General features: G+C 41.7%; 1 protein-coding gene across 1 annotated transcript; it reads left to right on the top strand.

Annotated features, from left to right (window-relative positions):
• The first annotated feature begins 41,525 nt into the window (after positions 1-41,525).
• On the top strand, positions 41,526-132,119 carry SPC24 (SPC24 component of NDC80 kinetochore complex). The gene is made up of 6 exons (XM_053718010.1): positions 41,526-41,639; positions 44,996-45,166; positions 60,356-60,502; positions 65,097-65,199; positions 84,178-84,254; positions 131,067-132,119. The coding sequence occupies exons 2-6, from the start codon at positions 45,001-45,003 to the stop codon at positions 131,183-131,185; spliced, it is 612 nt and encodes a 203-aa protein (XP_053573985.1). The 5' UTR covers positions 41,526-41,639; positions 44,996-45,000; the 3' UTR covers positions 131,186-132,119.
• Positions 132,120-144,179: the final 12,060 nt, after the last annotated feature.

Below are 144,179 nucleotides of genomic sequence, written 5' to 3'. Positions count from 1 at the left end.
ATAATAAGCTGAACCTTATTCATTTATTTGTCAATAGGGAGTAAGAATTAAGTTATCTAGGAAAAACCGAAATAAATTATCAATACGGACAGCCTATTAGGATGACTGTCAATACGCAAATAGTGGGATGCAGATAAAGTGAGTAAATTATGTCAAGTCATGTTATGCTATGTTACCAATGCGAGCAGCAACAACAAGGTGCCATAAAACAGAAAAGAGCATCAGCCAGATAGATTGGGTAATGTAACCAATTGTAAGCAGTAGCATCATGTTTTTAGTAAGCAATGGTGTGTTACTAATTGCCTTTTAAAACACGGAGGTGTGTGAGGGGGTCAAACAGCTTTGACTACGGCTATTGGCCGAAACGCGTCAGATGACCCCTTGACGCTACTTCAGTGGACCAAAATATGTGTGTCTAACATACGGGTGCACGGAGGATCCTTTTAACCAGTATTGCTGCATAAGAAAGTGTTTTTACGCATTGTGAATGAAAAAAGGAATACAGTTTTAAACAGAGTTCCCCGGGTGAGTTATTTCTACTTTGGATTACTTGTTGTACCTTTAATCCGGGTTGAGCTCTGCAACGTGGAGGCGTGAACAAAGTCCCAAAAGTACACAGAAGACAGGACTCGGGCCAGTGCCTCTGAGGAGGAGAGAAGCAGCGGTGAGTAACAACCGAAATTTGATTTATGCACAATTGCTAATAAGATCATTATAGCTACACCGCAACTAAAAAAGCTCTCTCTATGGACCGGAGCCGGTCTGCCACACTACTAGAAAAGCGAAATAAGTGCTAAGTGTGTGTATATAGTATGACCGTTACTGACCCGTTGTCTTGATAACATAAACATATACTTATAAAAGAAAGGAATGCAAAGTGTACTCACAGTGAATGAAGGGACTTTATTTCAATTATATATACCACTTTGATGGGGCATATTTTCTGATATCTGGAACGCAGAAACTGATCATAGTGGGGGAAGGTTAGACTTAGTGCTGTTCAAAGATGGTGATGCCCAGTGCATCATGGGGCTTCTGGGGGTGTCCCTAGCCTGCCTCATCATAGGGGCAGGCTGGGGTCATCCAATCTGAGCTTGCTCTATAATTTAATTTATAATAATAAAATATCCCATTTGTGTGATCATCACTGATCAGTGTGGATCTCCCTTCCTCTCCTCACTTGCGTTTTTGTTTGAGAGAGAGAGAGATCTGTGTTGAAAGAGAGAGAGCTTTAGTTAGTTATATTAGTTTAAAAATTGTGAGATCCAAAGGTTCTTTTCAGAGCCATTAACCCCTAGCTTCCCAGTGATCACTATAAATCACTGGCTCTTGCACAAAAGCACTTTTTTGCTCTGTGCATTTTTTTAGGGGTTCATTTTTTCTTTTAGTAATTTTTTGTGAGACCCAAAGGCTCTTTTCAGAGCCATTGGGGGGTAGTTATCAAGCCGTCAACCTCAAATACGCTGGAATTCCGCAGCGTATTTGTGGCGAGGCTGATTCGCCTTAGTTTTCAAAGGCTAGACACCGGCAAAAGTCACTCCAGATGTTCCGCACACAAGTGCAGCACAATTTGATTACTTTTGCTAGTTATCAAAAAACTAGCAGGTACGCTCGTCACTTTTCCGGCCCAGTGTACCTGGTTTTCAATCCGCCACCCTGGAGGCGGCGGATCCCATAGGAATCAATGGGAGTCTGACCATAGCGAAAGTACAAGTTCGCTGCTGCCAGACATCCCATTGATTTCTATGGGAGATGTCTGCACCTAACACCCTAACATGTACCCCGAGTCTAAACACCCCTAATCTGTCCCCCCTACATCGCCGCAACTAAATAAAGTTATTACCCCCTAAACCGCCACTCCCGGAGCCCACCGCAAGCTACTCTATACATATTAACCCCTAAACCGCCGCTCTCTGACCCAGCTGCAACTATAATATATGTATTAACCCCTAAACCACCGCTCCTAGACCCCGCCGCCACCTACATGATACCTATTAACCCCTATCCTGCCCCCCCTATACGGCCGCCCTCTATAATAAAGTTATTAACCCCTATCCTGCTGATCCCGCACCTAGCCGCAACTAAATAAATAGTTTAAACCCTAAACCGCCGCTCCAGGACCCCGCCGCAACCTATATTAAACTTATTAACCCCTAGTCTGCCCCCCTACACCGTCGCCACCTATAATACATTTATTAACCCCTATCCTGCCCCCCACTACACCGCCGCCACTGTAATAAATTTATTAACCCCTAAACCTAAGTCTAACACTAACCCTAAAACCCCCCCTAACTTAAATATTAAATAAATCTAAATAATATTTCTCTTATTAACTAAATTAATCCTATTTAAAACTAAATACTTACCTTTAAAATAAACCCTAATATAGCTACAATATAAATAATAATTATATTGTAGCTATCTTAGGATTTATATTTATTTTACAGGCAACTTTCAATTTATTTTAACTAGGTACAATAGCTATTAAATAGTTATTAACTATTTAATAGCTACCTAGCTAAAATAAAGAGAAATTTACCTGTAAAATAAAAACTAACCTAAGTTACAATTACACCTAACACTACACTATACTTTAATAAATTATTCCTATTTAAAACTAAATACTTACCTGTGAAATAAACCCTAAGATAGCTACAATGTAATTAATAATTACATTGTAGCTATCTTAGGATTTATATTTATTTTACAGGTAACTTTGTATTTATTTTAGCTAGTTAGAATAGTTATTAAATAGTTATTAACTATTTAATAACTACCTAGCTAAAAGAAATACAAAATTACCTGTAAAATAAATCCTAACCTAAGTTACAATTAAACCTAACACTACACTATCATTAAATTAATTAAACAAATTAACTACAAATAACTACAATTAAATACAATTACATAAACTAACTAAAGTACAAAAAATAAAAAAAGCTAAGTTACAAAAAATAAAAAAAATAAGTTACAAACATTAAAAAAATATTACAACAATTTTAAGCTAATTACACCTAATCTAAGCCCCCTAATAAAATAACAAAGACCCCCAAAATAAAAATTTTCCCTGCCCTATTCTAAATTTAAAAAGTTCAAAGCTCTTTTACCTTACCAGCCCTTAAAAGGGCTTTTTGCGGGGCATGCCCCAAAGAAAACTGCTCTTTTGCTTGTAAAAGAAAAATACAACCCCCCCAACATTAAAACCCACCACCCACATACCCCTAATCTAACCCAAACCCCCCTTAAATAAACCTAACACTACCCCCCTGAAGATCATCCTACCTTGAGTTGTCTTCAGCCAGCCGACCCACCGATGGAACCGAAGAGGAGATCCGGAGCGGCAGATTTGATCCTCCAAGGGGCGCTGAAGAAGTCTTCCATCCGATGAAGTAAACCTCCAGGCGGCGCTGAAGAAGTCTTCCATCCGGGCGATGTCATCTTCCAAGTGGCGCTGAAGAGGTCTTCCATCCGGGCGATGTCAAGCGGGGTCTTCAATCTTCTTCTTCAGGATCCATCTTCATCCCGCCGAAGCGGAACATCCTTCTTTCCCGACGGACTACCGACGAATGAAGGCTCCTTTAAGGGACGTCATCCAAGATGGCGTCCCTTCAATTCCGATTGGCTGATAGGATTCTATCAGCCAATCGGCATTAAGGTAGGAAAAATCTAATTGGCTGATTGAATCAGCCAATCAGATTGAGCTTATTTTACAGGTAATTTTGTATTTATTTTAACTAGGTAGCTATTAAATAGTTATTAACTATTTAATAGCTATTGTACCTGGTTAAAATAAATACAAAGTTGCCTGTAAAATAAATATTAATCCTAAAATAGCTACAATATAATTATTATTTATATTGTAGCTATATTAGGGTTTATTTTACAGGTAAGTAATTTAGCTTTAAATAGGAATAATTTATTTAATAAGATTTAATTTATTTCGTTAGAATAAAATTATATTTAACTTAGGGGGGTGTTAGTGTTAGGGTTAGACTTAGCTTTAGGGGTTAATACATTTATTATAGTAGCGGTGAGGTCCGGTCGGCAGATTAGGGGTTAATACTTGAAGTTAGGTGTCGGCGATGTTAGGAAGGGCAGATTAGGGGTTAATACTATTTATTATAGGGTTTTTGAGGCAGGAGTGAGGCGGATTAGGGGTTAATAACTTTATTATAGTAGCGGTGAGGTCCGGTCGGCAGATTAGGGGGTAATACATATAATATAGGGGTCGGTGATGTTAGGGGCAGCAGATTAGGGATACATAGGGATAATGTAGGTTGCAGGGGTGTACAGAGCAGCAGATTAGGTGTTAAAAATAATATGCAGATGTCAGCGATAGCGGGGGCGGCAGATTAGGGGTTAATAAGTGTAAGGTTAGGGGTGTTTAGACTCAGGGGTACATGTTAGGGTGTTAGGTGTAGACTTAGGAAGTGTTTCCCCATAGGAAACAATGGGGCTGCGTTAGGAGCTGAACGCTGCTTTTTTGCAGGTGTTAGGTTTTTTTTTCAGCTCAAACTGCCCCATTGCTTCCTATGGGGGAATCGTGCACGAGCACGTTTTTGAAGCTGGCCTCGTCCGTAAGCACCGCTGGTATTTAGAGTTGCAGTGGCGGTAAATTATGCTCTACGCTCCCTTTTTGGAGCTTAACGCAGCCCTTCTGTGAACTCTAAATACCAGCGGTATTTAAAAGGTGCGGGGGAAAAAATACACGCGTAGCTAACGCACCCCTTTGGCCGCAGAACTCTAAATCTAGCCGTATGTGTGCCACTTTGGAATAGCTTAATTTTACCTGCCAATGATCCAATTGACCAATCATCACCATATCTTATCTGCAGTTCCCTGCAGTAATGTCTAGTTTGTAGGTATGCAAAAAAACTAAATTTATGCTTACCTGATACATTTATTTATTTCCAGATATGGAGAGTCCACAACGTCATCAATTACTAGTGGGAATATCACTCCTGACCAGCAGGAGGAGGCAAAGAGCACCATAGCAAAGCTGTGAAGTATCACTCCCCTTCCCACAATCCCGTCATTCGACCGAAGGGAAATGGAAAAGGAATAACACAAATGTGTAGAGGTGCCTGATGTTTAGTCAAAAATAACTGTCTTAAAAATACAGTTGGGGTCGTGGACTCCATATCCGGAAATAAATAAATTTATCAGGTAAGCATAAATTTTGTTTTCTTTCCTAAGATATGGAGAGTCCACAACGTCATCAATTACTAGTGGGAACCAATACCCAAGCTAGAGGACACAGATTAACTAGGGAGGGAGAACAAGACAGGCAGACCTAAACAGAAGGCACCACCGCTTGAAGACCCTTTCTCCCAAAAGAAACCTCAGCCGAAGCAAAAGAATCAAATTCAGAAAATTTTGAAAAGGATGCATAGAGGACCAAGTTGCAGCCTTGCAATCTGTTCTACAGAAGCTTCATCTTTGAAATCTCAAGAAAAAGTAGACAGACCTCGTGGAATCAGCCGTAATTCTCTCAAGAGGCTGCTGACTAGCAGTCTCAAAAAACAAAATGAAGATACTTCTTAACCAGAGAGAAAGAGATATAGCACTGGCCTTCTTACGTTTTCCAGAGCAGAAGACTAGCGAAAATCCTTAGTCGCCTGTACATAAAACTTTTAAAACATGCACAACATCCAAGTTGTGCAACCAACTTTCTTTATGAAAAGAAGGATTAGGTCATAGAGAAGGAACAACAATTTCCTGATTAATATTTCTTAGGAAGAAAAACCCAACCAATTATGAATAACCGCCTTATCAACATGAAAAGAATAAAAGGTGAATCACACTGCCAAGCCGAGAGTTTCAAAACTCTTGGAGCAGAGGAGATAGCAAAAAGAAACAAAACTTTCAAAGATAATACTTAATATCTATGGAATGCAATGGCTCAAACGGAGCCTGCTTCAAAACTTTAAGAACCAGGTTAAGACTCCTAGCAGGAGCAACAAACTAAAACACAGGGCTGAATCTGACCAGGGCCTGACAAAAAAAATAGAACATCTGGCACATCCGCCAGACGCTTGAGTAATAAAAAGATAATGCAGAAATCTGACCCTTCAGAATACTGACTGACAATCCCTTCTCCAGACCTTCCTGGAGAAAAGACAAAATCCTAGGAATATTGACCCTACTCAAATGGTAGCCCTTGGATTCACACCAATAAAGGAATATACGCTATACCTTATGGTAAATCTTTCTAGTAACAGGCTTGCGAGCTTGAATCATGGTCTCGGTGACGACACATAAAAATCACACTTAGACAGAACTAAGCGTTCAATCTCCAAGCAATCAGCTTCAGAGAAACGAGGTTTGGATGAAGGAATGGACCCCGAATTAGAAAGGACCTTCCTCAAAGGCAACCTCCAAGGTGGAAGAGATGACATCTTCACTAGGTCTGCATACCAGATCCTGCGAGGCCATGCAGGAGCTATTAGAATTACCTATGCTCTCTCCTGTTTGATACGAGCATGGAGAGCAAACAGAGAAAACAGATATGCCAGACTGAAATCCCAGGGATCTGCCAGATCTATCAGGGTGGCTTAAGGATCTCTTAACACTGTACCGTACCTTGGAAGCTTGGCGTTCTGCTGAGACACCATCAGATTCAACTCCAGCACCCCCCATTTGAGGGTTAACCTGGAGAACACCTCCGGGTAGAGAAACTACTCGCTGGGATGAATTGCCTGTCTGCTCAGGAAATCCGCTTCCCAGAGTTCACTCCTGGAATGTGGATGGCAGATAGGCAACAATAGTGAGCTTTCACCCACTGAATAAACCGAGCCACCTCCCTCATGGCTAAGGAACTCTGAGATCCTCCCTAGTGGATGATGTAAGCCACTGAGAAGAGGAAGTCCGACTGAAACCGGATAAACCAGGCTAAGGACAACTGAGGCCAATCCCTCAGAGTATTATAAATCACTTTCAACTCCAAGGTTCATGGGGAGAGCAGACTCCTCTTGACGACTGAGCTAAATCTATCTTCTGAGACTGATCTGAATGGTCCCCGTTCCACTGTCTGAGCATGCATAACTGCAGAGCTCCCAAATGGAATCGAACCAAGGGAAAGATGTTCAACAATTTAAGATTTTCTGACCTCTGTCAGAAATATTTACATAGCTAGGGAATCTGTTATGGTCCCTAAAAAAACTACCCTTGTGGTTGGAACAAAGGAACTCTTGTCTAGATTTGCTTCCATCTGAGAAAACGAAGAAAAGACAACAAGGTCTCTGAATAAGAGATTGCTTTAAAAAAAAAAAGGATGGCGTCTGAACCAAAATGTCGTTCAGGAAGGGTGACCCTGCAATACACCTAGACCTGCAAGAGTCTTCTAGAAAGGCAAAACTCAGGAACTTGAGACAATCCCTAAGGATGGGAACATGAAAACACACATCCTTCAGGTCTATGTTCATCATGAACTGACCCTCTTGAGCCAAAGGAAGAATGGAACGAATAGTTTCCATCTTGAAGGACGGTACTCTGAGAAACTTGTATAATAGATCCTAGGCCCCTGTTCCATTACTATCGCTCCCAGGGAAGAGGTCCAGAACAGAGTTCAAGAATGCCTCTCTACTTACCTGGACTGCAGATAATCCTGAGGGGAGAAAACTATTTGAAACCTTAGGATACTATGTCCACAGCCCAAGGATCTGGGACAACTCATATCCATATCCAACCCCAGATCGGGGCAAACCCAACATGCTGACTTAGATTCAACTGCAGTTATCTTTGATTACTTTCCCTAGTTTCAAGACTGATTGGGTTTCAAAGAAGACTTGGACTGTTCCTGCTTGATAGAGGGAGAGGAAGACTTTCCTTAGAAGTTACTGAAAGGAACGAAAATTAATTTGACGTCCTTAATCTCTATTCTTCTTGGCTTGATGAAGAAAGGACCTTTCCACCCGAAGAATCAAGAATTTTTTCTGCCACTAGGTCCAAACAAATCTTACCCTTGTAAGGAAGCGCTAGAGCTCCCTGCGGCTAGGACAGAGAAGCCAGATATCTTGGTTCCCAGTCAAATAACTAGCACGGTAGCATCAGAAATAAAGGAATAGGCTAGTTTAAGAGCCTTAATCCTGACTAGGATCTCCAAAAAAGTCTCTACCAAAATTGATACCGACAAGGCGTTGCACCAATAAAATGCCGCACTTGAAACAGAAGCAATACAAACTGCAGGTTGCCATTGAAGACCTTGATGAACATACATAATCTTCAAATATCCAGCTTTTTGTCCATAGGATCCTTAAAAGAGCAAGTATCCTCTACAGCAGTGGTCCACAAGAAGATGTTGGTGGTGCTTAACACCATCAAGCAGGAATTAATCTCCTCTGATGGTGTAACCCCCGTCGCACCGCAACTCCCTACTGTGCCTGGCTGGACATCAGTGAAAAAAGGAGTTAAATTACAATCTCCCTAGGCACGTTGCGTAGTACTGCGCAACTTGCATAGCTAGATTGTATTTTTAACTCCTCCCGTCCGGCGCACTGCTCAGAGAAAGATGCTTCCATTATAAAGCCAGCAGAGGTGGGTATAGTCTTGACTTGAAATAGTGGAATTAAAGTATATTAAAAAAGAAAATCTTAAAAAAATAAGTCTATCTTATATTTCATTTATTTTCTTCCCTTTACCTGTCTCTTTGTAGTAGTTTTCCTAATTGTTCTTTTTGTTTTAAAATTAAATATTAATTATTTTCCCGCGCACAAAGCCATTCCACCTGAATTCCAGCAATTGCCATCCAACAGATCAGCCATATCCCACCAGTATTATTGTAATTGCCAGTAACATCAGTCGTAGTAAGCTGACATCCATATTGAGAGCTTTATAACTCCAATGTCTGTCCATGATCATAAGTAGTTTTGAATAATTCCTAACTGGGGAGGTAACTTGGAAGTCTTGTGGTCCTTTTAAACATAATTATTTTTTCCCCACTTTCTGCCTCTCTGTTTCAAGATCAAAAGTTGGCACTCACCCTTCATCTGTCATTTAGAAGTACTCTCTCTGTCATTTAGTTAGTAATTCCAAAATATAATTCTTAAAATGTGTAAATATATACATAATGTAAACTTAGCAATGGTTATACTAGTTATGTACAGCATGTGTGTGTATATATTTATATATATATACATATATATATATATATATATATATATATATATATATATATATATATATATACACACACACACATTATAGAGGTTTGTCCAAGTAGCCAAAACCTCCTTTAACAATACACAAAGGTGTTCAAGCTTAAATCTGAAGGATACTACTTCAGCATCAGATGAAGGAATCATACTGTCCAAATCTGAGATTTCACCCTCAGAGGCAACCGACATATCCTCCTCAGACTTATGAGGAAGGGCAACCTGTGTAGCAGCAGGTAGGACAGAAACCTTACTATCTGAATGAAGCTGTGAATCAGAAAAAGGGGACAGGCCCCCAGCGACTCACCGTATCAATTTATTTGGGTTACACACATATATGCACAATGTATTGCACTTACTAGAAGTAAATTTAAAAGCCTCAATAGGAATCCTTTTGGAAAATTCCTTTAAGCGCTCTCAAAGTCACCGGTTCTCAGGGCGTGTCTGTGATAACAGATAGGGCTTAAAGTGAAAGTAAATCCTAGCATTTTACAAACGCTAGGATTGACTTTTGAAACAAATAAAGGGGACTTTCATTCATGAAGTATAAGATATTTCATGTAGAAAGCTCCTTTATTTGTTTAGCCGTTTTTAGCTGCTAAATGTGACATCACCTCCTAGCAAAAAAATTTTTTAGCCGTGTGCTGCTTTAGCAGCTAAGAACGGCGATCAGTTAAAACAAATAAAGGAACTTTCTACACAAAGTATCTTATACTTCATGAATGAAAGTCCCCTTTATTTGTTTCAAAAGTCAATCCTAGCGTTTGTAAAACGCTAGGATTTACTTTCACTTTAATAGATGTAATCCCGAGCTCAGGTTAAAGCCCTCCTTTCTCCCCATTGTTCCGGATCTCTTCGCATTACAGCACTACTCTCCTATTGCTCTAGTCAGTGGAGCGCAGCTGAAGGTAAAAAGGTTCTTACTATCTGAATCTCTTATTTTCCTCTTGGGTTTTCTCTTTAACATAGGAAAAGCAGAAAAAAGCCCCAGATACCACTGATGATACCTGTGCAGCAATTTCTGCAGGCAAATACACTCCTCCAGGAGGCTGAGAGGAACTGCAGGGCACTGTATGAGATGCCATAGAGGCTTGGGACATTTAACGATAAAGCTGTGGCATTGCCTGAACAGCATCATCCTGAGAGACATGAGGCTCACAAAGTATCCTAAACACACTCCCGCCATTTAAGATTAGACTATAAGCCAAAGTAGAACAAGCCCCTCCTACTTTAGGCACCATGTGCCATGAATCATTAATGGAGTCAGCGACAGGAAACATCTTTTAGTTGAAATAATCTTTATTGAACAACATATATAGAATGCAACACATCTCTTACAATTTCCAATAAGACCCTCCCTTCCCTCTCTCTTACGGTAAGAGTCCTTTAGTTCAGAGTTCATCACATCAGTTCTGATTTAATAAACCAAGTCCAATGGACAAGCAGTCTCTTCCGTTGAACCGTGAACTTTGGCTAATTGGGTTCAGAAAGTAATCACCATCAGTGTGTGTAGCAACCCGTCTTTGAGATTGACTGAGAATAGAGGATATGCCTTTAAAGCTGTAGAAAAGGTTCAAAATTCCTTGAGTTCCTCTTTTCCTCTATTTTATGTAGCTGTGTTTTTATAAAGCAAATACTTCGGTTTCCCTCTCCATCTCACCACTCCTTCCTCTAAACCTTAATATTAAACCTTGCATAATCAACAATAACCAATAAAACTCCCCCGCCTCAAACTTTATCTCAAACAGAAACTTGCCTGTCTTCGTTCTGCTCCTGCCGCTGATCCAGGGAGAGAGCCCCGTCCAGTTTAGACTTACAAATGTCTTTTGATGTCGCCCCTCGTCTCTCGTCTCCCTATGTATTTCCTAGGTCTTAATTGTTTGTGAGGATATACTCTTTTTCTGTGTAAGATTTAGTGGCCACTCAATATCCAATAATTCCAGATCTTAAGAAACTGTTCGTGGTTAGCCTGAATAAATGATGCCGACTCAGATAACCTATATGTGATCTTAATTTTTTCCATTACCTCCCCCCATGAGGGTATCCCCGTTTTCCAATAACGAGCTACACTTATCCTGGTGGCTGTGCAAAGAGTGCGTATGAATGTGTTTGTTGCTGAGTTGAAGGGTTTAATTCGCTCATTCAACAGAGCCTGAGTCATTGTTAAAGTAATGTCTTCAGAGAGCACCTCACTCAGTAGTCTAGATAAATTAGTCCATATTTGCTGTATCTGTGGGCAACCCCACCACATATGAATAAATGTGCCTATTTCCCTGCACCCCCTATAACAATCCCTACTCCTGTTTTGAGTGTAGTGCGAAGTGATAACCGGGGTTAAATACCACCTAAAAACTGTTTTTATGCAGTTTTCCTTAAAGTCAGCACTGATCATACCCCATCCTGAGTTATGAAATGTCTCTTCCCATTCTTCTTTTGAGCATATAATGTTAGTATCCCGTTCCCATTTGTCCATCAAAGGAGACTTTAAGATAGATTTAGCTGTTTGTAGTGTGAGATAAACGGTGGAAATTAGATTTTTGTGTCTAGATTCAGTGCTACAAAGTTTTTCAATTGTAGTCAGGCTTTTCCTCCAAGTTTGAGGTAACACCTTAGTGACCGCCGATGCCATTTGCAAGTACAGAAACCATTGCAATTTATCTGGTAATATTTTTTCCTGTATCTGTTGGTATGTAGCTATTTTACCCTTGTGGAGAAAGTCCGCCACTCTATAAAGCCCTTTATTTGCCCATTTCCCTATTTGTCTATGAAAGTCTTGACACATCAGTGTCCTTAACGGTCGTATTAGTGAATCCGATGGCATCAGCCTCAGATTAGTGTTTAGAGAATACCACAGTGACATCATTTCTTCTATAGTTTTTGGGGTGTTTGACAGTTTCTGCTTATGTTTCGCTCGGTCCCATAATATATCGTCTGAATGATTGTAACCCACCATCAGAGTCTCCATTTTAACCCGTACCAGTGTGTTATTTTTTTATCCCAGCAGTGCTGAGTAATAATAATTAGTCAAATTTGGAACTCCAACCCCCCCTAATTGTCTATGTTGCATTAATATCTGTGAAGGTATCCTAGCTTTCTTGTTCCCTCTCAGAAATCCGACTAAATCTGTCTGGAGTTTGGCAAGTTCTGGTAAGGGAATCTTAATTGGTAAAGCTCTGAAGAGGTATAGTAATCTTGGGAGAATATTCATTTTAATCGCTGTCAGTCGGCCATACCACGAAAAGCCACCTCCCCTCCAATTTTTAATCTCCTTTCTAATTGCCTTCTATAGAGGGACATAATTCAGTTTATATAGTTGTGTATAATCGTTAGAGATCCGAAATCCTAGGTATTTAATTGCCTCTTTGGCCCATACAAGTGAAAAATTAGTTTCAATGAGTTTTTTAGTGTGGGCTGGAAGGGCTATAGATAATGCTTCACATTTGTCTTGGTTGACCTTGTACCCTGAGATGCTTGAGTAGTCTTGTATAATTTGATATAGGTGAGGTAGGGACATTAGCGGCTTTGTCAGTGTGATGAGAATGTCGTCTGCAAACAGAGAGATTTTGAATTCCTCCCCCCCTATTGAGACCCCATGTACTCCTGGAGCAAGGCGAATCCTTGCAGCTAAAGGTTCTATGCAGATTGCAAACAGGAGTGGCGATAGAGGGCAACCCTGTCTTGTGCCGTTTCTAATGTCTATCCTTTTGGATTGATAGCCTGCTGCTCTTATGTGTGCTGTGGGGAATGAGTATATACTTTTTTTTTGCTTTGACAAAGGGTCCCTCAAATCCCATCTTAGCCATGACCTCTAGCATGAAGTCCCAGTCTATTCTATCGAACGCCTTCTCCGCGTCCAAAGAGAGGAGCAGAAAAGGCGTCCGCGAGGAAACATCTTTGAAAGGACAGGAATCACAGGTGGATTATTTCAAATAATAATAATAAAATAATTATATTATTATTTTAAATAAAGTAAGTACTTTTTTATACTTACCTTTTGCTGCCGGACTACTCATTATTATTTATTCCAATCATCCTGCCTACCATTCTCCAAATCTCCAACTGTGATTCCTGGGGCGTTCCAGACCACTGGTTCTAAGTCTGCTGGTTGACTGTATTGAACCCAGCCTGCCTAGACTGCACCAGGGAAGGTGCCCTACTAAATGTGAGTGCATTATATATCATCTCATTCTCACTTTGCTTGTACAAACAATACTAGGCCATATAGGCACTCTTGTGTTCTATATCATTATCTGCAGATTATCGAATATCCACCGGAGGTCAGTCTTCTGGGTGACTGCTAACTGATCCCAGAATGCTCCATCTGCACCACTAGGGGTGCCACACTACATGTGAGTGTATCTATCTGAGACCATATTATATTTGTTATCAAACAATATTGGGCCATGTGGCGCTTCTGTGTTCTTATATCACCTACAGAGTGATAATGGACATCCCTGTTTAGTCCCTCTCTGTATTGTAAAATGTCCAGAGATTGTGCCATTGATAATAAGGTTATTAAGGTTTACTATGAATTGTCTGCACAAAATACTTAAATTGTCCATAAAAGCCAAATATATCTAATGTATAAAAGAGATGGTCCCAGCTTATATAATCAAACGCCTTTTCTGCATCTACTGTGAGTAAGGCTAAATCTATCTGATTCTTATTTCTTTTTTGTTTCAATTTGATCCAATAAAAATCAAGTAATACCATAACCTTACGCATGTTTTTGATAGGATTTATTCCAGGCATAAAGCCAACCTGATTTTCATTAGACATGTGCGGTTCGTTTCGGATTAATTCGGAAATTCGGTAAATTCGGTAAATTCGGAGATTCGGATCGATTCGGATTTCCGAATTAAAATACTTCCGAATCTACCGAATGAATCCGAAATAGCTGCCGTATCTCCGAATAAATCCGAATTAGCTCGTTAAAATTCGGCATTTCCCCATAGGAAACAATGGGAGTTTCGGCTGAAAAAAAACTAACACCGCAGCCCCATTGTTTCCTATGGGGAAACACTAAGTCTGCACCTAACACCCTAACATGTACCCCGAGTCTCTAAACACCCCTAATCTAACACTTATTAACCCCTAATCTGCCGCCCCCGCTATCGCTGACACCTGCATTATTTTATTAACCCCTAATCTGCCGACCGAATATCGCCGCCACCTACATTATAACTATTAACCCCTAATCTGCTGTCCCTAACACCGCCGACCCCTACATTATAGTTATTAACCCCTAATCTGCCCCCCCCAACGTCGCCGCAATCTAACTACAAGTATTAACCCCTAATCTGCCGACCCGATATCGCCGCCACCTACATTATAACTATTAACCCCTAATCTGCTGTCCCTAACACCGCCGACCCCTACATTATAGTTATTAACCCCTAATCTGCCTCCCCCAACGTCGCCGCAATCTAACTACAAGTATTAACCCCTAATCTGCCGACCGAATATCGCCGCCGCCTACATTATAGCTATTAACCCCTAATCTGCTGTCCCTAACACCGCCGACCCCTACATTATAGTTATTAACCCCTAATCTGCCCCCCCCAACGTCGCCGCAATCTAACTACAAGTATTAACCCCTAATCTGCCGACCCGATATCGCCGCCGCCTACATTATAGCTATTAACCCCTAATCTGCTGTCCCTAACACCGCCGACCCCTACATTATAGTTATTAACCCCTAATCTGCCCCCCCCAACGTCGCCACAATCTAACTACAAGTATTAACCCCTAATCTGCCGACCGCAAATCGCCGCAACTATAATAAATGTATTAACCCCTAAACCACCGCACTCCCTCCTCGCAAACACTATAATACATTTTATTAACCCCTAATCTGCCCTCCCTAACATCTCCGCCACCTACCTACAATTATTAACCCCTAATCTCCCGCCCCCAACGTCGCCGCTACTATAATAAGGTTATTAACCCCTAAACCTAAGTCTAACCCTAACACTAACACCCCCTAACTTAAATATAATTTAAATAAAACGAAATAAATTTACAATAGTTAAATAAATGAATCCTATTTAAAACTAAAGACTTACCTGTAAAATAAACCCTAAGATAGCTGCAATATAACTAATAGTTACATTGTAGCTATTTTAGGATTTATTTTTATTTTACAGGCAACTTTGTATTTATTTTAACTAGGTACAATAGTTATTAAATAGTTAATAACTATTTAATAACTACCTAGCTAAAATAAATACAAATTTACCTGTAAAATAAATCCTAACCTAAGTTACAATTACACCTAACACTACACTATCATTTAATTAATTAAATAAATGACTCATATTTAAAACTAAATACTTACCTGTAAAATAAACCCTAATATAGCTGCAATATAACTAATAGTTACATTGTAGCTATTTTAGCATTTATATTTATTTTACAGGCAACTTTGTATTTATTTTAACTAGGTACAATAGCTATTAAATAGTTATTGACTAATTAATAGCTACCTAGTTAAAATAATTACAAAATTACCTGTAAAATAAATCCTAACCTAAGTTACAATAAAACCTAACACTACACTATCATTAAATAAATTAACTACAAGTACCTACAATTATCTACAATTAAATAAACTAAAGTACAAAACCCCCCCACTAAATTACAAAAAATAAAAAACCACTAAATTACAAAAAATAAAAAAATATTACAAGAATTTTAAACTAATTACACCTAATCTAAGCCCCCTAATAAAATAACAAAGCCCCCCAAAATAAAAAAAAATGCCCTACCCTATACTAAATTACAAAAGTTAACAGCTCTATTACCTTACCAGCCCTGAACAGGGCCCTTTGCGGGGCATGCCCCAAAGAAAACAGCTCTTTTGCCTGTAAAAAAAAAAACACAATCCCCCCCCACATTACAACCCACCACCCACATACCCCTACTCTAACCCAAACCCCCCTTAAATAAACCTAACACTACCCCCCTGAAGATCTCCCTACCTTGAGTCGTGTTCACCCAGCCGGGCCGAAGTCTTCATCCGATGGGGCAGAAGAGGACATCCAGACCGGCAGAAGTCTTCATCCAAGCGATGCAAGAAGAGGTCTTCCATCCATCATACAAGTACCAAAATACAAACAAACACTAAATTACCAAAAATAATAAAATATTACAATAATTTTAAACTAATTACACCTAATCTAAGCCCCCTACTAGCTATTAATATAGCTTCAATATAACTAATAGTTACATTGTAGCTATTTTAGGATTTATATGTATTTTACAGGCAACTTTGTATTTATTTTAACTAGGTACAATAGTTATTAAATAGTTAATAACTATTTAATAACTACCTAGCTAATTATAAATACAAATTTACCTGTAAAATAAATCATAACCTAAGTTACAATTACACCTAACACTACACTATCATTAAATGAACTAAATAAATGAATCCTATATAAAACTAAAGACTTACCTGTAAAATAAACCCTAATATAGCTGCAATATAACTAATAGTTACATTGTAGCTATTTTAGCATTTATATTTATTGTACAGGCAACTTTGTATTCATTTTAACTAGGTTCAATAGCTATTAAATAGCTATTGACTATTTAATAGCTACCTAGTTAAAATAATTACAAAATTACCTGTAAAATAAATCCTAACCTAAGTTACAATTAAACCTAACACTACACTATCATTAAATAAATTAACTACAAGTACCTACAATTAAATACAATTAAAAAAACTAAACTAAAGTACAAACCCCCCCCCCACTAAATTACAAAAAATAAAAAAATATTACAAGAATTTTAAACTAATTACACCTAATCTAAGCCCCCTAATAAAATAACAAAGCCCCCCAAAATAAAAAAAATGCCCTAACCTATACTAAATTACAAAAGTTAACAGCTCTATTACCTTACCAGCCCTGAACAGGGCCCTTTGCGGGGCATGCCCCAAAGAAAACAGCTCTTTTGCCTGTAAAAAAAAAACACAATCCCCCCCCCCACATTACAACCCACCACCCACATACCCCTACTCTAACCCAAACCCCCCTTAAATAAACCTAACACTACCCCCCTGAAGATCTCCCTACCTTGAGTCGTGTTCACCCAGCCGGGCCGAAGTCTTCATCCGATGGGGCAGAAGAGGACATCCAGACCGGCAGAAGTCTTCATCCAAGCGGGGCAAGAAGAGGTCTTCCATCCATCAGAAAAGTACAAAAAAACAAACAAACACTAAATTAGCAAAAATAATAAAATATTACAATAATTTTAAACTAATTACACCTAATCTAAGCCCCCTACTAGCTATTAATATAGCTACAATATAACTAATAGTTACATTGTAGCTATTTTAGGATTTATATTTATTTTACAGGCAACTTTGTATTTATTTTAACTAGGTACAATAGCTATTAAATAGTTAATAACTATTTAATAACTACCTAGCTAAAATAAATACAAATTTACCTGTAAAATAAACCCTAACCTAAGTTACAATTACACCTAACACTACACTGTCATTAAATTAACTAAATAAATTAATCCTATATAAAACTAAATACTTACCTGTAAAATAAACCCTAATATAGCTACAATATAACTAATAGTTACATTGTAGCTATTTTAGCATTTATATTTATTTTACAGGCAACTTTGTATTTATTTTAACTAGGTACAATAGCTATTAAATAGATATTTACTGTTTAATAGCTACCTAGTTAAAATAATTACAAAATTACCTGTAAAATAAATCCTAACCTAAGTTACTATTAAACCTAACACTACACTATCATTAAATAAATTAACTACAAGTACCTACAATTAAATACAATGAAATAAACTAAACTAAAGTACAAAAAAAACAAACACTAAATTACAAAAAATAAAAAAAATTACAAGAATTTTAAACTAATTACACCTAATCTAAGCCCCCTAATAAAATAACAAAGCCCCCCAAAATAAAAAAATGCCCTACCCTATACTAAATTACAAAAGTAATCAGCTCTATTACCTTACCAGCCCTTAAAAGGGCCTTTTGCGGGGGCATGCCCCAAAGAAAACAGCTCTTTTGCCTGTAAAAAAAAACACAATACCCCCCCCCACATTACAACCCACCACCCACATACCCCTACTCTAACCCAAACCCCCCTTAAATAAACCTAACACTACCCCCCTGAAGATCTCTCTACCGTGTCTTCACCCAGCGGGCCGAAGTCTTCATCCGATGGGGCAGAAGAGGACATCCAGACCGGCAGAAGTCTTCATCCAAGCGGGGCAAGAAGAGGTCTTCCATCCATCAGAAGTCTTGATCCAGGCGGCATCTTCTCTGTTCATCCATCGGGAGCGGAGCGGCAGCATCCTGAAGACATCCCACGCAGAGCATCCTCTCAATCGGATTGAACTTGAATCTGATTGGCTGATTGAATCAGCCAATCAGATTTTTCCTACCTTAATTCCGATTGGCTGATAGAATCCTATCAGCCAATCAGAATTCAAGGGACGCCATCTTGGATGACGTCACTTAAAGGTACAGTCACCTAGTCGTCGGATCAAGAAAGAAGAGGATGCTCTGCGTGGGATGTCTTCAGGATGCTGCCGCTCCGCTCCCGATGGATGAACAGAGAAGATGCCGCCTGGATCAAGACTTCTGATGGATGGAAGACCTCTTCTTGCCCCGCTTGGATGAAGACTTCTGCCGGTCTGGATGTCCTCTTCTGCCCCATCGGATGAAGACTTCGGCCCGGCTGGGTGAACACGACTCAAGGTAGGGAGATCTTCAGGGGGGTAGTGTTAGGTTTATTTAAGGGGGGTTTGGGTTAGAGTAGGGGTATGTGGGTGGTGGGTTGTAATGTGGGGGGGGTATTGTGTTTTTTTTTACAGGCAAAAGAGCTGTTTTCTTTGGGGCATGCCCCGCAAAAGGCCCTGTTCAGGGCTGGTAAGTTAATAGAGCTGTTAACTTTTGTAATTTAGTATAGGGTAGAGCATTTTTTTTATTTTGGGGGGCTTTGTTATTTTATTAGGGGGCTTAGATTAGGTGTAATTAGTTTAAAATTCTTGTAATATTTTTTTATTTTTTGTAATTTAGTGGGGGGGGGGTTTGTACTTTAGTTTAGTTTTTTTAATTGTATTTAATTGTAGGTACTTGTAGTTAATTTATTTAATGATAGTGTAGTGTTAGGTTTAATTGTAACTTAGGTTAGGATTTATTTTACAGGTAATTTTGTAATTATTTTAACTAGGTAGCTATTAAATAGTCAATATCTATTTAATAGCTATTGAACCTAGTTAAAATAAATACAAAGTTGCCTGTACAATAAATATAAATGCTAAAATAGCTACAATGTAACTATTAGTTATATTGCAGCTATATTAGGGTTTATTTTACAGGTAAGTCTTTAGTTTTATATAGGATTCATTTATTTAGTTAATTTAATGATAGTGTAGTGTTAGGTGTAATTGTAACTTAGGTTATGATTTATTTTACAGGTAAATTTGTATTTATTTTAGCTAGGTAGTTATTAAATAGTTATTAACTATTTAATAGCTATTGTACCTAGTTAAAATAAATACAAAGTTGCCTGTAAAATAAATATAAATCCTAAAATAGCTACAATGTAACTATTAGTTATATTGAAGCTATATTAATAGCTAGTCGGGGGCTTAGATTAGGTGTAATTAGTTTAAAATTATTGTAATATTTTATTATTTTTGGTAATTTAGTGTTTGTTTGTATTTTGGTACTTGTATGATGGATGGAAGACCTCTTCTTGCCCCGCTTGGATGAAGACTTCTGCCGGTCTGGATGTCCTCTTCTGCCCCATCGGATGAAGACTTCGGCCCGGCTGGGTGAACACGACTCAAGGTAGGGAGATCTTCAGGGGGGTAGTGTTAGGTTTATTTAAGGGGGGTTTGGGTTAGAGTAGGGGTATGTGGGTGGTGGGTTGTAATGTGGGGGGGGGGGATTGTGTTTTTTTTTTACAGGCAAAAGAGCTGTTTTCTTTGGGGCATGCCCCGCAAAGGGCCCTGTTCAGGGCTGGTAAGGTAATAGAGCTGTTAACTTTTGTAATTTAGTATAGGGTAGGGCATTTTTTTTATTTTGGGGGGCTTTGTTATTTTATTAGGGGGCTTAGATTAGGTGTAATTAGTTTAAAATTCTTGTAATATTTTTTTATTTTTTGTAATTTAGTGTTTGGTTTTTTTTGTAATTTAGTGGGGGGTTTTTGTACTTTAGTTTATTTAATTGTAGATAATTGTAGGTACTTGTAGTTAATTTATTTAATGACAGTGTAGTGTTAGGTTTAATTGTAACTTAGGTTAGGATTTATTTTACAGGTAATTTTGTAATTATTTTAACTAGGTAGCTATTAATTAGTCAATAACTATTTAATAGCTTTTGTACCTAGTTAAAATAAATACAAAGTTGCCTGTAAAATAAATATAAATGCTAAAATAGCTACAATGTAACTATTAGTTATATTGCAGCTATCTTAGGGTTTATTTTACAGGTAAGTATTTTGTTTTAAATATGATTCATTTATTTAGTTAATTTAATGATAGTGTAGTGTTAGGTGTAATTGTAACTTAGGTTAGGATTTATTTTACAGGTAAATTTGTATTTATTTTAGCTAGGTAGTTATTAAATAGTTATTAACTATTTAATAACTATTGTACCTAGTTAAAATAAATACAAAGTTGCCTGTAAAATAAAAATAAATCCTAAAATAGCTACAATGTAACTATTAGTTATATTGTAGCTATATTAGGGTTTATTTTACAGGTAAGTCTTTAGTTTTAAATAGGATTCATTTATTTAACTATAGTAAACTTATTTCGATTTATTTAAATTATATTTAAGTTAGGGGGTGTTAGTGGTAGGTTTAGGGGTTAATAACCTTATTATAGTAGCGGCGACGTTGGGGGCGGGAGATTAGGGGTTAATAATTGTAGGTAGGTGGCGGCGATGTTAGGGAGGGCAGATTAGGGGTTAATAAAATGTATTATAGTGTTTGCGAGGCGGGAGTGCGGCGGTTTAGGGGTTAATACATTTATTATAGTGGTGGCGATTTGCGGTCGGCAGATTAGGGGTTAATACTTGTAGTTAGATTGTGGCGACGTTGGGGGGAGGCAGATTAGGGGTTAATAACTATAATGTAGGGGTCGGCGGTGTTAGGGACACCAGATTAGGGGTTAATAGCTATAATGTAGGCGGCGGCAATATCGGGTCGGCAGATTAGGGGTTAATACTTGTAGTTAGATTGCGGCGACGTTGGGGGGGGCAGATTAGGGGTTAATAACTATAATGTAGGGGTCGGCGGTGTTAGGGACAGCAGATTAGGGTTTAATAGCTATAATGTAGGCGGCGGCGATATCGGGTCGGCAGATTAGGGGTTAATACTTGTAGTTAGATTGCGGCGACGTTGGGGGGGGCAGATTAGGGGTTAATAACTATAATGTAGGGGTCGGCGGTGTTAGGGACAGCAGATTAGGGGTTAATAGCTATAATGTAGGCGGCGGCGATATCGGGTCGGCAGATTAGGGGTTAATACTTGTAGTTAGATTGCGGCGACGTTGGGGGAGGCAGATTAGGGGTTAATAACTATAATGTAGGGGTCGGCGGTGTTAGGGACAGCAGATTAGGGGTTAATAGTTATAATGTAGGTGGCGGCGATATCGGGTCGGCAGATTAGGGGTTAATACTTGTAGTTAGATTGCGGCGACGTTGGGGGGGGCAGATTAGGGGTTAATAACTATAATGTAGGGGTCGGCGGTGTTAGGGACAGCAGATTAGGGTTTAATAGCTATAATGTAGGCGGCGGCGATATCGGGTCGGCAGATTAGGGGTTAATACTTGTAGTTAGATTGCGGCGACGTTGGGGGGGGCAGATTAGGGGTTAATAACTATAATGTAGGGGTCGGCGGTGTTAGGGACAGCAGATTAGGGTTTAATAGCTATAATGTAGGCGGCGGCGATATCGGGTCGGCAGATTAGGGGTTAATACTTGTAGTTAGATTGCGGCGACGTTGGGGGGGCAGATTAGGGGTTAATAACTATAATGTAGGGGTCGGCGGTGTTAGGGACAGCAGATTAGGGGTTAATAGCTATAATGTAGGCGGCGGCGATATCGGGTCGGCAGATTAGGGGTTAATACTTGTAGTTAGATTGCGGCGACGTTGGGGGAGGCAGATTAGGGGTTAATAACTATAATGTAGGGGTCGGCGGTGTTAGGGACAGCAGATTAGGGGTTAATAGTTATAATGTAGGTGGCGGCGATATCGGGTCGGCAGATTAGGGGTTAATACTTGTAGTTAGATTGCGGCGACGTTGGGGGGGGCAGATTAGGGGTTAATAACTATAATGTAGGGGTCGGCGGTGTTAGGGACAGCAGATTAGGGGTTAATAGCTATAATGTAGGTTGCGGCGATATCCGATCGGCAGATTAGGGGTTAAATAATGTTATTATAGGGTTTGCGATGTGGGGGGGCCTCGGTTTAGTGGTTCATAGGTAGTTTATGGGTGTTAGTGACTTAGTGTACTAAATGGGTGTTAGTGTACTAAAAACATACCGAATTTCGGAACGGAATAGAACCGAATTCAGCCGAATCTGAATAAATCCGAAACGAATTTATTCAAATTTTGCCGAATCCGATTCGATCCGGCGGCGATATCGGGTCGGCAGATTAGGGGTTAATACTTGTAGTTAGATTGCGGCGACGTTGGGGGGGCAGATTAGGGGTTAATAACTATAATGTAGGGGTCGGCGGTGTTAGGGACAGCAGATTAGGGGTTAATAGCTATAATGTAGGCGGCGGCGATATCGGGTCGGCAGATTAGGGGTTAATACTTGTAGTTAGATTGCGGCGACGTTGGGGGAGGCAGATTAGGGGTTAATAACTATAATGTAGGGGTCGGCGGTGTTAGGGACAGCAGATTAGGGGTTAATAGTTATAATGTAGGTGGCGGCGATATCGGGTCGGCAGATTAGGGGTTAATACTTGTAGTTAGATTGCGGCGACGTTGGGGGGGGCAGATTAGGGGTTAATAACTATAATGTAGGGGTCGGCGGTGTTAGGGACAGCAGATTAGGGGTTAATAGCTATAATGTAGGTTGCGGCGATATCCGATCGGCAGATTAGGGGTTAAATAATGTTATTATAGGGTTTGCGATGTGGGGGGGCCTCGGTTTAGTGGTTCATAGGTAGTTTATGGGTGTTAGTGACTTAGTGTACTAAATGGGTGTTAGTGTACTAAAAACATACCGAATTTCGGAACGGAATAGAACCGAATTCAGCCGAATCTGAATAAATCCGAAACGAATTTATTCAAATTTTGCCGAATCCGATTCGATCCGAAATTCGAAAAGTCCGAATCGATCCGAACCGAAAACGAACCGAATTTTTTAGCCGTGCACATGTCTAATTTTCATGTATTATCTTACCCATCTGGGATTTTAAGCAACTAGCAATGATTGCAGCTAATAATTTATAGTCTGCGTTTAGGAGTGAAATGGGACGATATGAAGAGGGCAATTCAGGATCCTTATTTTTCTTAAGGAATAATGTAATATTTGATGCAGCAAAATATCTAGGATTTAATACATTTGGGAAAAAATATGTATTAAATAGCCTATCAAGTATAGGGGTAACGTGTTCTAGTAAAATGATATCAAATGTAATGGGTAGGCAATCAGGTCCTGGAGCTTTGTTTAATTTAGATGCTTTAATACCCTTTAGAATTTCCTTAGCAGAAATTGGAACCTTTAATTGTTCTACTATTCCTTGCTGGACCCTAGGGAGCTTCACACTTTACCAGAATATATTTTTTTTTTTTTGTCTTGATAAACTATTCCTTCTTTATAAAGATTCTTAAAGAAATCTAGAAAAACTTTTTCAATATTTATATTGTCTGTAACTCTTCCATCTGTACACTTAATAGCCGTAATGGTGTTTCTTGCCCTTTGTTTGCTTGTTCTAGATAAATATTTGGCTGATCTACCCATATATAGCTGTTTGTCTTACATCCTCTCGTGCTGTCTGTTGTTTTAAAAACGTATCTCTTTGAATTTTTGCATTCACATATCTGTCCTAATCAACTCTAGTTGTATTGGCGACATAAGCATTATATCTATTCCTAACACTACTTGCAAGTTGCATTTCTATTTGTTTACTTTTCCTTTTATAACAACAGAGATATGCCTTGATCTCACCCCGCATAACAGCTTTAGCTGTTTCCCAGAATATTTCAATTCTGTCTAAATAAATAGCATTAAAATTATAAAATTCTTCTCATCTCCCCTTTAACCAGTTTTGAAATTTAATATTATGGATAGCCATAAATTTAGCTCTTTTGCCCCTGTTACAGAGGATGAAGTTCCTGCCCTTATACTATCCTCTCACCTCACTACCTGTCCCCTCGACCCCATCCCCTCAGCATTGGTATAGTTCCCACATCTCTTAAATATGCATTAGTTACACCTATCCGCAAAAAAACTTCTCTCGATCCAACCTACCCATCCAACTACCGCCCTATTTCCCTACTACCTCTTGCCTCAAAGCTTCTTGAAAAACTAGTATATGCACGTCTATCCCATTTCCTTACATTAAACCTTCTCCTTGACCCACTGCAATCTGGATTTCGTCCCCTTCACTCAACAGAGACAGCAATTGTTAAGGTTACCAACAACCTACTTACAGCAAAATCAAAAGGCCACGTCTCTCTACTTATCCTCCTTGATCTGTCTGCAGCCTTTGATACTGTTTTGCTCCATACCCTCCAATCCTTCGGCATCCTTCGGCATCTGTGACACAGCTCTCTCTTGGTTCTCTTCCTATCTGTCTAACCGTACCATAAGTGCAGCCTTCTCTGGGGTATCCTCTGCCCGTTACCTCTTTCTGTTGGGGTACTGCAAGGCTCTGTCCTCGGTCCCCTTCTCTTCTCAATCTACACGGTCTCACTAGGTTCCTTAAAGGGACAGTTGACTCAAATTTTTTCTCCCCTTTAATTTGTTCCCAATGATCCACTTTACCTGATGGAGTGTATTACATTGTTTACAAGTAGCTCCTTTACCTTTATATTGGCATTTGAAATAGTTGATTTAGCATGTGGTATCCCCACCTATTCTTAAAGTCTGTGGCCGCGCGTACCAGCTATAGATAAGCTTTGTAAACACAGCCAGCAGAAGAAATTACACTCCTAGTGGGTTATAGCAGAGATAAGGTAATACAATGTTGATTTTCCATTGTTCTCTCCAAGTACTGGTGATTGGTTTATGGACAGATATAAGATAAAGAAGTGTGTATATGTACACAGTGTGATACAGTAATGATATCTGATTATACCTACAAGCTCAACCCATTTTATTAGGTTGTAGCTTCAAAACACAAAATCAGAGCTTTAAAATACACAAATAAACCTTAAAAAGTTAATTTTCATACATTTTTTTACTCTGCAGTTGGTAAAAAAGCAATTGTAAACACATTTAGGGAAAAACTATTTTACAGTATACTGTCCCTTTAATAAAGTCACAAGGGTTTCATTATCATTTGTATGCCGATGATACCCAAATCTACCTCTCTGACCAGAACTATCTCCTTCCTTGCTAACCCGTGTCACTTACTGTCTCTCCCATATCTCATCTTGGATGTCCTCGCACTACCTCAAGCTAAATTCCCCCCTTCTTCCAAAATCTCCACCCCTCATGTCTCTATAACTTTTGACAACTCCATCATTACCCCAACCTCACATGCCCGATGTCTTGGGGTCACACTTGACTCAGATCTTTCTTTCATTCTTCCCATCCTTGGCTAAAGCCTGCCACTTCCACCTTAAAACCATTGCAAAAATTAGACATTTCCTCACACAAGACAAAACTCCACTCTTTCATCCTTTCCCACCTCGACTACTGCAACTCTATCCTCTCTGGTCTCCCTAGCTACCGCCTAGCTCCTTTACAATCCATAATGAATGCCTCTGCCAGACTCATCTTCCTTGCACGTTGCTCTTCATCTGCCGCACCTCTCTGCCAATACCTTCACTGGCTTCCTCTTGCCTCCAGGATTAAACACAAAATTCTCACTCTGACACACAAAGCCCTCAATTGCACTGCTCCGCCATACATCTCAGACCTTGTCTCCAGATACTCTCCCTCCCTCCCGTCCCCTTCGCTCCGCTCATGATCTCCTACTCTCCTCCTCTCTTGTTACCTCCTCACATTCCCGTCTACAAGATTTCTCAAGACTGGCTCCCATCTTATGGAACTCTCTGCCCGCTCAACAAGAATCTCCCCTAGTTTTAAAAGCTTCAAGTGCTCCCTGAAGACTCTACTATTCAGGGACGCTTGCAACCTACACTAACCTTCCTATCTCCACAGCTATCCCCTAAAACCCCATAGCATGTAAGCCTATGAGCCCAGCTGTTTGTAGTTCACCTTCATAAGAGCCGACTACAACAGTGGCAACTCTCGACACCCTCTCTCCCCATTTGATCCCTGTAATTGTTTTTTATATACCACCCATGTTCATAGCGCTGCAGAACCTGTTGGCGCTCTACAAATACCTGATAATAATAATAGTTAAGTGCTTTGGAAAAAAACAATTATTATTAGGCAGCTGTAATATTTTAGTTTTAAATTCAAGAGATATGATGGCATGATCTGAGATAATAATATTGTGTATATCAGTCTTCATCTCGCATCTCTGAGACCAAAAACATGTCTATTCTAGATAGTACTTGATGACTTTTGGAAGCACACGTAAAGGCTTTCACGTCTGGCTTCTGAATTCCCCACAGATCCTGTAATCCTAATTTGCTACAAAACTTTTGGATAATCCGTGGTTTCCTATCTCTCTGAGGTCTGGAATATTTACCCCGTCTGTCTAGATTTGGCATAGAGATCAGATTTAAATCTCCTGCTATTATTATTTTCCTCCCTATGTACAGTATTTCATAAGTTTGAGAGCCAATTGATCCCAAAACTTCCTATTGACTATATTAGGACAGTAAATATTACATAAAACAAAAAACATATTGTCCACTTATATCTCGATTATTTAGAATCGACCATCTGGATCAGTTGATTTAGCTATTATACTATATGTTACATTTTTATTAAAAAAGGATTGCTACACCCTTCTTCTTCCCATCGACAGGGGCCGCAATGATCTCACCTACCCATTTTGACTTTAATTTGCATATTTCACTTTCTTTTAAATGGGTCTCTTGTAGCATGACTATGTCTAGTTTATGGGTCCCAAGATGTTTAATAATGGTTTTCCTTTTAATTGGAGAATTTATGCCTCCGACATTCCATGATAGTAATTTAAGTGTTGTTGTTTCCATAAAGCTAAGCACTCAAAAGATAAACCAACACCAACCTATTATGGAGGAACTGTAGAGGCAAATAAAAAGAAATATACACAAAATAACCGCGGGTATGGGTGAAGGCAGGAGCGAGTGGGAAGGCGAGAGGAGAAAGAGAGAGAGAAAAAAAGGGAGACGGGACCTCCGCGTGGTTGTCGTGAACAATTTAGATTAAAATCATACTTAACATTTTGCAAATAATATCTGAGCTTAAAGTAAATATATAAAATCAGCATATTTTCCTACTGGGACCTGATATACTTAAAAAATTCATTATAGTTTATCAATTCCAGAACTCTTGTAGAAACTTTGGGCCTCTTCCACATTATTTAGTATTCTTGTTTCTCCATCCAATTTTAACACTAGCTTTGCAGGATAAATCATTCTTACATTCATATTAGGTTTAATTTCGAACAAAAAGGGGAAATCTCTTTTCTTTTATTTAATGTTTCCATATGGGCCCTATTCTATGCAGTCGTTCTACCATAAATTGTTGCTGCCCCAGTTGTATCCCAAGTAATAATGGCAACTTAGATGTCACAAATTGCATGAGATCCTGAAACTCTGGGCTTTTTGGTAAACCAATTATTCTAATATTATTCCGCCTAAAGCGTTCCTCTAGGTCTTCTACCCTAGCCTGCAATGTAGCCAATATACTATGGTGGGATGTACATGTCTGGTCATGGGCATTAATTCTATCTTCTATCTCAGAGACTCTTGTTTCAACTTCCTGGATTCTAGTGGCAAATTGTCTAACTTCATTCGTTAAAGGCCTATCTATCAAGCTCCGGATAGAGCTTGAGGCCCCGTGTTTCTGGCGAGCCTGCGGCCTCGCCAGAAACAGCAGGGGGCGGCGTTGCACCAGAAGCTCTTGTGAGCTGCTGGTGCAATGTTAAATACGGTATTGCTCTCCACATTTAGCGAGGTCTTGTGGACCTGATCTGCACTGTCGGATCAGGTACGCAAGACCTTTGATAAATAGGGGCCTTAATGTCTTGTTTTATTTCCAATATATTTAATATCCTCAAATTGTGGGGCTATACTTTTGGAAATTTGAGCGACTAATTCCTGCATGTCCAGATTGGACATATTTATTTCAATACATTCATGGGATACTTCTAAACTATGAGCACTTTGCTTTATATTTTTTTGTCTCGCTGTTTAGGAGGCATACTGGGTGAATTACTTTTACCTGGCATATATATCTTACCACTGGCGGGCTGTATCCACACCACACACCGCGCAAATCACGTGGATACTAATTAATACAATATTTAGTTTAATAACTCATACTTGCCCCCAAAGGGAACTCAGTTTAAGGGTGATTGTTCTCACCTCAAAGCAAACTCTCTTGTGCTCCAAGTGTACATAAATTCAGACACCTGAAATCCTATTATATGTTATACTAAGGGGTCAATTTATTGTTGGCCGAATTGGGCCAATTCACCCTGTTTCCGCGCAATCCTTTATGCTCACCAGAAACAGGAGGAAGAGGCAGCGGTCTATACACCGCTGCTCCTTAACTCATACGCCACCTCTGAGCCTGAGTACAGCAATTCGCCCCGATTACATACGATCGGGCTGATCAATACCCCCTGCAAGCGGCCGATTGGCCGCAAATCTGCAGGGGGTGGTATTCACTAGAACTGCTTGTGCAATGCTGAATACGAACAGCGTATGCTGTCCGCATTCAGCGATGTCTGGCGAACATGATACGGTACAGCGTATCATGTCCGCCAGACTTTAATAAATTGACCCCTTAATCTCAACACCAACAAGCTCTTAGGTAATCTAGTAGTGCTACAAAAACATCTTGAGAGAAAAACAAAAACAAAAAAATCACCGCAAACAATATAATTACAGCTCGCACCTATGTTCTTATCATAAATAAACTTTGTTACTCTTCCCTATATGGTACTCGAAGGCTAGCTTATTAGCTTATACACTTCTAATTATTATATACAGCAAGGTTATATATCTCATGTAGTTATCTTCGTATCTGGCTTATTAAATCCAGCAAGCTTATATCATCAAAAGGCTTTACTTGTATTGTACTTTCAATTATATTTGACACTAAATTATGTTATAAAAAGTTATGAGCACCTGCATTTTACAAATAAGGTACATAAGCAAGATCTAAAGTAGCATTTTTTGAGCTCTTAAAGAGACATTAAACACTTTGAGAGGGCAATATAAAATGATAAATGTATATATATATATATATATATATATATATATATATATATATATATATATATATATATATATATATATAAAAGTCTACAATATAATTTCAGAATTTATTTTTGCCCCTTTTCCTGTAATTATATTTGAAAATTGTGAGCTTTTCAGTTCCTGTTAGTAATGGAAGTGCAGAACACTGTTATATTCCACACCAGGGTCGGCTTTAAGGGGGGGCATTGGGGGCAATGCCCCCCCCAAATGGAATGCTGTGCCCCCCAGGGCAAAAGAAGTGATTTAATATTTTTTATTTTTTTTAACATTTTAAAAGTGACGGAACGTCCAGGGTCCCAAATGTCGCATCAACCATTTGCAGCCACTGGACCCTGGAGATCTGCCACTGGAGGGCCCAGCTAATCTCTTTACTCTCCTCTATTTACAACCAGATAAATAAAGTTGCATTTCCCTGCTGGTGCTCTCACAGTTAACCTAAGGCTTGCAATGCCCCTCCTCCTGCTAGCCCACTTACTACAGAGCTGAAGTGAGATGATGACATCATCAGACCTCTGCAGGAAGTGCTGCGAGAAGCTAACAGTCAGTGAGAGGGAAGGCAGAAGTCATTTTGTGAAAACACAGCCGTATAACTAATGTGTGTGTGAGAGTAGTATCCCTTCCCTATTGTGCTTTATATCCTGGCAGCCACAGATAAAGAAGCAAATTGGGAATTCCTTGGTTTCCCCAATGCAGGTCACACAAAACAAGTGTGCATTGTGCCTGCTTTATCTGCAGTGATCAGTGTAAATGTGTGTCAGATTATAGGTGCTCAAATACACACACTTCAAATGTAGCTGTGGGACAATGAGTGAAATAGCCTTATGTTTATTATCTACATGTTTCAAAACATCTATTTGTCCCCAAGGTTGTTTTATTATATATATATATATACACACACACACACAATACACACACTGTGTGTATATATATATATATTGTTTGTGTGTATATATATATATATATATATATATATATGTGTATATACATATATACCGTGCGTATGTGTGTGTGTGTGTGTGTGTGTATATATATATATATATATATATATATATATATTTATATATATTTATATATATATATATATATACACACAGTGTGTGTGTGTATATATATATATATATATATATATATACTGTGTGTGTATGTGTGTATATATGTGTATATATATATATATATAATTTGTGTGTATATACATACTGTATATACTGTGTGTGTGCTGGTAAATATCATTAATAATATCTGTACAAGTAATGTACTGCTTGGCACTCAAACTTATTGTCACGTAAAAGCTTATTTGATCATTAGTAGGGTAATTGGTAGAGCTACACATGCAAACAGTGTCCACTGGCTGTGTCATATGTTGGAGACATTCCTGAGATATGACAAATGTAACCCCTGCACTGCCATAAATCTGGTAAATTTAACTGCTGCGGCACTGCCAGACATCTTATAAATGTAACCCCTGTACTCCTTGAGATATGACACATGTAACCGCTGCACTTCCAGAAATATAAACAAATCTAACTCCTGCACAGCCAGAGATCTGATAAATGTAACCCCTGGACTGCCACAGTAGGTCTGCTCTTATTTTGACTCTCATACATACTTTTTAAATGCGTGCCCCCTCGTGAAAAAAAAATGCCCCCCATTTCATTCGTTCTGGAGCCGACCCTGTTCCACACAGACAATCCAAATTTTCCAGCACCTAGGGGCAATGATAGTGTGCCAGCTCAGAGGGAAATGCACAATCCCCCCCAGCAATAAAACACCAACAAAGATGAGCAGCACCACAAATCTCTTCAACAGATTTATTAAAGCTAGTACAGCTTTAAACATCCAGACCACAAAAACATACAACGTTTCGGAGCTAGTCCTTAGTCATGTATGGTTACACCTGGGGTTAACAAGCCTTAAAAACCCTATAAACCACACCCCTAGCAACACCTAATTTACCTGTAGAGCTGCCCCCTAGTGGCCATGCACCTAACATATAGCAGCATCAAAATATAGCAGCATAAAAATATATAACAACACACAGTCATATTACAAAGGCTGAACAGAGAGGTAGGATTCTTTAATCCCACCTCTCTGTTCAGCCTTTGTAATATGACAACCCCATGAAAGAAAAGATCATACAATGTATACAATATATAATGTATTTATATTACAGACATAAAGATAAATCTAGTTCTCTATTCATCCCTTTGGGATACATAGTCTCAAATTTACTAATCCAAAAAATCTCCCTTCTTTTCAAAATTTTAATCGTATCACCCCTCTCCTAAGGTATTTGACATGTTCTAAAATTTGAAACCTAAGCTGACTTAGATTATGACCAGCAGTCAAAAAATGGTTAGCTACCAGTACATCAATTTTGTTTGTCCTAATATTGCTTTTATGTTGATTGATACGTTCGCAGACAGTATGGGTGGTCTTGCCAACATACCCTAGCCCACATGGGCATTTGATATACTATACCGCAAAATCTGTGTTGCAAACTTTATCCCTGTACTTAAATGGCAGAAAGTGGGGCCTTTAATAATACTATTGCAATTAGAGCAACTCAGGCAAGGAAAACTACCCAGATTCTTTTTACCAATGTACCCCTGGACTATGGCCTTGGAGGGACCAATATCTGCATGCACCAGCTCATCTTTCAAATCCCTACCCCTCCTGTAGGCAGGCATCAGAGGTTCCCTAAACCCAATGACCTCAGGATTACATGTCTGCATTATGTGCCAATGTTTAAAAATAATTTTATGAATCTTATTACTCAATTGGGAATATTGGCTAACAAATACCAATCTACAGGGAGTGCAGAATTATTAGGCAAGTTGTATTTTTGAGGATTCATTTTATTATTGAACAACAACCATGTTCTCAATGAACCCAAAAAACTCATTAATATCAAAGCTGAATAGTTTTGGAAGTAGTTTTTAGTTTGTTTTTAGTTATAGCTATTTTAGGGGGGATATCTGTGTGTGCAGGTGACTATTACTGTGAATAATTATTAGGCAACTTAACAAAAAACAAATATATACCCATTTCAATTATTTATTTTTACCAGTGAAACCAATATAACATCTCAACATTCACAAATATACATTTCTGACATTCAAAAACAAAACAAAAACAAATCAGTGACCAATATAGCCACCTTTCTTTGCAAGGACACTCAAAAGCCTGCCATCCATGGATTCTGTCAGTGTTTTGATCTGTTCACCATCAACATTGCGTGCAGCAGCAACCACAGCCTCCCAGACACTGTTCAGAGAGGTGTACTGTTTTCCCTCCTTTTAAATCTCACATTTGATGATGGACCACAGGTTCTCAATGGGGTTCAGATCAGATGAACAAGGAGGCCATGTCATTAGATTTTCTTCTTTTATACCCTTTCTTGCCAGCCACGCTGTGGAGTACTTGGACGCGTGTGATGGAGCATTGTCCTGCATGAAAATCATGTTTTTCTTGAAGGATGCAGACTTCTTCCTGTACCACTGCGTGAAGAAGGTGTCTTCCAGAAACTGGCAGTAGGACTGGGAGTTGAGCTTGACTCCATCCTCAACCCGAAAAGGCCCCACAAGCTCATCTTTGATGATACCAGCCCAAACCAGTACTCCACCTCCACCTTGCTGGCGTCTGAGTCGGACTGGAGCTCTCTGCCCTTTACCAATCCAGCCACGGGCCCATCCATCTGGCCCATCAAGACTCACTCTCATTTCATCAGTCCATAAAACCTTAGAAAAATCAGTCTTGAGATATTTCTTGGCCCAGTCTTGACGTTTCAGCTTGTGTGTCTTGTTCAGTGGTGGTCGTCTTTCAGCCTTTCTTACCTTGGCCATGTCTCTGAGTATTGCACACCTTGTGCTTTTGGGCACTCCAGTGATGTTGCAGCTCTGAAATATGGCCAAACTGGTGGCAAGTGGCATCTTGACAGCTGCACGCTTGACTTTTCTCAGTTCGTGGGCAGTTATTTTGCGCCTTGGTTTTTCCACACGCTTCTTGCGACCCTGTTGACTATTTTGAATGAAACGCTTGATTGTTCGATGATCACGCTTCAGAAGCTTTGCAATTTTAAGAGTGCTGCATCCCTCTGCAAGATATCTCACTATTTTTGACTTTTCTGAGCCTGTCAAGTCCTTCTTTTGACCCATTTTGCCAAAGGAAAGGAAGTTGCCTAATAATTATGCACACCTGATATAGGGTGTTGATGTCATAAGACCACACCCTTTCTCATTACAGAGATGCACATCACCTAATATGCTTAATTGGTAGTAGGCTTTCGAGCCTATACAGCTTGGAGTAAGACAACATGCATAAAGAGGATGATGTGGTCAAAATACTCATTTGCCTAATAATTCTGCACTCCCTGTATTAGATTTCCTCTTACTCCCAACCTCTTTTTGTTCCAACAGGGATTGTCTAGGGAACATTCTCAATCTCTTTTTGTATTAATTCAGATGGATACCCCCTTTGCCTGAAACGATCTCCCATCTTCACCAGTCTCTGTTTAACTGGGCCAGTTTCAGACACAATCCGCCTTACCCTCAAGAGTTGGCTCTTGGGAAGAGATCTAATCAGAGAAGGGAGGGTGAGCACTGTTATAGTGAAGGAGAGTGTTGCAATATGTTACTTTCTTCTGTAAATCAACTACAAGACCATGGGTACTCTTCAAAATCCTAGTATCTAGAAAGACCACACTCTCCTCACTAAACACCAATTTAAACCTCATATGGCGGGTTGCGGAATTCAAATCATTCGCAAACTCCTCCAGGGTTCCAATGTCGCCCAGCCACATGCCAAAGATGTCATCTATATATCATATGACAAAAGCAATATACAATATACAAAATATTCTTCATAGACATTCATATATGGGGGTGTGGTTTATAGGGTTTTTAAAGCTTGTTAACTCCAGGTGTAACCATACATGACTAAGGACTACCTCTGAAACGTTGTATGTTTTTGTGGTCTGGCTGTTTAAAGCTGTACTAGCTTTAATAAATCTGTTGAAGAGATTTGTGGTGCTGCTCATCTTTGTTGATGACTTATATTCCACACAGCTATTGGCTGTACACTCTAGTGACCTATTTATAACTGTCCCTGATTGGCCAAAGCAGAGAAGGTAACCTAAGTTACAACGTGGCAGCTCCCAATGTTTTATAGCCACTAAAACTTTACACTTATCTTGTCAATATTTAAACAGCTAATGAAATTTTTAAAAAATACATCTACATGTTATTCTAAGAGTAATCTTTTCTTTGAATGCATCCTCCTATCTAGCATTTGTTTAGTATTTAATGTCCCTTTAATTCTTGTGTACAATTTAAGCAGTATATGTCCAGAATGAACCAAACTAGGAATTTCTTCCTGTGTTTTAAGTCCTTTAGTTCATTAGACACTGTACACTAGAGGAAGCAATTGTCCTTAGATCAAGGGGTCAATTTATTATTGGCTGAATTGGGCCAATTCACCCTGTTTCCGCATGAGCATTTAGGCTCGCCAGAAACAGGAGTTAAAGTGATGGTAAAATTTGGTGAATGAAGCAGGATTAGTCATTGCTGACGTGTGAATAGAGGATATCTATGTGGGGGAAGCTGCTGTAGCAGTGAAAAGAAAAAAAGGTAATTTTTTTTTAACAAAATGGCTGCTTTGTAAACTTTGATGACTGAAAGTGCCCCTGTTTTTAATAGTATTTTTAAAAAAATGGACTTTCATTCACCAAAGTTTACCTTCACTTTATGCTCCTAAACTCATACGCCACCTCTGAGGCTACGTACAGCAATCCGCCCGATCCTATACGATTGGGCCGATTGACACACCCTGCTAGTGGCCGATTGGTCGTGAATCTGCAGGGGCGGTATTGCACAAGCAGTTCACTAGAACTGCTTTGCAATGCTGAATACGGACAGTGTTTGCTGTCCGCATTCAGCGATGTCTGGGGGACATGATACGCTACAGAGTATCATGTCTGCCAAACTTTAATAAATTGACCCCCAAGACTTAAAACTTTGCCATGTAGTAAACCAATTTGTCTGAACTCTTAAAAAAAAACAAAAAAAAAACAGGGTTCCTTCTGATTTTATGTAATGTTTCATATATCATACATCTTTTACATGAGTCCCAGTAAATGTTTGGGCCTTATAGAATTGCACACAAATGTCCAGTCTTAATATGCCTTGACTTTAGCAGTGATTCCTTATATCACAGAAAAACTATTAATGTAAAATTCTCTTCACAGGGCGCATGGAAAGAGCCCCAATATTATCCTCCTACCACGAGTGGATCTTAGGAGTAGTATGCATTTATTAGTAGATACCTTTATATACGGTTTTTATGTATTCCTTATATCACAGCAGGACTATTCATGCAAAATCCTCCTTACAGGGCACATAGAAAAAAAGCCCCTATATTACCTTCCTACCACGAATTGATCTTGGGAGTAGTGTGAGTTATTAATAGAGACCTTTATATACAGGGAGTGCAGAATTATTAGGCAAGTTGTATTTTTGAGGATTAATTTTATTATTGAACAACAACCATGTTCTCAATGAACCCAAAAAACTCATTAATATCAAAGCTGAATATTTTTGGAAGTAGTTTTTAGTTTGTTTTTAGTTTTAGCTATTTTAGGGGGATATCTGTGTGTGCAGGTGACTATTACTGTGCATAATTATTAGGCAACTTAACAAAAAACAAATATATACCCATTTCAATTATTTATTTTTACCAGTGAAACCAATATAACATCTCAACATTCACAAATATACATTTCTGACATTCAAAAACAAAACAAAAACAAATCAGTGACCAATATAGCCACCTTTCTTTGCAAGGACACTCTAAAGCCTGCCATCCATGGATTCTGTCAGTGTTTTGATCTGTTCACCATCAACATTGCGTGCAGCAGCAACCACAGCCTCCCAGACACTGTTCAGAGAGGTGTACTGTTTTCCCTCCTTGTAAATCTCACATTTGATGATGGACCACAGGTTCTCAATGGGGTTCAGATCAGGTGAACAAGGAGGCCATGTCATTAGATTTTCTTCTTTTATACCCTTTCTTGCCAGCCACGCTGTGGAGTACTTGGACGCGTGTGATGGAGCATTGTCCTGCATGAAAATCATGTTTTTCTTGAAGGATGCAGACTTCTTCCTGTACCACTGCTTGAAGAAGGTGTCTTCCAGAAACTGGCAGTAGGACTGGGAGTTGAGCTTGACTCCATCCTCAACCCGAAAAGGCCCCACAAGCTCATCTTTGATGATACCAGCCCAAACCAGTACTCCACCTCCACCTTGCTGGCGTCTGAGTCGGACTGGAGCTCTCTGCCGTTTATCAATCCAGCCACGGGCCCATCCATCTGGCCCATAAAGACTCACTCTCATTTCATCAGTCCATAAAACCTTAGAAAAATCAGTCTTGAGATATTTCTTGGCCCAGTCTTGACGTTTCAGCTTGTGTGTCTTGTTCAGTGGTGGTCGTCTTTCAGCCTTTCTTACCTTGGCCATGTCTCTGAGTATTGCACACCTTGTGCTTTTGGGCACTCCAGTGATGTTGCAGCTCTGAAATATGGCCAAACTGGTGGCAAGTGGCATCTTGGTAGCTGCACGCTTGACTTTTCTCAGTTCATGGGCAGTTATTTTGCGCCTTGGTTTTTCCACACGCTTCTTGCGACCCTGTTGACTATTTTGAATGAAACGCTTGATTGTTCGATGATCACGCTTCAGAAGCTTTGCAATTTTAAGAGTGCTGCATCCCTCTGCAAGATATCTCACTATTTTTGACTTTTCTGAGCCTGTCAAGTCCTTCTTTTGACCCATTTTGCCAAAGGAAAGGAAGTTGCCTAATAATTATGCACACCTGATATAGGGTGTTGATGTCATTAGACCACACCCCTTCTCATTACAGAGATGCACATCACCTAATATGCTTAATTGGTAGTAGGCTTTCGAGCCTATACAGCTTGGAGTAAGACAACATGCATAAAGAGGATGATGTGGTCAAAATACTCATTTGCCTAATAATTCTGCACTCCCTGTATGGCTTTTGCACCTCACTAAATATGGGTTACGGTCTCTTTTAAATTGTCGTGATAGCCCAGTGACTTTTATTCTGTACTTGCCTGCTTAGTCGTGGTGTGTAATGGGTCATACAATCCAACATACCTGGGAAGGCACTATTAATTCCTTGTACTCACGGTCATACCACTTAAGGTATGCAGATAGTGGAGCCGTGGGATTTGCCTGTCTCCTTTGCTGAACTCTGGCCCACACTGTCTCTGCTGACATATATCTTGTGGTCTCCGTCCCACGCCTTAACCAGCAGGTCTCCAGTAGTAAAATGAGGCCGCACTGGCCACTTGTGCGATCCGCTATCTTGGACTTCCGTGGCATTGGTCCGCCTGACCAATTTCTCAGGCCGCTCACCTCTCCTCTCTAACAGCCAATAAGAATTACGCCAACCGGTTGATAGAATCCGCTCTCTCTCAGCTTTGAGCTTGAAGCAGCAGTTCTGCTTGCTCCGCCTTTTCTAGAAGTCTGTGCACCACACTTCTATTATTCTCGGCAGTGAAGGGGTTCATCAGGTAGCATGTAAGGTTAATTTTAGCTTTAGTGTGGAGATTACCCTCCCACCTGACAATTCCCACCCTCTGATCCCTACCTGATCCCTCCTAAATGGCTCTCTTCCCTCCCTCACCCCCCACTGGTCACCCCCATCTAAAAGGGATATGAAACCCAATTTTTTATTTCATGATTCAGATAGAGCATGCATTTTTAAGAAACTTTCTAATGTACTCCTATAATCATTTGTTCTTCCTTCTCTTGGTATCTTTATTTGAAAAAGCCGGAATGTAATCTTAGGAGCCAGCCCATTTTTGGTTCATTTAAATTTTTATTTAATTTTTTTTTTTTTTCCCAGCAGGGTAGGATACCCCCTTACCCTCCAACCTCCCTGATCCCTCCCAAACAGCTCACTTACCCTCCCCCTCTAACTCTAATGGTGCCATCTTAGGTACTAGCAGCTGTCTGCTAGTAACTATAAAACCCCTTTTTTATGTATTTTTTATAATTATTTTTTATTTTTCTGTAGTGTAGTGGTCCCACCACCTCCCCATCTCCCACTATCGCAAGTTAGGGACCCCCCTTTTTCTGTAGTTTAGCTGCCCCATCCCTCCCTGCCCATTTATTTTTAATTTCTGTAGTGTAGGGCCCTCCCTCTGCTGCTGGGCCGCCCACCCGCCGGCACCAGCACGGATCGTTACAGACAATGACACACACATTGTCACCGTCTGTAACGATCAGGCTTCTGCCCTCATATGAAACCGGAGCACCGATTGCGTTCCGGTTCCATATGCGGGCAGATGCCTAGAGCTCAGGAACTCCAGCTCTAACAGTCGAGACTGCTGGAGATTCCTGAAGCTCAGATGTACGTTGTGCGGTACGATAAGCAAAGTACTGCACAATGTATATATACATCTTTTTGGGTGAAAGGGATAAAAAATATATATAGTTTTGACAAGTAAATAATAAAAAAAGAACATGGCTCTATTTCTGTTTAAATCGAGTGATACCAAAAATGCTAAACATTCTCCAGTATTTTGAGCACATTGTTCTCTGAAAGTCCCGGTAGTGAAGGGGTTAATGGTTCTTGCTTAAAACTGTTTAACCCCTGCAAACACATTGTTAAAGTCAGCTGAACATCAGTAATACATTACTGGGACCTAGTTGAACACATCTGGTGAGCCAGTAACAAAAGGCATATGTGTGTGGCCACCAATAACAAGCTAGCTGCCAGTAGTGCATTGTTGTTGCTGGTGCTTACCTAGGTATAATTTTCAACAAAGGATAATAAGAGAAGAAAGTAAATTTGAGAACAAAAGTACATTGCATGCTTTATTGGGACTGTGTTAACCTTCATGTGCATTTAATATTTTGTACAAATTCTCATCAATTTATATGTGGTGTTAGGAGCAGGGCTACCATTATCATTTGGGGGGCCCTGGGCAAGACAAATTTGTGGGGGGCCTTATTCCCTTAATTCCCTTACCCTTGTATGGGCTGTCCCCTGTATAAATCAAATACTATGGGGTTGATTTATCAAAGGCTTCCCCAGCCTTCACCCGCTATGACTGCAGGTTCTCACAAGAGAACCTGCAGTCTGTATTTATGAAGCAGCGGTCGTCAGACCTTTTTTCCACCTCTTATGTGGAGAATTTCAATCTCCCCGGACTCGCCCGACCGGGGAGATTGATAGCTCCTGTCCGCTCGTGATTTGCTGTGCCCCGGCAGGGAGCAACGTGGCACAAGAGCGCCAAATAGCGATCTTGTGCAATGCTGAATTCTGGCAGCGGAATTCAGCGCGTCAGAGGACGAGCTGTGGCGAACAGGGGAGGGGTGCATATGTACATCCCTGTCCGCTGTAGCATGCTAAATCGAACTCTATATATTACACCTCCTGATGCCATAAACACTTCTTCATAACTAAACACAGGATATACATTGCACCTTCTCATACCCTCATCACTCACACGGAGGAGCTGAGGCAGTGTGCCTAAAAAAAGAGAAGGGTCTGATCCTATAACCTGATTACTTGATCTGTCAACTGCAAAGTGTCTGTAGTACTGTTTTTCAGATGTTGGCAACTAAGTACATTGTACTAGCCTATACGGAATCACATTTTATTATAAGCATTTTGCTATATGTTTGCAAATGCAAGCCTTTCAAGAAAACTATCACAAAACATGTGACCCTAAGCATTTTTACACATGCGGAAATACTTCTAAGAATATATGCATAAGAACTGCAGGTAGGTAAAGGTGGAGTTTAGCATCCCAAATTCCAGCGCACAGTTGGAGGATATCACATCCCGCTGGGGGGGGGGGCGCATGGATAGGTTCCCATCGGCGGTTGCGGCGCCTGGGAATGAAATTGGAAAAGAACAATCTGTTCCAATACCTGCCCCAGGGTTTCCGCAACCGCCGCTGGGAACCTATTCATGCCCCCCTCCTCACGTTACTTTTCTGAATTAATTCCCACGGTCAGAGGCGTAACTAGAAACCACAGGACCCAGGTGCAAGAATCTAAGAAGCTGTGCCCCCACCCTCAGGGGGCCAGTTTCGACCTCTGCACCCCCTGAAGTTGCGGCCACGCCCACAATAAAGTGTACGTTTCTACTTTCTGAAGTAATTTGCACGGTAAAGTGTTTGTTTCTGAAGTAATTCCCACTGTAAAAAATATAACATGTTTAGGTAACTGTGGGGTTGATCGCTCTGTTCCAATATCGTTCCGGGTGCCGCAACCGCCGCTGGGAACCTATCCATGGTCCCCTCACAGCTGGATGTGATACCTTCCAACCGTGTACTGGAATTTGGGACGCTAAAAGTTCACCTTTACAGAGCTGCATTCTTTTAAATAAACATTTGAATTCGTTTTCAGCATTTGCCTTGCTAGTATAACATTTCTAGTATTTGGCATGGTCAGTGTTGAATTAACATATAATACAGAACAAGACCCTGTTTTATTTTCCTTCTATAATAATAATTTTAAAAATAAAAAAAATAGAGGACTTCGTATGTGGGACAATAATGAGACTATGCGAAACATTGGGATTCCCTTTAGTAAACACATTGACGCTCCAAGTCAGTACAGTAATTACTTTAGGAAATATAACTCGCCTCACAAAATTAACATATAATTAACACTGTATATATTACGACGTAGTTGTGCTGCAGCAGCTCTTATTTATGTCATTGGCTTAGAGAAACCTGTGACTACCACCCAAAGGAGGAGCAGCAGCCTAAATCCTCCCCCACTCATAAGGCGGTAACTTTAAGGTTTGTCGTCTTAATGACACCAGTGAGACCTGAGATATCTAAGACCACTACATAGTTTGAAAACAAAATTGAGGTAACGATAACGCGAACCTAGATTGCTAAATACCTAATGCAGAGAGGGAGGGCGGGAAATTTTAAATACGTAACGGTTGCGGCGCGCGCAGCTATACACTTTACTGGGTAATGTGGACAATTATGGTTCTCTATTGTATAAAGTAAATATCCGTTTGAAATTCATACAAAACGTTTTGGTTTTCTGATTCATATTCTATAATATATGTGTCACAATGAGAACGGCTTACGGAGTCTGAGGTAGTATATCTCTACTTGTTTGTGGTTTGTCCACTAGGGGGCGCTGTTTGAGTGATTAAAGTAATAACATATAGTGACAGTTGTGGACTCTTGGAAGGAAGGTAATAGATGTGAGAGAAAACTTATTCACGGCAGTTCCTAATGCTTTACTTTTAGGTGTTCACGAAGATGTTTTAAAAAAATGTTTCTTAAATTAGAAGAAAAAAACGTATTGTCTAAGATGATTTTTTTGTTTTTGTTTTTTTTTCACATTTAAACAGATTTATTGATGACCTTACTTGCAGTGAAACTTCTCGCTGGGCAGGAATTTGTCCTCTCATGGTCGGTTTCGGCCTCCCTGCCTGCATTTGTCACTTACACTACAATAGAGTGTCATTTTATGTCTAAACTTTTACAGCACCACAAGCTACTATGGAGAGCGTTAAAGGGACATTAAACCCAATTTTTTTTCTTTCATGATTTAGAAAGAGCATGCCATTCTAAAAAACTTTCTAATTTACTTCTATTACCTAATTTGCTTCATTCTCTTGATAGCCTTTGCTGAAAAGCATATCTAGATAGACTCAGAAGATGCTGATTGGTGGCTGCACATAAAGTAGACGCCTCGTGTGATTGGCTCACCCTTGTGCATTGCTATTTCGTAAACAAAGGATATCTAAAGAATGAAGCAAATTAGATAATAGAAGTAAATTGGAATGTTGTTTAAAATGGTATTGTCAATCTGAATAATGAAAGAAAAATGTTGGGTTTAATGTCCCTTTCAGCCATTATGAGTGATGTACTTAAAGGAATGACAAAATAGAATGCCAATAGACTTTAATGGGATGTAAAGTAAAAAGTGCTATAGCAACAAAACAATGAGATATATTAAATACAGTAGATATTTATGAGCTATGTTACCCAAGTATAGTAGCATAATATAAAAGCAAAATTACTAGGGATTATAGCTGCTTTCTATGGAATGAAAAAAATGGAATGCCAATAGACTTTAATAGGATGTAAATTTGAAAGAGCAATAGAAACAAAACTGAGACATCACACAGATATTTACAATATATTATGTTCCCCCCCAAGTACAGTAGCATATTCTGAAAGTGAGATTATTGCTGCTTTCTGTGACAAAATGAGTGCTAACAACGGCTCTAAGCCGTCGTAAAGTGTCCCTGTCAGGTGCTGACAACGGCTCAGAGCCGCTGTTAGCACTCACCCACCTTGAGGGCAATCTGGGGGCTCCCACTGGGGCTTCACAATTTGTGCAGTGATGTCATGTGCGATGACGTCACTGCGTAACTTTATTTAAAATTAACAATGGACAATATAGGGAAATGGGGGCATGCTGCTTAGAAGCCTGTATCTCAGGCATCTAAGCCGCTACAGACTCCCAAGACCCACCGTTGGAAAGGTAATAGCCTAACCTTTCCAACGGTATACGTCTTAGGGGAAAATTATTTTTAAAACATATTTAAAAAAGTAGAAGGAAAAAAAAGCTCAAATACAGTTTAGCACCCAGGTTCCTGTACACCCTTTCCCTTGTTCCCAGTTTGTTTGGATTTGAAAGCTTGCATTGTGTGGCTGTTTTAGGGTCTCAGGTATTGGAAAGGACCTTGACGTGGTATCTGAGCTTGTCCCATTTGGCCAGATGCGGTAACTAACCTTTCCATTTTTGCTTTTAAATCTTAGCTGAGAGCTTGTAAGTGAGTGCTGGGGTGTGTGTGTGTGTGTATATATATATATATATATATATATATATATATATATATATATATATATATATATATATATATATATATATATATATACACACACACACATACACTATGTGTGTAGAGAGAGAGAGAGCTAGATATATATATCCCACTGACACCAATGAATTAGCACATAATTAACCCACTGTAATATATATATATATATATATATATATATATATATATATATATATATATATATATATATATATATATATATATATATATTATAATTATATGATAATTCAGTGGTGTCAGTGGGATCCATATGGATGGAGATGGAGAGAGAGAGACATTCATCCCGCCGTCACCATCAACGATCATTACAGATGGTGACACACATTGTCACCATCTGTAATGATCTGGCATCTGCCCTCATATGGAACCGGCGCACCAATTGTGGTCCAGTTCCATATGCGGGCAGATGCCTGAAACTCTGGAACTCCAGTTCTCGGCTGTAATTTAACAACCAAGACTGCTGGAGCTTTGTGCAGCTCAGACGTATATATAAATCATGTGGTAAGATAAGCAAAGTACTGCACAACGTGTGTGTGTGTATATATGTCTTTTTGGGTGAAGGGGTTAATGTAAAGTGCTATAGCAACAAAACTGAGACATATTACATAGATATTTACTATATATATATATATATATATATATATATATATATATATATATATATATATATATATATATATATTCCCCAAGTACAGTAGTCAACTCTAAAAGTGAGATTACATGGGGTTATAGCTGCTTTCTGTCAAGACACTATGAATTTAAAAAAATGGAATGCCTATAGACTTTAAAGTGATTTTAAATTATGTATCTCATAGCAACAATCCTTGAAAACATATCACATAAATATTTGGCAAGTATAGCCCCAAAGTACTATAACAGATTTTGAAAGTGAGATTACATAAAATTATATCTGTTTTCTATGGAAGTACCTTTTTTTTTTTTTTTTTTGTGTCTATTCCTTTAATTTTCTCTCAAGTCTATGGGCATTCCATTTTGTCATCAAGGGCTGGTTAATTGCACTCCCGCAAATGGGCCCATTTTCGGGAGTGCAATTATTTAGCGTTCCACTTGTAATCTAGCCCTTCAAAGGGTGTATTGAGAAAATGTTATGGGGCCCGGCTTTCATTTCTACTTACTATTGCAACGTGGCACCCAGCATTTGTCTACCTTGGCCTAAACATTGTTCCAATTATGTCAAATTTTAGCATAAAAATGGCAAATTAAATGACTTCCTCATGTTAGTTTTTAGCTGTATTGCGTTTTTTTTGTTTGTTTGTTTGTTTTTTTTTTTTTTTTTTTATACTACCATTCTGTTGTAATACCCTTTTTTTGGTGTCCTATTCCTGCTTTTTAGGTACCATGTTGCAGGGACAAATGCAGGAGTATATAGAGCTGAGTAAGGATATCATCAAGGTTCTTGTTTCAGATGCTGCACCAACAGAGCTAAAAAAGAGTCTGGACAAAGAGGAATCTGTAATTGAATCTCTGGTTGATGTGGAGAAAGAGGCCTCACAAATCATTAGAGGTACAGCATATATCAGTGCTGAAACAATACCAAGCTTCAGTTGCATTTATAGTAACCCCTAATGACCTCTATGCTTTTCCTATAACAAGATAGAAGGTGTGTGTGTGTGTGTGTGTTGTAATGTAAGAAAACAGTCCAATCCCAAAAAATTCAAAAGGGTGTTCTTGAAAGTGCTACTTTAGTGTGTCCTGGTGCAATTGGTCTCATGCTACAATCCTCTGTATTGGGAACAGTCTAGCCTCTATCTTAAATGAGACAGAGCTGTGTTGCTCCCCCCCCCCACATTTGAAACCATTAGTCAACAAGTATGTATGTACAAAGCAGCACTTTATGCTGCAACAAGTGTTTCTCGGTCCCTGATGGCAGTGGTGTATAGCAATGGGTATACAGTCAGCTATAATAAACGTGTGAGTGGCGTACATCCGTGTCTCGCACCAGTGTGTCTGATTCAGCAGATCTCTTCAAGTGCTGCAGGTCATTAAGATCCTGTGGGGAAGGGGTATGGAACCTCCTTGTCTGCAGGAAACATCTGCCCGTGTGAAATTGCTGGTCTCTGCAGTCAGATGTAGTTCCGGCTTTCCACTATGCGGTGCTGATAATGCAGGTCAGGAAGGCCGGCTACTCCTTGACGGAGCTAGTACGGATAGGTGTTGGGGACACGCAGAACAGCAGCTCTCATAGATACAAGGCAGCCCAATGGTAAACCGCTTATAGCAGGAAGTGATAGGACTGGTGTGTAAAGCAACTTGTCGGTCCTGATGATGGCTCGGCATAGCCATATAATGCAGGAACCGAAGTGCTGTTTGTGAGTTTTCACAGCAAGTTTGATTAAAAACTTGCTGGTTTAGAAAGGCAGTGAGGTATGTTCTGACACGTTGCGCACATGCGCTTCATCAGAGAACCTAAATCTGTACTCTAAGGGTCTATTTAAAAGAACTCTCAACCAATCAGATTACACTTAATCAATTAAAGGGACAGTCTACAATAGAATTGTTGTTGTTTTTAAAGATAGATAATCCCTTTATTACCCATTCCTTAGTTTTCTATAAACATAGTAACATAGTAGATAAGGTTGACAAAAGACTGAAGTCCATCGAGTTCAACCTAGACAAATCTAAAATACTTACAAAAAGCTCCAGTTAAGCTTAAATAACCCCACTAAAAGGTGACCCATTTAATACTAGCAATCATAGCCATGAATTTTGTTTATATACAGAAATGTATCCAGACAGTTGCATGAGATTAAATCTCCTTTCCTCCAACCTTAAAGTGAAGGTCAATTTTCATCAATGAGTGCCCGGTTTTTAAAATTACTTTTAAAAGCAGGGACACTTTAATTGATGAAAATTAACATTGCACTGGATTTGAAGAAATACTTACCTTTTACTCCTGCAAAACCTGATCTCAGCCTCAGTTCCTCTGTACTGACGTCAGAAATTACGAAAACCGGCTTCCTCCAATCATGGCTTGTACCCCAGAGCGTCCAGCTTGTGATGCCTGGCTGTGATTGGAGGAAGCCAGTTTCGTTATTGCTGTGGTCTACAGCAGGAAGGAGGAGGGGATCATCGATCCGGCTTTGCAGGAGTAAAAGGGAAGTATTTCTTCAAATCCAGTGCAATGTTAATTTTCATCAATGAAAGTGCCCCTGTTTTTTAAAGTATTTTTAAAAAACGGGCACTCATTGATGAAAATTGACCTTCACTTTAAGTTATGACCTCTTGTCAGAAACAATTTTCTTGGAATAAACAGAGTTTCTGCCATCTCTGTATATGGGCCTTGAATATATTTTATATAAAGTAATCATGTCACCTCTCAAGCGCCTTTTTTCTAAAGAAAACAGACCCAGTTTGGCTAGCCTCTCCTCATAAGTTAATTTCTCCAATCCCCTTATTTGCTTTGTGGCCCTTCTCTGAACTTTTTCTAGTTCTGCAATATATTTTTTAGCGATCGGTCCCCAGAACTACACTCCAAACTCAAGGTGAGGTCTTACCAGGGCTTTATATAGTGACAGAATTATGCTTTCCTCCCTTGAATCAATGCCTCTTAATACATGTTAGTATCTTATTAGCCTTTGAAGCCGCTGCCCTGCATTGTGCACCCATCTTTGGCTTGTTGTCTATTACTACTCCCAAATCCCTTTCCTCCTGTGTTTGGCTAAGTCTTGTCCCATTTAAAAAAATACGTTGCCTGCTTATTTTTACTTCCAAAATGTAGAACCTCATTTTCCATTTACTTGCCCATAGTTCTAATTTTTGCAAATCCCTTTGTAATGAGAGTTCGTTCTGCTCTGACCTAATGACCTTACTTAACTTGGTATCCTCTGCAAAAATAGAGATGTCGCTATTTAATCCTTGCTCCAAGTCATTTATAAAAATATTAAAAAGAACAGGGCCCAGTACTGATCCCTGGGGGACGCCACTGATTTCCTTTGTCCAATCTGAGTATGATCCATTTACTACTACTCGTTGCTCCCTATCTTTTATCCAGTTATTTATCGATGAGCTAACATTTTCAGTTATTCCCAGTCCCTTAATTTTGTGCATTAATCTCTCATGTGGCACTGTATCAAATGCCTTTGCAAAATCTAAGTATATCACATCAACTGATTCCCCTTTATCTATATTTTTACTTACTACTTCGTAGAATCTAATTAGTTTGACATGATCTATTTCTCCTAAAGCCATGCTGATTAGAACTCATAATCTTGTTTACACGAATATGCTCATCAATATAATCCCTTCAAATATCTTCCCCACTATTGATATCAGACTAACTGGTCTATAGCTTCCTGGATCATCCCTGCTTCCCTTTTTGAAGAGTGGCACCACATCAGCTTTACGCCAATCCTGGGGCACCATGCCTGAGGATAATGAGTCTTGAAAAATTAAGAGTAGAGGTTTGTCTATAACAATGCTAAATTCCCTTTAACACCCTTGGGTGTATTCCATCTAGGCCTGGAGTTTTATTTACCTTAATATTATCCAGTTTTTTCCTGATATCCTCTAAACATAACCCAGTTAATGATATGGACTGGTATGTTCTATTTTGTTCCAAAGTATCATCCAATGGTTCCTCTCTTGTGTATACTGAAGAAAAAAACTGGTTTAGTACCTCAGCCTTCTCCCTGTCCTAATTTATCATGCTACCCTCCACGCATTTTAATGTACCTATATTATCCTTAGATTTTTTGCTATTTGTGTACTTAAAGAACCTTTTAGGGTTAGACTTAGAGTCCTTGGCAATTCATTTTTCAATTTTGGCTAATTTGATTGCTTTTTTGCATGTTTTGTTACATTCCTTATAAATATTGTAAGTTGAGTCTGTACTATTTACTTTCAATTATTTAAATGCCCTACGTTTTTTCCTAATTTCTCTTAACACATTTTTATTTAGCCATAACGGATTTGATTTTTTATTTTTATAACCATATGGTATTTGTTGATATGTATATTTATTTAACAAATTTTTAAATATTATCCATTTATCCTCTGTATTTTTATTAGAGAATACATTGTCCCTATTTATATTATTTAATGATTTCCTTAAATCGTTGAATTTTGCTTTCTTGAAATTAAAAGTCTTAGTTAAACCTTTAAAGGGACAGTCAACACCAGAATTTTTGTTGTTTAAAAAGAAAGATAATCCCTTTATTACCCATTCCCCAGTTTTGCATATCCAACACAGTTATAATATACGTTTTACCTCTGTAATTATCTTGTATCTAAGCCTCTGCTGCTGCCCCCTTATTTCAGTTCTTTTGACAGACATGCAGTTTAGCCAATCAGTGCTCACTCCTAGGTCACTTTACGTGCATGAGCTCAATATTATCTATATGAAACATGTGAACTAATGACCTCTAGTGGTCAAAATGTATTCAGATTAGAGGCAGTCTTCAAGGTCTAAGAAATTATCATATGAACCTCCTAGGTTTAGCTTTCAACTAAGAATACCAAGAGAACAAAGCAAAATTGGTGATAAAAGTAAATTGGGAAGTTGTTTAAAAATGCATGCCCTGTTTAAATCATGAACGTGTTTTTTGGACTTGACTGTCCCTTTAAGACACTGCATATGAAAAGAGATTTCAAATGTGACCATGTTATGATCACTGTTACCCAAATGTTCTTTGACTTCTATGTTTGATATTATATCTGTATTGTTTGATAGCACTAAATCCAATATAGCTTTACTCCTTGTCGGCTCCTCTATTAATTGTGACAAGAAGTTATCCCTGAGAACATTTAAAAATCTATCCCCCTTAGCTGAATTACTAGTTTCATTGGCCCAGTTTATATCAGGGTAGTTAAAATCTCCCATAATTACAGCACTGTTATTAGCAGCCTTACCTATTTGGATAAGTAGTTGAGTTTCCTCCGGGTCACTAATGTTGGGGGGCTTGTAGCATGTTCCTAGTAATATTTTTTTTTTTTTTAGGATTTTTTTTCCCCCCACTCTTTATTTCAACCCACAGGGTCTCTACATTGTCACTTGTATCATAAATATCTTCCCTTATTGTAGGTTTAAGGTTAGGTTTAATATACATGCAGATTCCTCCACCCCTTTTATTATTCATGTCCCTCCTAAATAAAGTATACCCCTCTAAGTTAACTGCCCAGTCATGTGAATCATCCCACCAAGTTTCAGTTATACTGATAACATCATAGTCCTCTTCTGCAACTAAGAGCGTCAGCTCCCCCATTTTACCTGTCATGCTTCTTGCATTTGTTGTCATACATTTAATTTTCATGTGCTTTCTGCTGCTACTTGGTGTGCTTTCCTCTATACTTTCTAATGTGACATTTCTTAAGTCATCCCTTCCTTGAGATATTAAGGGAGTGACATATTCAGACACTGATCTCTCTGTTCTATTGTGTTCTAAATGACCCTCCCCCAGTTATATTAATATACTTTTTACCTCTGTGATTATCTTGTATCTAAGCATCTTCTGACAACCCCCTGATCATATGACTTTTTTTTTATTAGTTTTTTTAACATTAACTAGACTTATAAGACATGGTACATAGATTATAATGTTGTACAATATATCAATGTCCTATGGCAGGGATGTGCAATTCCTATCACCCGACGCCCGGGACGTGCAGTTTCTGGTGCCAGGCATGTGTTTGTCTTTTGTTGTTTTACATTTAGCCCTGTTGCGGGCAAGCAGACTGCAGCAGTGCTAAAAAAAATGTATTTATTTATTTTTTTTGTAATTTTAATAGTGGCCAGCGGGGGTGCGGCGGTAATGTGAGAAATGAACTTGAGGGCAGAAACAGCAAATGTTTACAGCCTGTGTGCAGGCTTCTGTAGAGAGAAGTGTGCGGTAGATGGCTAATCTGAGCGGCCATTTTAATTTCAAGATTCTGTTTTAAGCACGCCTGCCCTAAAAACATGCATCTGATATAGTCTGCCGGTGTTTTCCGAGAGAGCTTGAAATTAAAGGGATATGAAACCCCAAATTTTTCTTTCATGATTCTGATGGAGAATACAATTTTAAACAACTTTCCGATTTACTTCTATTATTTAATTTGCTTTCTTCTCTTGTTATCCTTTGCTGAAAGGTTTATATATGAAAGATCAGGAGCAGCAAAGAACCTAGGTTCTAGTTGCTGATTGGTGGATGCATATATATACCGATTGTCGTTGGCTCATGCATGTGTTCAGTCAGCAACCAGAAGTGCATTGCTGCTCATTCAACATAGCATACCAAGAGAACGTAGAAAAATTGTTGTTAGGGGTAAATTAGAAAGTTGCTTAACATTTCTTGCTCTATCTGAATCATGAAAGAAAAATTTTGGATTTCATATCCCTTTAAAGTTGCTGCTCAGATTTGCCAACTACCAGCCACCCCTCTACTGAAGTCCACATGAAGGCTGTAAACATTTGCTGTGTTTAGACACACAGAGCAGGACAGGTTTGACTGGGCCCTGGACATGAGGATAGTATGCCGGTGGAGATGCTATCTTAATGGAAACCAAATGCTACAGGCTGCGGTTATGCTAATAATTGATTGCTTGCTAAAGTGAGGGAAACGGGAACCGATTCAGAAGCCTCTGCTGTCCTATTTCTGACGTCATCAGCGTGCCAATGGTAACTGAACTATACAGCATTCTAGGTTTCTTGTTGGCATTGACTGCTTAGTTCCCAACATGGAAGGAAAGAACAGTTCATAAGTAGGGGGACCAAGTTTAGCCAGGGACATTCTACAGGACGGTGAGTTTACATAGTGAAACGCTGATGAGGCTTATATGTGTCACAAACCAGCTCAGTTGTTGCTGAAAAATATAGAGCTGGATATTAAATTTATATTGGAAAACTTGCTCAAAAAGCTGCTCTCTGTATGTATACAAGGGTCAGGTTAAAACCTAAACATAATACTGCAACATGATTTAGATCTCAGCAATATAATGTTATTTGTTTATATTAAAACCAAACATCACAATAAAGTAATAAGTGCAACTGACAGTATCTACTGTATGTGTGTGTGTGTGTATGTGTGTGTATATATATATATATATATATATATATATACATACATACATACATACATACATACATACATACATACATACATACATACAGTGTGTGAATAGATGTAGATGAGTGTGCATGAGCTAGCACATTGGTCACATACTGACAAAAGCACTGAGATGAGGACTCCTTTGAAACTAAAGGTATTGCAACCGTACTGAAACTCTTACCTGAGATAGTGGTTTGATAGTTCAATTGCTTTTTTCAAAATAAAAAAAAATAAAAAATACTTGAAGCTGATTTTTATGTTTCTGTTTTTAAATAACTGCACATTGCCAAATAGAATAAATGCTGTACTTTCTGTATGAAAGGAGAGTATTTTAATCACTGTCCCTTTAATATATTTCTATATACTATCACTCATGTGGAAATTTCACTCTCTCAAACAGAACACTTTTTATTTACAAGTGGTCCCAACAGTCCCTGCTATAGGCTGTTAGCATAAGGCTCCTCTACCTCTCCTGCCAAATCCAGCATTTTAAGATAGGTTTGGTTCCATTTTTAAAAGGGTATGAGGATCCTCGAATAAAATCATTGGCATCTCTGTAATGAGTCAAAGCTGTTTAATCAGTAAAATAAAATTATCAGTTTCGTAGTTATTTCATCCCTTTTGCTTGATAATTCTAATGTGACATATAATTTAGAGCTTTCCATTAAAGGGAAAGTAAACGTTACAAACTACTTTAAATAAAGATAAACTATTGCCTTTACACAATAAATCTATCTAACAATGCAGAGCAGATGCGCTGTGGAAGTTTTTTATTTTTAACTTACCAAATGACAGATCCCCTGGCCTCCCATGTATCTGGAGCATTTTTTTTTTAATTATTTCATCATGGCCCTTGCAGCCAACAGCAGAGAGAGTACATCTTTATAGAGCTTGACAGCGCGCATTCCCTCATGTCCTATGCATGCGCAGCACTCCTAGCGAGCTCACGGCTTTGTGGGCATCCAGGGAAGCCAAGCAATGGTAATTTTTTAAATAGAGATTTAAAATGATTCCACAGCGCATTTGCTATGCATTGCTAGACAGATTTATTGTGTAAAGGCAATAGTTTATTTTTCTCTTGTAAGGTGTATCCAGTCCACGGATCATCCATTACTTGTGGGATATTCTCCTTCCCAACAGGAAGTTGCAAGAGGATCACCCACAGCAGAGCTGCTATATAGCTCCTCCCCTAACTGCCATATCCAGTCATTCTCTTGCAAACTCTCAACATAGCTGGAGGTAGTAAGAGGAAAGTGGTGTAATATAGTTAGTTTGTTCTTCAATCAAAAGTTTATTGTTTTTAAATGGTACCGGAGTTGTACTATTTTATCTCAGGCAGCATTTAGAAGAAGAATCTGCCTGCGTTTTTCTATGATCTTAGCAGAAGTAACTAAGATCCACTGCTGTTCTCACATAGGTCTGAGGAGTGAGGTAACTTCAGAGGGAGAATGGCGTGCAGGTTATCCTGCAATAAGGTATGTGCAGTTTAAGTTTTTCTAGGGATGGAATTTGCTAGAAAAAAGCTGCTGATACCGGATTAATGTAAGTTAAGCCTAAATACAGTGATTTAATAGCGACTAGTATCAGGCTTGCTATCAGAGGTATATACTCTGATTAATGTGCAATATAAAACGTTTGCTGGCATGTTTAATCGTTTTTATATATGCTTTGGTGATAAAACTTATTGGGGCCTAGTTTTTTCCACATGGCTGGCTTGATTTTTGCCTAGAAACAGTTTCCTGAGGCTTTCCACTGTTGTAATATGAGTGGGAGGGGCCTATTTTAGCGCTTTTTTTGCGCAGTTAAAATTAGACAGACATTCAGCTTCCCTCAGCAGTCCCCTGCATGCTTTAGGACATCTCTGAAGGGCTCAAAAGGCTTCAAAAGTCATATATTGAGGAAGGTAAAGCCACAGTGGAGCTGTGGCAGTTGTTATGACTGTTTAAAAAACGTTTTTTTCAATTTGTTAATCCGTTTTTTGTATTAAGGGGTTAATCATCCATTTGTAAGTGGGTGCAATGCTCTGCTAATTTGTTACATACACTGTAAAAATTTTGTTAGTTTAACTGCCTTTTTTCACTGTTATTTCAAATTTTAGCAAAATTTGTTTCCCTTAAAGGCACAGTAACGTTTTTTTATATTGCTTGTTTAACTTGATGTAAAGTGTTTTCCAAGCTTGCTAGTCACATTGCTAGTCTGTATAAACATGTCTGACATAGAGGAAACTCCTTGTTCATTATGTTTAAAAGCCATGGTGGAACCCCATATGAGAATGTGTACTAAATGTATTGATTTCACTTTAAACAATAAAGATCAGCTTTTATCTTTAAAAAATTTATCACCAGAGGATTCTGGCGAGGGGGAAGTTATGCCGACTAACTCTCCCCACGTGTCAGACCCTTTGACTCCCGCTCAAGGGACTCGCGCTAAAATGGCGCCAAGTACATCAAAGACACCCATAGCGATTACTTTGCAGGACATGGCGGCAATCATGGATAATACCCTGTCAGCGGTATTAGCCAGACTGCCGGAATTCAGAGGAAAGCGCGATAGCTCTGGGGTTAGACATAGTACAGAGCGCACAGATGCCTTAAGGCCCATGTCTGATACTGCGTCACAATATGCAGAAGCTGAGGAAGGAGAGCTTCAGTCTGTGGGTGACATTTCTGATTCGGGGAAACCTGATTCAGATATTTCTACTTTTAAATTTAAGCTTGAGAACCTCCGTGTATTGCTTGGGGAGGTGTTGGCTACTCTGAATGACTGTGACACAATTGCAGTACCAGAGAAATTGTGTAGACTGGATAAATACTATGCAGTGCCGGTGTGTACTGACGTTTTTCCAATACCTAAAAGGTTTACAGAAATCATTAATAAGGAGTGGGATAGACCCGGTGTGCCGTTTCCCCCCTTCCTATTTTTAGAAAAATGTTTCCAATAGACGCCACCACACAGGACTTATGGCAGACGGTCCCTAAGGTGGAGGGAGCAGTTTCTACTTTAGCAAAGCGTACCACTATCCCTGTCGAGGACAGTTGTGCTTTTTCAGATCCAATGGATAAGAAAATGTTTATTCAACAAGGTTTTATCCTGCAGCCCCTTGCATGCATTGCGCCTGTCACTGCTGCTGCGGCGTTCTGGTTTGAGTCTCTGGAAGAGGCCTTTCAGACAGCTACTCCATTGACTGAAATACTTGACAAGCTTAGAACACTTAAGCTAGCTAATTCTTTTGTTTCTGACGCCATTGTTCATTTGACTAAACTAACGGCTAAGAATTCTGGATTCGCCATCCAGGCGCGTAGGGCGCTATGGCTTAAATCTTGATCAGCTGACGTGACTTCAAAGTCTAAATTACTTAACATTCCCTTCAAGGAGCAGACCCTATTCGGGCCTGGTTTGAAGGAAATTATTGCTGACATTACTGGAGGTAAGGGTCATACCCTTCCTCAAGACAGGGTCAAATCAAAGGCCAAACAGTCTAATTTTCGTGCCTTTCGAAACTTCAAGGCAGGTGCAGCATCAACTTCCTCTGCTACAAGACAAGAGGGAACTTTTGCTCAATCCAAGCCGGGCTGGAAACCTAACCAGTCCTGGAACAAAGGCAAGCAGGCAAGAAAGCCTGCTGCTGCCTCTAAGACAGCATGAAGGAACGGCCCTCTATCCGGTAACGGATCTAGTAGGGGGCAGACTTTCTCTCTTCGCCCAGGCGTGGGTAAGAGATGTTCAGGATCCCTGTGTGTTGGAGATCATATCTCAGGAATATCTTCTGGACTTCAAAGCTTCCCCTCCTTAAGGGAGATTTCACCTTTCGAGATTATCTGTAAACCAGATAAAGAAAGAGGCATTCTTACGCTGTGTGCAAGACCTCCTAGTTATGGGAGTGATCTGTCCAGTTCCACAGTCGGAACAGGGACAGGGTTTTTATTCAAATCTGTTTGTGGTTCCCAAAAAAGAGGGAACCTTCAGACCCATTTTGGATCTAAAGATCTTAAACAAATTCCTCAGAGTTCCATCGTTCAAAATGCAAACTATTCGAACCATTTTACCCATGATCCAAGAGGGTCAATACATGACCACAGTAGACTTAAAGGATGCCTACCTTCACATTCCGATTCACAAGAATCATTATCGGTTCCTGAGGTTTGCCTTTCTGGACCGGCATTACCAATTTGTGGCTCTTCCCTTCGGGTTAGCTACAGCTCCAAGAATCTTTACAAAGGTTCTGGGATCGCTTCTGGCGGTCCTAAGACCGCGAGGTATATCAGTGGCCCCTTATCTGGACGACATCAAGCTTTCAGATTGCCAAGTCACATACGGACATAGTTCTGTCATTTCTCAGGTCACATGGGTGGAAGGTGAACGAGGAAAAGAGTTCTCTATCCCCACTCACAAGAGTCTCCTTCCTAGAGACTCTGATAGATTCTGTAAAAATGAAGATTTACCTGACAGAATCCAGGTTATCAAAGCTTCTAAAATCTTGCCGTGTTCTTCATTCTATTCCGCGCCCTTCTGTGGCTCAGTGTATGGAAGTAATCGGCTTGATGGTAGCGGCGATGGACATAGTGCCATTTGCGCGACTACATCTCAGACCGCTGCTACTATGCATGCTCGGTCAGTGGAATGGGGATTACACAGATTTGTCCCCTCTGCTAAATCTGGATCAAGAGACCAGAGATTCTCTTCTCTGGTGGCTATCTCGGGTCCATCTGTCCAAGGGTATGACCTTTCGCAGGCCAGATTGGACAATTGTAACAACAGATGCCAGCCTTCTAGGTTGGGGTGCAGTCTGGAATTCCCTGAAGGCTCAGGGATCGTGGACTCAGGAGGAGAAACTCCTCCCAATAAATATTCTGGAGTTAAGAGCAATATTCAATGCTCTTCTAGCTTGGCCTCAGTTAGCAACCCTGAGGTTCATCAGATTTCAGTCGGACAACATCACGACTGTGGCTTACATCAACCATCAAGGGGGAACCAGGAGTTACCTAGCGATGTTAGAAGTCTCCAAGATAATTCGCTGGGCAGAGACTCACTCTTGCCACCTATCAGCAATCCATATCCCAGGTGTAGAGAACTGGGAGGCGGATTTTCTAAGTCGTCAGACTTTTCATCCGGGGGAGTTGGAACTCCATCCGGAGGTGTTTGCTCAATTGGTTCATCGTTGGGGCAAACCAGAACTGGATCTCATGGCGTCTCGCCAGAACGCCAAGCTTCCTTGTTACGGATCCAGGTCCAGGGACCCAGAAGCGGCACTGATAGATGCTCTAGCAGCGCCTTGGTTCTTCAACCTGGCTTATGTGTTTCCACCGTTTCCTCTGCTCCCTCGACTGATTGCCAAAATCAAACAGGAGAGAGCATCGGTGATCTTGATAGCGCCTGCGTGGCCACGCAGGACCTGGTATGCAGACCTAGTGGACATGTCATCCTTTCCACCATGGACCCTGCCTCTGAGACAAGACCTTCTACTACAAGGTCCTTTCAATCATCCGAATCTAATTTCTCTGAGACTGACTGCATGGAGATTGAACGCTTGATTTTATCAAAGCGTGGCTTCTCCGAGTCAGTCATTGATACCCTTATACAGGCACGAAAGCCTGTCACCAGGAAAATCTACCATAAGATATGGCGTAAATACCTTTATTGGTGTGAATCCAAGAATTACTCATGGAGTAAGGTTAGGATTCCTAGGATATTGTCCTTTCTCCAAGAGGGTTTGGAAAAAGGATTATCAGCTAGTTCTTTAAAGGGACAGATTCTGCTCTGTCTATTCTTTTGCACAAGCGTCTGGCAGAAGTTCCAGACGTTCAAGCTTTTTGTCAGGCTTTGGTTAGAATTAAGCCTGTGTTTAAACCTGTTGCTCCCCCATGGAGCTTAAACTTGGTTCTTAAAGTTCTTCAAGGGGTTCCGTTTGAACCCCTTCATTCCATTGATATCAACCTTTTATCTTGGAAAGTTCTGTTTTTGATGGCTATTTCCTCGGCTCGGAGAGTCTCTGAGTTATCTGCCTTACAATGTGATTCTCCTTATCTGATTTTCCATTCAGATAAAGTAGTTCTGTGTACAAAACCTGGGTTTTTACCTAAGGTAGTTTCTAACAAGACTATCAATCAAGAGATTGTTGTTCCATCATTGTGTGCTAATCCTTCTTCAAAGAAGGAACTCCTTTTACATAATCTGGACGTGGTCCGTGCTTTAAAGTTTTACTAACAAGCTACTAAAGATTTTCGCCAAACATCTACACTGTTTGTTGTTTACTCTGGACAGAGGAGAGGTCAAAATGCTTCGGCAACCTTTCTTTTTGGCTTCTGAGCGTAATACGCTTAGCCTATGAGACTGCTGGACAGCAGCCCCCTGAAAGGATTACAGCTCATTCTACTAGAGCTGTGGCTTCCACCTGGGCCTTTAAAAATGAGGCTTCTGTTGAACAGATTTGCAAGGCGGCGACTTGGTCTTCTCTTCATACCTTTTCAAAATTTTTACAAATTTGATACTTTTGCTTCTTCGGAGGCTTTTTTTGGGAGAAAGGTTCTACAGGAAGTGGTTCCTTCCATTTAAGCCTGCCTTGTCCCTCCCTTCATCCATGTACTTTAGTTTTGGTATTGGTATCCCACAAGTAATGGATGATCCGTGGACTGGATACACCTTACAAGAGAACATAATTTATGCTTACCTGATAAATTTATTTCTCTTGTGGTGTATCCAGTCCACGGCCCGCCCTGTCTTTTTAAGGCAGGTCTAAATTTTAATTTAAACTACAGTCACCACTGCACCCTATGGTTTCTCCTTTCTCGGCTTGTTTCGGTCGAATGACTGGATATGGCAGTTAGGGGAGGAGCTATATAGCAGCTCTGCTGTGGGTGATCCTCTTGCAACTTCCTGTTGGGAAGGAGAATATCCCACAAATAATGGATGATCCGTGGACTGGATACACCACAAGAGAAATAAATTTATCAGGTAAGCATAAATTATGTTTTTTTAAAGTAGTTTGTAACGTTTATACTTTAAATAATATAAATCAATACTTTAGAAGAAAATATATTTTCGCACACAAATGCTCTATAGAGCTATAAATGTATTTTCTTTCTTTCCTCACAAACAAGGTTGAGAAAAAAAAAAATATATATATATATTCAGGACAAGCTGATTGACTCCCACTTTAGTCCCTTGGACAAGTATTTTATTTTTTAAATTTCCACACCCCGGGTCCTTGAGGTGGTCATAGTCTCTTTACTTTTCTCACACTGCCTTCTGAGTCACTTAAACCCTTTACGTCAGGAAGTCTGGGGCCTCTACGGAGCTCTGCTGTTTTTTTGCTGCTCCCGGGGACGGTTTGTCCTTCGGTTGCTCTGCCCAGGGGAGAGTTTGCTCTCTGTGTAGGGGAGGGGTTCCTCCTTCTCCCTTTTGGTTCTTGATTTTTCTTTGATCCCTTGGATTCCATTCAGATGGGGGTCTGGGATTTTTTTCTCCCTTTGCTCTGCTAGTTTGGGGTGGGGGGGTTCTTTGTTGCCCTAGTTCCTGGGGGTCCTTGCAGACTTCCTTATCTGAGTCCTTTCTTTCTTCCCTTCATGGAGACTGTTGGTGTTTCCCCCTCCTTCTGTGTGGGGTGTGTTTATTGTGGGCTGAGAGCCTGCAGGATTTTGTCTCCTCAGAGCTCTTGGGCTTGGTCGAGCCTAAGGATCTGAGCGGTCTCCCTCAAGGGCCTTGCTGGTTCTAATTGATGGGCAGTTACTCTGGCCTTTTTCGTTTTATTCCTCTGCTTCTGTTGAAGCTGTTTTTGTCGGGAGTTTGGGTGTTTTTAGGCTATGGTGCCCTCAGAATGGGCTGCCTTTTTGTACCTGCCCGTTTTGCATTCAGTGACCTATAGCTTGGGTAGTATTCTCCCAAAAGTAATGAATGTAGCTGTGGGCTCTCCCCGTTTTATGAAGAAAAACTTAAATTATGCTTACCTGATCATTTTCTGTTCTTCAGACGGGGAGAGTCCACAGCTCCCCCGCCGGCGTTTTTTGTGTGGGGCGGCCGTAATTTTGTTTTGTTTTTTCTTCTGGCACCTTTTTTACCCTAATATTTTATCCTACTGTTCCTTGTTCCCTCTGCAGAATGACTGGGGGATGAGGGCAGTGGGTGAGGTATTTAAGCTTTTGGCTGGGATGTCTTTGCCTCCTCCTGGTGGCCAGGTTCTGTATTTCCCAAAAGTCATAAATGCAGCTGTGGACTCTCCCCGTCCTGAAGAGAAGAAAATTATCAGGTAAGCATAATTAAGTGGGGTGTTTTCTTTTTTTTTTTTTTTTTCCCCTGTATTGTAGTGGTCCCCTATCCCTCTCTGTTCCTTTCATGTCTGTAGGGTAGGGCCCTCCTTTCCCATAACTAGTTTTAGATATTTCCTAGGTTCCAAGGCTACATCTGCTGCTTCCTTTATTTATTTTCCTAAAAAGCACCTTGTTTTTCTGCTGTATATAATAAAACTACAAATTAAATCATAATATGTATGTATGTATGTGTGTATATATGTGTGTGTGTATGTGTGTGTGTGTATATATATATATATATATATATATATATATATATATATATATATATATATATATATATATATATATATATATATATATATATATATATATATTCCTAGATTTATTCGCCTTATTCTTTCTTTTTCTTTTTTTTTTTTTTTTTAGAGCTGATGTCAGTGGAGGAATCCGTGGCACAAACACTTCTGCATACTGAGGAATCGAAACAAAAAACATCATCCAAACTGCGTAAAATAGAGCAGGAACTGCAAAACACAAGTGAAAAACACATTTCTATGAAGGAAAGCATAAAATATCCTTAAAGTTTACCTAAAGACGCAGTATGGGGGATAGTTGTGTTTTTTTGTGTGTGTTTTGTGTGTGTTTTTTAAAGTGTATCATAGGTGTTCACTGTTCATTACATTGTAGTGTTGTTTTCCAAGGCATCACAGAAAATGCTTCATGTCTGCAGAAAGAGCGGGTCACATGCAGGAGCTGTTAGCACACATTTTCCACAACATAGTGCAGCCAGAGAAAAGCACTGTTTGAAGAGAACAGTCAAATACATAGCAGCGTTGCAAAACAATAGTGCATTGATTGATGATTCTCTTGGGGACTTTTTCAGTCTTGCCCTCTAGCCTTTCCTGGTCTGTAAAGCTGGGCTTCTGAATGTGTAAAAGGTTCTTGTGAGCAATGCACCTTTTTATTATTATATGTTAGACAAAGACAAAATGAAACAAATGTATTCAGAAGACATTTTAAAAATGTATTTATTTTTTCTCTGTAGCTAATTTGCAATGCAATTTTCAACTGCTGCAATACTTTTAAAAACTGCTTTATTCTCCAGTTAATCAAAACATTGCAATTGAGCTGGTACTTTAATGTAACTGCATATTTTAAAAATTGTATTTAATTTCAAAATGAAATGCAGAAAGCTTTTGCCAAAAACAAATCTCATTGCAGAAAATTAAAAAAAAAATTCTGCCTGTGATGTGGACAAGAGGAAGAGAAAGCTATAGCAGGCCTTTCCATTAAATGAGGACTTTTGAATCGGTTCATACACACACCATATTATTATACCTTACTTCTAAGGTGTAATATGGAATCTGCCATTCCTGCTGCAGGATGACTGTGTAAAAGACAGTAGCAGAATATCAAACTATACAATCCCAAGGGAGATCCAGCACTAAAGGTGTGCACGCCAGAAGGTTACTGCATACCTTATAGAGTACAAAAGTCCAAAGAAAAGGCAGCACCACCACCAAATGTATCAACAAACGTCTTTTATTCCTTTTACCAGGCGCAGGTACAAAACAGCAGGACTACGTTTCAGGTTGTTAACCCTTTGTCATGTCTGAAATGCAATGTAACACATCACCTTCAATACCTTAGCACAGTTTTCTAGCTCCTCCCATCTTATCATGACATCCTTTTTTTTATTTTATTTTAAAGACCATATACTAAGGGAACTTACCCCCTAAAGGTATAATGTTATAATAACATCATACATTAAAAATACAGATTTGTTCGCCAGAATACAGCCAACATTATTTCTCTACAAAAATTGATCTCTGTTCATCCCCTTGGGGTTAGTGCATCAAGTTTGTGTATCCATAGCATCTCACTCCTTTTCAAAAGTACTTTCCTATTTTGACCCCGTCTAGGGGGGTTCCAAATCTATTATTTGAAACCTCAGTTGTGCAATTGAGTGTCCTGCCTCCAGAAAATGGCACGCCACTGGTGCCTCAAGATTCTTTCTTCTGATGCTAGATTTGTGTTGTACAATTCTGTTTTGTACCCTTTGAGTCCTCTCACCAATATTTATCTTCGCACACTGGCATTTAAGTACACCACAAATGTAGAATTATAGGTAAAGTATCCATTGCTACCATATTTTTTTACCAGTATAAGGATGGTAAAAGTTATCACCTTTGACCAGGCTACCGGATACTAAACAAGGGAAACCACCCTTCTTTTGAGTTGTTAGATAGCCCATAGTGTTCCTTTTCAAACTCCCCACATCAGCCCTGGCTAGTGTATCCCTAAAAAAAGGTGGGCGAGTATAGGGCGGCATTTGCAAAAATCTCTACCCCTGGATTGTGATCCAGGGGTAGACAATGGTGTCTAATAATAGCTTGGCTATTAGGACTGAGGGAATTTAAATTCTGATACAAAAACCATCCTCTCTGGTTTGCTTTTTTTCTCAGTAAGTTTAAGGGCCTCACTTCATGTTATTCTTCTGACTTCTCCACTTTTCTTTTATTGATGAGCTCAACCGGATAACCTCTCTGAAAAAATGTTTGCCCTCGTTCACTAGTCTGGTGCTCACCAATTCCTCATCCTTGATTATTCTCTTTACTCTTAGGAGTTGGCTTTTTGGCAATGATTGTTTTGATGTAGAGGGGTGAGCACTAGTATAGTGGAGCAAGGTATTACGATCCGTCTCTTTAAGATGGAGATCAGTGTGCAAATGGCCATGGTGTTTGTATACTTTTGTATCCAAAAATGGACACTCTCTTCGCTCCAAGTGAGTGTTAATACATTTTGAATTATTATGCATTGTCTCTACAAACCTTTTAAGGGATCCAACGTCACCCAACCAAATATGTAATCTATATTGCGCCACCAAGTGGTGCCATATATATATATATATATATATATATGAAACAACTCCTTCTCAAAAACCATATGCTCCTCATACCAATTCATGTAGGGGTGACGTTGGGTCCCATAGCTGTACCTTGACGGATATAAAAGGTGTACTGAAATAAAAAGTAATTGTAATACAAAATAGTTTCCAGAAGTTCAATCAAAAATTGTTGTTCACAAGCATTAAACTTTCTTCTAGTACTTTATTCATTACATCAATGCCACGATTATGTGTAATCGAACTATACAAACTCACGTCTAGACTCTGTAGACTACACTTTTCATAGTTATCTGTTAGCCCATCAATTTTTAACAAGAAATCACTAGTGTCCCTGATGTATGTAAGGGATTGTGAGACAAAAGGCCTTAACACGTTATCCAAATAAATGAAAATGTTAATGAATTGGTGCCTGCTACTATGAGGCCATGAGGTTTAAATACTTTTTTGTGAACTTTATGGAGGGTATAAAAAAAACTGGGATGATATAATCGTTTTTGAGTAAAAAAATATTAGTGTCCATATCTATGACACAATGTTTAAAGCCACTTTCAACAATATTAGTAATTACCTTTAAAATTTGTTTATTTGGATCAGAGGATAGCTTGTCATATATGAAAACTGTCAGACAGTTGTGACATTATTTCTTCAACATAATGTCTTATCCAATATTATAGCCGCCCCATCCTTATCAGCCTGCTTCAACATTACATTTTTGTTCATCTTTAAGGATTCTAAGGCTTCACTTTCAATTCAAGGTATTTAAGGTGATGTGTTACATTGCATTTCAGACATGACTAAGGGTTAACAACCCGAAACGTAGTCCTGCTGTTTTGTACCTGCTCCTGGTAAAAGGAATTAAAGAAGTTTGTTGCTACATTTGGTGGTGCTGCCTTTTTTTTGGATTAGAATATCAAACTATGAGACAATGAGCTTGTCCCTTCCACTACAGAGTGACACAATGGAATTAAAGGGACACTGAACCCAATTATTTTTTTCTTTCGTGATTCAGATAGAGCATGCAATTTTAAGCAACTTTGTAATTTACTCCAAATATCAAATGTTCTTCATTCTCTTGGTATTTTTATTTGAAAAGCAAGAATGTAAGTTTAGATGCCAGCCCATTTTTTTTTATAAACAACCTGGGTTGTTGCTGATTGGTGGAAAAATTCATCCACCAATAAGCAAGTGCTGTCCAGGGTTCTAAACTTTATTTTTCAAATAGAGATGGCAAGAGAATGAAGAAAATTTGATAACAGGAGTAAATTAGAAAGTTGTTTAAAATTGCATGCTCTATCTGAATCATGAAAGAAAAAAATTTGGGTTCAGTATCCCTTTAAGAGAGGGTTATGGAATATGCATTCTTTGTGTCACTGCACAGAGGATGAGGACTTTTTTTTATTACTAGAGACTAGGAGGAAGTTTTTAGACACGTAACTCACATTTGTACTGTGATGCCTTATAGGAAAATGCTTAAAGTGAATGTAAATTTTCCTGTTTTTAGGAGTCAATATTAATTCATAATCAGTGTATTCGTCAAAACACAATTTTTTTAAAAATTTTTTTTGCAAAATATCACATATTTTAAATGCAAACTTATCTCCGTTTTCGCTTCTAGCTCCTCCCATCCATTTCTTCCTTTATTTCTTCCGCATAACGTATAGAGCGGTCCCACCCGCTCTATGACGTGTTCGAAAAGCTTGTTCACGATGTGTTGTTTTTTTGCGCATGCGTTTAACATTCAGTGCCTGATTTGCACATACGTTATTAAATTCTCGGTGAATCCAGGATGCAAATGACTGCTGCATTTTTATGCGCATGCTTAAATCGTGGACGCGCAGCGCTTCTAAATCAAACAGCAGTTGGTTTACGCATGCGCATAAAGAAAGACGCATGCGCATAAAGAGATAGTGACGTCTTCGAAAAGGGGCTGGACGCCACGGGGTATGATTTATTATTAGTAGACTACAATCAACCTTCAAAATGCGGTCCGAAATGGCGGGCGAAGGAAGCGAGCAAGACGATTAACAGTAAATAAGTATATAGATCGATATAATTATACTTTTAAAAAAAACGATGAATTAAACTTAACTTAATTTTGAATGATAAACAAATTGAAATTGTGCGATAGCATTGACTTTACATCCACTTTAACCTTGCTCCTTATCTTTATGCATTTAATATATTGTATCAAAAATGCTTTAGAATAAGTTTTCCATTTTATTTTCCTTAACTCATTTTTTTTTCCTTCAATTTGTACATTGCTGCAAAAAGATCTAGAGAATTTAAAATTGGTAGAAGATGAAATTGCAGAACTTGAGCGAGAAGCTGACGAAGATACCACAATAGTCATTCCTTCTGCGGTGTGCGTAGCATTGTTTTATTGTTTTATAATGTCATATTTGACCATTGTCTTAAAGGGATCGTAAACCTTTATTTCTTTTATAAGATATGACGAGTCCACGGATTTCATCCTTACTTATGGGATATCGCCACCTGGTCAGTAGGAGGAGGCAAAGAGCACCAAAGCAGAGTTGTATTTATAGCTCCTCCTTTCCCTCCCACCCCAGTCATTCTCTTTGCCTGTGTTAGTGATAGGAAGAGGTAAAGTGAGGTGTTAGTTTAGATTCTTCAATCAAGAGTTTATTATTTTTAAATGGTACCATTGTGTACTATTTTACCCAAGGGTAAAGCAATGGGATCTGTGCAGATTCAGATACGTTTTCTCTGTGACTCCCAGACTGTGTGCTGCCCTGCTGAATATAGTCTTAGCATATTTTATCTAAGGCCCAGTTTGTTCCCACAGATTCCTGGAGAAGGACCTCTGGCAGTGTGGGTCAAGTCGTGCTGTTACTCAGCATTGAAGTATGTGCAGTCTAATACTTTCTGTGACACCTAGTAACTCAGAAAAGACTGTCGTTTTCCTCTGTAAGCTGTCTCTTCTACCCTATGTCTGTGTCCTACTATACACGGTTCTGGTGGGCTGCTATCATCATTTGGCCTATTTATTGGGACTGCATAATGTATATTTGGGGTGTTTTTAGTAAGGAAAGACACACTATTTAACCCTTTCACGTTTGGGCTGACGCTGGGGACTTTATTGAGTATTACACTCCAGGGAATTGCACTGTTCTAGTATACTCCTGGCAGGGGTTTGTCACGGCAGACCGGGAATTGTTGGTTTGAATGGGGGACTGGCTTATTTAAATGTTGGACACTTTTGTTATGTGTAACATGTATCCCGGCAGTTCCATTTTGTTCTTTTCTTGCTCTGTACTGAGCCGCCCAGGAGTTTTGCTTTGGTACGCCCACGATGGGCAGGGCACTCATTCGCACGCTGAGAGAAGCCGCGCAGTGTCTTCCTGGGAGTCGGATAGTGTACTTGACTCCGGTGTTTGTCTGGACCGCGGGGGTGGTAGAACACCGGCAGTTTAGACACTCTGCTGTTCGTGTTGTCGATTGTCTCTGGGTCATAGGGAGCAGGTAGGCGCCGCATCAGAGCTGTGGCGAGGTGATTTTATTTTTTAAAGTGTGCAGTTACTGTTCATAATTAGTTAACTTTACTGGTATACGTAAAAACACGACTTTTTTTTTCTCCAAAGCCACAGTTATAAAAAGTTTTTGTACAGTGTGCTGAGCAAAATATTTTTTATTTTTTAAAGGCACAGTTTTTATTTTGCAACGGTTTTGTATGTAAAAAGTGTATTACATAACTGAATACCATTTTGTTTTTTACAATGGATGACCTTAATGCCAGTACTTGTTCCATGTGTTTAAATGCCAATGTGGAACCCCCTGTTACTTTTTGTCCCTCATGCACTGAGAGGGCATTGCAATGTAGAGTGCAGATTTTCTTTAACAAGGATATATCTCAGGATGTTTCTCAGACTGATGAGACTCAGGGTATGCCACAACTTTATCCCCAAGCATCACAGCCCTTAACGCCCACTCAAGCGATGCCATATTGTTCAACTGCGTCCACCTCATTCACTCTGCAGAATATGGCTGCAGTTATGTCATCCGCTCTTACAGAAGTTTTATCTAAATTGCCAGTTTTACAAGGCAAACGCAGTAGGACAGAGGCCTATGTGGTCCCTTCAACTTCTGATGCTTTAATGGCTATCACCGATATACCTTCCCAGGGCTCTGAATTGGGGGTTAGAGAGGCCCTGTCTGAGGGGGAATTGACTGACTCAGGAAGTGCATTACCCCCGACCGATTCTCACGTCATGTCCTTCAGATTTAAACTTGAACACCTACGCCTTTTGCTGCGAGAGGTTTTGATGACTGGACGACTGACTCTATTGTTGTCCCACCTGAGAAATTGAGTAAGATGGACAAATACTTAGAGGTCCCTTCTTATTCCGATGTTTTTCCGGTTCCTAAGAGAATTTCGGAAATTATTGCTAGGGAATGGGAAAGACCGGGTATCCTGTTCTCCCCTTCCCCTATTTTTAAGAAAATGTACCCTATAGCTGACACTGTTCGGGACTCTTGGCAGACAGTCCCTAAGGTGGAGGGAGCTATTTCTACCCTGTCGAAGTGTACAACCATTCCTTTTGAGGACAGTTGTGCTTTCAACGACCCCATGGATAAGAAGTTGGAGAGTCTTCTCAAAAAGCTCTATATTCATCAGGGGTTTTTATTGCAACCGGCGGCCTGCATTGTAACAGTCACGACTGCGGCTGCTTATTGGTTTGACGCTCTAGAGGAGTCTCTTAGAACTGGGACCTCTTTAGAGGAAATACAGGACAGAATTAAGGCGCTGAAGCTGGCTAATTCTTTTATTACGGATGCTTCCTTTCAGATAACCAAGTTAGCTGCTAAGAGTTCATAATTCTCCATCTTAGCACGAAAGGGCTTTATGGTTAAAATCTTGGTCTGCGAATGTGTCCTCTAAATCCAAGCTTTTGGCTATTCCTTTCAAGGGAAAGTCCCTATTCAGGCCTGATTTGAAAGAAATAATTTCTGATATTATGGGAGGTAAGGGTCATCTCCTCCCTCAAGACAAAACATCTAAGCAAAGGGGACGACAGAGTAATTTTCGTTCCTTTCGTAATTATAAAGGAGTCTCCCCTTCCTCTGCCGCTAAACAGGAAGGGAACTATTCTCAAGCAAAAGCCACCTGAAGACCCAACCAGGCTTGGAACAAGGGTAAACAACCCAAGAAGCCCGCTGCTGCTCCCAAGACAGCATGAAGGGGCGGCCCCCGATCCGGGACCGGATCTAGTAGGGGACAGACTTTCTCTCTTTGTTCAGGCTTGGATAAGAGACGTTCAGGATCCTTGGACACTAGAAATTTTGTCTCAAGGCGATCAGTTGGAGTTCAAAAATTCCTTCCCAAGGGGAAGGTTTCTTCTTTCACGATTGTCTGTAGACCAGATAAAGAGGCATTCTTACGTTGTGTAAAAGACCTCTCTGCTATGGGAGTCATTTGTCCCGTTCCAACACAGGTGCAGGGGTTTTACTCAAATCTTTTTGTGGTTCCCAAAGAAGAGGGAACGTTACAACGCATTTTAGATCTCAAGAGTCTAAACAAGTTTCTCAGAGTTCCATCCTTCAAGATGGAGACTATTCGGACAATTCTTCCATTGATCCAGGAGGGTCAATATATGACTACCGTGGACTTAAAGAATGCATATCTTCATATTCCTTTCCACAGAGATCACCAGTTCCTGAGGTTTGCCTTTCTGGACAAACATTTTCAGTTCGTGCCCCTTCCTTTCGGGCTGGCCACGGCACCCAGGATCTAAACGAAGGTTCTAGGGTCTCTGCTGGCGGTTCTCAGGCCGCGGGGCATTGCAGTGGCGCCTTATCTGGACGATATTCTGGTCCAGGCGTCTTATCAGCTGACAAAGTCTCATACCGACATTGTTCTATCCTTTCTAAGGACTCACGGGTGGAAGGTGAATCTGGAAAAAAGTTCACTAATTCCACAGACAAGGGTTCCTTTCTTGGGAACTCTAATAGATTCTATATCCATGAAAATCTTCTTGACGGAAGTCAGAAAGTTAAAGATTCTGAATACATGCCGATCCCTTCAGTCCAATCCTCGGCCATCAGTGGCTCAGTGCATGGAGGTAATTGGATTGATGGTAGCGGCAATGGACATCATTCCGTTTGCTAGTTTTCATCTCAGACCTCTACAACTGAGCATGCTCAGACAATGGAATGGAGATTATGCAAATTGGTCTCCTCGGATAGATCTGGATCAGGAGACAAGAGACTCGATTCTTTGGTGGTTGGTGCAGGATCATCTGTCCCAAGGGACGTGCTTCCACAGACCCTCATGGGTGATGGTGACAACGGACGCCAGTCTACTAGGATGGGGTGCAGTCTGGAATTCCCTGAAGGCTCAGGGTGTGTGGACTCAGTCGGAGTCTCTACTTCCAATCAATATTCTGGCGTTGAGAGCAATATTCAATGCGCTTCAGGCTTGGCCTCATTTGGCTTCAGCCAGATTCATCCGATTTCAGTCGGACAACATCACGACTGTGGCTTATATCAATCATCAGGGAGGAACAAGGAGTTCCTTAGTGATGACAGAAGTATCCAAGATAATTCGGTGGGCGGAGGCTCACTCTTGTTATCTGTCAGCAATCTACATCCCAGGAGTGGACAACTGGGAAGCAGATTTTTTGATCAGATAGACGTTTCATCCGGGGGAATGGGAACTCCATCCGGAGGTCTTTGCCACCCTGATTCTCAGATGGGGCAGACCGGAGCTGGATCTTATGGCATCTCGTCAGAATGCCAAGCTCCCAAGATACTGATCCAGGTCCAGGGATCCTCAGGCCGAACTGATGCCTTGGCAGTGCCTTGGTCGTTCAACCTAGATTATGTGTTTCCACCGTTTGCTCTCCTACCCGGGTGATTGCTTGGATCAAACAGGAGAGGGCTTCGGTGATTCTCATCGCTCCTGCGTGGCCTCGCAGGACTTGGTATGCCAATCTGGTGGACATGTACTCTCTGCCACCGTGGAAGCTTCCATTGAGGCAGGACCTTCTCATTCAGGGACCCTTCCATCATCCGAATCTAGTTTCTCTGCAGCTGACTGCTTGGAGATTGAACGCTTGATTTTATCTAAGCGAGGGTTCTCTGATTCGGTCATTGATACCTTGATCCAGGCACGTAAACCTGTTACTAGAAAGATTTACCATAAGATACGGCGTAAATATCTTTATTGGTGTGAATCCAAGGGCTACTCGTGGAGTAAGATTAGGATTCCTAGGATTTTATCTTTTCTCCAAGGATTGGAGAAAGGGTTATCAGCAAGTTCCTTAAAGGGACAGATTTCTGCTTTATCTATTTTGCTACACAAACGTCTGGCAGATATTCCGGATGTTCAATCATTTTGTCAGGCTCTGACTAGAATCAGGCCTGTGTTTAGACCTATTGCTCCTCCTTGGAGTTTGAATTTAGTTCTTAAGGTTCTTCAAGGGGTTCCGTTTGAACCTATGCATTCCATAGATATTAAATTATTATCTTGGAAAGTTTTATTTTTGGTTGCTATTTCTTCTGCTCGCAGAGTTTCTGAGCTTTCAGCATTACAATGTGATTCTCCTTACCTTATTTTTCATTCGATAAGGTAGTGTTATGTACCAAACCTGGTTTTCTTCCTAAGGTTGTTTCCAACAAAAATATTAATCAGGAAATTATTGTTCCTTCATTGTGTCCTAATCCTTCTTCTAAGAAGGAGCGTCTGTTACATAACTTGGATGTGGTCCGTGCCCTGAAGTTTTACTTGCAGGCGACTAAAGAATTTTGTCAATCATCTTCATTATTTGTTGTTTTCTCTTGTTAAGTGTATCCAGTCCACGGATCATCCATTACTTGTGGGATATTCTCCTTCCCAACAGGAAGTTGCAAGAGGATCACCCACAGCAGAGCTGCTATATAGCTCCTCCCCTCACTGCCATATCCAGTCATTCTCTTGCAACTCTCAAGAAAGATGGAGGTAGTAAGAGGAGAGTGGTGTATTATAGTTAGTTTCTTTCTTCAATCAAAAGTTTATTTTTAAATGGTACCGGAGCGTACTATTTTATCTCAGTCTTCTTTAGAAGAAGAATGTGCCTGCGGTTTCTATGATCTTAGCAGAAGTAACTAAGATCCACTGCCGTTCTCACATATTCTGAGGAGTGAGGTAACTTCAGAGGGGGAATGGCGTGCAGGTTATCCTGCAATAAGGTATGTGCAGTTAACATTTTTCTAGGGATGGAATTTGCTAGAAAATGCTGCTGATACCGGATTAATGTAAGTTAAGCCTAAAATGCAGTGATAGCGACTGGTATCAGGCTTATTAACAGAGATACATACTCTTAGAAAAGTACAATATAAAACGTTTGCTGGCATGTTTAATCGTTTTTATATATGCTTTGGTGATAAAACTTATTGGGGCCTAGTTTTTTCCACATGGCTGGCTTGATTTTTGCCTAGAAACAGTTTCCTGGGGCTTTCCACTGTTGTAATATGAGTGGGAGGGGCCTATTTTAGCGCTTTTTTGTGCAGCAAAAAATTACAGACAGACATTCAGCTTCCCTCTGCATGATACAGGACATCTCTGAAGGGCTCAAAAGGCTTCAAAAGTCGTGTTTGAGGAAGGTAACAGCACAGTGGAGCTGTGGCAGTTGTTGTGACTGGTTTTAAAAACGTTTTTGTCATTTATTATTCCGTTTTTGGTATTAAGGGGTTAATCATCCATTTGCAAGTGGGTGCAATGCTCTGCTAACTTGTTACATACACTGTAAAAATTTCGTTAGTGTAACTGCCTTTTTTCACTGTTAAACAAATTTTGACAAAATTTGAAATTTCTTAAAGGCGCAGTAACTTTTGTTTTATATTGCTTGTTAACTTGGTTTAAAGTGTTTTCCAAGCTTGCAGTCTCATTGCTAGTCTGTACAAACATGACACAGAGGAAACTACTTGTTCATTATGTTTAAAAGCCATGGTGGAGCCCCATAGGAGAATGTGTACTAAATGTATTGATTTCACCTTAAACAGTAAAGATCAGTCTTTATCTATAAAAGAATTGTCACCAGAGGGTTCTGTCTAGGGGGAAGTTATGCCGACTAACTCTCCCCACGTGTCGGACCCTTCGCCTCCCGCTCAAGGGACGCACGCTAATATGGCGCCAAGTACATCAGGGACGCCCATAGCGATTACTTTGCAGGACATGGCTGCAATCATGAATAATACCCTGTCAGAGGTATTAGCCAGATTGCCTGAATTAAGAGGCAAGCGTGATGGCTCTGGAGTTAGACGAGATACAGAGCACGTAGATGCTGTAAGAGCCATGTCCGATACTGCGTCACAATATGCAGAACCTGAGGACGGAGAGCTTCAGTCTGTGGGTGACATCTCTGACTCGGGGAAACCTGAAAGCTTGAGAACCTCCATGTATTGCTTGGGGAGGTATTAGCTGCTCTGAATGACTGTGACACAATTGCAGTGCCAGAGAAATGGTGTAGGCTGGATAAATACTATGCAGTGCCGGTGTGTACTGATGTTTTTCCAATACCTAAAAGGCTTACAGAAATCATTACTAAGGAGTGGGATAGACCCGGTGTGCCTTTTTCCCCACCTCCTATATTTAGAAAAATGTTTCCAATAGATGCCACTTCACAGGACTTATGGCAGACGGTCCCTAAGGTGGAGGGAGCAGTTTCTATTTTAGCAAAACGTACCACTATCCCGGTTGACGACAGTTGTGCTTTTTCAGATCCAATGGATAAAAAATTAGAGGGTTAACTTTAGAAAATGTTTATTCAACAAGGTTTTATTTTACAGCCCCTTGCATGCATTGCGCCTGTCACTGCTGCGGCGGCGTTTTGGTTTGAGGCCCTGGAAGAGGCCATCCATACAGCTCCATTGACTGAAATCATTGACAAGCTTAGAACACTTAAGCTAGCTAACTCATTTTGTTTCTGATGCCATTGTTCATTTGACTAAACTAACGGCTAAGAATTCCGGATTCGCCATCCAGGCGCGTAGGGCGCTATGGCTTAAATCCTGGTCAGCTGACGTGACTTCAAAGTCTAAATTACTCAACATTCCTTTCAAGGGGCAGACCTTATTCGGGCCTGGTTTGAAAGAAATCATTGCTGGCATTACTGGAGGTAAGGGTCATACCCTTCCTCAGGACAGGGCCAAATCAAGGGCCAAACAGTCTAATTTTCGTGCCTTTCGAAATTTCAAGACAGGTGCAGCATCATCTTCCTCTGCTTCAAAACAAGAGGGAACTTTTGCTCAATCCAAGCAGGCCTGGAAACCTAACCAGTCCTGGAACAAGGGCAAGCAGGCCAGAAAGCCTGCTGCTGCCTCCAAGACAGCATGAAGGAACGGCCCCCTATCCGGCAACGGATCTAGTAGGGGGCAGACTTTCTCTTTGCCCAGGCGTGGGCAAGAGATGTTCAGGATCCCTGGGCATTGCAGATCATATCTCAGGGATATCTTCTGGACTTCAAAGCTTCTCCTCCACAAGGGAGATTTCACCTTTCAAGATTATCTGCAAATCAGATAAAGAAAGAGGCATTCCTACGCTGCGTGCAAGACCTCCTTGTAATGGGGGTGATCCATCCAGTTCCGCGGACGGAACAAGGACAGGGTTTTTATTCAAATCTGTTTGTGGTTCCCAAAAAAGAGGGAACCTTCAGACCAATTTTGGATCTAAAGATCTTAAACAAATTCCTCAGAGTTCCATCATTCAAGATGGAAACTATTCGAACCATTTTACCCATGATCCAAGAGGGTCAATACATAACCACAGTGGACTTAAAGGATGCCTACCTTCACATTCCGATTCACAAGAATCATCATCGGTTCCTGAGGTTTGCCTTTCTAGACAGGCATTACAAATTTGTAGCTCTTCCATTCGGGTTGGCTACAGCCCCAAGAATTTTTACAAAGGTTCTAGGCTCACTTCTGGCGGTTCTAAGACTGCGAGGCATAGCGGTGGCTCCTTATCTAGACGACATCCTGATACAGGCGTCAAGCTTTCAAATTGCCAAGTCTCATACAGAGATAGTTCTGGCATTTCTGAGGTCGCATGGGTGGAAAGTGAGCGAAGAAAAGAGTTCTCTATCTCCTCTCACAAGGGTTTCCTTCCTAGGGACCCTTATAGATTCTGTAGAAATCAAAATTTACCTGACGGAGTCCAGGTTATCAAAACTTCTAAATGCTTGCCGTGTTCTTCACTCCATTCCGCGCCCCACGGTGGCTCAGTGCATGGAAGTAATCGGCTTAATGGTAGCGGCGATGGACATAGTGCCATTTGCGCGCCTGCATCTCAGAACGCAGCAATTATGCATGCTCAGTCAGTGGAATGGGGATTACACAGATTTGTCCCCTCTGCTAAATCTGGATCAGGAAACCAGAGATCTCGGGTCCATCTGTCCAAGGGTATGACCTTTCGCAGACCAGATTGGACGATTTTAACAACAGATGCCAGCCTTCTAGGTTGGGGTGCAGTCTGGAACTCCCTGAAGGCTCAGGGTTCATGGACTCAGGAGGAGAAACTTCTCCCAATAAATATTCTGGAGTTAAGAGCAATATTCAATGCTCTTCTAGCTTGGCCTCAGTTAGTAACCCTGAGGTTCATCAGATTTCAGTCGGACAACATCACGACTGTGGCTTACATCAACCATCAAGGGGGAACCAGGAGTTCCCTAGCGATGTCAGAAGTTTCCAAGATAATTCGCTGGGCAGAGACTCAATCTTGCCACCTATCAGCGATCCATATCCCGGGCGTAGAGAACTGGGAGGCGGATTTTCTAAGTCGTCAGACTTTTCATCCGGGGGAGTGGGAACTCCATCCGGAGGTGTTTGCTCAATTGGTCCATCGTTGGGGCAAACCAGAACTGGATCTCATGGCGTCTCGCCAGAACGCCAAGCTTCCTTGTTACGGATCCAGGTTCAGGGACCCAGAAGCGACGCTGATAGATGCTCTAGCAGCTCCTTGGTTCTTCAACCTGGCTTATGTGTTTCCACCGTTTCCTCTGCTCCCTCGACTGATTGCCAAAATCAGACAGGAGAGAGCATCAGTGATTCTGATAGCGCCTGCGTGGCCACGCAGGACCTGGTATGCAGATCTGGTGGACATGTCATCCTCTCCACCGTGGACTCTGCCTCTGAGACAAGACCTTTTAATACAAGGTCCTTTCAATCATCCGAATCTAATTTCTCTGAGACTGACTGCATGGAGATTGAACGCCTGATCCTATCAAAGCGTGGCTTCTCTGAGTCAGTCATTGATACCTTAATACAGGCACGAAAGCCTGTTACCAGGAAAATCTACCACAAGATATGGCGTAAATATCTTCATTGGTGTGAATCCAAGAATTACTCATGGAGTAGGGTTAGGATTCCTAGGATATTGTCCTTCCTCTAAGAGGGTTTGGACAAAGGATTATCAGCTAGTTCTTTCAAGGGACAGATTTCTGCTCTGTCCTTTTACACAAGCGTCTGGCAGAAGTTCCAGACATCCAGGCATTTTGTCAGGCTTTAGTTAGAATTAAGCCTGTATTTAAACCTGTTGCTCCTCCATGGAGCTTAAACTTGGTTCTTAAAGTTCTCCAAGGGGTTCCGTTTGAACCCCTTCATTCTATTGATATCAAACTTCTATCATGGAAAGTTCTGTTTCTGATGGCTATTTCCTCGGCTCGAAGAGCCTCTGAGTTATCTGCCTTACATTGTGATTCTCCTTATCTAATCTTTCATTCAGATAAAGTAGTTTTGCGTACAAAACCTGGGTTTTTACCCAAGGTTGTTTCTAACAAGAATATCAATCAAGAGATTGTTGTTCCTTCATTGTGTCCTAATCCTTCTTCGAAGAAGGAACGTCTTTTGCATAATCTAGACGTAGTGTGTGCCTTGAAGTTTTACTTACAAGCTACTAAGGATTTTCGTCAAACATCTAACCTGTTTGTTGTTTACTCTGGACAGAGGAGAGGTCAAAAGGCCTCGGCAACCTCTCTTTCCTTTTGGCTTCGGAGTATAATCCTTTTAGCCTGTGAGACTGCTGGACATCAGCCCCCTGAAAGGATTACAGCTCATTCTACTAGAGCTGTGTCTTCCACCTGGGCCTTTAAAAATGAGGCTTCTGTTGAACAGATTTGCAAAGCTACGACTTGGTCTTCGCTTCATACCTTTTCCAAATTTTACAAATTTGATACTTTTGCTTCTTCGGAGGCTGTTTTTGGGAGAAAGGTTCTACAGGCAGTGGTTCCTTCTGTTTAAGTTCCTGCCTTGTCCCTCCCATCATCCGTCTACTTTAGCTTTGGTATTGGTATCCCACAAGTAATGGATGATCCGTGGACTGGATACACTTAACAAGAGAAAACCTAATTTATGCTTACCTGATAAATTTATTTCTCTTGTAGTGTATCCAGTCCACGGATCATCCATTACTTATGGGATATTCTCCTTCCCAACAGGAAGTTGCAAGAGATCACCCATAGCAGAGTTGCTATATTGCTCCTCCCCTAACTGCCATACCCAGTCATTCTTTTGCAAGTCTCAACATAGGAGGTCCACGAGAGGAGTGGTGTTTTATACTTAATTTATTTCTTCAATCAAAAGTTTGTTATTTTTAAATGGCACCGGAGTGTGCTGTTTTTCTCTCAGGCAGTATTTGGAAGAAGAATCTGCCTGCGTTTTTCTATGATCTTAGCAGAAGTAACTAAGATCCACTGGCTGTTTTCTCACACATTCTGAGGAGTGAGGTAAACTTCAGATGGGGGACAGCGTGCGGGTTTTCCTGCAAATGAGGTATGTGCAGTAAAATATTTTTCTAAGGAATGGAATTGACTAAGAAAATGCTGCTGTTACCAAATTAATGTAAGTAAAGCCTTAATGCAGTGAAAGCGACTGTTAGCAGGCTTATTAATGTATGTGCAGTAAAATAATTTTCTAAGGAATGGAATTGACTAAGAAAATGCTGCTGTTATCAAATTAATATAAGTAAAGCCTTAATGCAGTGAAAGCGACTGTTAGCAGGCTTATTAATGTATGTGCAGTAAAGTAATTTTCTAAGGAATGGAATTGACTATGAAAATGCTGCTGATACTGAAATAATTTAATTTAAGCCTTAATGCAGGGAAAGCAAGACAGGCTTATTAATAGAGATACATACTCTTTAAAAGAAGGTTGTTTTAAAAACGTTTGCTGGCATGTTTAATCGTTTTTTTTTTTTGAGGTACATTGGTGATAAGGTTTATTGGGGCATAATTTTTCCACATGGCTGGCTTAATTTCTGCATAGCAACAGTTTACTGAGGTTTCCCTCTGTTGTAATATGAGTGGGAGGGATCTAATTTAGAGCTTTTTTGCACAGTTAAATTTACAAAATGAATCATCCAGATTCCCTCAGCAGTCCTTTGAATACTACAGGACATCTCTAAAGGGCTAAAAAGACTTCCAAAATCGTTTATAGGGAAGGTAATCCACAGCTCAGCTGGGGCAGTTTTGTTGTACCTGTTAAAAAATGTCTGTCGTTTTTTTTTTTTTTCTGTTTTTTGCATTAAGAGGTTAATCATCCATTTGCAAGTGGGTGCAATGCTCTGAACTTATTACATATACTGTAAAAATTTCGTTTGATTTACTGCCTTTTTACAAAATTTGTTTCTCTTAAAGGCATAGTAACGTTTTTTATATTTGCTTGTTAACTTGATTTAAAGCGTTTTCCAAGCTTACTAGTCTCATTATTAGTCTGTTGTAACATGTCTGACATAGAGGAAGCTCTGTGTTCATTATGTTTAAAAGCCATGGTGGAACCCCATTTTAGAATGTGTACCAGATGTACTGATTTCATGTTAAACAATAAAGATCATTTTTTGTCTTTAAAAACATTATCACCAGAGGATTCTGTCGAGGGGGAAGTTATGCCGACTAACTCTCCCCACGTGTTAGACCCTTTGACTCCCGCTTTAGGGACTCACGCTCAAATGGCGCCAAGTGGTTCAAGGGCGCCCATAGCGTTTATTTTATCAGAGGTTTCTGTCGAGGGGGAAGTTATGCCGTCTAACTCTCCCCACGTGTCAGACTCTTCGACTCCCGCTCCAGGGATTCACGCTCAAATGGCGCCTAGTACATCAGGGGCGCTTATATCGTTTATTTTACAAGACATGGCGAAAGTTATGAATAATACTCTGGAAGCGGTATTAGTCAGACTACCTGAAATTAAAGGAAAGCGAGGTAGCTCTGGGGATAGATACAGAGCATACAGATGCGTCAAGAACCATGTCTGTTACTGCCTCACTATATGCAGTGGGTCATATTTGTGATTCAGGGGAGATGATTTAACCTGATTCCGATATTTCTATATTTAAAATTTATGCTTAAGATCCTCCACTTGTTGCTCAGGGAGGTTTTAGCAGCTCTGAATGACTGGTTTACAATTACAGTGCTAGAAATTGTGTAGACTGAATAGATACTATACAGTGCCGGTGTGTACTGATGTTTCTTTCAATACCTAAAGAGGTTTACGGAAATTATTAATAAGGAATGGGATAGACCAGGTGTGCCGTTCTCTTCCCCTCCTATTTTTAGAAAACTGTTTCTAACAGATGCCACTACACGGGAACTTATGGCAGACGGTCCCTAAGGTGGAGAGAAGAGTTTCTACTCTAGCTAAGAGTATCACTAGCCCTGTCGAGGACAGTTGTGCTTTTTTAGAAAATGTTATTCAACAAGGTTTTATCCTGTAGCCCCTTGCATGCATTGCTTTTGTCACTGCTGTTGCGGCGTTCTGGTTTGAGTCTCTGGTTGAGGCTTTACAGGTAGCGACTCCATTGAATGAATACTTGACAAGCTTAGAGCACTTAAGCTAGCCAATTCCTTTTTTTCTGATGCCTTGTTTTCTTTTGACTAAACTAACGGCTAAGAATTCTGTTTTTACTATGCTGGTGCGCACAGCGCTAGGGCTTATATTATGGTCAGCTGTCGTGACTTTAATAAATAAGCTACTTAACTACCTTTCAAGGGGCAGACCCTATTCGGGCCTGGTTTGAAGGAGATTATTACTAATATCACTGGAGGAAAAGGTAATGCCCTTCCTCAGGAACAAAAAAGTCTAATTTTCGAAACTCCAAGACGGTCTGGTGACAACCAGCCCTGGAACAAAGATAAGCAGGCCAAGGAGCCTGCTGCTGCCTCTAAGACAGCAGGTAGAACGGCTCCCTATCCGGTAACGGACCCTGTAGGGGGCAGACTTTCATCTTTCGCCCAGGCGTGAAAGTGAGAGAGAGGCCCAGGATCCCTGGGCATTGGAAATTATATTCCAGAGATATCTTCTGTATTTCAAAGCTTCCCCCAAAGAAGGGGAGATTTCACCTTTCACAATTATCTGCAAACCAGATAAAGAAAGAGGCATTCTTACACTGTGTACGAGACCCATCCAGTTCCAGGGGAGGAACAGGGATAGAGTTTTTACTCAAATCTGTTTGTGGTTCCCAAGGAGAGGGAAACTTCAAATCTATTTTGGATTTAAAGATCTTAAACAAATTCCATCATTTAAGTTGGAAACTATTCACACCATCTTAACTATGATCCAGGAGAGTCACTAGAGGGCTACAATGGATTTGAAGGATGCTTATCCTCACATTACGATGCAGAAAGATTACCATCGGTTTTTCAGGTTGCCTTTTTAAACAGGCATTACCAGTTTTGTAGTTCTTTCCTTTAGGGTTAACTACTGCCCCAAGAATCTTTATAGAGGTCGTTAGGCCGCGGGGCATAGAAGTGGCCCCTTATTTAGACGACATCCTGATACAGGCGTCAAACATCCAAGTTGCCAAGTCTCATACGGACGTAGTACTGGCATTTCTGAGATCGCATGGGTGGAAAAGTGAACAAGAAGAGTTCTCTATCCCCAATCTCAAGGGTTTCCCTCCTAGGGATTCTGATAGATTTTGTAGAAATGAAAATTTACCTGACGGAGTCCAGGTTGTCAAAGTTTCTAAATTTCTGTTGTGTTCTTCATTCCATCCGCGCCCTTTGGTGGCTCAGTATATGAATGTAATTGGCTTAATGGTAGCGGCAAGGGACATAGTACCGTTTGCACGCCTTCATTTCAGACCGCTGCAACTATGCAGACTCAGTCAGAGGAACGGGGATTACACAGATTTGTTCTCCTGTTAAATCTGGACCAAGAGACCAGAGATTTTCTTCTCTGGGGACTATCTCGGGTCCATCTGTACAAGGGTATGACTTTCCGCAGGTCAGATGGGACAATTGTTACAACAGATGCCAGCCTTTTAGGTTGGGATACAGTCTGGAACTCCCTGAAGGCTCAGGGATAGTGGACTCAGGAGGAGACCCTCCTTCTAAGGTATATTCTGGAACTGGGAGCGGTATTCCATGCTCTTCAGACTTGGCCTCAGTTAGCATTTTTCAGTCGGACAATATCACGACTGTGCCTTACATCATCCATCAAGGGGGAACATAGTTTCCTAGCGATGTTAGCAGTCTTAAAATAATTCACTGGACAGAGTCTCTCTCTTGTCTGTCAGCTATCCATATCCCAGATGTTGAGAACTGGGAGGCGGATTTTCTAAGTCGTCAGGCTTTTCATCTGGAGGAGTGGGATTCCCTCCGGAGGTGTTTACACAAGATCAAGCAGGAGAGTGGTTTGGTGATTTTGGCAGCGCCTGCGTGGCCACACAGGACTTGGTATACAGATCTGGTGGACATGTCATCCTTCCACCACGGTCTCTGTTTCTGAGACAGGACCCTCTGCCTCAGGGTCTTTTCAACCATCTAAATATAACTAATCTGAGGTGGACTGTCTGGAGACTGAACGCTTGATGTTATCAAAGCATGACTTCTCTGAGTCAGTCATTGATACCTTAATACAGGCATGAAATCCTGTCTCTAGGAAAATTAACATAGATATGGTGTAAATATCTTATTGTTATGAATCCAAAGCTTACTCATGGAGTAAATTCGGGATTCCAAGGATATTATCTTTTCTCCACAATGATTTTGAGAAAAGGGTTGTCAGCTAGTTCCTTAAAAGGACAGATTTCTACTCTGTCTATTCTTTTGCACAAGCGTCTGGCAGGTATTCTAGATGTTCAGGCATTTCGTCAGGCTTTGGTTAGAACCAAGCCTGTGTTTAAAACTGTTGCTCCGCCATGGAGCTTAAACCTGGTTCTTAAGGTTCTTCAAGGAGTTCCGTTTGAACCTTTTTCATCCCATAGATATCAAACTTTTATCTTGGAAAGTTCCTTTTTGGTAGCTATTTCCTCGGCTCGTAGAGTCTCCGAGTTATCTGCGTTACAATGTAATTCTCCTTATCTGGTCCTCCGTACGGATAAGGTGGTCCTGCGTACCAACCTGGGTTTTTACCTAAGGTGGTATCTAACCAGAATATCACTCAAGAAATTGTTGTTCCATTCTTGTACCCTTATCCTTCTTCAAAGAAGGAACGTCTATTACACAATTTGGACGTGGTTCGTCCTTTAAAGTTTTACTTACAAGCTACTACAGATCTTCATCAAACATTCACCTTGTTTGTTGTCTATTCTGATCAGAGGAGAGGTCAAAGACTTCAGCAACCTCTCTGTCTTTTGGTTTTTAAAAAAAAAAACACAATTCATTTAGCTTAGGAGACTGCTGGACAGCAGCCTTCCTGAAGGGATTATACAGCTCATTCTACTAGAGCTATGGTTTTCACTTGGGCCTTTTTAAAAATGAGGCTTCTGTTGAACAGATTTACAAGACGGAGTCTTGGTCTGCGTTTTATACTTTTTCAAATTTAACAAATTTGATTCTTTGCTTCTTCAGAGGCTATTTTTGGGAGAAAGGGTTTTTATAGGCAGCGGTAACTTCCGTTTAAGTACCTGCCTTGTCCCTCCCATCATCCGTGTACTTTAGCTTTGGTATTGGTATCCCATAAGTAATGGATGATCCGTGGACTGGATACACTTAACAAGAGAAAACATAATTTATATTTACCTGATAAATTTATTTCTCTTGTAGTGTATCCAGTCCACGGCCCGCCCTGTCCTTTTAAGGCAGGTAATTTTTTCATTTAAACTACAGTCACCACTGCACCCTATGGTTTCTCCTTTCTCGGCTTGTTTCGGTCGAATGACTGGATATGGCAGTGAGGGGAGGAGCTATATAGCAGCTCTGCTGTGGGTGATCCTCTTGCAACTTCCTGTTGGGAAGGAGAATATCCCACAAGTAATGGATGATCCGTGGACTGGATACACTACAAGAGAAATAAATTTATCAGGTAAGCATAAATTATGTTTTCTCTGGAAAACGTAGGGGTCAGAAAGCTACGGCTACCTCTTTCTTTTTGGCTGAAGAGTATCATCCGTTTTGCATATGAGACAACTGGACAGCAGCCTCCTGAAAGAATTACGGCTCATTCTACTAGGGCTGTGGCTTCCTCATGGGCATTCAAAAATGATGCTTCTGTTGAACAGATTTGCAAGGCTGCAACTTGGTCGTCTCTTCACACTTTTTCCAAATTTTGCAAATATGATACTTTTGCCTCGTCCGAGGCTGTTTTTGGGTTCAAAAAATGATAGGGGGCGCCCTTGAGAACACACAAAATGAATATTTAACTTATACTAAGTATACAGTTCACTTATACTAAGTGTAAAGATAGATATAGATGTGTAAATAAAAATGTCACACTATATAATGAACCTGTTAATACAAGTTAACAATTAACACACAGTAGTCATAGGACTACTTAAATATCACCCATTGAAAGTTGATATCAATTGAAGGTACAAAATATGGAGTAATGTCCTTTAGTATATAATCTTGATGGTAGTGTATGTAGGCAGCAATCTGTGATGGTCCAGGCCAGGATCCAAAAACAGCAATCTAGAACAAATAACAAAAACAGATGCGCCACATGGCCCAATATTGCTGGTTCCAAAAGATGATATATATGATATGTTGTTACACTCGCATGTATTAAAGCACCTCAGTTGGTGCTAATGACACAGTCTGGGATCTATAACAGTCACCCAGCAGACCGACCTCCCGAATTGATACAGAGCCTGTATAGGAGATAAGAAGCACAACGAGCCTATATGGCCTAGTATTGTATGGCTAAGGTAATAGCACACCAATAAGATATATAATGTAAACTCACATTTGGTGAAGCATCTCCAGTGATGCTATAGAGGCAGGATGGGATCAATTCAGTCACCCAACAGACGTAGTACTATGGCAAACAGGATACAGCAGTCTTCTTAGCTTAACTATAGGTCAGTAAGGTCTTCAAAGAATAACCAATTCTCAGGCAGCAAGTGTTTTAGTAAAAATTAAAATCACTTTAAAAAAAATAGGATAATTGCGACGCGTTTCTCAGTCACAGACTGTTTCCTCAGGCATGTTTTTGGGTTCCTGTCTTGTCCCTCCCTTTCATCCGTATCCTATACCTTTGGTATTGTATCCCATAAGTAAGGATGAAATCCGTGGACTCATCATATCTTGTAAAAGAAAAGGACATTTATGCTTACCTAATAAATTTATTTTACCATCCGACGAGTCCACGGCCCACCCTGTCATTTTCTAAGACAGGTCTTTATTTTTGTTAAACTTCAGTCACCTCTGCACCTTGGCTTTTCCTTTCTCTTCCTAACTTCGGTCGAATGACTGGTGTGGGAGGGAAGGGAGGAGCTATATATACAGCTCTTTGCCTCCTCCTGCTGACCAGGAGGCGATATCCCATAAGTAAGGATGAAATCCGTGGACTTGTCATATCGTAAAAGAAATACATTTCAGGTAAGCATAAATTTTCTTTTTATAAATTGTTTAGTGTCATAGTAAAACAACGTTACTATATATTTTAATTATTTAGCTCAGAAAGTTGTGGATTTTCTTATTCTCAGATCTAGAAATGCCTGCTGCAGACTTTTCAAGACTAACCCTGCTACATATATTTCCCTGAAAAATTTACAAGCCAATTTCGTTTTCAAAGAGTGTTAAAAATAAAAAGAAAGCCAAAAGAAAAACTTTATTAATTTATCATTGTCTTGCCAGAAAATTACAGTGCAGTAAATTGCATTTTCACACATTTTCCCAACTTGGCCTATTAGCTTATCTTTTCAAGTCTTTCAAGAGTTTTGGTACTACCAGTTAAAGGATCACTCAATGCAGTAGAATTTCACAATTAACAAGTGCATAATAAATAGACAGTGAGTTAACACCTACTCTTTAATTTCAAATAAACAGTAGATATTTTTGAAGTTCATGTAATAGTTTCTTCAATTCAAATTTTAGCAGCTATAGTCAATCAGCTTTTAGGCTTCAGAATAAACGACTCAGCAGTGTTTGCAGTTTTTTTATGTAAATTTATGAATTTTTCTTTTCTTCTGTAGGTATTTGGCACAGCTGTTCCATAAAGTGACCAAGATTGACTGGGATTATGATTGTGATCCTACCCTTATCAGAGGCAGTATCCTTTTCTTATCACTTTCCAGTTTGAGAGTGCAGTCCTTTTCAATATATATATATATATATATATATATATATATATATATATATATATATATATATATATATATATATATATATATATATATATATATATACATATATACATACAGGTGGCCCTCGTTTTACAACGGTTCAATTTACACCGTTTCAGAATAACAACCTTTTTTCCAGTCATGTGACTGCTATTGAAAAGCATTGAGAAGCAGTGCATTTATTAAAATAGCCAGTAGGTGGAGCTGTCCACTTGTGTTGCAGCAAAGCCAAGCAAGCTGAAATTAATCAGTTTAACCAGGCGTGAGCTATCGAGCAGATTTCAAAGGAACAAGATCTTCCTGTCTATAAATCAGTCCAGATTGGAATGCATAGAACGAACTGTTTGCAGAAAAATGCAAGTGAAGTCTGTGTTGTGTGATTATTTTATTAGGTTTTTAATGCTGTTTAGCAAATGTTTTTGTTCATTTAATTTTAGTTTAATTATATATTCTGTGTTGTGTGATTATTTTATTAGGTTTATAATGCTGTTTAGCATTTAAAGTCTTAATTTCAAAGCTTTAAAAATAATGTATTAGGTGTTACTTATGACAATTTTGACAGGGGCCTGGAACCTATCTCCCTCACTTCCCATTGACTTACATTATAAACTTGGTTTAAATTTACAACGGTTTCAATTTACAACCATTCCTTCTGGAACCTAACCCTGGCGTAAACTGAGGGCTACCTGTAATTTCTTTTGCATGATGTACAGAGTCCACGGATTCATCCTAACTTGTGGGATCTTGTCTTTCCTGACAGGAAGTAGCAAGGAGAGCACCACAGCAGAGCTGTCTATATAGCTCCCCCCTTAACTCCACACCCCCCAGTCATTCTCTTTGCTGGCTCTAAGCAGGAAGAGTAAAGAGAAGAGGTTTTAAACTGTTAGTTTTATTTTATCTGCTTGAGGGTTCTTTGGGGTTGTTTATAACCCACATGGCTTTCAGGCAGGGCTTGTTAGTTTTGTGTAGGCCCCAGCAACATCGAATGAGGTGGGCGGGGCCTACATTTACATGCAGCAAGCAAGTCCTGAGGTCCTGAGAGTCTTCTGAGGGACTAATTGAAGCTTTAAACCCCATATTATCGCTAAGGGCAGGTCGGGCCACAGCAGAGCTGTGGCAAGGTGCTTTAGGGGGTTTTAACCGGTTTTAGACAATTATCAATCCTTTTTTTTTTTTCATTTGGGGGTCTATTGCTTTTTTACTTGTGGTGCAATTCTTCTAAAGCTTAGTGGGTGTACTGTTAAAATTTCAGAAAAATTTAAGCAATTTTAACCTGTTTTGCGGTTTGCGTATGCCTTTTTTTCTCTTAAAGGCACAGTACCGTTTTTGCAAATTGTGTTTTTCTCCAACATAGGTGTGTCCGGTCCACGGCGTCATCCTTACTTGTGGGATATTCTCTTCCCCAACAGGAAATGGCAAAGAGCCCAGCAAAGCTGGTCACATGATCCCTCCTAGGCTCCGCCTACCCCAGTCATTCTCTTTGCCGTTGTACAGGCAACATCTCCACGGAGATGGCTTAGAGTTTTTCAGTGTTTAACTGTAGTTTTTATTATTCAATCAAGAGTTTGTTATTTTGAAATAGTGCTGGTATGTACTATTTACTCAGAAACAGAAAAGAGATGAAGATTTCTGTTTGTATGAGGAAAATGATTTTAGCAACCGTCACTAAAATCCATGGCTGTTCCACACAGGACTGTTGAGAGCAATTAACTTCAGTTGGGGGAACAGTGAGCAGTCTCTTGCTGCTTGAGGTATGACACATTCTAACAAGACGATGTAATGCTGGAAGCTGTCATTTTCCCTATGGGATCCGGTAAGCCATGTTTATTAAGATCGTAAATAAGGGCTTCACAAGGGCTTATTAAGACTGTAGACTTTTTCTGGGCTAAATCGATTCATTATTAACACATATTTAGCCTTGAGGAATCATTTATTCTGGGTATTTTGATATAATAATATCGGCAGGCACTGTTTTAGACACCTTATTCTTTAGGGGCTTTCCCAAATCATAGGCAGAGCCTCATTTTCGCGCCGGTGTTGCGCACTTGTTTTTGAGAGGCATGACATGCAGTCGCATGTGAGAGGAGCTCTGATACTTAGAAAAGACTTTCTGAAGGCGTCATTTGGTATCGTATTCCCCTTTGGGCTTGGTTGGGTCTCAGCAAAGCAGATACCAGGGACTGTAAAGGGGTTAAAGTTAAAAACGGCTCCGGTTCCGTTATTTTAAGGGTTAAAGCTTCCAAATTTGGTGTGCAATACTTTTAAGGCTTTAAGACACTGTGGTGAAAATTTGGTGAATTTTGAACAATTCCTTCATGTTTTTTCGCAATTGCAGTAATAAAGTGTGTTCAGTTTAAAATTTAAAGTGACAGTAACGGTTTTATTTTAAAACGTTTTTTGTACTTTGTTATCAAGTTTATGCCTGTTTAACATGTCTGAACTACCAGATAGACTGTGTTCTGAATGTGGGGAAGCCAGAATTCCCATTCATTTAAATAAATGTGATTTATGTGACAATGACAATGATGCCCAAGATGATTCCTCAAGTGAGGGGAGTAAGCATGGTACTGCATCATTCCCTCCTTCGTCTACACGAGTCTTGCCCACTCAGGAGGCCCCTAGTACATCTAGCGCGCCAATACTCCTTACTATGCAACAATTAACGGCTGTAATGGATAATTCTGTCAAAAACATTTTAGCCAAAATGAACACTTATCAGCGTAAGCGCGACTGCTCTGTTTTAGATACTGAAGAGCATGACGACGCTGATAATAATGGTTCTGAAGGGCCCCTAACCCAGTCTGATGGGGCCAGGGAGGTTTTGTCTGAGGGAGAAATTACTGATGAACCTGATGTGATTTCGTTTAAATTTAAGTTGGAACATCTCCGCATTCTGCTTAAGGAGGTATTATCCACTCTGGATGATTGTGACAAGTTGGTCATCCCAGAGAAACTATGTAAAATGGACAAGTTCCTAGAGGTCCCGGGGCTCCCAGAAGCTTTTCCTATACCCAAGCGGGTGGCGGACATTGTTAATAAAGAATGGGAAAGGCCCGGTATTCCTTTCGTCCCTCCCCCCATATTTAAAAAATTGTTTCCTATGGTCGACCCCAGAAAGGACTTATGGCAGACAGTCCCCAAGGTCGAGGGAGCGGTTTCCACTTTAAACAAACGCACCACTATACCCATAGAGGATAGTTGTGCTTTCAAAGATCCTATGGATAAAAAATTAGAAGGTTTACTTAAAAAGATGTTTGTTCAGCAGGGTTACCTTCTACAACCAATTTCATGCATTGTCCCTGTAGCTACAGCCGCATGTTTCTGGTTCGATGAGCTGATAAAGGCGGTCGATAGTGATTCTCCTCCTTATGAGGAGATTATGGACAGAATCAATGCTCTCAAATTGGCTAATTCTTTCACCCTAGACGCCACTTTGCAATTGGCTAGGTTAGCGGCTAAGAATTCTGGGTTTGCTATTGTGGCGCGCAGAGCGCTTTGGTTGAAATCTTGGTCAGCTGATGCGTCTTCCAAGAACAAGCTACTTAACATTCCTTTCAAGGGGAAAACGCTGTTTGGCCCTGACTTGAAAGAGATTATCTCTGATATCACTGGGGGTAAGGGCCATGCCCTGCCTCAGGATCGGCCTTTCAAGGCCAAAAATAAACCTAATTTTCGTCCCTTTCGTAGAAACGGACCAGCCCAAAGTGCTACGTCCTCTAAGCAAGAGGGTAATACTTCTCAAGCCAAGCCAGCTTGGAGACCAATGCAAGGCTGGAACAAGGGAAAGCAGGCCAAGAAACCTGCCACTGCTACCAAGACAACATGACAAGAGATGTTCTGGATCCTTGGGCGCTAGAAATAGTCTCCCAAGGTTATCTTCTGGAATTCAAGGGTCTTCCCCCAAGGGGGAGGTTCCACAGGTCTCAGTTGTCTTCAGACCACATAAAAAGACAGGCATTCTTACATTGTGTAGAAGGCCTGTTAAAAATGGGAGTGATTCATCCTGTTCCATTAAGAGAACAAGGGATGGGGTTCTACTCCAATCTGTTCATAGTTCCCAAAAAAGAGGGAACGTTCAGACCAATCTTGGATCTCAAGATCTTAAACAAGTTTCTCAAGGTTCCATCGTTCAAGATGGAAACCATTCGAACTATTCTTCCTTCCATCCAGGAAGGTCAATTCATGACCACAGTGGATTTAAAGGATGCGTATCTACATATTCCTATCCACAAGGAACATCATCGGTTCCTAAGGTTCGCATTCCTGGACAAGCATTACCAGTTCGTGGCGCTTCCTTTCGGATTAGCCACTGCTCCAAGGATTTTCACAAAGGTACTAGGGTCCCTTCTAGCTGTGCTAAGACCAAGGGGCATTGCTGTAGTACCTTACTTGGACGACATTCTGATTCAAGCGTCGTCCCTTCCTCAAACGGACATTGTCCTGGCCTTTCTCAGATCTCACGGATGGAAAGTGAACGTGGAAAAGAGTTCTCTATCTCCGTCAACAAGGGTTCCCTTCTTGGGAACAATAATAGACTCCTTAGAAATGAGGATTTTTCTGACAGAGGCCAGAAAAACAAAACTTCTAGACTCTTGTCGGATACTTCATTCCGTTCCTCTTCCTTCCATAGCGCAGTGCATGGAAGTGATCGGTTTGATGGTAGCGGCAATGGACATAGTTCCTTTTGCGCGCATTCATCTAAGACCATTACAACTGTGCATGCTCAGTCAGTGGAATGGGGACTATACAGACTTGTCTCCGAAGATACAAGTAAATCAGAGGACCAGAGACTCACTCCGTTGGTGGCTGTCCCTGGACAACCTGTCACAAGGGATGACATTCCGCAGACCGGAGTGGGTCATCGTCACGACCGACGCCAGTCTGATGGGCTGGGGCGCGGTCTGGGGATCCCTGAAAGCTCAGGGTCTTTGGTCTCGGGAAGAATCTCTTCTACCGATAAATATTCTGGAACTGAGAGCGATATTCAATGCTCTCAAGGCTTGGCCTCAGCTAGCGAGGGCCAAGTTCATACGGTTTCAATCAGACAACATGACAACTGTTGCGTACATCAACCATCAGGGGGGAACAAGGAGTTCCCTAGCGATGGAAGAAGTGACCAAAATCATTCTATGGGCGGAGTCTCACTCCTGCCACCTGTCTGCTATCCACATCCCAGGAGTGGAAAATTGGGAAGCGGATTTTCTGAGTCGTCAGACATTGCATCCGGGGGAGTGGGAACTCCATCCGGAAATCTTTGCCCAAGTCACTCAGCTGTGGGGCATTCCAGACATGGATCTGATGGCCTCTCGTCAGAACTTCAAAGTTCCTTGCTACGGGTCCAGATCCAGGGATCCCAAGGCGGCTCTAGTGGATGCACTAGTAGCACCTTGGACCTTCAAACTAGCTTATGTGTTCCCGCCGTTTCCTCTCATCCCCAGGCTGGTAGCCAGGATCAATCAGGAGAGGGCGTCGGTGATCTTGATAGCTCCTGCGTGGCCACGCAGGACTTGGTATGCAGATCTGGTGAATATGTCATCGGCTCCACCTTGGAAGCTACCTTTGAGACGAGACCTTCTTGTTCAGGGTCCGTTCGAACATCCGAATCTGGTTTCACTCCAGCTGACTGCTTGGAGATTGAACGCTTGATCTTATCGAAGCGAGGGTTCTCAGATTCTGTTATCGATACTCTTGTTCAGGCCAGAAAGCCTGTAACTAGAAAGATTTACCACAAAATTTGGAAAAAATATATCTGTTGGTGTGAATCTAAAGGATTCCCTTGGGACAAGGTTAAGATTCCTAAGATTCTATCCTTCCTTCAAGAAGGATTGGAAAAAGGATTATCTGCTAGTTCCCTGAAGGGACAGATTTCTGCCTTGTCTGTGTTACTTCACAAAAAGCTGGCAGCTGTGCCAGATGTTCAAGCCTTTGTTCAGGCTCTGGTTAGAATTAAGCCTGTTTACAAACCTTTGACTCCTCCTTGGAGTCTCAACTTAGTTCTTTCAGTTCTTCAGGGGGTTCCGTTTGAACCCTTACATTCCGTTGATATTAAGTTATTATCTTGGAAAGTTTTGTTTTTAGTTGCAATTTCTTCTGCTAGAAGAGTTTCAGAATTATCTGCTCTGCAGTGTTCTCCTCCTTATCTGGTGTTCCATGCAGATAAGGTGGTTTTACGTACTAAACCTGGTTTTCTTCCAAAAGTTGTTTCTAACAAAAACATTAACCAGGAGATTATCGTACCTTCTCTGTGTCCGAAACCAGTTTCAAAGAAGGAACGTTTGTTGCACAATTTGGATGTTGTTCGCGCTCTAAAATTCTATTTAGATGCTACAAAGGATTTTAGACAAACATCTTCCTTGTTTGTTGTTTATTCCGGTAAAAGGAGAGGTCAAAAAGCAACTTCTACCTCTCTCTCTTTTTGGATTAAAAGCATCATCAGATTGGCTTACGAGACTGCCGGACGGCAGCCTCCCGAAAGAATCACGGCTCATTCCACTAGGGCTGTGGCTTCCACATGGGCCTTCAAGAACGAGGCTTCTGATGATCAGATATGTAGGGCAGCGACTTGGTCTTCACTGCACACTTTTACCAAATTTTGAAAGTTTGATACTTTTGCTTCTTCTGAGGCTATTTTTGGGAGAAAGGTTTTGCAAGCCGTGGTGCCTTCCATTTAGGTGACCTGATTTGCTCCCTCCCTTCATACGTGTCCTAAAGCTTTGGTATTGGTTCCCACAAGTAAGGATGACGCCGTGGACCGGACACACCTATGTTGGAGAAAACAGAATTTATGTTTACCTGATAAATTACTTTCTCCAACGGTGTGTCCGGTCCACGGCCCGCCCTGGTTTTTTTAATCAGGTCTGATAATTTAGATAATTTATTTTCTTTAACTACAGTCACCACGGTACCATATGGTTTCTCCTATGCAAATATTCCTCCTTAACGTCGGTCGAATGACTGGGGTAGGCGGAGCCTAGGAGGGATCATGTGACCAGCTTTGCTGGGCTCTTTGCCATTTCCTGTTGGGGAAGAGAATATCCCACAAGTAAGGATGACGCCGTGGACCGGACACACCGTTGGAGAAAGTAATTTATCAGGTAAACATAAATTCTGTTTTTTCATTAAATAAAGTGTTTTCCAAGCTTGCTTGCTTTATTACTAGTCTGTTAAACATGGCTGACACTGAGGAAACTCATTGTTCAATTTGTTTAGAAGCCATTGTGGAACCCCCTCTTAGAATGTGTCCCACTTGTACTGATATGTCTATAAATTGCAAACAGCATATTTTGACTTATAAAAGTTTGGCATTAGATGATTCTCAGACAGAAGGAAATCAGGTTTTGCCAATTAGTTCTCCCCAAGTGTCACAACCAGTAACACCCGCACAAGCGACGCTAAGTACTTCTAGTGCGTCTAATTCTTTCACCTTGCAAGATATGGCTTCAGGTATGAATACTACCCTCACAGAGGTTTTATCTAAGCTGCCTGGGTTGCAAGGGAAGCGCAGTAGCTCTGGGTTAAGAACAAATGCTGAGCCTTCTGACGCTTTAGTAGCCGTATCCGATATTCCCTCACAATGTTCTCAAGTAGGGATAAGGGATTTGCTGTCTGAGGGAGAGATTTCTGATTCAGGAAAGATGTTCTCTCAGACAGATTCAGATATGACGGCATTTAAATTTAAGCTAGAGCACCTACGCTTATTGCTCAGGGAGGTTTTAGCTACTCTGGATGATTGTGACCCTATTGTAGTTCCAGAGAAATTGTGTAAAATCGACAAATATTTAGAGGTTCCTGTTTTACACTGATGTGTTTCCGGTCCCTAAGAGGATTTCGGACATTGTTACTAAGGAGTGGGATAAACCAGGTATTCCGTTCTCTCCCCCTCCTGTTTTTAAGAAAATGTTTCCCATTTCTGACACCATAAAGGACTCATGGCAGACGGTCCCTAAGGTGGAGGGAGCTATTTCTACCCTGGCTAAGCGTACAACTATACCTATTGAAGACAGTTGTGCTTTCATTGATCCTATGGATAAAAAATTAGATGGTATCCTAAAGAAAATTTTTGTTCATCAAGGTTTTCTTCTTCAACCTATACCATGCATTGTTCCTGTAACCACTGCAGCTGTCTTTTGGTTTGAGGCTCTAGAAGAGGCTCTTCAGATGGAGACCCCACCAGATGATATTTTGGACAGAATTAAGGCTCTTAAGTTGGCTAATTCTTTTATTACAGACGCCGCTTTTCATCTTGCTAAATTAGCGGCTAAGAATTCAGGTTTTGCCATTTTAGCGCGTAGAGCGTTATGGCTTAAGTCCTGGTCAGCTGATGTGTCATCTAAATCTAAGCTTTTGTCCATCCCTTTCAAAGGTAAGACCCTATTCGGGCCTGCATTGAAAGAGATAATTTCAGACATTACTGGAGGGAAGGGTCATACCCTCCCTCAGGATAAGTCAAATAAGACTGACCCAACAAAATAATTTTCGTTCCTTTCGAAACTTCAAGAGTGGTCTCTCTACCTCTTCCCCTGCTGCAAAGCAAGAGGGGAACTTTACTCAATCCAAGCCAACCTGGAGACCTAATCAGGCTTGGAACAAGGGTAAACATGCCAAAAAGCCTGCTGCTGCCACTAAGTCAGCATGAAGGGGTAGCCCCCGATCCGGGACCAGATCTAGTAGGGGGCAGACTCTCTCTCTTTGCTCAGGCCTGGGCAAGAGACGTTCAGGATTCCTGGGCAGTAGAAATTGTAACCCAGGGATACCTTCTAGATTTCAAGGATTCCCCTCCAAGGGGGAGGTTCCATCTTTCTCAATTGTCTGTAAACCTGACAAAAAGAGAGGCGTTCTTACGCTGTGTAGAAGACCTTTTTACCATGGGAGTGATCTGCCCAGTTCCAAAAGCAGAACAGGGGCAGGGGTTCTACTCCAATCTGTTTATAGTTCCCAAAAAGGAGGGAACCTTCAGACCAATTCTGGATCTCAAGATCCTAAACAAATTTCTCAGAGTTCCATCTTTCAAGATGGAGACCATTCGGACTATCTTAACATTGATCCAGGAGGGTCAACATATGACCACCGTGGACTTAAAGGATGTGTATCTGCACATTCCTATCCACAAAGATCATCACCAGTTCCTCAGGTTAGCTTTTCTGGACAAGCATTATCAGTTTGTGGCTCTTCCTTTCGGGTTGGCCACGGCGCCGCAAATCTTCACGAAGGTGCTAGGGTCCCTTCTGGCGGTTCTAAGGCCACGGGGCATAGCAGTGGTGCCTTATCTAGACGACATTCTAATTCAAGCGTCGTCCTTCCAACTAGCCAAGTCTCACACGGACTTAGTGTTGGCCTTTCTAAGGTCTCACGGGTGGAAAGTGAACGTAAAAAATAGTTCTCTTTCCCCCCCTCACAAGAGTTTCATTTCTAGGGACTCTGATAGACTCGGTGGACATGAAAATATTTCTGACGGAGGTCAGGAAATCAAAGATTTTGTCCACTTGCAGAGCTCTTCATTCCATTCCTCGGCCGTCAGTGGCTCAGTGTATGGAGGTAATCAGACTAATGGTAGCGGCAATGGACATAGTTCCGTTTGCTCGCTTGCATCTCAGACCACTGCAACTATGCATGCTCAATCAGTGGAATGGGGATTATGTGGATTTATCTCCTCAGATAAATCTGGATCAAGAGACCAGAGACTTTCTTCTTTGGTTGTTGTCACAGGATCATCTGTCCCAGGGAATGTGTTTCCGCAGGCCAGAATGGGTTATAGTGACGACAGACGCCAGTCTTCTGGGCTGGGGTGCAGTCTGGAATTCCCTGAAAGCTCAGGGTTTGTGGACTCGGGAGGAGGCTCTCCTACCAATAAATATTCTGGAATTAAGGGCGATATTCAATGCTCTCCAGGCATGGCCTCAGCTGGCTTCGTATAGCAATAAATTAAAAGTTCATATAAGGATATGTGTGTTCTTTCTGGGAGTCTCCAGCCTTCTGTTTCTTCTTATGCTCTCGGAAAAAAGGAAACAAAAATTGCAACATAGTGTAACTCTGTAACACTGTTCAGTCGATAATACACTTGTTTGCAAATGGTTACTCACGTGTGTTGGAGCTATAGCCAAGCTCAGGAAAATGCGCACACCCACTTTATACTGGTGGGTAAACAGTTACTCTCACGAGATAAAATATAAAATAATTTATTAAAACATATATAAAAAGCGTCACAAATGCATATATACACACCATACACAGAGGTTAATAAAGCAACAAATAACTATTATTGCTCCAAAAACCAAACTCCAAAGCTGGATTCAAGTGGATAGGAAAGCAGAAGCTTAACCGCTGAACCGTCCACCTTAATCACCAGTGTGAGTTGCTCCTCCTCCAGGTGTGTGGGCAAGTGTAGGGACGCAGTAGAGAGATAATCGTTCCGACGTACGTTTCGCTATGTAAGCTTTGTCAAGGAAATGATGTGCGCATGTCCATATGTCCTTTTAAATCTCGGTCTTCTAACAAACCGGATTTCCGGTATTTTGTCCTCTGTTTTGGAAAAGGGCATTGAGTCCCAAACCTGTTCCGAAGATACTTTACTTTGAATTATATTATTTCATTTTACTAAGATGATCGAGCAGGCTATTTCTCAATTCTACATGCATATATGAATATTTTAGTTAAGGAAAACCTGGATAAAACTTTGTGTACATATAATTAATACTTTAAAATTGTTGTCATTCGTTCCATTGTTATCGTGCAAAAAAGTTTTCAACATTACCATACGCTGTATAGTTTAATATAAAACATTCTCAATTATAAAATGACACCATATTATATTTCATACCATTAGCGGTTCTTGTTATTGCACATATTCAAAATTGTGATGGCATCCATCTTCAATATTTATATATAACATAGGTTAATCATAGTGACTTATAATTATTATCATGTACATTTCATGAAAGCTACCTAAGAATATTTTAAAAATTATTTTAAACCAATTATGAAACTAGGACTATATCAAGACCGGATAATTCCATATCTAGTAACATCACTAAATACTGAGAGTATTAACTGTCCAATTAACCCTCTGGGTAGATTCTGTAGACCTTTTTTTGTATGTTATGAACTCAGTGGTGGGAAGCAGGGCCGGATTGAGCAGCCGGGATACCGGGAAAAATCCCGGGGGGCCGCCGGCCGGCAGCTCAGCTGGGCTGGCCTGGCTGGCTGCCTGCTGCTGTATAAATTATATTTTTGCAGTTGCTCGTTAACTTTTTGTTGCGGACGTCGACCGGTAATCACAGCACAGTCCCTGAAGTCCACTGTGTCTAGTCTGACTCTGTGTAGTAAAAGTAAGTTAACCAATAACCTCACCTTAACCCCCTCTCCTCCTCTACCTCCGCTAGTTAGTTAAATGCTAATCTAAGACCTGTCACTGTCACGGTCCCTTACCTCAACTAGTAACTCCGAGTCCTCACACTTAGCCAATATTATAAGCCCTTAGCCAGAGCAAATCGTTCATTTAGACAGACAGTGACTGAGTCTGTGTCTGTCACTCACACAGTCACAGGCTCAGTCTCTGTCTGTCACAGCAGTTTGTCACTCACTGAGGGCCTGGGCCACACTGGCTGGGGGTGGGCCGCCAGGGAGGAGGAGCGGAGGACTCAGGAATCATCATCATATGCGGGCCGGCGGCTTACGTCACGTCACGACACTGAGTGAGTTGACTGTCTTGTTCTCACCACGTGACATATTGGAGGGAGCCTCAGCCTGGGAGCGGCTGTATCAGTGCTGTTAAAGTTGCAGCAGGCCTGAGGACACGTGTGGGAGCAGCAGCAGGGACTGAATAGACAGCGGGACCGGCGGCAACACTTGGGCAGCAGCAAAGAGCAGAGGCAGGCAGCAGCAGGCACACATTCGGTTCAAGTCAGAAGATCATGTATGTAGTATAATTTTATTTTATTAATTAGTTCCTTCCTGACTATTCAGCTTCATGCTGCCGCTATCTGTATCACCCCTGCTTCTTTTGATGGCTAACCTCTGACCTACTGAGGTCCTCCTAGCTGTGCAACACATGGGGTCAGTGGGGAAGTACTTAAACAGTCATTACCTAAAATGATAAATACTAGCCCTTAGCAACTAGCAAGATTCTTCTCCCTGCAGGTACACAATTGTAGGAATTTTTTTTCCATTGCTCAAACCAAAGCCATCTAAACTTGTGTATGTATATAAATGATGTCTGTCATGTATTAAATATGGCTTTTTATAAGTACTAGATGCCCAGACATGCTTGCTAGGGAGAGGTGACCACATAGAACTTGTACTCTGGCATAGTAGTTTTCCTCTTAAAATACTGTATATGTTAGCCTCACAGTTGCTCTTGTTGTCCTTAACACTTTCCTATACCTGGTAAGGGGGTAAAAATACTACATGTTGTAGACATTCATGGGTTAAATCACTTCATATTATAAGCATTATATGTTTAAATCTTAGTTGCTTGTTTGGTCTACTTATATCAGTGTTTTAAAGGGACATAACACTCAAAAGATTTTTTTAAATTATTCAGACAGAGCATACACTTTTAAACAACTTTCCAATTCACTTTGCTAATATACTGGTATCCTTTTATGAAGGAGCAGCAATGTACTACTGAGAGCTATATAGTGCATCATTTGAGCCAATGACAAGAGGCATATATGCTTTTAACAAAAGATACTAACAGAACAAGGCAAATTAGGTAAAATAAGTAAATTGAATAGTTGTTTAAAATGACATGCTCTATCTAGATAAAGTACATTTTGACTTTTTACCTAAGAGAGACTGTGTGAACCTATGTGTGTGTGAGAGAGAGAGACTGTATGAGCCTATGTGTGTGTGTGTGTGAGAGAGAGACTGTGTGAGCCTATGTGTGTGTGTGTGTATGAGATAGAGACTGTGTGAGCCTAGGTGTGTGTGTGTGATAGAGACTGTGTGAGCCTAGGTGTGTGTGTGTGATAGAGACTGTGTGAGCCTGTGTGTGTGTGTGTGTGTGTGAGCTAGAGACTGTGTGAGCCTATGTGTTTGTGTGTGAGATAGAGACTGTGAGCCTATGTGTGTGTGAGATAGACGGTGTGAGCCTATGTGTGTGTGTGTGTGTGTGTGAGATAGACGGTGTGAGCCTATGTGTGAGATAGAGACGGTGTGAGCCTATGTGTGTGTGTGTGTGTGTGAGATAGAGACTGTGTGAGCCTATGTGTGTGTGTGAGATAGAGACTGTGTGAGCCTATGTGTGTGTGTGAGATAGAGACTGTGTGAGCCTGTGTGTGTGAGATAGAGACTGTGTGAGCCTGTGTGTGTGAGATAGAGACTGTGTGAGCCTGTGTGTGTGAGATAGAGACTGTGTGAGCCTGTGTGTGTGAGATAGAGACTGTGTGAGCCTATGTGTGTGTGTGAGATAGAGACTGTGTGAGCCTATGTGTGTGTGTGAGATAGAGACTGTGTGAGCCTGTGTGTGTGTGTGTGTGTGATAGAGACTGTGTGAGCCTGTGTGTGTGTGTGTGTGTGAGATAGAGACTGTGTGAGCCTGTGTGTGTGTGTGTGTGTGAGATAGAGACTGTGTGAGCCTGTGTGTGTGTGTGTGTGTGAGAGAGAGAGACTGTGTGAGCCTGTGTGTGTGTGTGTGTGTGTGTGTGAGAGAGAGACTGTGTGAGCCTATGTGTGTGTGTGTGTGTGTGTGTGTGAGAGAGAGACTGTGTGAGCCTGTGTGTGTGAGAGAGAGAGACTGTGTGAGCCTATGTGTGTGTGTGTGTGAGAGAGAGAGACTGTGTGAGCCTATGTGTGTGTGTGTGTGAGAGAGAGAGACTGTGTGAGCCTATGTGTGTGTGTGTGTGAGAGAGAGAGACTGTGTGAGCCTATGTGTGTGTGTGTGTGAGAGAGAGAGACTGTGTGAGCCTATGTGTGTGTGTGAGCGTGTGCGTAAGTGCCTATGTGTGAGTTTATGTGTGTGTGTGAGCGTGTGCGTAAGTGCCTATGTGTGAGTTTGTGTATATGTGTTAATATGTATAAACTCTACAACCATTTCTTCTGTTAAGTGTGATCAGTCCACGGGTCATCATTACTTCTGGGATATTACTCCTCCCCAACAGGAAGTGCAAGAGGATTCACCCAGCAGAGCTGCATATAGCTCCTCCCCTCTACGTCACTCCCAGTCATTCTCTTGCACCCAACGACTAGATAGGATGTGTGAGAGGACTATGGTGATTATACTTAGTTTTATATCTTCAATCAAAAGTTTGTTATTTTAAAATAGCACCGGAGTGTGTTATTACCTCTCTGGCAGAGTTTGAAGAAGAATCTACCAGAGTTTTTGCTATGATTTTAGCCGGAGTAGTTAAGATCATATTGCTGTTTCTCGGCCATCTGAGGAGAGGTAAACTTCAGATCAGGGGACAGCGGGCAGATGAATCTGCATAGAGGTATGTAGCAGCTTTTATTTTCTGACAATGGAATTGATGAGAAAATCCTGCCATACCGATATAATGTCATGTATGTATACTTTACACTTCAGTATTCTGGGGAATGGTACTTCACTAGAATTACACTGTAAGAAATACATAAAGCTGTTTAATAACTAGAGATTATGTTTAACGTTTTTGCTGGAATGTAAAATCGTTTTCATTTACTGAGGTACTGAGTGAATAAATGTTTGGGCACTATTTTTCCACTTGGCAGTTGCTTAATCTGTTTTCTGACAGTTTCTGTTCTCCCTCACTGCTGTGTGTGAGGGGGAGGGGCCGTTTTTTGGCGCTTTTACTACGCATCAAATATTTCAGTCAGCAACTCATTGTATTCCCTGCATGATCCGGTTCATCTCTACAGAGCTCAGGGGTCTTCAAAACTTATTTTGAGGGAGGTAATTTCTCTCAGCAGAGCTGTGAGAATTGTAGTTTGACTGAGATAAAAAACGTTTATTCTGTAATTTGTTTCCGGCTTTCAGAATTTGTTATCTTTGCTAATGGGATTAAACCTTTGCTAAAGTTGTGTTGTTTACAAGGATTGAGGCTATAACTGTTTCAATTTATTAATTTTCAACTGTCATAGATCTTCTGTGCTTCTTAAAGGCACAGTACGTTTTAATATTATTCTAATTGAATTGTATTTCCAAGTTGCAAGTTTATTTGCTAGTGTGTTAAACATGTCTGATTCAGAGGATGATACCTGTGTCATTTGTTGCAATGCCAAAGTGGAGCCCAATAGAAATTTATGTACTAACTGTATTGATGCTACTTTAAATAAAAGTCAATCTGTACAAATTGAACAAATTTCACCAAACAACGAGGGGAGAGTTATGCCGACTAACTCGCCTCACGTGTCAGTACCTACATCTCCCGCTCAGAGGGAGGTGCGTGATATTGTAGCGCCGAGTACATCTGGGCGGCCATTACAAATCACATTACAGGATATGGCTACTGTTATGACTGAGGTTTTGGCTAAATTACCAGAACTAAGAGGTAAGCGTGATCACTCTGGGGTGAGAACAGAGTGCGCTGATAATATTAGGGCCATGTCAGACACTGCGTCACAGGTGGCAGAACATGAGGACGGAGAACTTCATTCTGTGGGTGACGGTTCTGATCCAAACAGACTGGATTCAGATATTTCAAATTTTAAATTTAAACTGGAAAACCTCTGTGTATTACTAGGGGAGGTGTTAGCGGCTCTGAATGATTGTAACACAGTTGCAATACCAGAGAAAATGTGTAGGTTGGATAAATATTTTGCGGTACCGACGAGTACTGAGGTTTTTCCTATACCTAAGAGACTTACTGAAATTGTTACTAAGGAGTGGGATAGACCCGGTGTGCCGTTCTCACCCCCTCCGATATTTAGAAAAATGTTTCCAATAGACGCCACCACAAGGGACTTATGGCAAACGGTCCCTAAGGTGGAGGGAGCAGTTTCTACCTTAGCTAAGCGTACCACTATCCCGGTGGAGGATAGCTGTGCTTTTTCAGATCCAATGGATAAAAAGTTAGAGGGTTACCTTAAGAAAATGTTTGTTCAACAAGGTTTTATATTGCAACCCCTTGCATGCATTGCGCCGATCACGGCTGCAGCGGCATTCTGGATTGAGTCTCTGGAAGAGAACATTGGTTCAGCTACTCTGGACGACATTACGGACAGGCTTAGAGTCCTTAAACTAGCTAATTCATTCATTTCGGAGGCCGTAGTACATCTTACTAAACTTACGGCGAAGAATTCAGGATTCGCCATTCAGGCACGCAGGGCGCTGTGGCTAAAATCCTGGTCAGCTGATGTTACTTCTAAGTCTAAATTGCTTAATATACCTTTCAAAGGGCAGACCTTATTCGGGCCCGGGTTGAAAGAGATTATCGCTGACATTACAGGAGGTAAAGGCCATGCCCTGCCTCAGGACAAAGCCAAGGTCAAGGCTAGACAGTCTAATTTTCGTTCCTTTCGTAATTTCAAAGCAGGAGCAGCATCAACTTCCTCTGCACCAAAACAGGAAGGAGCTGTTGCTCGCTACAGACAAGGCTGGAAACCTAACCAGTCCTGGAACAAGGGCAAGCAGGCCAGGAAACCTGCTGCTGCCCCTAAAACAGCATGAATTGAGGGCCCCCGATCCGGGATCGGATCTAGTGGGGGGCAGACTTTCTCTCTTCGCCCAGGCTTGGGCAAGAGATGTCCAGGATCCCTGGGCGCTAGAGATAATATCTCAGGGATACCTTCTGGACTTCAAATACTCTCCTCCAAGAGAGAGATTTCATCTGTCAAGATTGTCAACAATCCAGACAAAGAAAGAGGCGTTTCTACGCTGCGTACAAGAGCTCTTGTTAATGGGAGTAATCCATCCAGTTCCACGATCGGAACAGGGACAGGGGTTTTACTCAAATCTGTTTGTGGTTCCCAAAAAAGAGGGAACTTTCAGACCAATCCTGGACTTAAAGATCCTAAACAAATTCCTAAGAGTTCCATCGTTCAAGATGGAGACTATTCGGACAATTTTACCTATGATCCAAGAGGGTCAGTACATGACCACTGTAGATTTAAAAGATGCTTACCTTCACATACCGATTCACAAAGATCATTATCGGTACCTAAGGTTTGCCTTCCTAGACAGGCATTACCAGTTTGTGGCTCTTCCATTCGGATTGGCTACAGCTCCAAGAATCTTCACAAAGGTTCTGGGTGCTCTTCTGGCGGTACTAAGACCGCGGGGAATCTCGGTAGCTCCATACCTAGACGACATTCTGATACAAGCTTCAAGCTTTCAAACTGCCAAGTCTCATACAGAGTTAGTGCTGGCATTTCTAAGGTCACATGGATGGAAGGTGAACGAAAAGAAGAGTTCACTCGTTCCACTCACAAGAGTTCCCTTCCTGGGGACTCTTATAGATTCTGTAGAAATGAAGATTTACCTGACAGAGGACAGGCTAACAAGACTTCAAAGTGCTTGCCGCACCCTACATTCCATTCAACACCCGTCAGTGGCTCAATGCATGGAGGTAATCGGCTTAATGGTAGCGGCAATGGACATAGTACCCTTTGCACGCTTACACCTCAGACCACTGCAACTGTGCATGCTAAGTCAGTGGAATGGGGATTACTCAGACTTATCCCCTTCTCTGAATCTGGATCAAGAGACCAGAAATTCTCTTCTATGGTGGCTTTCTCGGCCACATCTGTCCAGGGGGATGCCGTTCAGCAGACCAGACTGGACAATTGTAACAACAGACGCCAGCCTTCTAGGTTGGGGTGCCGTCTGGAATTCTCTGAAGGCTCAGGGACAATGGAGTCAGGAGGAGAGTCTCCTGCCAATAAACATTCTGGAATTGAGAGCAGTTCTCAATGCCCTCCTGGCTTGGCCCCAGTTGACAACTCGGGGGTTCATCAGGTTTCAGTCGGACAACATCACGACTGTTGCTTACATCAACCATCAGGGAGGGACAAGAAGCTCCCTAGCTATGATGGAAGTATCAAAGATAATTCTCTGGGCAGAGTCTCACTCTTGCCACCTGTCAGCAATCCACATCCCGGGAGTGGAGAACTGGGAGGCGGATTTCTTAAGTCGTCAGACTTTTCATCCGGGGGAGTGGGAACTTCATCCGGAGGTCTTTGCCCAAATACTACGACGTTGGGGCAAACCAGAGATAGATCTCATGGCGTCTCGACAGAACGCCAAGCTTCCTCGTTACGGGTCCAGATCCAGGGATCCAGGAGCAGTCCTGATAGATGCTCTGACAGCACCTTGGGACTTCAGGATGGCTTACGTGTTTCCACCCTTCCCGTTGCTTCCTCGATTGATTGCCAGAATCAAACAAGAGAGAGCATCAGTGATTCTAATAGCACCTGCGTGGCCACGCAGGACTTGGTATGCAGACCTGGTGGACATGTCATCCTGTCCACCTTGGTCTCTACCTCTGAAGCAGGACCTTCTGATACAGGGTCCCTTCAAACATCAAAATCTAACTTCTCTGAAGCTGACTGCTTGGAAATTGAACGCTTGATTTTATCAAGACGTGGGTTTTCTGAGTCAGTTATTGATACCTTAATACAGGCTAGGAAACCTGTTACCAGAAAGATTTACCATAAGATATGGCGTAAATACCTATATTGGTGTGAATCCAAAGGTTACTCTTGGAGTAAGGTTAGGATTCCTAGGATATTGTCTTTTCTACAAGAAGGTTTAGAAAAGGGTTTATCTGCTAGTTCATTAAAGGGACAGATCTCAGCTCTGTCCATTCTGTTACACAAACGTCTGTCAGAAGTTCCTGACGTCCAGGCTTTTTGTCAGGCTTTGACCAGGATTAAGCCTGTGTTTAAAACTGTTGCTCCACCATGGAGTTTAAACCTTGTTCTTAATGTTTTACAGGGCGTTCCGTTTGAACCCCTTCATTCCATTGATATAAAGTTGTTATCTTGGAAAGTTCTATTTTTAATGGCTATTTCCTCGGCTCGAAGAGTCTCTGAATTATCAGCCTTACATTGTGATTCTCCTTATTTGATTTTTCATTCGGATAAGGTAGTCCTGCGTACTAAACCTGGGTTCTTACCTAAGGTAGTTACTAACAGGAATATCAATCAAGAGATTGTTGTTCCTTCTTTATGCCTAAATCCTTCTTCAAAGAAGGAACGTCTACTGCACAACCTGGATGTAGTCCGTGCTCTAAAATTTTACTTACAGGCAACTAAGGAATTTCGACAAACGTCTTCTCTGTTTGTCATTTACTCTGGGCAGAGGAGAGGTCAAAAAGCTTCCGCTACCTCTCTTTCTTTTTGGCTTCGTAGCATAATTCGTTTAGCTTATGAGACTGCTGGACAGCAGCCTCCTGAAAGAATTACAGCTCATTCTACTAGAGCTGTGGCCTCCACTTGGGCCTTCAAGAATGAGGCCTCTGTTGAACAGATTTGCAAGGCTGCAACTTGGTCTTCGCTTCATACTTTTTCCAAATTTTACAAATTTGACACTTTTGCTTCATCGGAGGCTATTTTTGGGAGAAAGGTTCTTCAGGCAGTGGTTCCTTCTGTATAAAGAGCCTGCCTATCCCTCCCGTCATCCGTGTACTTTTGCTTTGGTATTGGTATCCCAGAAGTAATGATGACCCGTGGACTGATCACACTTAACAGAAGAAAACATAATTTATGCTTACCTGATAAATTCCTTTCTTCTGTAGTGTGATCAGTCCACGGCCCGCCCTGTTTTTAAGGCAGGTAAATATTTTTTAATTTATACTCCAGTCACCACTTCACCCTTGGCTTTTCCTTTCTCGTTGGTCCTTGGTCGAATGACTGGGAGTGACGTAGAGGGGAGGAGCTATATGCAGCTCTGCTGGGTGAATCCTCTTGCACTTCCTGTTGGGGAGGAGTAATATCCCAGAAGTAATGATGACCCGTGGACTGATCACACTACAGAAGAAAGGAATTTATCAGGTAAGCATAAATTATGTTTTTTTGCTGTGCGGTGTGTGGTGCAAGGCTGAGGGGAGGCAAGGCTGAACCGGAGGGGGCGGGGCTGACCCTGAGGGGCGGGGCTGAGTCAGAGGGGGCGGGGCAGGGCTGGGCCATATAAATTTCCAGGGCTGGTCTGATTTCCCAGTCCGGCCCTGGTGGGAAGTTTCCAAAAATTACCACTAACAGTGTAACTATGCTGTCTAACTAGACTGCCATATATCTATATATTCATATCATGTTAATAACATAAGGTGGCATATGTGTTCTGCCTTTAATGCAAATAGAATATCTTTATTATCGGCATAAGTAGCACTTTTTATTTTAGGAAATGATGTAATTCAAAATCTTTATTTAGACCATTAGGTATAAAGCTGTCCATAATATGTATCCATTTCATTTCCCACCGTCCCAACTGATTTTGTATGTCGCCTCCCTTCCAACCTTTTTCCACTTTTCTTATGCCCAGAAATTCTAGGGCACTTATTTTTCTACTATGTTTCTTATCAAAATGTGCGGACACAGTAAATAAAGCATTCTAAACTATAATTACTATATACTATTAGTGTAATAACTCCCTTAATACAGACTAATAAATTACATATCCCTTTGTGCATGTCAATACCAAGTGACATATTTAAAGAAACAAGCATATCGTATCATCCCTTTAAATGATATTGCCTAATTTAAATTGATAAACTGCAATAATAACAGTGTCAGTAAGATAAAAATTTAAGAAACAAAATACAAATATGGATAATAGACTCTGCATATCTAAGTATGCCAATCAGAATAATTTTACATCTTGGATAAAGATTAACTCGTATAAACTCAATACATGCAGCATTCATTGCACAATCCAACATGTCTTTCCTCTATGATCATGGGTTGTTCCTCCATTGCAGACCCATAATCTATACCTCCCAGATTGCAACCACTGTGGCTATCTCTGATAGAAGGGTGACAAATATTGTAGTGTATTACGTGGGCCATCAATGTGCCCTGCTGACAGATCCCCCTCTGCCAAAGCAGTGCCCCCCCCCCCCTGGCATGTTGTGTGTGACGGGAGCCTCTCCAGAAGCCTCCAACACACTCATGTCAGATATCTCTACCCCACCCCTATCGCACACCTGGTATGTAACAGATTTTATCAGCCACTTGAAATCTGGTACTGAATTTAATCCTCCCGGGACGATAGTTTCTAGACGATACATCCATTTCTTTCATGTAATTGGCAAGAGTCCATGAGCTAGTGACGTATGAGATATACAATCCTACCAGGAGGGGCAAAGTTTCCCAAACCTCAAAAATGCCTATAAATACACCCCTCACCGAACCCAAAATTCAGTTTTTACAAACTTTGCCTCCTATGGAGGTGATGAAGTAAGTTTGTGCTAAGATTTCTACGTTGATATGCGCTTCTCAGCATTTTGAAGCCCGATTCCTCTCAGAGTACAGTGAATGTCAGAACGATGTGAAGGGAGTATCACCTATTGAATGCAATGGTTTTCCTCACGGGAGATCTATTTCATTGGTTCTCCGTTATCGGTCGTATAGATTCATCTCCTACCTCCCTTTTCAGATAGACAATATACTCTCATATTCCATTACCTCTACTGATAACTGTTTTAGTACTGGTTTGGCTATCTGCTATATGTGGATGGGTGTCTTTTGGTAAGTATCTTTTCATTACTTAAGACACACTTAGCTATGGTTTGGCACTTTACGTATTTATATAAAGTTCTAAATATATGTATTGTACTTATGTTTGCCATGATTCAGGTTTCAGTATATTTCCTTTTGCAGACTGTCAGTTTCATATCTGGGAAATGCATTGTTGTAGGAAAATGTATTTCTTACCTGGGGTATAGTCTTTTTTTTTTTTCTTTTCAATTTACTGTCATTTTAATTTTGCGGGCGGAATTAGGCTATAACTATATTGCGTCATTTTTGGCACAAGATTTTTTTTGGCGCAAAGTTACAGTCAATGACGCAAATTCGTCATTTCCGGCATCTTTGTCGACGTTGAGTCCTTTCACAAGGTTGCGTCTTCAATGATGCGAGTGTTTAATTTCCAGATGTAAGCCAAAAACTTTTCTCTGTTTGTTTGTGCGTCATACTTGGCGCCAAATATTTTCATAATTTAAACCCCATTCCTATATGCCTCTTGCCTTTTTTTCTCTTTCAGAGGGCTATGCTGTTGCATTTTTTTTCCATTCCTGAAACTGCCATATAAGGAAATTGATCATTTTTGCTTTATATGTTTTTTCTCTTACATTTGCAAGATGTCTCAATCGGATCCTGTCTCAGAAAACACTGTTGGAATCCTGCTGACTGATATCAGTTCTACCAAAGCTAAGTACATTTGTTGTAATCTTATGGAGATTATATCTCCAGCTGTGGTTTGTAATAAGTTGTCATGATGAACTATTACATGCAGAGAATGTGTCCATCAGTAATAGTACATTGCCTGTTGCTGTTCTTTTAACATCTAATGTACAAGATATACCTGTGAATTTATAAGAATTTATTGCTGATTCTATTCAGAAGGCTTTGTCTGCCATCCCGCCTTCTAATAAATGTAAAGGTCTTTTAAAACTTCTCATAAATTGATGAAATTTCAAAAGACCGACAACATACTGAATCATCCTCCTCTGATGAGGATCTGTCTGATTCAGAAGATCCTTCCTCAGATATTGACACTGACAAATCTACTTATTTATTTAATATGGAGTACGTTTGTTCTTTGTTGAAGTGTTGATTATATTGGATATTGAGAATACTAGTCCTCTTGATATTAAAGCTAGTAAAATTTAAATTCTGTTTATAAACCTCCTGTGGTTATTTCAGAGGTTTTTCCAGTTCCTGATGCTATTTCTGATATGATTTCTAATTAATGGAATAGGCCTGGTACTTCTTTTATTCCTTCTTTAAGGTTTAAAAAATTGTATCCTTTGCCAGCAGTAAGATTAAAATTTTGGGAAAAGATCCCCAAAGTTGATGGGGCTATCTCTACTCTTGCTAAACGTACTACTATTCCTACGGAAGATAGGATTTCTTTTAAAGATCCTTTAGATAGGAAACTTGACTCTTATCTAAGGAAAATTAAATTTATTCTTACCTGATAAATGTGTTTCTTTTACGATACGATGAGTCCACGGATTTCATCCTTGTGGGATATCGCCTCCTGGTCAGCAGGAGGAAGCAAAGAGCACCACAGCAAAGCTGTATATATAGCTCCTCCCTTCCCTCCCACTCCAGTCATTCAACCGAAGTTAAGAAGAGAAAGGAAAAGCCAAGGTGCAGAGGTGACTGAAGTTTAATAAAAAAATAAAGACCTGTCTTAAAAAACAGGATGGGCCATGGACTCTTCGTATCGTAAAAGAAACAAATTTATCAGGTAAGAATAAATTTCATTTTCTTTTACAAGATACGATGAGTCTACGGATTTCATCCTTACTTGTGGGATACAATACCAAAGCTATAGTACACGGATGAAACGGGAGGGACAAGACAGGGAACCTAAACGGAAGGCACCACTGCTTGAAGAACTTTCCTCCCAAAAACAGCCTCAGACGAGGCAAAAGTGTCGAATTTGGAAAAAGTGTGAAGAGACGACCAAGTTGCAGCTTTGCAAATTTGTTCAACATAAGAATCATTTTTGAATGCCCATGAGGAAGCCACAGCCCTAGTGGAATGAGCCGTAATTCGTTCAGGCGGCTGCTGTCCAGCAGTCTCACATGCAAACCGGATGATACTCTTCAGCCAAAATGAAAGAGAGGTAGCCGTAGCCTTCTGACCCCTACGCTTCCCAGAAAACACAACAAACAGGGAAGACGATTGACGAAAATCCTTAGTGGCCTGTAAGTAAAACTTTAAAGCACGGACCACGTCCAAATTATGTAACAGCCGCTCCTTCTTAGAAGAAGGATTAGGACACAAGGAAGGAACAACAATTTCCTGATTAATATTTTTATTAGAAACAACCTTAGGAAGAAAACCAGGTTTGGTACGTAAAACCACCTTATCAGAATGGAAAATAAGATAAGGAGAATCACATTGTAATGCCGAAAGCTCAAACTCTGCGAGCAGAAGAAATAGTGACCAAAAATAAAACCTTCCAAGATAGCAACTTAATATCTATGGAATGCATAGGTTCAAACGGAACCCCTTGAAGAACATTAAGAACTATATTCAAACTCCAAGGAGGAGCAATATTTCTTAACACAGGCCTGATTCTAGTCAGAGCCTGACAAAAAGATTGAACATCTGCCAGATGCTTGTGTAGCAAAATAGACACAGCAGAAATCTGTCCCTTTAAGGAACTTGCTGACAATCCTTTCTCCAATCCTTCTTGAAGAAAAAGCAAAATCCTGGGAATCCTAACCCTACTCCATGAGTAGCCCTTGGATTCACACCAATAAAGATATTTACGCCATATCTTATGGTAAATCTTTCTAGTTAACAGGCTTACGTGCCTGTATCAAGGTATGAATGACCGAATCAGAGTATCCTCGCTTAGATAAAATCAAGCGTTCAATCTCCAAGCAGTCAGCTGCAGAGAAACTAGATTCGGATGATGGAAGGATCCCTGAATGAGGTCTTTCCTCAATGGAAGCTTCCACAGTGGCTGAGATGACATGTCCACCAGATCGGCATACCAAGTCCTGCAAGGCCACGCAGGAGCGATGAGGATCACCGAAGCCGTCTCCTGTTTGACTCGAGCAATCACCCGAGGAAGGAGAGAAAATGGATGGAACACATAAGCTAGGCTGAACGACCAAGGCACTGCCAAGGCATCTATCAACTCAGCCTGGGGATCCCTGGACCCGTATCTTGGAAGCTTGGCATTCTGACGAGATGCCATAAGATCCAACTCCGGCCTGCCCCCTCTGAGAATCAGGTTGGCAAATACCTCCGGATGGAGTTCCCATTCCCCCGGATGAAAAGTCTGTCTGCTCAGAAAATCTGCTTCCCAGTTTTCCACACCTGGGATGTGGATTGCCGACAGATAACAAGAGTGAGCCTCCGCCCACTGAATTATCTTGGCTACTTCTGTCATCGCTAAGGAACTCCTTGTTCCTCCCTGATGATTGATGTAAGCTACAGTCGTAATTTTGTCCGCCTGGAATCTGATGAATTTGGCCGAAGCCAACTGAAGCGCATTGAATATTGCTCTCAACTCTAGGATATTGATGGAAGTAGAGACTCCGATTGAGTCCATACACCCTGAGCCCTCAGGGAGTTCCAGACTGCTCCCCATCCTATCAGACTGGCGTCCGTTGTCACTATCACCCACGAGGGTCTGCGGAAGCATGTTCCCTGGGACATGATCCGGCGACAACCACCATAGAAGAGAGTCCCTTATCTCCTGATCTAGATCTATTTGAGGAGACAAATTTGCATAATCTCCATTCCACTGTCTGAGCATGCTCAGTTGCAGAGGTCTGAGATGAAAACGAGCAAACGAAATGATGTCCATTGCCGCTACCATCAATCCAATTGCCTCCATGCACTGAGCCACTGACGGCCGAGGATTGGACTGAATGGTTCGGCATGTATTCAGAATCTTTAAAGGGACACTGTACCCAAAAAAAATCTTTCTAGACTAAGATTGAGCATGAAATTTTAAGCAACTTTCTAATTTACTCCTATTATCAAATTTTCTTCATTCTCTTGTTATCTTTATTTGAAATGCAAGAATGTAAGTTTAGATGCCGGCCCATTTTTGGTGAACAACCTGGGTTGTGCTTGCTGATTGGTGGATAAATTCATCCACCAATAAAAAAGTGCTGTCCAGAGTACTGAAACCAAAAAAAGCTTAGATGCCTTCTTTTTCACATAATGATAGCAAGAGAATGAAGAAAAATTGATAATAGGAGTAAATTAGAAAGTTGCTTAAAATTGCATGCTCTTTCTGAATTACAAAAGAAAAAAATTGGGTACAGTGTCCCTTTAACTTTCTGACGTCCGCCAAAAAGATCTTAATGGATAGAGAGTTGATTAGAGTTCCCAAGAAAAGAACCCTGGTCTGTGGAACTAACTATTTTCTAGATTCACTTTCCACCTGTGAGTCCTTAGAAAGGACAGAACAATGTCGGTATGAGACTTTGTTAGCTGATAAGACGACGCCTGGATCAGAATATCGTCCAGATAAGGCGCCACTGCAATGCCCCACTGCCTGAGAACCGCCAGCAGAGACCCCAGAACCGTTGTGAAAATTCTGGGCGCCGTGGCCAGACCGAAAGGAAGAGCCACGAACTGAAAATGTTTGTCCAGAAAGGCAAAACGGAGGAACTTGTGATGATCTTTGTGGATAGGAACCTGTAGATATGCATCCTTTAGATCCACTGTAATCATAAATTGACCCTCCTGGATCAATGGAAGAATGGTACGAATAGTTTCCATCTTGAAAGGTGGAACTCTGAGAAACTTGTTTAGACTTTTGAGGTCTAAAATGGGTCGGAACGTTCCCTCCTTTTTGGGAACTAAAAACCGATTTGAATAAAACCCCTGTCCCTGTTCCCCTAATGGAACGGGACATATGACTCCCATGGAAACGAGGTCTCCTACACAATGTAAGAACGCCTCTCTTTTTATCTGGTCTACAGATAATCGAGAAAGAAGAAACCTTCCTCTGGGGGGAGAATTTCTGAACTCCAACTGATACCCCTGAGACACAATTTCTAGTGTCCAGGGATCCTGAACATCTCTTATCCAAGCCTGAACAAAGAGAGAAAGTCTGCCCCCTACTAGATCCGGATCGGGGGCCCGACCCTTCATGCTGACTTGTTAGTAGCATCTGGTTTTTTGTATTGTTTACCTTTGTTCCCTTGTACCCTTGGATTGAGACTGGTTGGGTCTCCAAGTGGACTTGGTTTGTGAATAATTCCCTTCATGTTTAGAGGAAGAGGGAACTCCCTTGAAATTTCGAAAGGAACGAAAATTACTCTGTCGCCCTCTCTGTTTGGACTTTTTATCCTGAGGGAGGAGATGACCCTTGCCTCACGTGATGTCAGAAATAATTTCCTTCAAGTCAGGCCCGAACAGGGTCTTCCCCTTGTGAGGAATAGCCAAAAGCTTAGACTTGGATGACACATCCGCAGACCAAGACTTCAACCATAAAGCCCTGCGTGCTAAGATGGCAAAGCCTGAACTCTTAGCCGCCAATGTAGTGATCTGCAGAGAAGCATCCGTAATAAACAAATTAGCTAACTTAAGAGCTTTAATCCGATCCTGTATCTCTCTTCCAAAGGAGTCTCCATCTTAAGAGACTCTTCCAGCGCATCTTCTTAACGTACATCTTCTTAAGGAGACCTTCCAACTTCTTATCCATAGGGTCCTTAAAAGCACAACTATCTTCAATACGGATAGTAGTCCGTTTGGCCAGGGTAGAGATGGCTCCTTCAACTTTGGGAACCGTCTGCCAAGAATCCCTAATAGCGTCGGCTATAGGGTACATTTTCTTAAAAATAGGAGAAGAGGAGAATGGAATACCTGGCCTCTCCCATTGTTTAGCAAGGATCTTCGAAGTTCTCTTAGGAACTGGAAAAACATCAGAGTAAGAAGGAACTTCCAAATATTTGTCCAGCTTACTCAATTTTTCTGGAGGGACCACTATTGAGTCAAAATCATCCAGAGTAACCAACACCTCCCTTAGTAATAGGCGAAGGTGTTCAAGCTTAAACCTGAAAGAGACTTCAGAGTCAGTCAGGGGCAAGGCACTCCCAGAATCGGAGAGTTCACCCTCAGACAGGACCTCCGTGCCCTCCAATGCACTGCGGGAGGGTACGTCCTCAATCGCCATCGGAGGCTGAATTGACCACACAATTGTCCCTTCTTGTATGCTTGCCGTACGATTATAGGAAAATTAGATAACGCATCAGAAAGAGTAGAAGACATCACTGCAGCAATGTCTTTTAATGTAAATGCGGCAGGAACTGGCAAAATACCTGGCACCGCTTGAGCGGGAGTTAAAGGCTGTGACGCTTGGGGAGAAAGCTGCAGCATACTCTGCATCTCATCTGTAGACTCTTGAGAAGCATCTGCTTTAGACAATGATGTATGAAAAAAAAATTTGGTCTTTATAGTGCAAGGCCCTCTCAACACATGAAGGGCAAAAAGGAACAGGAGGTTCCACAGGGCATTCAAACACATAGAACATGGGACAGTTTAAATCCTATCTGAATCCATGATTTGACAGAGAAATACAAACAACAACTTGACTTGTCTCCTTAAAAATAAAAAATATTTTTAACTGTAAGAAAACTGTCAGTACCCAAGATACTCTGGATGGAGCTACTGACACAATATAGGGTAAATGCTTTTTAACCCGCAAAGTGCAAAACAATCAATAAACTTTGAATGTCTTCAGACACCAATGAAAAGAAAAAAAAACGGCGCCTTGCCTCAGCAGCTCTGCTGAGGCGCCTACCTGCCCCCTCGATCCACCAAGCAGACAAATCCGCCTCTAATCCAAGTTCCGGATCAGCACTACGGCGCTCCAGACCGCTTGCTTAGAAACCATGTAGTTGTGGCGTCTCACATACAGCACCTATTAGTAATCGGGACTTCCGGAAGTGAATACTGCGCGGCTTCTCTCCAGCCCCAGCGTGCCAAGAAAGTCCCGCCTGTCGTGGGCGTTACCTAAGCCCATAGAGAATGCTGCGACACTGACATATTGTCAGACCGGGGCAAAAGTATAAATAGAGCGAACAACTTCAATTATCACAGAATATGAACCGGAGACTCCGGCAATAAAAGTTGACAACACTAACATTCCCCAGCGTCAGCCAAAACCCCCTTGAGGCATATAATTAAAATAGCCATGTGCCCTGTAAGCGTTTCAGTTTTAAGGTAACACGCAGCAGGGAATGTAACATAACAGTGTGGGTTCTACATAATCCTAAGAGAACCCACACTCTGTTTGGCAAGGAAGCCCTGTGAGAGCCCATGATCTGTCCCCAACTGAACAAAATGTACAGCCATATCTGAGATAGCACACAGAAAAATAAAGACTGCACTTACCTCAATGCTGAGGGCCAGCATGACACGTCCCACAGGGTCAAGAGGTCTTCTCCCTCCAGCAGCTCTGTGGACACAGAAGGGCCTGAGTTACTATATGCTAAGACCATAATCCAGAAGGGCAACACAAGTATGGGAGGCGCAGTGAGGCTAAAACCCCACCAGTTCCCATTGCTCTAAAGCCACCTGTAGCTCTACTCTAGAGACTGACAAGGAATACAGCTACACCCTATAGTAAAATAGTACACTTTGGCACCATTTTAAAAATAATAAACTCTTGATTGAAGAATCTAAACTAACACCTTACTTTACCTCTTCCTATCACTAACACTGGCAAAGAGAATGACTGGAGTGGGAGGGAAGTGAGGAGCTATATATAAAGCTCTGCTGTGGTGCACTTTGCCTCCTCCTGCTGACCAGGAGGCGATATCCCACAAGTAAGGATGAAATCTGTGGACTCATCGTATCTTGTAAAAGAAAGCTTATTTATTTTCAGGTCTTCTTCTTTGGCCTGCAATTTCTTTGGCTGATGTTGCAGCTGCTTCAACTTTTTGGTTGGAAACTTTAGCGCAACAAGTATCGAATTTCAGTGTCCATAAATTTGTCTCTAACAGACAAGACGTTTGAAATTGGTTGCAGCCTGTCGAAACCTTCAGTCTCAGTCATTCCCTTCAGTAGCTATGTGCATGGAAGTTTTAGGTCTCATGACTGCAGCATCGGACGCGATCCCCTTTGCTCGTTTTCATATGAGACCTCTCCAGCTTTTGCTGAACCAATGGTGCAGGGATTATACAAGGATATCAGAATTAATATCCTTAAATCCCAATGTTTGATTTTCTCTGACTTGGTGGTTAGATCACCATCGTATAATTTTAGGGGCCTCTTTCGTTCATCTATCCTGGACTGTGATCACAACAGATGCGAGTCTTTCAGGTTGGAGAGCTTTTTGGGGATCTCTGACAGCACAAGGGGTTTGGAAATCTCATGAGGCGAGATTACCAATCAATATTTTGGAACTCCGTGCGATTCTCAGGGCTCTGCAGTTTTGGTCTGTGTTGAAGAGAGAACAGTTTGTTTTCAGACAGACAATATCACAAATGTGGCATATGTCAATCATCAGGGTGGGACTCACAGTCCTCAAGCTATGAAAGAAGTATCTTGGATACTTGTTTGGGCGGAATCCAGCTCCTGTCTAATTCCTGCGGTTCATATCCCAGGTATAGACAATTGGGAAGCGGATTAACTCAGTTGTCAGACTTTACATCCGGGAGAATGGTCTCTCCACCCAGATGTGTTTTCTCAAATTGTTCAGATGTGGGGGCTTCCAGAAATAGATCTGATGGCATCTCATCTAAACAAAAAACTTCCCAGGTACCTGTCCAGGTCCAGGGATCCTCAGGCGGAAGCAGTGGATGCATTGACACTTCCTTATTGTTATCAATCTGCTTATATTTTCCCACCTCTAGTTCTTCTTTCAAGAGTGAGCTCCAAAATCATTATGGAGCAATCGTTTGTGCTGCTGGTAGCTCCAGTATGGCCTCACAGGTTTTGGTATGTGGATCTTGTTTGGATGTCCAGTTGCCAACCTTGGCCACTTCCATTAAGGCCTATCTATCTCAAGGTCTGTTTTTCCATCAGGATCTCAAATCATTAAATTTGAAGGTATAGAAATTGAATGCTTAGTAATAGAGATTTCTCTGACTCAGTGATTAATACTATGTTGCAGGCTCGTAAATCTGTTTCTAGAAATATTTATTATAGAGTTTGGAAGACTTACTTTTCATGGTGTTCTTCTCATAAATTCTCTTGGCATTCTTTTAGAATTCCTAGAATTTTACGGTTTCTTCAGGATGGTTTGGATAAAGGTTTGTCTGCAAGTTCCTTGAAGGGACAAATCTCTGCTCATTCTGTTTTATTTCACAGAAAGATTGCTAAACTTCCTGATATTCTTTGTTTTGTGCAGGCTTTGGTTCGTATCAAGCCTGTCATTAATTCAATCTCTCCTCCTTGGAGTCTTAATTTTAGTTTTGAAGGCTTTACCGGCTCCTCCGTTTGAGCCTATGCATTCTTTAGACATTAAACTACTTTCTTGGAAAGTGTTGTTTCTTTTGACCATCTCTTCTGCTAGAAGAGTTTCTGAATTATCTGCTCTCTTGTGAATCTCCTTTTCTGATTTTTCATCAGGATATAGCTGTTTTGTGGACTTCATTTAAATTCTTAACGTAGGTTGTGAATTCTAACAACATTAATAGAGGAATTGTTGTCCCTTCATTGTGTCCTAATCCTAAGAATTCTTTGGAGAGATCCTTATATTCTTTGGATGTGGTAAGAGCTTTGAAATATTATGTTGAAGCTACTAAAGATTTCAGGGAGACTTCTAGTCTATTTGTTATATTTTCTGGTTCTAGGAAAGGTCAGAAGGCTTCTGCTGTTTCCTTGGCTTTGTGGTTAAAGCTTTTGATTCATCAAGCTTATTTGGAGTCGAGTCAAGCCCCGCCTCAGAGAATTAAAGCTCATTCTACTAGCTCAGTCTCCGCTTCATGGGCTTTTAAGAATGAAGCCTCAGTTGATCAGATTTGCAAAGCAGCAACTTGGTCTTCTTTACATACACTTACTAAATTCTACCGTTTTGATGTATTTGCTTCTTCGGAAGCAGTTTTTGGTAGAAAAGTTCTTCAGGCAGCTGTTTGTTTGATTCTTCTGCTTATGTTTTAGGTTTTTCTTTTCATTTATGAGAATAAACTTTTATTTTGGGTTGTGGATTAATTTTTTTTCAGCGAAAAATTGCTGTTTTTATTTTACCCCTCCCTCTCTAGTGACTCTTGTGTGGAGTGCCACATCTTGGGTATTGCTTTCCCATATGTCACTAGCTCATGGACTCTTGCCAATTACATGAAAGAAAACATAATTTATGTAGAACTTACCTGATAAATTAATTTCTTTCATATTGGCAAGAGTCAGTGAGGCCCACCCTTTTTTATGGTGGTTTTGATTTTTTTGTATAAAGCACAATTATTTCCAAATTCCTTTGTTGATGCTTTTTACTCCTTTCTTTATCACCCCACTTCTTGGCTATTCGTTAAACTGAATTGTGGGTGTGGTGAGGGGTGTATTTTGTAGGCATTTTTGAGATTTTGGAAACTTTGCCGCTCCTGGTAGGATTGTATATCCCATATGTCACTAGCTCATGGACTCTTGCCAATATGAAAGAAATTAATTTATCAGGTAAGTTCTTACATAAATTATGTTTTTGCTTCCGTGATCAGTAGAAGTTTGTCCCTGTTTCCACCTCCATCCAATTTCGAAACGTGGTCAATCAAAGTATATTGTATGGAGGACACAGAGTGCCTGTTTTCGGCACAATGACGTGCCACCGGTTGGTCGGAATGACCCTTCTCCAAGGCTTGTCTTATAGCTAGCCTATGATTGGCCATCTGATCCCTTAGTGTGCCCTTCGTCTTACCCACGTAGAATTTTGAACAAGGACAAACCAATAGGTAAACCACATGTGTGATAGTACACGTTATTGAATGTCGAATGGTGTATACTTTGTTCGTGTGGGGATGATGAAATCTTTTGGTTGATATCAGTCCATTACAAGTTACATAGCCTGTGCATTTATAGCTGCCCTTCACTTTAACCCCTGTCTGATCCAGATAATACTGTTTGGGATCCGTCTTGACCAATAGATCCCGACGTTGAGAGTATTCATTTTCTAGACCTTAACATTTTTAGGGATGAAAATAGGATTGGCACTACACTTTTTAAAAAATCTACAGACCGCAACTCACTGTTGCGGGCAGATTGTTGCCATCCACCCGCTTTGTTTAGAGGGATTGTAAAATCTCAAATGGTTAGGACAATTCGTAAGAATAGTAACCATGCTGTAGGGGTCTCTCAGTTAAAGTAAATGGGGGATACATTGCTTCAAAGAGGATATAAACAGAGGATCATTGATCCAGTACTGGACATTGTTCAGACATATACTCAAGATGAGTTGATTACTAAACAGAAGGAAGAAAAGGATGCCAAGAGAATGATTATGGCCACTACATTTGGTCCATTATCAACCAATACTGGCAATATTCTCAGGAAACATTGGCCGATCCTGGTTTCGGATCCTAAACTTAGATTCTCAAAACAGTACACACCGATGGTGGGCTTCAGAAGAGGTACTAACCACCGGGATCTATTGTTCAAGACGGATCCCAAACTGTGTTATCTGGATCAGATAGGGGTTAATGTGAAGGGCAGCTATAAATACACAGGCTGTGTAACTTGTAATGGACTGATATCAACCAAAAGGTTTCATCATCCCCACACAAAGTATACACCATTCGACATTCAATAACGTGTACTACCACACATGTGGTTTACCTATTGGTTTGTCCTTGTTCAAAAGTCTACGTGGGCAAGACGAAGGGCACACTAAGGGAACGGATGGCCAATCATAGGCTAGCTATAAGAGAAGCCTTGGAGAAGGGTCATTCCGACCAACCGGTGGCACGTCATTGTGCCGAAAACAGGCACTCTGTGTCCTCCATACGATATACTTTGACTATGTTATGAAATTGGATAGAGATGGTAACTTCTACTGATCACGGAAGCAAAATGGATGTATCGTCTGGGAACGATCGTCCCGGGAGGATTAAATTCAGTACCAGATTTCAAGTGGCTGATATAATCTGTTACATACCAGGGGTGCAATACGAGTGGGGTGGAGCTATCTGACATGAGTGTGTTGGAGGCTTCTGGGGAGGCTCCCGTCACACACAACATTCCAGGGGGGCACTGCTTTGGCGGAGGGGATCTGTCAGCAGGGCACATTGATGGCCCATGTAATCCACTACAATATTTGTCACCCTTCTATCAGAGATAGCCACAGTGGTTGTAATCTGGGAGGTATACATTATGGTTCTGCAATGGAGGAACAACCCATGATCATAGAGGGAAGACATGTTGCTCATGTTGGATTGGGCAATGAATGCTGCATATATTGAGTTAATACGAATTGATCTTTATCCAAGATGTAAAATCATTCTGATTGGCATACTTAGATATGCAGAGTCTATTATCCATCTTTGTATTTTGTTTCTTAAATTTTTATCTTATTGACACTATTATTATTGCAGTTTATCCATTTAAATTAGGCAATATCATTTAAAGGGATGATACGATATGCCTGTTTCTTTAAATATGTCACTTGGTATTGACATGCACAAAGGGGTATGTAACTTATTAGTCTGTATTAAGGGAGTTATTACACTAATTGTATACAGGCATTATAGTATGGGATGTAAGAATTACATTTTGTTATCACTATTAATATGAACATGATTGTTTATGTATCCTGGTTACCATGGTAACCGTGTTTTGGGTGCTCATTACTTGGCCAGACCGCATGGTATTGTTTAGCTACTTATGCTAGAACATACGGAGCACTTTTTTTTCGGCAGGTTGCACTCGCGTGTTCACGCCCACAAAGGGCGGAGTTAGCTTTGCACGCTCAGGAAACGCTGCACAGTTAATTTTCTACAGGATACCTTACGGAGCGGATCTGTGTGTTTGCTAGCTGCCAAGACCGCGTGGTTACATATTGAAGCAAGCGGTCTTAGGCAGGGTAAACTTGGGGACAGAGATCGGAGTCCAGAGGAGCAGGTAGGCTCCTCAGCAGAGCTGTTGAGGCGGCAGAGGCTCTTTAGTTTAGCGGCAGGGGTGTTTTTCAATGAGCAAGTTTTTTCTTGTATGTCCCGTGCTAGATATGCCGGAGTGTGTAGTCTGTTAATTTATTGATACAAATTTAAAGGCACAGCTACTCATTTTTCAGCAGTTTTTTTTTTTTTTTTGCTTAGTCATATTAAATTTTTGTTTGCAATCCACGACCAAATTTGTTTTGCTTAATTTGTTGACATGGATGATATTCTGAATGCTACATGTTCATTATGTTTGAATGCCAATGTGGAACCTCCTGTTACTTTTTGTCCCTCGTACTGAGAGGGCATTGCAATTTAGAGAACAAAAGTTTTTTGATAAAAATTTGGCAAAAGCAGATGCTTCTCAGGGTTCTACCGATGAGATTCAGAGTATGCCACAACTTTCTCCCCAAGCGTCACAGTCCTTAACGCCTGCTCAGGCGCAGTCCAGTATCTCTGCAGCTTCGTCTGCGATTACACTACAGGACATAGCTGCAGTTATGTCATCTACACTTTCAGAAGCGTTAATCTGCCTTTCCCGTATTGCAAGGCAAACACAGAAGGAAGGACGCCCTCATGGTCATTACAGCTTCTGATGCTTTAATGGCGATATCAGATGTACCATCACAGGGCTCAGAATTGGAGGCCCTATCTGAAGGCGAACTTTCTGAATCAGGAAGCGCCTTGCTGCCGACAGATTCAGAAGTGGTTTCTTTCCGGTTTAAGCTAGAACACCTCCGCCTGTTATAGAGGGAGGTTTTGGTTACTCTGGACGACTGCGATTCCATTGCAATTCCTCCAGAAAAATTGAGTAAGTTGGACAGATATCTGGAAGTTCCTTCTTATTCAGATGTTTTCCCAGTTCCCAAGAGAACTTCGGAGATTATTGCTAAGGAATGGGAGAGACCAGGTATTCCATTCTCCCCTTCTCCCGTTTTCAGGAAGATGTATCCTATAGCGGATGCTATCAGGGATTCTTGGCAGACGGTTCCTAAGGTGGAAGGAGCTATTTCCACCTTAGCTAAACGAACTACTATCCCTATTGAGGATAGTTGTGCCTTCAAGGACCCTATAAATAAGAAATTAGAGGGTCTCCTTAAGAAACTTTATGTTCATCAGGGGTTGCTCTTACAACCGGCAGCCTGCATTGTTACGACTGCAGCTGCTTATTGGTTTGATGCCATGGAAGAATCTCTTAAGACTGAGACTTCTTTGGAAGAGATACAGGACAGAATTAAAGCTCTTAAATTGGCTAATTCCTTTGTTACGGATGCTTCTCTGCAGATTACCAAATTGGTGGCTAAGAGTTCAGGATTTTCCATCTTAGCGCGCAGAGCCTCATGATTGAAATCTTGGTCTGCGGGTGTGTCATCTAAATCTAAGCTTTTGGCTATTCCTTACAAGGGGAAGACCCTGTTTGGGCCTGACCTTAAGGAGATTATTTCTGACATCACGGGAGGTAAGGGTCATTCCCTCCCTCTGGATATAAAATCTAAACAGAGGGGTCGACAGAGCAATTTTCGTGCCTTTCGAAACTTTAAGGGAACCCCCCTTCCTCTTCTTCTAAACAGGAAGGTATCTATTCGCAAGCCAAATCTACCTGGAGACCAAACAAGTCTTGAAACAAGGGTAAACAATCCAAGAAGCCTGCTGCTTCTCCCAAGTCAGCATGAAGGGTTGGCCCCCGATCCGGAACCGGATCTAGTAGGGGGCAGACTGTCTTTCTTCATCCAGGCTTGGATAAGAGATGTTCCGGATCCCTGGGAATTAGAGAGAGTGTCTCAGGGATACAAGCTGGAATTCAGAAATTCTTCCCCCAGAGGAAGGTTTCTTCTTTTTCGATTGTCTGTAGACCAGATAAAGAGAGAGGTGTTCTTACGCTGTGTAAGAGACCTATCCTTCATGGGAGTAATTTGTCCCGTTCCCATTCAGGAACAGGGACAGGAGTTTTATTCAAATCTGTTTGTAGTTCCCAAAAAAGAGAGAACTTTCAGACCTATCTTAGATCTCGAGTCTAAACAAGTTTCTCAGAGTTTCATCCTTCAAGATGGAAACTATTCGTACCATTCTTCCATTGATCCAGGAGGGTCAATTTATGACTACCGTGGATTTCAAGGATGCATATCTTCATGTTCCTATCCACAGAGATCATCACAAGCTGTTGAGATTTGCCTTTCTGGACAGACATTTTCAGTTCTTGGCTCTGCCTTTCGGTCTGGCCATGGCACCCAGAATTTTCACAAAGGTTCTAGGGTCTCTGCTGACGGTTCCAAGACCGCGGGGCATTGCAATAGCGCCTTATCTGGACGATATTCTGATCCAGGCATCGTCTTATCAGCTGGCAAAGTCTCATACCAACATTGTTCTATCCTTCCTGAGGACTCATGGGTGGAAGGTAAATCTGGAAAAGAGTTTGCTAGTTCCACAGACGAGGGTTCCTTTCTTGGGAACTCTAATCGACTCTCTATCCATGAAAATCTTCTTGACGAGGTCAGAAAATGAAAGATTCTGAATACATGCCGAGCCCTTCAGACCAATCCTCGGCCGTCAGTGGCTCAGTGCATGGAGGTCATTGGATTGATGGTTAGCGGCAATGGACATCATTCCGTTTGCTCAGTTTCATCTCAGGTCTCTGCAACTGACCATGCTCAGACAGTGGAATGGAGATTATACAAATTTGTCTCCTCAAATAAATCTAGATCAGAAGACAAGGGACTCTCTTCTATGGTGGTTGTTGCTGGATCATCTATCCCAGGGGACATGCTTCCGCAGACCCTCATGGGAGATAGTGACAACGGACGCCAGCCTGATAGGATGGGGAGCAGTCTTGAACTCCCTGAGGGCCCAGGGTGTATGGACTCGAACGCAGTCTCTCCTTCCCATCAATATCCTAGAGTTGAGAGCAATATTTAATGCGCTTCAGGCTTGGCCTCAGTTGGCTTGTTGCAAATTCATCAGATTCCAGTCGGACAACATTACGACTGTAGCTTACATCAATCATCAGGGAAGAACGAGGAGTTCCTTGGCGATGATAGAAGTAGGCAAGATAATTCAGTGGGCGGAATCTCACTCTTGTTATCTGTCGGCAATCCACATCCCAGGTGTGGAAAACTGGGAAGTGGACTTTCTGAGCAGACAGACTTTTCATCCGGGAGAATGGGAACTCCAGCCAGAGGTATTTGCCAATCTGATTCTCAGATGGGGCAGGCCGGAGTTGGATCTTATGGCGTCTCGTCAGGATGCCAAGCTTCCGAGATAAGGGTCCAGGTCCAGGGATCCCCAGGCTGTGCTGATAGATGCCTTGGCAGTATCTTGGTCTTTCAGCCTAGCTTATGTGTTCCCTCCATTTGCTCTCCTTCCCAGGGTGATTGCTTGAGTCAAACAGGAGAGGGTGTCGGTGATCCTCATCGCTCCTGCGTGGCCTCGCAGGACTTGGTATGCCGACCTGGTGGATATGTCATCTGAGCCACCATGGAAGCTTCCATTGAGGGTTTTCTGATTCGGTCATAGATACCTTGATTCAGGCACGTAAGCGTGTTACTAGAAAAATGTACCATAAGATATCGCGTAAATATCTTTATTGGTGCAAATCCAAGGGCTACTCATGGAGTAGGGTTAGGATTCCCAGGATTTTGTCTTTTTCTCCAAGACGGATTGGGGAAAGGGTTGTCAGCAAGTTCCTTAAAGGGACAAATTTCTGCTTTATCTATTTTGTTACACAAGCGTCTGGCCGATGTTCTAGAGGTTCAATCTTTTTGTCAGGCTCTGACTAGAATCAGGCCTGTGTTTAGACCAATTGCTTCTCCTTGGAGTTTGAATTTAGTGCTTACAGTTCTTCAAGGGGTTCTGTTTGAACCTATGCATTCCATAGATATTAAGTTATTGTCTTGGAAAGTTTTATTTTTGGTTGCTATTTCTTCTGCTCGCAGAGTATCCAAGCTTTCGGCATTACAATGTGATTCTCCTTATCTTATTTTCCATTCGCATAAGGTGGTGTTACGAACCAAACCTGGTTTTCTTCCTAAGGTTGTTTCAAATAAGAATATTAATCAGGAAATTGTTGTTCCTTCCTTGTGTCCTAATCCTCCTATGAAGAAGGGTCTGCTACATAATTTAGACGTGGTCCGTTCTTTGAAGTTCTTCTTACAGGCGACTAAGGATTTTCGCCAATCGTCTTCATTGTTTGTTGTTTTTTCTGGGAAACGTAGGGGTCAGAAAGCTACGGCTACCTCTCTTTCTTTTTGGCTGAAGAGTATCATCTGCTTTGCATATGAGACTGCTGGACAGCAGCCTCCTGAACGAATTATGGCTCATTGCACTAGGGCTGTGGCTTCCTCGTGGGCATTCAAAAATGATGCTTCTGTTGAACAGATTTGCAAAGCTGCAACTTGGTCTTCTCTTCACACTTTTTACAAATTTGATACTTTTGCCTCGTCTGAGGCTATTTTGGGGAGAAAAGTTCTTCAAGCAGTGGTGCCTTCCGTTTAGGTTCCCTGTCTTGTCCCTCCCTTTTCATCCGTGTACTATAGCTTTGGTATTGTATCCCACAAGTAAGGATGAAATCCGTGGACTCATCATATCTTGTAAAAGAAAAGGAAATTTATTCTTACCTGATAAATTTGTTTCTTTTACGATACGATGAGTCCACGGCCCACTTTTTTTTTTTGTACGACAGGTCTTTCATTTTGTTAAACTTCAGTCACCTCTGCACCTTGGCTTTTCCTTTCTCTTCCTAACTTCGGTCGAATGACTGGAGTGGGAGGGAAGGGAGGAGCTATATATACAGCTCTGCTGTGGTGCTCTTTGCCTCCTCCTGCTGAACAGGAGGCGATATCCCATAAGTAAGGATGAAATCCGTGGACTCATCGTATCGTAAAAGAAACAAATTTATCAGGTAAGAATAAATTTCCTTTTTTATTTTATTTTATCTTTTTTTTAATAAAGGATTGTACAACTGTACACAAGTGAAAGTTTAATATAAGTAAAACCCACTTACTGTTTTGCAAAATAAAGCTTTCTCCAACATAGGTGTGTCCGGTCCACGGCGTCATCCTTACTTGTGGGATATTCTCTTCCCCAACAGGAAATGGCAAAGAGCCCAGCAAAGCTGGTCACATGATCCCTCCCAGGCTCCGCCTACCCCAGTCAATCTCTTTGCCGTTGTACAGGCAACATCTCCACGGAGATGGCTTAGAGTTTTTTAGTGTTTAACTGTAGTTTTTATTATTCAATCAAGAGTTTGTTATTTTAAAATAGTGCTGGTATGTACTATTTACTCAGAAACAGAAAAGAGATGAAGATTTCTGTTTGTATGAGGAAAATGATTTTAGCACCGTAACTAAAATCCATGGCTGTTCCACACAGGACTGTTGAGAGCAATTAACTTCAGTTGGGGGAACAGTGTGCAGTCTCTTACTGCTTGAGGTATGACACATTCTAACAAGACGATGTAATGCTGGAAGCTGTCATTTTCCCTATGGGATCCGGTAAGCCATGTTTATTAAGATAGTAAATAAGGGCTTCACAAGGGCTTAAGACTGTAGACTTTTTCTGGGCTAAATCGATTCATTATTAACACATATTTAGCCTTGAGGAATCATTTATTCTGGGTATTTTGATATGATTATATCGGCAGGCACTGTTTTAGACACCTTATTCTTTAGGGGCTTTCCCTAATCATAGTCAGAGCCTCATTTTCGCGCCGGTATGGCGCACTTGTTTTTGAGGACAGCATGGCATGCAGCTGCATGTGTGTGGAGCTCTGATACATAGAAAAGTCTTTCTGAAGGCATCATTTGGTATCGTATTCCCCTTTGGGCTTGGTTGGGTCTCAGCAAAGCAGATTCCAGGGACTGTAAAGGGGTTAAATATAAAAACGGCTCCGGTTCCGTTATTTTAAGGGTTAAAGCTTCCAAATTTGGTGTGCAATACTTTTAAGGCTTTAAGACACTGTGGTGAAATTTTGGTGAATTTTGAACAATTCCTTCATACTTTTTCGCAATTGCAGTAATAAAGTGTGTTTAGTTTAAAACGTTTTTTGTGCTTTGTTATCAAGTTTATGCCTGTTTAACATGTCTGAACTACCAGATAGATTGTGTTCTGACTGTGGGGAAACCAAGGTTCCTTCTCATTTAACTATATGTATTTTATGTCATAAAAAAATTTAGTAAAAATGATGCCCAAGATGATTCCTCAAGTGAGGGGAGTAAGCATGGTACTGCATCATCCCCTCCTTCGTCTACACCAGTCTTGCCCATACAGGAGGCCCCTAGTACATCTAGTGCGCCAATACTCCTTACTATGCAACATTTAACGGCTGTAATGGATAATTCTATCAAAAACATTTTAGCCAATATGCCCACTTATCAGCGAAAGCGCGACTGCTCTGTTTTAGTAAATTCTGTAGAGCATGAGAACGCTGATGATATGGTTTCTGAAGGGCCCCTACACCAGTCTGAGGGGGCCAGGGAGGTTTTGTCTGAGGGAGAAATTTCAGATTCAGGAAACATTTCTCAACAAGCTGAACCTGATGTGATTACTTTTAAATTTAAGTTGGAACATCTCCGCGCTCTGCTTAAGGAGGTGTTATCCAATTTGGATGATTGTGATTATCTGGTCATTCCAGAACCACTATGTAAAATGGAAAAGTTCTTAGAGGCCCCGGGGCCCCCCGAAGCTTTTCCTATATCCAAGCGGGTGGCGTACATTGTTAGTAAAGAATGGGACAGGCCCGGTATACCTTTAGTACCTCCCCCCATATTTAAAAAATTGTTTTCCTATAGTCGACCCCAGAAAGGACTGATGGCAGACAGTCCCCAAGGTCGAGGGGGCGGTTTCTACTCTACACAAGCGCGCCACTATACCCATAGAAGATAGTTGTGCTTTCCAAGATCCTATGGATAAAAAATGAGAAGGTCTGCTAAAAAAAGATGTTTGTTCAGCAAGGTTCCCTTCTACAACCAATTGCATGCATTGTCCCTGTCACTGCAGCCGCGTGTTTCTAGTTTGATAAGCTAGGAAAGGCGATTATTAGTAATTCTTCTTCTTATGAGGAGATTATGGACAGAATTCGTGCTCTTAAATTGGCTAATTCTTTCACCCTAGACGCCACCTTGCAATTGGCTAGGTTAGCGGCGAAAAAATTCTGGGTTTGCTATTGTGGCGCAGAGCGCTTTGGTTAAAATCTTGGGCAGCGGATGCGTCTTCCAAGAACAAATTGCTTGACATTCCTTTCAAGGGGAAAACACTCTTTGGCCCTGACTTGAAAGAGATTATCTCTGATATCACTGGGGGCAAGGGCCACGCCCTTCCTCAGGATAGGTCTTTTCAAGACCAAAAATAAACCTAAGTTTCGTCCCTTTCGCAGAAACGGATCAGCCCCAAGGGCTACGTCCTCTAAGCAGGAAGGTAATACTTCTCAAGCCAATCCAGCCTGGAGACCTATGCAAGGCTGGAATAAAGGAAAGCAGGCCAGGAAACCTGCCACTGCTACCAAGACAGCATGAAATGCGGGCCCCCGATCCGGGACCGGATCTGGTGGGGGGCAGACTCTCTCTCTTCGCTCAGGCTTGGGCAAGAGATGTTCTGGATCCTTGGGCGCTAGAAATAGTCTCCCAAGGTTATTCTCTGGAGTTCAAGGGGCTTCCTCCAAGGGGGAGGTTCCACAGGTCTCAGTTGTCTTCAGACCACATAAGAAGACAGGCATTCTTACATTGGGTAGAAGACCTGCTAAAAATGGGAGTGATTCATCCTGTTCCATTAGGAGAACAAGGGATGGGGTTCTACTCCAATCTGTTCATAGTTCCCAAAAAAGAGGGAACGTTCAGACCAATCTTAGATCTCAAGATCTTGAACAAGTTTCTCAAGGTTCCATCGTTCAAGATGGAAACCATTCGAACACTTCTTCCTTCCATCCAGGAAGGTCAATTCATGACCAAGGTGGATTTCAAGGATGCGTATCTACATATTCCTATCCACAAGGAACATCATCGGTTCCTAAGGTTTGCATTCCTGGACAAGCATTTCCAGTTCGTGGCGTTTTCTTTCGGATTAGCCACTGCTCCTAGGATTTTCTCATAGGTACTAGGGTCCCTTCTGGCGGTGCTAAGACCAAGGGGCATTGCTGTAGTACCTTACTTGGACGACATTCTGATTCGAGCGTCGTCCCTTCCTCAAGTAAAGGCTCACACGGACATTGTCCTGGCCTTTCTCCGATCTCACGGATGGAAAGTGAACGTGGAAAAGAGTTCTCTATCTCCGTCAACGAGGGTTCCCTTCTTGGGAACTATAATAGACTCCTTAGAAATGAGGATTTTTCTGACAGAAGCCAGAAAAACAAAACTTCTAGACTCTTGTCGGATACTTCATTCCGTTCCTCTTCCTTCCATAGCGCAGTGCATGGAAGTGATAGGTTTGATGGTAGCGGCAATGGACATAGTTCCTTTTGTGCGCATTCATCTAAGACCATTACAACTGTTCATGCTCAGTCAGTGGAATGGGGACTATTCAGACTTGTCTCCGAAGATACAAGTAAATCAGAGGACCAGAGACTCATTCCGTTGGTGGCTGTCCCTGGACAACCTGTCACAAGGGATGACCTTCCGCAGACCAGAGTGGGTCATTGTCACGACCGACGCCAGTCTGATGGGCTGGGGCGCGGTCTGGGGATCCCTGAAAGCTCAGGGTCTTTGGTCTCGGGTAGAATCTCTTCTACCGATAAATATTCTGGAACTGAGAGCGATATTCAATGCTCTCAAAGCTTGGCCTCAGCTAGCGAGGGCCAAGTTCATACATCAACCATCAGGGGGGAACAAGGAGTTCCCTAGCGATGGAAGAAGTGACCAAAATCATTCTATAGGCGGAGTCTCACTCCTGCCACCTGTCTGCTATCCACATCCCAGGAGTGGAAAATTGGGAAGCGGATTTTCTGAGTCGTCAGACATTGCATCCGGGGGAGTGGGAACTCCATCCGGAAATCTTTGCCCAAGTCACTCAACCGTGGGGCATTCCAGACATGGATCTGATGGCCTCTCGTCAGAACTTCAGAGTTCCTTACTACGGGTACAGATCCAGGGATCCCAAGGCGGCTCTAGTGGATGCACTAGTAGCACCTTGGACCTTCAAACTAGCTTATGTGTTCCCGCCGTTTCCTCTCATCCCCAGGCTGGTAGCCAGGATCAATCAGGAGAGGGCGTCGGTGATTTTGATAGCTCCTGCGTGGCCACGCAGGACTTGGTATGCAGATCTGGTGAATATGTCATCGGCTCCACCATGGAAGCTACCTTTGAGACGAGACCTTCTTGTTCTAGGTCCGTTCGACCCACTCCAGCTGACTGCTTGGAGATTGAACGCTTGATCTTATCAAAGCGAGGGTTCTCAGATTCTGTTATTAATACTCTTGTTCAGGCCTGAAAGCCTGTAACCAGAAAAATTACCACATAATTTGGTATATCTGTTGGTGTGAATCTGCAGGATTCCCTTGGGACAAGGTTAAGATTCCTAAGAGTCTATCCTTCCTTCGAGAAGGATTGGAAAAAGGATTATCTGCAAGTTCCTTGATGGGACAGATTTCTGCCTTGTCTGTGTTACTTCACAAAAAGCTGGCAGCTGTGCCAGATGTTCTAGCCTTTGTTCAGGCTCTGGTTAGAATCAAGCCTGTTTACAAAATTTTGACTCCTCCTTGGAGTCTCAACCTAGTTCTTTCAGTTCTTCAGGGGGTTCCGTTTGAACCCTTACATTCCGTTGATATTAAGTTATTATCTTGGAAAGTTTTGTTTTGGGTTGAAATTTCTTCTGCTAGAAGAGTTTCAGAATTATCTGCTCTGCAGTGTTCTTCTCCTTATCTGGTGTTCCATGCAGATAAGGTGGTTTTGCGTACTAAACCTGGTTTTCTTCCAAAAGTTGTTTCTAACAAAAACATTAACCAGGAGATAGTTGTGCCTTCTTTGTGTCCTAATCCAGTTTCAAAGAAGGAACGTTTGTTGCACAACTTGGATGTAGTTCGTGCTCTCAAATTTTACTTAGCAGCTACTAAGGATTTCAGACAAACTTCGTCTTTGTTTGTTGTTTATTCTGGTAAACGGAGAGGTCAAAAAAGCAACTTCTACCTCTCTCTCCTTCTGGATTAAAAGCATTATCCGATTGGCTTATGAGACTGCCGGATGGCAGCCTCCTGAAAGAATCACAGCTCACGCCACTAGGGCTGTGGCTTCCACATGGGCCTTCAAGAACGAGGCTTCTGTTGATCAGATATGTAAGGCAGCGACTTGGTCTTCACTGCACACTTTTTCTAAATTTTACAAATTTGATACTTTTGCTTCTTCTGAGGCTATTTTTTGGGAGAAAGGTTTTGCAAGCCGTGGTGCCTTCCATTTAGGTGACCTGATTTGCTCCCTCCCTTCATCCGTGTCCTAAAGCTTTGGTATTGGTTCCCACAAGTAAGGATGACGCCGTGGACCGGACACACCTATGTTGGAGAAAACAGAATTTATGTTTACCTGATAAATTACTTTCTCCAACGGTGTGTCCGGTCCACGGCCCGCCCTGGTTTTTTTAATCAGGTCTGATAATTTATTTTCTTTAACTACAGTCACCACGGTAACATATGGTTTCTCCTATGCAAATATTCCTCCTTAACGTCGGTCGAATGACTGGGGTAGGCGGAGCCTGGGAGGGATCATGTGACCAGCTTTGCTGGGCTCTTTGCCATTTCCTGTTGGGGAAGAGAATATCCCACAAGTAAGGATGACGCCGTGGACCGGACACACCGTTGGAGAAAGTAATTTATCAGGTAAACATAAATTCTGTTTTTTTAATATATATAAAGTTTAAAGTATTTTCCGGTCCAATTACAGCCCTCCCCAGAATGCTGTTCCAGCAACAACAAAAAAATATTCCTTTTGCACTTCTGTCTGCATGTGCACAACAGAAAGTGAAGTCATCTTGACCCATATCTAGACCTGGACTAGCACATGGGATTATATAAAATCGCTCACAAATAAACTTTATGCTTTTTTAATAACTGCATAAAAACATTTCCTTTCCTTAAAGGGGCAGTAAACACCAATTTTCATTTAACTGCACGTAATAGACAATACTATAAAGAATAATATACACAAATACTGATATAAAAATCCAATGTAAAACCTTTTAAAAACTTACTTGGAAGCTCCCAATTTAACACTATTATTGAGATAAGCTTATAGCAGAACCCCTGTCCCCCTCCCCTGCATATGAAAAGACCCATTATAAAAACAGAAGCAGTCTGAAGTCCGTATACCTCTAAAACTTTGGGGCTTGGTTAGGAGTCTGAAAATTAGCACAATGTTATTTAAAAATAAGCAAACTATACATTTTTACAAAAATACACCCAGATGGGCTATATAAATGGATCATCTACAAAACATTTATGCAAAGAAAAATCTAGTGTATAATGTCCCTTTAAAGGGATAGTCTAGTAAAAATTGACTTTCATAATTCAGATGGGGCATGCAATTTTAAACAACTCTCCAATTTACTTTTATCATCAAATTTGCTTTGTTCTCTATGTATTCTTTGTTGAAAGCTAAACCTAGGTAGTCCTTGAAGTCCGCCTCCTTAAATCTCAGTGCATTTTGACAGTTTTTCACAGCTAGGCAGTGCTAGTTCATGTGTGCCATAGAGATAATTCTGCACACTCTGAGTAATTTGTGAGTCAGCACTGATTGGCTAAAGTCTGTAAAAAGAAGCAGCTGCCGTAGTTCTCTAGGTGACATACAGAGGCTACAACTGGCGTATACGCATGCACCAAGGCACTACTTGTTAAGGAGTCCCACGGTGGCTTTGGAAAAGGACTGATTTTGTTATAGAAATTGCACAAAAACAAGGTAATAGTGTTAATTGTAAGTATTTTGTGATATGTATTATTTGGATCAATCTTTTAATTTCTTTAAAAAAAAATGCGTTTTGTATCTATTATTAAATAAATCTATATATATTACTTTATTATTAAAGTCGTACATGTGGATTACTGCAGACACGAAAGTTCTACAAATATTTTTTTTTTACTTTAAGCATTATTGCACTGCAACACTGGTGTTTTCCTTGACTGCATGACAAACTTAGTCCACTATGGTGGCGATATCGCTCAACCTATCAACATTGACAGCACACAACACTCCAAAACATTTATATGTGATTACTTGTGGAGTTTGCTTTCAACGGAATGGCAACAGTCATCCTGACCCAAGTTTCATCTACTTATATTCTTGCCTACTCGCCTCTCAAAATGAAAACCTCACCTCACTTCCAAAGTATATCTTAAGAGGATTTCATATTTATACTTGCTGACTTTTGTATTGCCATTGAAACTGTAAAATTATTTCTTTGAAGGACATCCAATGACTATTTACTTTTTTCTTCCAGAACAATGCATGTTACCTGATTTCAACATACTTAAAATATTGAAAAGATAAATCTAATTTCACCTTTTTAACAATTAAATGAAATTAGCTGTGTTTTTATGTTTTTACCATGTTTCCTCTCCATTTTTCAATTGTTTTTTTTTTATGTGTAAGGGGGCCACAATGTAATATTTTCACTTAAATTTTTTGGTGTCATGTAATGCGGGGAACAAGATAACCCCATTATCAAGATTTAGATTTATTGTCTTTTGAAAGGGACACTGAACCTAAAAAAAATTATTTTGTGATTCATATAGAGCATGAAATTTTAAGCAAGTTTCTAATTTACTCCTATTTTCAAATTTTCTTCATTCTCTTGGTATCTTTATTTGAAATGCAAGAATGTAAGTTTAGATGCCAGCCCATTTTTGGTGAACAACCTGTGTTGTCCTTGCTGATTGGTGGATACATACATACATAAATCCACCATTAAAAAGTGCTGTTGGAGTCTGAACTAAAAAAATAGCTTAGATGCCTTCTTTTTCAAATAAAGATAGCAAGAAAACGAAGAAAAATTGATAATAGGAGTCAATTAGAAACTTTCTTAAAATTGCATGCTCTATCTGTATCACGAAAAAAAAAATTGGGGTTCAATGTCCCTTTAATTGAAATGGCATACTGTAGTACCTTGCAGTTTTTTAAGGTATTTTAGAGAATGTGATTTTTCAAACTCGCAACACAGTACATTTTGTGAATAAAAGTGCTTTTTACTGGATCATGTCTTTTGTAGTGGTCATTTGCACCTCTAGGTGAATGTTTATGCACTTTTAATTCAAACAGCCATTAGGCACATACGTCTATTATAAATAAATTAATGTTTATGGCGGGAATGTCTGGGCTGCACCTTGAAGCTACTCAACTTCTACATCAATATTTTTGGAATCTACAGATTGTGCTGAGTCTTTAGATGTTAGAATGTGTTGAGTCCGGCACCAGTTAACTGATCTGGAGCATTGTGGCCTACGGCAACCCTCACAAGGAGAGATACTCAACACCCAATCCCATGGGTTTCTGCACGCAATTCTGGTCCAGCATGGAGATGCCCCCTGGGTTTTTCCAGGAATTTACTTAGAAATATATCATAGCAATCTCTTTGATGACATTACGGCAGCATTTTAGTCTGCTTCCTACTCTAAAGCCGCAATAACAGCAGAAGAATACTCTGAGAAACTAAGGCTAACAACCATTGACATCATACAGATTAATCCAGAGAGTTCTTCAGACAAGCTTTACAATGTCACAGATATTTAACCTGGAAGCTTCAGTATCATCTTGTTGGGTGTACCTCCTGAAATTGTGACAGCCTGGTACAGAGTATGGAAGGTCAGTGGGAATATCTACATTGAGACTGCTATCTTTGCTGACTCTTATTTTTCAGGTGGACCTTTTGATAGGGACAATAAAATTACCCCTCCACTGACTATCAAAAGCTCTATTCTCCCACAGCCTTACCTTCATTTTGTGTCTTCTATTTGTGCTATTGCTTTACAGGAGAAGGTGTGAAAGACTCTTACACACCGTTATGGTAGTCTGATAAGTAGAGGATGGGGAGACTATCGGAGATTGAAGTAACTTGTATGTCTTCTACTTTATATTCTTGCTACTCGTCTCTTAAAATGGAAACCACTCACTTATAATTATATCCTGAGAGAATGCTGTATTTATACCTGCTGTCTTTTGTATTGCCATAGGAACTGTAAATTAAATTCTTTGAAGGACTTCCAAAAATGAAATAAGATACGCTTTTTGTGTTGTCCTACACCTTTTAAGCGATCTAGAGCTTTGTGGCCTACAACAACAACCCTCACAAGGTTGGGCGGGGAGGGTAGTTTAAGGCTCTTGGGAAGATAGGGCAAGGAACCAGGGGGCACAGTCTAGGCAGGCAGGAAGGGGGGAGCTTAAGGCTACGGGGAAGTTAGGGCAAGGAACAAAAGGGCAATGCCCAGGTAGGTAGTGAGAGGAGCTTAAGGCTTTGGGGAAAGTAGAGCAAGGAACCAAGGGGCACATCCCTGGTGGACAGGAAAGGGAGCTTAAGGCTCTGGGGAAGGTAGGGCAAGGAACCAAAGGGCACAGCCCTGGTGGGCAGGGAGGGGAGCTTCGGGGAAGGTAGGGTGAGAAACCAGGGGGCACAGCCCTGGTGGGCAGGCAGGGAGGGGAGCTTAAGGCTCTGGGAAAGAAGGGTGCGGAACAGCCCAGGCAGGCGCAGAGGGGAGCATAAGGCTACAGGGAAGAAAGGATGAGGAACCAGAAGGCACAGCCAAGGCAGGGGAGCTTAAGGTTCTGGGGAAGGTAGGGTGAGGAACCAGGGGGCAAGTGGAGGGGGGAGCATAAAGGTTCCGGATAAGGTAGGATGAGGAACCAGAGGGCACAGGCAGAAAGGGAAGCGTAAGGCTCTGGGGAAGGGAAGGCAAGGAACCAGGGGGCACAGCCCAGGCAGGGGAGCTTAAGACTCCAGGAAAGGTTGGGGCGAAGTACCATAGGCCACAGCCCAGGAATGCCTTCAGGAAGGGGAGCCTAAGGCTCTAGGGCAGGTAGGGTGAGGAACCAGGGGCCACTGGCTCTGCGGACAGGCAGGCGGGGAAGGTAAGGCAAGGAACCAGGGGGCACTGCCCAGACAGGCTGGTAAGGAGGGGGGTTTAAGGCTCTGGGGAAGGTAGGGCAAGGAACAAGGGGGGGCACTGCGCAGTAAGGTAGGGCAAGGAACCATGGGGCACAGCCGAGGCTTGCGGGTAGGCAGGCAGGGCTGCATAAGACTCTCCACAAGCTAGGGCGAGGAACCAGGGAGCACAGCCCAGGAAGGGAGGGGAGCTTAAGGCTCCAGGAAAGGTAGGGCAAGGATTCACAGCCAAGGCAGGCAGACAGGGGAACTTAAGGCTCCAGTGAAGGTAGGGTGAGGAACCAGGGGGCACTGTCCGGGCAGAGAGGGGATCTTAAGGCTCTGGGGAAGGTAAAGCGTGAAACCAGGGAGCACAGCCAAGGGAGTCAGTCAGGGTAGCTTAAGGCTCCAGGGCAGGTAGGGTGAGGAACCAGGGGGCACAGGCAGGCAGCAAGGAGAGCTTAACGCTCTGGGATGTGTAGGGTGATGAAGCAGGGGGCATTGTCCAGGCTAAGACTCCGGGGAAGGTAGGGTAAGAAACCAGAGGGGTACGGCCCAGGCAGTCTGGAAGGGCAACTTAAGGCTCTTGGTAATTTAGTGTGAGGAACCAGGGGGCAGGAAGGGGAGATTAAGACTTTGGAGGAGGTAAGAGAGAAGCAGAGGGCACAACCAAGGCAGGCATGCAGGGAAGCTTAAGGCTCTGGGGAAGGTAGGGGAGCTTAAGGCTCCGTGGAAGGTAGGGTGAGGACCAGGGGGCACAACCCAGGCAGGGGTGCTTAAAGCTCTGGGGAAGGTAGGGTGAGGAACCAGGGGGCACATACAAGATGGGCAGGCAGGGAGGGGAGTTTAAGGCTCTGGGAAGGTAAGGTGAGGAACCAGTTGACACAGCCCAGGCTGGCAGGCAGAGAGGGGAGCTTAAGTCTTAGGAAAGGTAGGGTGAGGAACCAGGGGGCACAGCCCAGCAAGGGGAGCTTAAGACTCCGGGGAAGGTAGGATGAGGAGCCAGGGGGCACAGGCAGGCAGAAAGGAGAGCTTAAGGCTCCAGGATGTGTAGGTTGATGAAGCAGGGGACATTGTCCAGGTTAAGGCTCCAGGGAAGGTAGGGCTTAAGACTTTGGAGGAGGCAAGAGAGAAGCAGAGGGCACAGCCAAGGCAGGGAAGCTTAAGGCTCTGGGGAAGGTAGGGCAGGCAGGCAAGGGAGCTTGAGGCATCGCCTAGAAAGGGAGGGGAGCTTAAGGCTCCGTGGAAGGTAGGGCGAGGACCAGGGGGCACAACCCAGGCAGGGGTGCTTAAAGCTCTGGGGAAGGTAGGGCGAGGAACCAGGGGGCACATTCAAGGTGGGCAGGCAGGGAGGGGAGCTTAAGACTCTGGGGAAGGTAAGGCGAGGAACCAGGAGGCACTGCCCAGGCCAGGGGTGCTTAAGGCTCAGGGGAAGGTAAGGCGAGGAACCAGGGGGCACCACCCTGGCTGGCAGGCAAAGAGGGGAGCTTAAGTCTCTAGAAAAGGTAGGGTGAGGAACCACGAGGCACAGCCCAGCGAGGAGAGCTTTGGACTCTGGGGAAGGTAGGGCGAGGAACCTGGGGGGCACTGGCCAGGCAGGTGGGGAGAACAGCTTAAGGCTCTGGGGAACTTAGGGCGAGGAACCAGGGGGCACTGCCCAGGCAGGAAGGGAAGCTTAAGGCTCCGGGAAGGTAGGGCACTCGCCTTAACAAAGGGGGACACTGCCCAGGCGGACAGGCAGTCGGGGAGGGGAGCTTAAGCCTTTGGGGAAGGTAGTGCGATTAACCTGGGGGGGCACTGCCCAGGCAGGAAGGGGAGCTTAAGACTTTGGGGGAGGTAGGATGAGGAACCAGAGGGCACAGCCAAGGCAGGCATGCAGGGAAGTTTAAGGCTCTGGGGAAGGTAGAGCCAGGAGGCACTGGCAGGGAGGGGAGATTAAGGCTCTGGGGAAGGTAGGTCAAGGAACCAGGCGGTACAACCCAGGCAGGCAGGGGTGCTTAAGGCTCTGGGGAAGGTAAGGTGAGGAACCAGGGAGCACAGCCCAGGCTGGCAGGCAGAGAGGGGAGCTTAAGTCTCTAGGAAAAGTAGGGTGAGGAATCGGGGGACACAGCCTAGGAAGGCAGGGGAGGGGAGCTAAAGGCTCCAGGGAAGGTAGGGCAAGGAACCATGGGGCACTGGCCAGGCAGGGAGAGGAGCTTAATGCTCCGTGGAAGGTAGGTAAGGAACCAGAGGGGCTCTACCCATGCAGGTGGGGAGAGCAGCTTAAGGCTCTTGGGAACTTAGTGCAAGGAACCAGGGGGCACTGCCCAGGCAGGAAGGGGAGCTTAAGGCTCTGGGAAGGTAGGCAACTTGCCTTAACCAGGAGGGTACTGCCCAGGCGGTCAGACAGGGAGGGGAGCTTTATACTTTGGGAAAGGTAGAGTGAGAAACCAGGAGGCATTGCCCAGGTAGGCAGACAGGAAGGGGAGCTAAAGGCTCATGGGAAGGTAGGGAGAGGAACCAGTGGGCACAGCCCTGACAGGCAGATGGGAAGGGGAGCATAAGACTCAGGGGAAGGTAGGATGAGTAACCAGGCCAAGCTACTAGAATTAGAGGGCACAGCCCAGGCAGGGGAGCTTAAGGCTGTTGGAAGGTAGGGCGAGGAATCAGGTGGCACAGCCCAGACGGGCAGGGAGGGGAGCTTAAAGGGACACTGAAGCCAAATTTTTTCTCTCGTGATTCAGATAGAGCATGCAATTTTAAGCAACTTTCTAATGTACTCCTATTATCACATTTTCTTCATTCTCTTGATATCTTTATTTGAAAAGCAAGAATGTAAGTTTAGATGCCGGCCCATTTTTTGTGAACAACCTGGGTTGTTCTTGCTGATTGGTGGAAAAATTCATCAACCAATTAAAGAGTCCTAAACTAAAAAAAAAAGCTTAGATGCCTTCTTTTCCAAATAAAAATAGCACGAAGAAACATTGATAATAGGAGTAAATTAGAAATTTGCTTAAAATTGCATGCTCTGAATCACTAAAGAAAAAATTTGTGTTCAGTGTCCCTTAAAGGGACACTCAAGTCAAAATTAAACTTCATGATTCAGATACAGCATGGAATTTTAAACAACTTTCTAATTTACTTCCAGTAACAAAAATGTGCACAGTATTTTAATATTTACACTTTTTGAGTCACCAGCTCCTACTGAGCATGTGCAAGAGATCACAGCATATACGTATATGCATTTGTGATTGGCTGATGGCTGTCACATGATACAGTGGGAGTGGAAAAAAGACATCACTTTGCAATTTATAAAAAAAAATCTACTACTCATTTGAAGTTCAGACTAAGTGCTATTGCATTGCTTTCTTATCATGCATTTGTTGATTATGCAAATCTACTGTGTTGACTGGTCCTTTAAGGCTCTGGGGAAAGAAGGGCGAGGAACCAGGGGGCCCAGCCCTGACAGGCAGGAAGAGAGCTTTAAGGCTCTCCTCCCTCCTCATGGAAAGTAGGGCGAGGAACCAGGGGGGTACAGCCCAGGAAGTCAGGCAGGGAGGGGAGCTTAAGGCTCCGGGGAAGGTAGGTAAGGAACCAGAGGGGCTCAACCCAGGCAGGTGGGGGAGAGCAGCTTAAGGCTCTTGGGAACTTAGGGTGAGGAACCAGGGGGCACTGCCCAGGCAGGAAGGGGAGCTTAAGGCTCTGGGAAGGTAGGGCACTTGCCTTAACCAGGAGGGTACTGCCCAGGCAGACAGACAGGAAGGGGAGCTTTATACTTTGGGAAAGGTAGGGTGAGAAACCAGGAGGCATTGCCCAGGTAGGCAGACAGGAACGGTAGCTAAAGGCTCATGGGAAGGTAGGGAGAGGAACCAGTGGGCACAGCCCTGACAGGCAGGTGGGGAGGGGAGCTAAAGGCTCCGGGGAAGGTAGGATGAGTATCCAGGCCAAGGTACTAGAATTAGAGGGCACAACCCAGGCAGGCAGGGGAGCTTAAGGCTGTGGGGAAGGTAGGGTGAGGAATCAGGTGGCACAGCCTAGGCAGACGGGAAGGGGAGCTTAAGGCTGTGGGAAGGTAAGGCAAGGAACCAGGGACACAGCCCAGACGGGCAGGGAGGGGAGCTTAAGGCTCTGGAAAAAGTTCGTGGAACCAGGAGGCCCAGCCCTGACAGGCAGGAGGGGAGGGAAAAGAGCTTAAGGCTCTCCTCCCTCCCCATGGAAAGTAGGGTGAGGAACCAGGGGGCACAGCACAGGAAGGCAGGGAGGGGAGCTTAAGGCTCCGTGGAAGTTAGGGCGAGGAACCAGGGGGGCACTGGCCAGGCAGGGAGGGGAGAATAAGGGGAAGGTAGGATGAGGATCCAGAGGGCAGAGCCAATGCAGACAGACAGTGTAATGCTTGTGGGATATTCCACTATCAGACCAAACGTGGCCAATAGTCTTTATGCCAGCGTCAAGCTGGAACGATAGGGAATATCCCAGAGCAGAGAAAGTTTGCAAAATGAGGTAAGCAATACACACAATAGGCAGGATAGTCTTTGGCAGCAACAGGTAGGAAATCCAGCAGTATGGCAGTTCAAGGGTAAACCAATTGATGGACCGGAAATCTGCAACATAGGGAATCCAATAATTACAGTTCAGGAATAAACAAATAGAATGGTCAGGCAGGCAGAGTTCGGTAACAGTATAGCAATCCAATGGTTCAAGGGTTAAACAGGCAGAGTGGTCAAACAGGCAGAGTTCAATAACAGTATGGCAATCCAGTATACAGTAACAATCACACCCAGGAGCACACTAAGTAACACCTATACTTGGGCAGTGATAGGTAGAAAGTGAGCAACTTACATAGGCACAAGATTCGCGCCACAGGAGATCCTGACCAGCTTCAGAATGAAAGGAGCGTGCAGCGATGACATCACCGCAACACGCACACAGGAGACGACTCTACTCTGGCAATGAGCAGAACACCCTATAAACAGCTAGAGCGGCACAGTGTGACATAGCCCCCCTCTCAAGGGTTCCCTTTGGGAACCAGAGTCAGCCTCAAAGGATGAGCAGCATGGATTCTGGAGACCAAAGATGGAGCATGCACATCATGGGCAGGAACGATCTGCCACAGAGTAACCCTTCCAATGTACCAGATACTGCAGTTGTCTGTATCTGGAGTCCAGGATCTTAGCAACCTCATATTTAGGGTCACCACAGACCAGAAGCGGAGGAGGAGAAGCTCAGAGTTGGGTATATCCTTGATGTAAGGCTTGAGTAGTGAGATGTGGAAGACAGGTTGTATGCGCTGGCTTTTGGGCAAGGCCACTTTGTAGGCAATAGGAGACAGTGTTTTCAGGACTTTGTAAGGGCCGATAAACTTAGGCCCTAATTTGTGACTGGGTTGATGTAGACGAATATGTCCCAAACACCTTCACCTGCCGAGATGGCTCGTACAGAACCTCTATGATGATCAGCAAACCTCTTGTGTCTAGAGACAGCTGAACGTAACTGAGTGAATACATTACCAATGAATGAGATAAGTAACGTGTCGGTCTGCAGCAGGAACCCCTGTGGACTGAGCAGAAAGAGGGAAGACATGATGTTGATAACCTGCTGCGGCTTGAAATGGAGAACATCATAGAGAAGAGTGCCAATGAGTGTTCCTTGCCAGCTCAACTAGGGGTAGCAACAAGACCAGTTGGTATGGAGAGAAGGTTCTAAGATAGGCCTCGAGATCCTGATTTACTCTCTTAGTTAGCCCATTAGTCTGAGGATGGTAGCCAGAAGACAAGGAAACAGTGGTTCCAATCAACTTGCAAAAGGCTCTCCAAAAGGAAGAGATGAATTGTTCACCTCTGAGTGCCATGAAGTCGTACTACATGCAAGAGAAGAAGAGACAATAATTCTTGGGCAGAAAGCAATTTCGTTAGGGGTACACAATGAGCCAGTCTGGAAAATCGATCCACCACAACCTAGTTAACCATATAATGGTCAGAAGGAAGGAGGTCCACAAAGAAATCCATTGTTATGTGTGTGCATGGTTGTTTGAGAATGGACAATGGTTGGAGCAAGCCAGGAGGCAAGGATCAGGGAGTTTTGTTGGCAGCACAAGTCGTGCAGGCTTTCACATAATCCTCAGCGTCAGACTTCATAGTAGGCCACCATACATGTTGGGAAAAAAGCTTAGGGAAAGCACAGGAGTGCGTAGGTTCAGAGGTACAAAAAGGTTATCGGGAGCCACTGGACTTCAGGAGGCTTTCTAGACTGGGCATTATGCAGTCTTTGAAGAAGGTTGGTGTTCAGTTGAGCAACCACACAGGTTGGTGGGAGTTAGAACCACAATAAAAGCATAGTTTAAATCTCCTTCTTTTCTGTCTTTCAGAATCTGTAGGTTCCTCTACTGGGGTAACTGGAGGTGATGAAGGGGTAGAGGACAGTGCAGAGACCGGACAAATAGAAGGACGGGAGGGAAGGATTCTCAGAGTTCTGTCTCTCTCAGCTTGGAAGCGAGAGTCTAGACTGATACAAAGTGTTATAAAATCATCCAAGGAAGACGGAACATCAAGATTAGTAAGTTCATCTTTGATGCGTTATTGTGCCACATTTCTTTTGCTCTAGCAGTTATCCAGGAGAGAGTACTCTGCAGCAGAAGTACGGCCGGAAGTCCCAAACACAGAAGATAAAGCAGAAATGAATGCATCAGCATCGTTCAGGAATGGAGCGTTCTGTTCCAAAGGGGAGGGGGGGGGGGGTCGTCTTTCAGTAAGGAAATTATAAAGGTGACCCTTGACTGATGAGACTGGAAGGTATGAGGATCAAAGTGCAGCCTGCACTGGTTAAGAAAACCCCTACAATCAGTAGTACCTTCATATTTGTCAGGTAATGGTATCCGGGGTATACTTCCAGAAGCAGGGGAAGAAGTTGCAGTACTAGGAGCAGAAACTGGCGGTACAACAGGAGCGATATCCTTCGCTACAACTAGTGAGGAGAGTTGAGCGGTTATAACCTCTAGATTGGAATCCACACTCTGCAACTGTACAGTATGGGCGCAGCGTTACAGACAGGGGTGCTTAAGGCTCTAGGGAAAGTAGAGCGAGGAACCTGGGGGCACAGCCCAGGCATAGAGGGGAGCTTAAGGCTCCAGGGAAGGTAGGGCAAGGAACCAGTGGAAGCATCCTGCATGCAGGTGGGGAGGAGAGCATATTGCTGCGCGGAAGGTAGGATGAGGAACCAGAAGGCACAGCCAAGGCATGCAGGGGAGCTTAAAGGGACAGTCTAGTATAAATTAAACTTTCATTATTCAGATAGGACTTTTAATTTGAATTGACTTTCCAATTTACTTTTATCATCAAATTTGCTTTTTTCTCTTGGTATTCTTAGTTTAAACTAAACATAGGTAGGCTCATATGCTAATTTCTAAGCCTTTGAGGGCTGCCTCTTATCACAGGCTTTTTAAATCTCTTTTCAACACAAAGAGACAGAAAGTACATGTGGGCCATATAGATAACACTGTGTTCAGGCACAGAAAGTTATTTAAGATCTAAGGTAGGGCAAGAAACCAGGGGACATTGCCCAGGTAGGCAGACAGGAAGGGGAGCTTAAGGCTCATGGGAAGGTAGGGAGAGGAACCAGGGGGCACAGCCCTGACAGGCAGGTGGGGAGGGGAGCATATTGCTCCGGGCAAGGTAGGATGAATAACCAGACCAAGCTACTAGAGGGCACAGCCCAGGCAGGCAGGGGAGCTTAAAGGGACAGTACACCAGAATTTTTATTGTTTTAAAAGTTAGATAATCCCTTTATTACCCATTCCCAAGTTTTGCATAACCAACACAGTTATATTAATATATGTTTAACCTCTGTGATTACCTTGTAGCTAAGCCTCTGCAAACTGCCCCCTTATTTCAGTTCTTTTGACAGACTTGCAGTTTAGCCAATCAGTGCCTGCTCCCAGATAACTTCACGTGCACGAGCACAGTGTTATCTATATGAAATACATGAACTAACACCCTCTAGTGGTGAAAAACTGTTAAAATGCAATCTGAAAGAGGTGGGCTTCAAGGTCTAAGAAATTAGCATATGAACCTCCTAGGTTAAGCTTTCAACTAAGAATACCAAGAGAACAAAGCAAAATTGGTGATAAATGTAAATTGGAAAATTGTTTAAAATGACATGCTCTGTCTGAATCATTAAAGTTTTTTTTTGGCCTAGACTGTCCCTTTAAGGCTCTGGGGAAGGTAGGGCGAGGAACCAGGTGGCACAGCCCAGGCAGACGGGATGGGGATCTTAAAGGATTACTTTCTGTTATAATTTTTAAGCTAAACAACTAACATATTAAAGTTAATAAACATTAATTAAAACCTACTGACCTATATTTTCTCCAAAACGAAGTTTCATAACGTTCTAAAAGTTATATCTTTTATTCGCCGATGATGTCACGTTATCCTGCCCACTATTTTCAGCACTGCGTGTTCAAAATACTTAAACCAATAACTTTGTGTTTAAAGCGCCATTTTGAAACCTAGGTATTGTAAGCGGATTGGTACAGAGCAAAGGATATCCATGGAGTGGGTTTGGAAAACAATTAAATTTGCAGACAAGATTTCTGATATACGGTAGAGATATGTTAATTAAATGCTATTGATAAAAAGCGTATTTGGGGTAGTTAGTAACAAGGAAAGAAAATATTTACTTACAGTGGCCCTTTAAGGCTCTGGGAAAGGTAGGGCAAGGAACCAGGGGGCACAGCCTAGACAGGCAGGCGGCAGGGCTTAAGGCTCTGGGGAAGGTAGGGCGATGAACCAGGTGGCACAGCCCAGGCAGACGGGAAGGGGAGCTTAAGGCTGTGGGGAAGGTAGGGTGAGGAACCAGGGGGCCCAGCCTTGACAGGCAGGAGGGAAGAGAGCTTAAGGCTCTCCTCCCTCCCCATGGAAAGTATCCAGGTAAGGTAGGGTGAGGAACCAGGGGGCACAGCTCAGGAAGGCAGGCAGAGAGGGCAGCTTAAGGCTAGGAAGGTAGGACGAGGAACCAGGGTGCACAGCCCAGACAGGCAGGGGTGCTTAAGGCTCCGGGAAAGGTAGGGCGAAGATTCAGTGGGCACAGCCCAGAAAGGTGAGGAGGGGAGCTTAAAGCTACGGGGAAGGTAGGATGAGGATCCAGAGGGCAGAGCCAATGCAGGCAGACAGGGGTGCTTAAAGGGACATGAAGCCCACATTTTTTCTTTCATGATTTAGAAAGAGCATACAATTTTAAACAACTTTCCAATTTACTTCAGTTATCTAATGTGCTTCATTCTCTTCATATCCTTTATTGAAAAGCACATCTAGATATGCTCATTAGCTGCTGATTGGTGGCAGCACATAGATGCCTTGTGTGATTGGCTTCCCATGTGCATTTCTATTTCTTCAACAAAGGATAGCTAAATAATTAAGCACATTAGATAATAGAAGTATATTGGAATGTTGTTTAAAATTGTATTCTCTAGCTGAATCATGAAATAAAAAATGTTGGTTCCATGTTCCTTTAAGGCTCTAGGGAATGTAGGGCAAGGAACCAGGGGGCACAGCCCAGGCATAGAGGGGAGCTTAAGTCTCCAGGGAAGGGGGGGGGGCGAGGAACCAGTGGGAACTGCCTGCCTGCCTGCAGGCAGGTGGGGAGGAGAGCATATGGCTACGGGGAAGGTAGAGTGAGGAACCAGAGGGCAAAGTCAAGGCAGGCAGGGGAGCTTCAAGGGACACTGAACCCAAATTTGTTCTTTCATGATTCAGAAAGAGCATGACATTTTAAGCAACTTTTTAATTTACTCCTATTATCAAATGTTCTTCATTCTCTTGCTATATTTATTTGAAATGCAAAAATGTAAGTTTAAATGCCGGCCCATTTTTGGTGAACAACCTGGGTTGTTCTTGCTGATTGGTGGATACATTTATCCACCAATAAAAAAAGTGCTGTCCAGAGTTCTGAATTAATAATAAAAAGCTTAGCTGCCTTCTTTTTCAAATAAAGATAGCAAGAGAACGAAGAAAAACGATAATAGGAGTAAATTAGAAAGTTGCTTAAAATTGCATCTTCTATCTGAATCATGAAATAAAAAAATTGGCTTCACTGTTCCTTTAAGGTTTAACAGAAATACTGCAAGTGATTTGCAAAAATGAACCCAAATTAGGGAAGAAAACAGCACATTTGGGTACTGCTCCACTTGTGAGTATCAATTCAGCTTAT

Source organism: Bombina bombina, chromosome 6, assembly GCF_027579735.1.
Source record: "Bombina bombina isolate aBomBom1 chromosome 6, aBomBom1.pri, whole genome shotgun sequence".
Classification (NCBI taxonomy): domain Eukaryota; kingdom Metazoa; phylum Chordata; class Amphibia; order Anura; family Bombinatoridae; genus Bombina; species Bombina bombina.
The sequence above is the reverse complement of the archived record's forward strand: the minus strand, read 5'-3'. Positions and strand labels throughout refer to the sequence as shown.

Coding starts and splice junctions, on each gene's coding strand:
- SPC24 (XM_053718010.1), top strand. CDS start 45,001: ATGTTGCAGGGACAAATGCAGGAGTATATAGAGCTGAGTAAGGATATC. Junction 45,167..60,355: donor GGCCTCACAAATCATTAGAG/GTACAGCATATA, acceptor TTTTTTTTTTAG/AGCTGATGTCAGTGGAGGAA. Junction 60,503..65,096: donor TATGAAGGAAAGCATAAAAT/ATCCTTAAAGTT, acceptor CAATTTGTACAT/TGCTGCAAAAAGATCTAGAG.